At 40.8% G+C, this 119,796-nt stretch overlaps 2 protein-coding genes across 12 annotated transcripts; one reads left to right on the plus strand and one right to left on the minus strand.

The window, feature by feature from the left end:
• Positions 1–5,079: 5,079 nt before the first annotated feature.
• Positions 5,080–33,016, plus strand: LOC133444534 (forkhead box protein P2-like). Its single transcript, XM_061722375.1, has 13 exons — positions 5,080–5,262; positions 8,343–8,444; positions 17,292–17,360; positions 18,902–19,044; positions 19,902–20,066; positions 23,511–23,615; positions 24,460–24,547; positions 25,309–25,419; positions 27,852–28,047; positions 28,828–28,898; positions 30,419–30,520; positions 30,613–30,739; positions 32,850–33,016. Exons 1-13 carry the CDS (start codon positions 5,101–5,103, stop codon positions 33,014–33,016), a joined length of 1,608 nt encoding a protein of 535 aa, XP_061578359.1. The 5' UTR covers positions 5,080–5,100.
• Positions 33,017–38,218: 5,202 nt separating this feature from the next.
• On the minus strand, positions 38,219–91,695 carry LOC133443703 (ankyrin repeat domain-containing protein 26-like). Of its 11 annotated transcripts, XR_009782683.1 has the most exons (46): positions 91,643–91,695; positions 88,470–88,752; positions 82,797–82,911; positions 82,498–82,671; positions 79,910–80,016; positions 79,673–79,810; positions 78,405–78,559; positions 78,270–78,296; positions 77,946–77,982; positions 77,019–77,088; positions 76,885–76,936; positions 73,473–75,688; positions 72,395–72,551; positions 70,612–70,673; positions 70,432–70,528; positions 70,060–70,164; positions 68,811–68,875; positions 68,390–68,459; positions 68,255–68,299; positions 66,736–66,747; positions 66,202–66,468; positions 64,530–64,628; positions 64,379–64,449; positions 58,177–58,349; positions 56,775–56,990; positions 56,164–56,194; positions 55,915–56,056; positions 54,855–55,068; positions 54,503–54,665; positions 53,335–53,481; positions 51,883–52,345; positions 50,329–50,834; positions 50,044–50,196; positions 49,692–49,867; positions 48,488–48,581; positions 48,318–48,344; positions 47,811–47,888; positions 46,937–47,071; positions 46,740–46,852; positions 45,426–45,573; positions 45,040–45,330; positions 44,698–44,933; positions 42,590–42,833; positions 41,331–41,388; positions 40,106–40,151; positions 39,284–39,362 (listed from the first exon to the last, which is right to left on the minus strand). XR_009782683.1 is itself a non-coding variant. In XM_061720853.1 (45 exons), exons 2-45 carry the CDS (start codon positions 88,667–88,669, stop codon positions 39,247–39,249), a joined length of 8,178 nt encoding a protein of 2,725 aa, XP_061576837.1. In that variant the 5' UTR covers positions 88,670–88,752; positions 91,643–91,695; the 3' UTR covers positions 38,219–39,246. The 11 variants fall into 11 exon arrangements, 10 of the variants coding, with proteins under 10 accessions (XP_061576837.1, XP_061576832.1, XP_061576830.1 ...); XM_061720853.1 differs by lacking the exon at positions 41,331–41,388 and having other exon boundaries at positions 38,219–39,362; positions 70,135–70,164; XM_061720848.1 differs by lacking the exon at positions 41,331–41,388 and having other exon boundaries at positions 38,219–39,362; positions 46,746–46,852.
• Positions 91,696–119,796: the final 28,101 nt, after the last annotated feature.

Here is a 119,796-nt window from a genome sequence, read left to right on the forward strand (position 1 = left end):
TTTCGCGAACAACAGACAAAAAAGGGATTATGTACATTCACTGAGTGAATATTATGAGAGTAAAATATATATTTCTCGCTAGAAATGTAATTAAAACGCATTTTTATGCAGAAACTAACACAAAATATTGATTTTATTCACTAAAAATAAAAAAATGTCCGCCACGTTTTTTTTTTGGATTCAGTCCGGCAAATGACGATGAAAAGCATTCTGGGAAATTTTTATAACCCCTCGCTCGCGAAGTCAAATCTGCAATCCCTCGATGTGAAGGGGCTATTTTTCAGCCCCTAGCCCTCGTTATGCCCCCTCCCCCTAGGTGAAAAGAGAATTGGGACACCACTACCCTCACGGGAATGTGCAAAATTTAGGGGGAGGGATCAAAACGAGGGCGGGGGGGAGTTAATAGGACTTGACTAAAGTGGTCTCCCCTCAGCCTGCCACTCAGAGAAGGAGGAAAGTAACCAAATTCTGCAGTGTCTGTACAGCCGCCCGGATGAGCCGTCCAGTGTGATGTGGATCTACGAGCCGTTCAGATTCTGCTCCCGTCGTTACGTAACCAAAATGCAATTTGCATCCATTGGCCTCCGATGCGTGAAACCACGCCCACAACTAACTCCACCGGCCGGAGATTCCGCCACTTTTTTGTAGTGGGGGTATCGCGTCATTCAGGCAGCCAATCAGCACCAGAGCCTCATTATCATAGCCCCGCCCCACTCAGAATCCCTCATAGATAATGAGGTTAGAGAATGGGAAGATAAAGACATGGTTTAGAGGCTGAATTTATTTAGCAAAAAACAACCAAAAGCTTGTTTTTAAGACATTCAAGGCCTGGTTAAAATAGGTATTAGATGGCCATAATAGGTCCCCTTTAAGATATCTAAAACGGACGATGTAGATATCTGGAATTGAGGGGAATTAAAGATATCTTGAACTGGAATTATGACTGGTCAGAATTAAATTGTCGATATCTGAAACTGGAATTACAGCCAGTCGTAATTCAGTTGCAGATATCTGTAATTCACATTGCAGATATCTGCAACTGAATTGTAGATATCTGTAATTAGAAACCCCAAACACATGAATGGCAAAAGTGACGTCATTTGTCCTGGGCAGAATGTGGATATCTGAAATGACAATTGTGGATAGGAAGAATGTAACTGTAGATATTTGAAATGCTCTGTTTGACTAGGAGGAATTGAATTGCGGTAAAAACGATAAATTCCCATTGATGACGTTTTTGTGTAAAGCCGGATTTATGGAAGGAAGGAAGGAAGGAAGGAAGGAAGGAAGGGAAGGAAGGAAGGAAGGAAGGAAAGGAAGGAAGGAAGGAAGGAAGGAAGGAAGGAAGGAAGGAAGGAAGGAAGGAAGGAAGGAAGGAAGGAAGGAAGGAAGGAAGGAAGGAAGGAAGGAAGGAGGAAAGGAAGGAAGGATGGAAGGAGGAGGAAGGAAGGAAGGAAGGAAGGAAGAAAAAAAGGAAGGATTGGAAGAGAAAGAAGGAAGGAGGAAGGAAGGAAGGATGGAAGGAAAGATGGAAGGAAGGAAGGAAGGAAGGAAGGAAGGAAGGAGGAAAGATGAAGGAGGAAGGAAGGAAGGAAGGATGAAGGAAGGAAGGAAGGAAGAAAGGAGGAAGAAAGGAAGGATGGAAGGAAGGAAGGAAGGAAGAAAGAAAGAAAGGAGGAAGGAAGGAAGGATGGAAGAAGAAAGAAAGAAAGAGGAAGGAAGGAAGGAAGGAAGGAAAGATGGAAGGAAGGAAGGAAGAAAAAAAGGAAGGAGGAAGGATGGAAGGAGAAGGAGGAGACGGAAGGAGAAGGAAAGGAGAAGGAAGAAGAGGAAGGAAGGAAGGAAGAAAGAAAGAAAGAAAGAAGAAAGAAAGAAAGAAAGAAAGAAAGAAAGAAAGAAAGAAAGAACGAAAGAAAGAAAGAAAGAAGAAGAAAGAAAGAAAGATAAATTCCCATTGATGTAGTTTAGTAGTATTTAGTATCTTTCAGAGCCAGTGATTTGGCTCAAAGACTGAATGTGGTGATAGATTTATAGTTAAAAAGGTGGAGTTGAATTGGTATTTTTTTTATCTTCATTTTATCGTTTTCGGGATAAATGCCAGAAATTATTGTGATATTTTTTTAGTCCATACCGCCCAGCCCTACTTGCCATACACACTACAGTCATCACCGCTGGATCCCTTGTTTTATAAATATAATAACTCCACTCCAGTATAACTCCACATTTTGAATATATTTGTTTTATTTTTTCCCCTATCTGGAAACAACATTTTGTGTGCTTTTGTTTTTTTATACATATCTGCTAAGATATATGTGAAACTCAGTGAGCAAAAAAAAAGCATAAAAAGTATTAAGAGTTGTTATTATATCCCCTGATACGTGTCAGCAGAAACCGGGACACGGTAAATATGTTCTGATGAAAAGATGTCAAATAATGAAACTGCATTAAAATAAACACCAAATGAATAAAAGTCTTTGGAAAGAAGAGCTGATTATGCAGATGAGTCGTGTTTCTTGCGTCTGGAACAGATCTGGCTGTTTGAACGTCTTCACTCTAGGGTGCTCTGCCTTTATCCGCAGCTTAATTTAAAATGCTTTTATTTGTTTTTTAATAGATGCACTGATATGCTATTCAAACGAAAGCACAGGTACAACCGTAAACATACTTTGATAACAGTTTGACAGTCGTGCGGCTGCAGAGTTGCTCCAAACTCTCGAGCAGCTGCAAGTCTAAATAAAGTCGCAGCTTGTAAAGAGCATTTTCACATTCAAGTTGATAAATAATCCATTTTTTTTGGTTGGGACTGGACTATGTGGCTATAAATAAAGAGAAAACAACATGAAATCACGTATAGCGTTGTTGAAAGAGCATCATGTTATTTAAATGTAAAGGATGTTAAACGATGAGTCACAGAACAATATCTCTGCAGATATTCAGATAATTCCTGTTACTTTTGAAGATTTTCTCTGAGTGTGGAAAGATGAAAGGTTTATCACTGTTTGATCACATGTTTCTGCTTTTCTTGCTGTCATGCTGATGAGCATCATCACGGTGACTCCGCCCGCTCAGGCAGGTGAAAAACTCCTGCACTTGAAATGTGTTTGTTTGTGGCTCCGAACCCGCACCGACGCTGCGACGCAGAGTGCGCTCTTCTCCTGCAACTTCTCCTGCAACTTCTCCTGCAACTTCTCCTGCAACTTCTCCTGCAACTTCTACCTGCTCAAGGTGGGTCCATGCAACACTTTCTCAGCCTTTTACACGGTTTTCAGTTATAAATGATCTATTATTCCTCTTATTTTTAATGCATTTGAAGCTGCAATGAAGTGCTGATCACTCCTGCACAACGTTTGCCACCTGGGGACACAAAAAAAGTATTGATTGAATGAAGATGAGACACATAAAAGAAATGCTTCAAATAATTTTGACCTTAATTCTGAGGATCAAAAATATATAATCACCATATCATTCAATAAATGTCATGTAAATGTTCATTTTGTGCATTGCTTTACAATTTAACTTGCTGATTCTTTTCGTCGGACAAGAATATTTAGGTTTTTTAAATACCTGACAAAAAGAATTAGCAAGTTAAGTTGACACCTTATTATTTTGAAAGTAAATTGAATGTACTTGGATAGTTTTTTGTTGTTGTTGTTATCCAAATTCATTCTTATGTAAATAAATTATGGCATGAGAATTAATCATACACTCTTCTGTGATTCTTTTATTTGCATTTTGATGTATCACATTGCATTTTTCAATAGATCTCAGGCGTCACTAAAGTGCAGAGTACATTTTTGAGGTCACAAATCCGCTGGGATGTTGAACTCTGCCGAGAGTCTTTGAGTCCTACGACCAGTACTGGAGTTGAGGGGGGATGAGGGGGGATGAGGGGGGATGGCATCCCCCCCTGAAATAAAAATGGTCCAAATCATCCCCCCTGTAAAACTGCCATCCCTCCTTTCCATCCCTTATGTCATTTCATCAATGAATGTGGTTTTACTGCTATTTCAACATTTAGAGTCATCACCAGAAAAATAACACCAGAAAAATAACTTATTTGACAATTTTCACCTGTTTCAAGTAAATTTTCACTTGAAATAAGTAGGAAAATGAAAGATTTATCTTCTCATTACAAGCAAAGAAATATTGTTCCACTGGCAGATGTTTCTACTTATTTCAAGTGAAAATCTACTTGAAAAAGGTGAAAATTGTTGTTTTTTTCCAGTGATGAGTCTTGTTTTAAGTGTAATGAGATTTTTTTACTAAAATGAGACATTTTAACTAGAAATAAGACAAATATTCTTCAGTCAGTAATGAAAGCAGAGGATGGGAGAGTAATGGATACTTCATCTGTGGTGGAAGAACAAGCAGGATCTGTGTCTAAGAGAGAGGAGAGCAGCGTTACTGTGCAAGAAGCTGCAGCAGCGGTAGATGATGAGAGAGGTCGTGGTCCTGGTACCACCGTCAGCTTCTCCTCTCAAAAATAACACCAAAAAAATAACTTATTTGACAATTTTCACCTGTTTCAAGAAAATTTTCACTTGAAATAAGTAGGAAAACCTGCCAGTGGGACAAGATTTATCTTCTCATTACAAGCAAAGAAATATTGTTCCACTGGCAGATTTTTTTACTTATTTCAAGTGAAAATCTACTTGAAACAGGTGAAAATTGTTGTTTTTTCCAGTGATCCAGTGAGTCTTGTTAAGTGTAATGAGATTTTTTTTACTAAAATGAGACATTTTAACTAGAAATAAGACAAATATTCTTGTTAAGATTGTGAGTTTTTGCAGTGATCCATTTTACTTATCTTGTGAAGGACAGAGTCATATTGATAAGTTCAGAAAAGTGTTTTTTATTGTTGTGTTTTGATGTATTTGATGTAAGCCCAGTGGATATTTAAAGCTTACAGAAGGCTGCATTTAACTGCTGCTATGTCATTCCTGCAGTATTTCTGCAGCTGTTTTGGTCACTGCAATTATTTGTAATATATTATATTATTTGTAATCAGCACAAATGATCTGTCCCCATATGATAAAATCCACCATCCCCCCTGATTTTCTTTTACAACTCGAGTACTGTTGTCTTCTTTCAGGAGCTGAGATGCCCGAGTCTCCTGTCAGCCCGGCGGCGGCTCGCCGAGCCCCGGCCAGCAGCCTCCTCAGTCCCGCCTCTGACACCGGGGGGGGCCGAGGGGCCGGCCGAGGGGCCCCGGGCCCCGGGGACTCCAGCAGCGACATCTGGCAGAGTCTCCTGCACCAGCAGGTACGACCGTCCGGCCGCTCGTCGTCCTCCAACCCCAGACCAGCCCGGAGCTCGGAGTTCTCGTGGTTTCACGTGAGATCTGACCTGGGCTGACAAGCAGGACCTTTGTTTGCCCTCCTTTATTAGTTTTGCAAAGAGGGGTAATTGTGCCCATGGCAGAGGTCAAGCAGATGCAGGCGAGGGGCAAACAAGCGTGGCCCAACGCAATTTTATGGTTGTCTTTTGGATTTCTATCTAGGCTAATCTTAATCTGATGGATCAGTGAAACAACCATGATAAAGGAGGGACGGGCAACATTGTTTTCTTCCTTATGTTCTCTCATCTTGTCTGTCTCGTTCACTTTTTTTTATCTTAATTTACTTTCTTATTACAATCAGCCAGAATTTAACTGTGCGATGCCCATCCTTAATAAAAAAAGGCTTTTATTTCTTTAATTTTTTTGTAATTTTCAGTCAACTACTTTCTTATGACCGGCGAAAGAAAGTCTTCACTCTTCTGTCAGTGTCGTTCAAGTCCTCAGATCTATTTTCAGGGGGCAAACTAAAAACTGGTCATTCATTGAAAACAATTTTTGAATTTTATTCTTTCCATATCTTAGCAGAAAACCTCTAATGTGCTTATTTTTTCAAGCCCAATATTTCAATAATTGGAAACCCAGGGATTTTATTGTATTATAATGACAGTTCTGTGCGTCAAACACAACGTTTAAGAATTCAGTTTGTTTTTAATCTTTATTTTTGTGTAATATCTTACAATGTGTTTTTGAAATGTAGGTGAGTTTTGGAAGATGCAGTGAGTTTAATCAAGTATAAAAACAGTCTTTGTAATTATAAGGAAGTCTTGTTGGGGTTGTGTTTATTGATGTAGTCACAGCGGATCATCGTGCTCTGCGCGTTGACGTTTTATGTTAAATACGCTCGTGACACAACCCTCCCCGTTAATTTGGGCTTGGGCTCCTCAGAGTAGGGATGGGCGGTATGGACTAAAAATATGGACTCTTTCTTTCTTTCTTTCTTTCTTTCTTTCTTTCTTTCTTTCTTTCTTTCTTTCTTTCTTTCTTTCTTTCTTTCTTTCTTTCTTTCTTTCTTTCTTTCTTTCGTTCGTTCGTTCGTTCGTTCGTTCGTTCGTTCGTTCGTTCGTTCGTTCGTTCTTCTTCTTCCATCCTTCCGTCTTTCCATCCTTCCTTTCTTCTTTCTTTCTTTCTTTCTTTCTTTCTTTCTTTCTTTCTTTCTTTCTTTCTTTTCTTTCTTTCTTTCTTTCTTTCTTTCTTTCTTTCTTTCTTTCTTTCTTCCTTCCATCCTTCCTTCTTGCTTTTTCCTTCCTTCCTTCCTTCCTTCCTTCCTTCCTTCCTTCCTTCCTTCCTTCCTTTCTTTCTTTCTTTCTTTCTTTCTTTCTTTCTTTCTTTCTTTCTTTCTTTCTTTCTTTCTTTCTTTCTTTCTTTCTTCCTTCCTTTTTCCTTCCTTCCTTCCTTCCTTCCTTCCTTCCTTCCTTTCTTTCTTTCTTTCTTTCTTTCTTTCTTTCTTTCTTTCTTTCTTTCTTTCTTTCTTTCTTTCCTCCTTTCTTTTCCTTCCTTCCTTCCTTCCTTCCTTCCTTCCTTCCCTTCCTTCCTTCCTTCCTGCCTGCCTGCCTGCCTGCCTGCCTTCCTTCCTTCCTTCCTTCCTTCCTTCCTTCCTTCCTTCCTTCCTTCCTTCCTTCCTTCCTTCCTTCCTTCCTTCCTTCCTTCTTTCCTTCCATAAATCAGTTTTACACAAAAAACAACATGAGAATCAGCACCTCCAAGACCGAGGCATGGTTCTCGACCGGAAAAGGGTGGCATGCCTTCTCCGGGTGGGTGGAGAAGTCCTGCCTCAGGTGGAGGAGTTCAAGTATCTTGGGATCTTGTTCACGAGTGAGGGAACAATGGAGCGTGAGATTGACAGGCGGATCGGTGCAGCGTCCGCAGTAATGCGGTCGATGTACCGGACCGTCGTGGTGAAGAGGGAGCTGAGTCGAAAGGCGAAGCTCTCGATTTACCGGTCAATCTACGCCCCCTACCCCTCACCTATGGTCATGAACTTTGGGTAGTGACCGAAAGGACAAGATCGCGGATACAAGCGGCCGAGATGAGTTTCCTCCGCAGGGGGGCTGGACGCTCCCTTAGAGATAGGGTGAGGAGTTCGGTCACCCGGGAGGAGCTCGGAGTCGAGCCGCTGCTCCTTCACATTGAGAGGAGTCAGCTGAGGTGGCTTGGGCATCTGTACCGGATGCCTCCTGGACGCCTCCCTAGGGAGGTGTTCCAGGCATGTCCCCACCGGGGAGGAGACACCGGGGAAGACCCAGGACACGCTGGAGAGACTATGTCTCTCGGCTGGCCTGGGAACGCCTCGGACTCCCCCCCGGAAGAGCTGGAGGAAGTGTCTGGGGTGAGGGAAGTCTGGGCATCCCTGCTGAGGCTGCTGCCCCCGCGACCCGGGAACGGATAAGCGTGAGTTTAGTAGCATTTAGTATCTTTTAGAGCAGTGATTTGGCTCCAAAGACTGAATGTGGTGATAGATTTATAGTTACAAAGGTGGAGTTGAATTGGTATTTATTTTATCGTCATTTTTATCGTTATCAGGATAAATGCCAGAAATTATCGTGATACATTTTTTAGTCCATACCGCCCATCCCTACCCAATCATCAATAGCGCCTGTATTTGCTGTTTTTTCTTGCATTGTTGGTAATACATATAAGTGCTTTTCTCTTTTTCTTAACGCCGTCGTGGCAACTGTTACGGCCTCTTTGTGACGACAAAAGGAAGCGAGCGCTCTGCTATCCTTCGCCCGGTCACTGACGGGGCAGATCGGTTATTATTCTGGGGGTGTTTGCCTTTATTAACACGCGTACACTTCCATTATGAGCCACAACAAGCATGAAATTGTGTGGTTAATTAGGTCGTCCCGTCTCCCATCTCATTTAGGGTCAGTGACACAATCCGGCATGGTGATGTTCACAATAGGTTGACAACACTGTTGTGTAATTGGGGAGATTTCCTCTCGTTAACGTTCATCACCTGACACTCTGGACTTCATACTTAACGGTGCCCGTCTCTGTCCGTCAGGTGTTCCTGGCGATGATGGCTCCGCAGCAGACGCAGCAGCTTCTGTCTCCGACCCAGCTGACGGCTCTGATCCAGAAGCAGCACGTCCTCCTGCTCCACCAGGTATTTGTTCACGTCCAACCGCGTTGCTGCTGCTCATACACGCTGGCTCGGTCCAATAAATGAAAGGCTCTGATTTACATTTGCAACGAATATCTGAATACTTCTGGATTCTTTCAAGACCAGTAAAGTATTAAAACTAAGACTGCATTTATTATTTATTTTTTATTTATTATTTTTTTAAACTTATTTTTAACTTTTTTATTTTACGGTTATTTTTTGTCACTTTTCTACTTTGATTTGTCTGTGTGGAGAGTGTGTTCCATGTTTTGGGTGGTGTTTAAAAGAGGGTGCATATTTCTGTAATACTGTTTAATTCTTGACTGTCTGACCCTTTGAAAATGAATAAACATACTTTATAAAAAAAAAAAAAAAAACTAAGACTGGGACTTTAGCGCGTTCATTTTGATTAATTAATTACAGAAAAAATAGCGCGCTAAAAAAAAAATTGCGCATTTTAATCGCATTCGTTTTTTCCCCTCGGAACGTTTCTCACGGGACGACTTTCACACGGACGGTGCACCGACCAACCAGACCCCTGAGAGAGAGGCTGCGTCCGAAATCACATACTTCCACCCTAATGATATTTACTGATATTTACTGATATTTACTCAAAAGTGTGCCGAACTTAACTATACTTTTTTAGTATATACTTTTTAGTATGGCATTTCGGACGCACTGAGAGAGTTATGACACTTACTTCGACTCCCATTGTAAGCTCCGTGGCGAGATCAAAGCGTTTTACAACTCCCTCTCTCAAGGGTTCTGCAACCAACGTGCATTAGTGTTACAGCGAAGTCCGGCCGTCGTCATAACACAAGCTAAGTTGTTACCAAACACGTTAAAAATGAATGAAGTCGCAGACGAAAAGGGTTTCGTGGATGGAAATTTTGTTTTAAAAAACGGATGGATGGAAGCGTGCTCTGTTTTCTAATGTGTTTCCATGTTCTGGAATGTACTTGAAACAGTTGAAAGTATTTTGTTATATTTAAGTGTTTACAGAAGGTCCTTGACTATAGGCTACCTGTCTCATTCAATGTGCATACTGCATATATTTAATTTACTGCACTTTATAGCAAATTACACTGATTTGTTCTTGGTGAAGCACCACCTTGATAAAAATAAACAGTTTAAAATAAAATAATAAATAAAATAAATTAATTAAATTGAACATATGTTTTCACTAGTCAATCATTCACTCGTATACAAAAATTCATTTTAAATAAACAAAAAAAGGAAATCTCATTGTTCTCAGGTCTGAAATTGATATGCGATCAAATTGCGATTAATTGCGATTAATTAATTACAAAGCCTGTAATTAATTCGATTAATTTTTTTAATCGAGTCCCAGCCCTAATTAAAACCTTTCACCTTAATGGACGAAGCAAAAAATAAATACAAATTTAAATAAAAACACATTTATCCCATCAAATACTCCTACAGAAACAGACTTTGGACTTGCCTGCATGTGTTATGATATTCTATGCTGGATAACGTTCTGTCAATATTTTTGTTTTTGTAACTAATTTTTTATGTAGTAAACAAGTTGTAAACCATAGATAACCCAATTAAAATCTAAACTTAGCACAAAAAGTAAGGACATTTGTGTTTGGAGGACTATTTCTTTGTTGTAACGATGCTTCTCAGCAATAAATGTACTGTTGTAAAGTCTGTTTATTTCCCTTCTAAATGGTGATGGATTAGTGAGGAACCTGCGTCTGTGGGACGAGCAGCAGAGAGGAGGATGTGGGTTGTGCCCAGGAAAGATTTACCAAATCTTCTCTGCCAAACGGTTTATTTTGCAGATTGTTATTGACTCTTGCTTTGAGCTTCTGGTACCCCAGAAAGTAAAGTCAAGTCAGCTGACAAAAGTGTTGGACAATGAAAAAAATAAAACACATAAATAAAATAAATCAATCATGCTAGTGAATAAAAATGAGTTTTAAGATGAAATTTAAAAACAGCCATAGAAGGAGCCAGGCGTTTGTGCAGCAGCAGCTCGGTACTGCAAAAGCCCGCTCCCCCTGCTCTGTAGCCTGGAGTTGGTCAGCTGACCTAAGAGCCCCAGAAGGTCTATGGACATTTAAAAGACCTGAGATGTAAGAAGGTGCATGTAAAGATTTAAAAACAAATGAAAGAATTTTAAAGTTGATCTTATCACAGACGGGGAGCTGATGAAGAGCTGCAAGCAAAGGTGTAATACTGGGTTGGGAGGCGAGTTGCAGCGTTTTGAATTAGCTGCAGATGGGACAGGAAGGACCAGCTGACGCCTGCATAAATGGCATTGTTTCATCCCGCCTAGTACGGTAGTTTAAACGGGACGACTCAAAGGCGTGTATATCTCGGAGTTATTCTGGACAATAACCTCTCCTTCCAACACCATGTCAACCACATCACAAGAACTGCTTTCTTCCACCTCAAAAATATTGCCCGTCTCCGTCCATCACTCTCCTTCTCTTCTGCTGAAACCTTGATCCACGCCTTCATCACCTCAAGACTCGACTACTGCAACAGCATCCTCTACGGTTCAACTTCCAAGGTTCTCAATAAACTCCAATACATTCAAAACTCTGCCGCCCGCCTGCTCACCCACACCCGCTCCAGAGACCACATCACCCCAGTCCTCCAGAAGCTCCACTGGCTCCCCATCCCTCAACTGATCCATTTCAAAATCCTTCTCCTCACCGACCAAGCTCTCCACAATCAGGCCCCCTGCTACCTCACCAACCTGCTCCACCGCTACACTCCCTCCCGCAGCCTCCGCTCCTCTGACGCCAGCCTCCTGTCCCCTCCTGTCAGAACCAAGCACCGGACCTGGTACTATAACTGGTACTACTAGTACTATAACTGGTACTACTGGTACTATAACTGGTACTACTAGTACTATAACTGGTACTACTAGTACTATAACTGGTACTACTGGTACTATAACTGGTACTACTAGTACTATAACTGGTACTACTGGTACTATAACTGGTACTACTAGTACTATAACTGGTACTACTGGTACTATAACTGGTACTATAACTGGTACTACTGGTACTATAACTGGTACTATAACTGGTACTACTGGTACTATAACTGGTACTATAACTGGTACTACTGGTACTATAACTGGTACTATAACTGGTACTACTGGTACTATAACTGGTACTATAACTGGTACTACTGGTACTATAACTGGTACTATAACTGGTACTACTGGTACTATAACTGGTACTATTACTGGTACTATAACTGGTACTATTGGTACTATAACTGGTACTATAACTGGTACTACTGGTACTATAACTGGTACTATAACTGGTACTACTGGTACTATAACTGGTACTATAACTGGTACTACTGGTACTATAACTGGTACTATTACTGGTACTATAACTGGTACTACCAACCTCCTGTCCCCTCCAGTCAGAACCAAGCACCGGACCTGGGGCGACAGGGCCTTCTCCATCGCTGCACCCACCCTCTGGAACTCCCTCCCCAAAAACATCCGTGACTGTACAGACCTCCCAATATTCAAATCCCATCTCAAAACTCACGTTTACAGAACTGCTTTTAATGTGTGATTAATGTCCTGTGTCTTGTTGTGTCCTTATGTACTGTCCTGTGTATTGTAATTGTATTATGTGTTTTGTTCTAATGTAAAGCGTCTTTGAGTGCCTTGAAAAGCGCTATATAAATAAAATGTATTATTATTATTATTATTATTATTATTATTATTATTATTATTATTATTATTATTACTACAACTTTTTCCAAAGTTTTTCAAAGATAAAAAGGTTTTTACCTTGGACAAAGGTTTCAACTGGAAGAAACTAGATTTTATGACGAGTAACATACACCAAGCCGACTGTCGGCCGTCGGGCCGTTGATGAGCGTCGGTGCACGTCTGTCAGGCTAGTTTCCCTGGTGTGTCCCGCACGTCGCCACAGGTCGGCCACCCGTCGGCAGCTTTTCAGGCGTCGGCCGTCGGTCAAACAGCTCACTCTGGGATTGGCTGTTCAGGTAGCGAACATGAAAGTGTTGTAGTTTTAATATCAAAGTTTATGTAGTTTATATCAAAACCGTTAGCTTGCCTACCTGTTGCCAAGAAGCGCAGTGTAATCATCAAACGTTCCCCCACGGAGATACAATCCTTGTAGTTGGTGTTTTGCCTCTGGATGATTGGCCTGATAAGTTCCTTCAACATGTGGAACTGAACAGGGAAAAGCCGAGCGAAATCTTTGAAATGGTTGGTTTCATTCATCTCCAGCTCTCGACACAGGTTCGGGTCGCTGTTGTATCCATGATTTCACCCATGTAGTGCGGTTTATTTTTCGCCTCCGCCTCCTCTTTCCTTCTTCCACAAGCTGAAGGCCGAGGGCTGACAACGCCAGTGCCGATTCTTTATTCTTACGCATTGTGGTAGCGAGAGTGGTGTGGAAATGTGGTGTGAATATGAAGCCTATTTGTTTTGTTTACGGCTTCCCAGAGCTTCCGGTTTTCCCTTGTTTTTGAGTGAATACAGACTACCGTCGGGTGTCGTCTTTGTGGTGTGTCCAAGTGCTTCTTTTTGAGCCCGACCCAGCCCGACACAGGCGACGCGAGGCAACACAGCAGTCGGCCGACAGCGGGCGACGTCGGGTTGGTGTGTCCTCGGCTTAAGACGACTCCAAACAGGTGTCCCACAAAGCCTATTCGCTGCATTGTTTGGAGCGAGACAGGAAGAGAAGACGACCCCCCAACGAGACCGTTTCCTCACCTGCCTGAGTTACTGCAGACTGAATCTACAGATTTGCAGTCGACGTTTGCAGCACGATTTGGCCGACAGCTGGTGTCAGCAACACGAGCACTGGAGCCTGAACATGTGGAGGAACGTTATCTTCAGTGATGAGACCAGATTCTGCCCACGACGGCTGGACCGTAGGGTCAAAGTGTGAAGAAGAAGCAGAGAACACTCGGCTAATTGCTGCACCGATAACATCTCTTGGTGGCGGCAGTGTGATGGTTCGGGGCCGCATCTCCCTCTCTGGGAAAACCAGGCTCCTCATCGTTGGAGATCATCTCACTGCAGAGGGATTTATGAGGATTTGGGGGCCAGACTGGTGACCAGTATGAGGATTTGGGGCCAGACTGGTGACCAGTATGAGGATTTGGGGCCAGACTGGTGACCAGTATGAGGATTTGGGGCCAGGATTTTGTGACTGTGTTCGGTTCTTCCACACACCTGTTTGTTGCAGTGGATAAATTGTTAAAGGGGACCTATTATGAAAAACGCGTTTTCTCTTGCTTTAACATATATAAAGTGGTCTCCCCTCAGCCTGCCAACTCAGAGAAGGAGGAAAGCAACCAAATTCTGCAGTGTCTGTACAGCCGCCCGGATGAGCCGTCCAGTGTGATGTGGATCTACGAGCCAATAAGATTCTGTTCCCGTCGTTACGTAACCAAAATGCGATTTACATAGTTTGGTCCCCGATGTGTGAAACCACGCCCACAACTAACTCCACCGGCCGGAGCTTCTGCCACTTTTTCGTAGCGGCGTATCGCGTCATTCAGGCAGCCAATCAGCACAGAGCCTCATTATCATAGCCCCGCCCACTCAGAATCCTGCATAGATAATGAGGTTAGAGAATGGGAAGATAAAGACATGTCTCAGAGGCTGAATTTCTAATTTATTTAGCAAAAACAATCAAAAGCTTGTTTTTAAGACATTCAAGGCCTGTTTTAAATAGGTATTAGATGCCGCAATAGGTCCCCTTTAAAGGTATTAATTGCAATCGTATTCAAAAACATTTATTGTTATACTGGGTGAAATGGTCCTTCCATCCTGAGAGTAGCCAGTGAATAATGTGTTCAGAAAAAGGAAAGAAAAAAATCAATCCTCTCTGAAAGCTGTAATCCTGTAAAAACTCTAACCAATCAGTTATTTGCGCACCGAATGGCTTGGATTGGTCAGAAGACCAGAGGCTTGGCAGGAAGGAAAAGAACCAATCAGATGCCTTCATTTTAAACCACCCCCGTAGACGCCGTAGGCTACGGCGTACACGCCGTAGCCTACGGCACACCGCCACCCGCTCTCCGCTCTCCACTCTCGCCGGGATGGAGACGCCGGTGGGCAGGATGAACCCCCTAAAACCGGCCTCGCTTACAGGTGAATGAGACATGGGGTAGTTTTGTTGAAAATGTGCTGTCCAAAATGTCCTGGAAACCTGGACTCCTGCAAATGCGCGTTCCCCAAAGTTTGTGGGGGCGTGGCTTTGGACGGAGCGCTGACGGGAGGGGGAAGAGGGGGCGGGGCTTAGAGGAGGTGCCGCTTTCAAATCTTGCTAGCTCTCAGAAGTTGCATATAATACCTTTAAATTGTCAACATGTGCTGTCTCTTCAAACTTCAGACTGCATCACTACTGGACATATTCTCTGTGATGACGCCAACAGGCTTCCTGAAACCTCTTGTTCCTTTTACTGTGCGACAGCCAGTTGCAGCACGAGACCGCTGGCTCAGCACAAGCTGCCGACGGCTTAGAAAACATTCCCAGCAAAGGTGATGACTGAGAAACTTACCGATGTTTCCTGATATGATTCACCTGTCCAGGGTGAACCCCTGCCTTCCACCCAGAGAGAACTGAGAGGCTCCTGGAGACCCCCGACACTCTGCATAGCAAGGATCCGGGCTAGATAACGGACCGTTGGATAATTATGAGCAGCAATTGTTTCTTTTTATAGATGGGATTTAAGATTTTTAATTTCATCACTCTATAAATTGATTGACAATCAGACAAGCAAACAAAAACTAACAGTTTAAAAAATCACAATGAAACTGAAAGATTTGACTTTTGCACTCAAAATGAAAAAAAAAATCCTGATTTAAAGCTGTGGATATTAACATTTAACACATTTATTTCTTTTTCATCATGTATCACAAATACTTGCTTAATGCTTAATGCTTTGGTTTTGTCGCAACTGGATTATTGTTTTGTAGTTTGGTCAAATACTTTAGTTAAAAATGTAAAGACAAGTGGCACAAAATAAAGCTGCACATTGTGCTCTATTGTGTCCTTATAGGTCTAATTCAGGGATCGGCAACCCGTGGCTCTAGAGTCGCATGCGGCTCTTTAGTGCCGCCCTAGTGGCTCCTGGAGCTTTTCGAAAATTTTTGAGCATTTTTTGGTCTTTTTTTCTTCTTTTCTCTTTTCTCTTTTTTTTTCCTTTTTTTCTTCTTTTTTCTTTTTTTCTTCTTTTTTCCTTTTTCTCTTTTTTCTTCCTTTTTCCTTTCCTTTTTAATCTCGACATTTCGACTTTTTTTTGTAATTTTGAATTTTTTCTCAACAATTTCTACTTTTTTCTCGAGATTTTACTTTAACATTAATCTTGACATTTCGACTTTTTTCTCATAATTTTGAATTTTTTCCTCAACATTTCGATTTTTTTTCTTGACATTTCGACTTTTTTCTCAACAATTTCGACTTTTTTCCTCAAGATTTTACTTCAACATTAATCTCGACATTTCGACTTTTTTCTCAACATTTCGACTTTTTTCTTGACATTTTAAATTTTTTCTCGACATTTCGACTTTCTCGAAGTGCATAATGAAAAAAAAATCTTCCCCCAGTTAAAACTAATATAGAAACATGCAGCATGTGTTGTCTTCATTCTAAGGCTTATACAAGACATTTAATTTTTTGCGGCTCCAGACATATTTGTTTTTTGTGTTTTTGGTCCAATATGGCTCTTTCAACATTTTGGGTTGCTGACCCCTGGTCTAATGTGTCCAGCATGCATAAAAAACTAGGCTGGTTATCTATAAGACAAAGGTCTACGTATACTATGTTACATTTTCTGAGGAATATACTGGTGACACGCTCTCCAAAACAACTGTATGACAGATTCTATTATCATTTTGCTCACCATGGTTACAATACAAGAATGACATCAGAAAGGAGGTTCATACCAAGGGTGAGAACAGATATAATTCAGATAACTGTTTTTTTACAGAGCCGTGGTTGGCTGGAACTCTATATCAGTTCATATTTCTCATGTAGGTAAAAAAAGATTGGTTTAAAGGAGCATGAGGCTCCTTTTAAGAAATGAGACTCTCTAGCGCCACCCTTCACCACGACGGCCGTCGGGGGTACTGCAGCCAACAGTGAAGCCGGCACGGGAGAACGGGGAGAACGTGCATGCAGCGTCATGTGACGTCACATCCGCAGCCCAGCGCGGGAAATTCCTGCCCGGAATTGCAGCACATTTTGCAGCACACAGCCTGTTCAAGGCAACAGAGAGATACGCTAGAGGGCTCATTCTTTTGGAACGCTTCATCTGACATTATTACTAGAAAACTTAAAACGTATACACATTTTCTTCATAAATCCTGCCTCAATCCTGCCTCAAGCTCCTTTAAGTTTCAGTTGAAACAATATCTTTTAAGATTTAATGAATGATGATTTGACATTTAGAAGGAACAAAGTGAAGGTTGAATAGAATTATAGGTAGTGTAAACCCTATCATAATAAAGGTGAAAAGTGGTCAAATAATTCTAGATAAGGTCATTCCAGGCAGGTATTGTTTATAAAGGTGTTTTATTTGATTCATTTCTATGTATTTGTGTCTGAGAATGATGGTGATTTAGTTTGTGACTAAGGGAGTTGTGTCTATTATTGTTTTGTTTGTCATGTATAATGTATGTTTGTTATGTATTAAGTGTTAATTTGTGTGTTGTGTGTGTGTCAGACGCCAGGAAGAATAGCTGATGCTGTTGCTAATGCTAATGGGGATCCTAAATAAAACAAACAAAAAAACAAACTAATATGAACGATACAGAAATACTTTTACTTTTTATGATATTCAGATAATATTCATCTTTATTTTTAGCAACAACTGAAAGAGTTCTACAAGAAGCAGCAGCAGCTGCAGCTGCTCCAACAGCAGTCCAGCAAAGAGGTAAACTTTATTATAATGTTCATATATATGTCAGTTATTCAGTTCATGCAGCGAAGACTTCAAGTGCTTCATTGATGATAAAACAGACTTGGGTTTGGTGCTGTGCCTTTGATCCAGTCAGGAGTATACAGAGATGTTTGGAGGTGATGAACATGACGTCACCCGTAGATTCAGATATTACAGGTAGAGGGTGGGGTTTAAAAATGAAATGTATCATTTAAGCCATCAAGACATCAGATGGCAAGTGGGAGATAAATGTCTCTCAGTCCATGAAAACGAGCGAGTTGGAGTAATTATAAAGAACCAAGCATGAAATGCTGCTGGAGACTGACTGACTGCTGCAGTCTCAGTGCTTCTAATCTTACTTTGAATTTTTATTTGTTTGCAAATGATTTTAAAACAATGTTTGTCTTTTTATTTTTTCATAAGATGTGGATTCAGGGTTTTTTCTTTTGTTGTGATGTGAGAGTTAAAAGCCTAAAACACCTGAAAACCTGATTAACTCCATTATATAATCATGCTACTCTGTTTGTAGAACTGGGGCCGGATTCCAAAAACATTCTTAAGAAAAAAAATCTTCTTAAGTGTCATTTTTTTCTCAAGTTCAGTCTTAAGAAGAAAAAAGAGAAGAAGTCATATTCTCCAAAAATGTTCGTATTTTCTCAACTTTCTTCTTAAGTTTCTTCTTAAGAAAAAACTTAAGAATAAATGGTATTCTTGAAATAAAAGTTCTCAAATTTGTTCTTGACTTTTTTCTTAACTTTAAGACAACCTTGACCTGTCTTAAAATTCCTTCTGTGAAAAGATAATAATAATAATAATAATAATAATAATAATAATAATAATAATAATAATAATAATAATAATAATAATAATAAGCCTCTAATATCACCTTTTTCAACACATTTGCACAAACAAAGACCCGCAATATTGTGGAGCGATGCATCGGTGTAGTGAAGTCTCTCTTCAGGTGCATCGACTGAATATAATGAAATTAATAATAATAATAATAATAATAATAATAATAATAATAATAATAATAATAATAATAATAATAATAATAATAATATAATATAATTCTGGGATACTTGGCTGCTACTGCTGTGTGAACAGTCTGCTGGAGCGGCTACTGAATCCTTCATTTAGTATGCAGTATACAGTACATACTAATGCAGTATGTAGCATGTAGTATTTAGTTTGCCATTTTGGATACAGCCGTATTTTAAGAAGTTCTTAAGTAGGAAAAATAAGAAATTCGTAAGAAATGACAGTTCAGAAATGACAGAAATGACGGTTCTTAAGAAAATATTGAGGAATTGCACTTAATAACTTTCTTATGAACTTCTTGATTTTAGATCTTAAGACTTCTTAAGATCGTTCATAAGAACATATTGGTGAATCCGGCCCCAGGTTGATAACGAATTAGGATTGTTTTAGGATCACAAATGGTTGCTTTTAGTCTGTTTTTTTGGATCTAGAAAGCTCAGGACCAGGATAAATGCACACATTACCACTTTTCTTTTCTACTCTCTGTCCTGCAGCTCCCTGCAGACCAGCTCCTTCTCCAGCAGCTTCTGCAGCTCCAGCAGCAGCAGCAGCTGCTCCGGGCGACCGGGCCGGCTCTGTCCTCTCCCACCCTCCCTTCAGGTCGCTGCCCTTTCCCCGTTCCCCCCTCAGTGCCAGCGTCAGCTTTTTCCTTTCCAAAGAAAACCTCTTCTTCTTCAGTTCATAATAATAACCAGTACTGGAGTTGAGGGAGGATGAGGGGGGATGGCATCCCCCCTGAAATAAAAACGGTCCAAATCATCCCCCCTGTAAAACTGCCATCCCTCCTTTCCATCCCTTATGTCATTTCATCAATGAATGTGGTTTTACTGCTATTTCAACATTTCGAGTCATCACCAGAAAAATAACTTATTTGACAATTTTCACCTGTTTCAAGTAAATTTTCACTTGAAATAAGTAGAAAAATCTGCCAGTGGGACAATATTTATCTTCTTATTACAAGCAAAAAAAATCTTGTTCCACTGGTAGATTTTTCTACTTATTTCAAGTGAAAATCTACTTGAAACAGGTGAAAATTGTTGTTTTTTCCAGTGATGAGTCTTGTTTTAAGTGTAATGAGATTTTTTTTACTAAAATGAGACGTTTTAACTAGAAATAAGACAAATATTCTTGTTAAGATTTTGAGTTTTTGCAGTGATCCATGTTACTTATCCTGTGAAGGACAGAGTCATATTGATAAGTTCAGAAAAGTGTTTTTTATTGTTGTGTTTTGATGTATTTGATGTAAGCCCAGTGGATATTTAAAGCTTACAGAAGGCTGCATTTAACTGCTGCTATGTCATTCCTGCAGTATTTCTGCAGGTGTTTTGGTCACTGCTATTATTTGTAATATATTATATTATTTGTAATCAGCACAAACTATCTGTCCCCATATGATAAAATCCACCATCCCCCCCTGATTCTTTTTTACAACTCGAGTACTGATAATAACAATATAACATTATCTGTTCTTATTTTTTTAGCCTGTCTCAGCAGTGCTGACATGCTGCAGATATGGAAGGAGCTCACTTCTGGAACAGCTGAAGATAAAACCCCAATGAAGGAAAGTCCGAACTCCTCAGCTCAGACGATACCGTCACCAAGAGTTGCAGGGAGGCCGAGCCGGGAGCAGCGGAGTCCGTCTCCTCGCAGGCCAGACTGGTGAGATCCATCTGTTCGGGCTGTAAATCAGGGGTGTCAAATGTGCGGCCCGCAAGAAGTTTCCAACGCAAAAAAACTAAATGTTAATTTACTAAAAAGGAAGGCATAAATAATTGCCATGAATCGCAGCATATCCGATAATATATTTCTTCTACAAATACATCGTTATTCCAAAGAGAGCAGTTTGACATTTTTTTAGTTTTCTAGAATGCATTTGCCGATTTTATTTCTTTGTAGACGGTCGTTTATTTTTATTAACTGACTACTATTATATATTTTCGCAGGAAAAATATCACTGCTAAAAAAGATGATAGAAGATATTTATTCGGAGAATTTCAGTTTTGAATACGAGGATAGTGACAAAGTAAAACAGTTAAAAGAGAAGTGCTGACTTTTTCGGCACACTGGCGTAAATATCCGCGCCAATTTTTAAAAATAAATACACTTAATTGTACTGGAAAAATCTCTAAATCACAAATAAACACTCTCTGATGTAATAAGAAAGATTTTGCTTTTAATTAAATTTCCTATAAAAAAGCAAAATATAAAAAAAACATACTTGTTTCTGTTTATCTTTGTAAAATGATATTAAAAGTATTTTACATAATTTGAAAAAAAAACGAGAAATCTCAAGAAAAGATCCTGAAGAAATATATTTTAATTCAATTTTCAATTCAATTTTATTTATATAGCGTCTAATACAACAGAGTTGTCTCTAGACGCTTTACAGAGACCCATACCCAGAACATGACCCCCGAGCAGTTATTACATAAACAATGGCAGGTAAAAACTCCCCTAGTGGGAGAAAAACCTTAAGCCAAACAGTGGCAAGGAAAAACTCCCCTTTAGGAGGGAAGAAACCTTGAGCAGGACCAGGCTCATAAGGGGGGACCCTCCTGCCGAGGGCCAGACTGGTGGGTCAGGGACGGCAACAGCACAGCAGGCAGGTGGAAGCAGCAACGGGATGACCAGGGGTGGGGACCGCAGGCCGGCATGCAGCTCCTGAAGCTCCGGCCCAATCAGCAATCCCCAGGTTGGGGTGCAGGGTCGGGGAAAGACTTGTGCTCCGTAATGCAAGCTACAAGCCACCCACGACCACCTGCAGGACAAAAGAGAGAAAAGGGAGGAGAAGGGGGGGCCAGCAACGGGATGACCAAGGGTGGGGACCGCAGGCCAGCATGCAGCTCCCGAAGCTCCGGCCCAATCAGCAAGTCCCAGTTTGGGGTGCAGGGTCAGGGAAAGACTTGTGCTCCGTAATGCAAGCTACAAGCCACCCACGACCACCTGCAGGTTCCGGTGTCCGGCAAAGGATGCTGCAACATGGACAAAAGAGAAAAAAGGGAGGAGAAGGGGGGGCCAGCACAAGAAACTACAGGAGCGACTCTGACACACTAAAGTTTACACTACCTAGAGATTTACCAACACCAGCTAGAGGTTTACTAAACACTAACTATAGGCTTTACTAAACAGAAATGTTTTAAGTTTAGTTTTAAAGGTGGAGGTGGTGTCAGCCTCCTTAACCCAGATTGGAAGTTGGTTCCATAGTAGTGGTGCCTGATAGCAGAACGCCCGCCCTCCAAATCTACATTTAGATACTCTAGGAACTACGAGTAAACCTGCACTCTGAGAACGGAGAGCTCTGACAGGAACATAAGGCACTATCAGGTCTTGCAAATAATGCGGAGCTAAGCCGTTTTGGGCTTTATACGCAAGTAATAAAATTTTAAATTGGATTCTGAATTTTACGGGTAACCAATGGAGCGACGCTAACACTGGAGAGACGTGGTCTCTCCTGCTAATTCCTGTCAGTACTCGTGCTGCTGCATTTTGGATCAGCTGGAGCCTATTCAGCAAATTACTTGGACATCCTGCTAACAACACATTACAGTAATCTAGTCTAGAAGATACAAACGCATGAACTAGTTTTTCTGCATCACTCTGCGAGAGGATTTTCCTAATCTTTGCAATATTACGGAGATGGAAAAAGGCTATTTTACAAACCTGATTGACATACTGTATGGTTTAAACGACAAATCCTGATCGAAAATAACACCAAGGTTTCTCACAGTTGCACTGGAAGCCATCGCAACACCATCTAATCCTTTCCTAAGATGCTCTGGACCAAGAATGATAACCTCTGTTTTATCTGAATTTAGAAGCAGGAAATTTCTGGACATCCAGTCCTTGATGTCCCTAAGACATGCCTGAAGTTTAACTAACGGTTCTGTTTCATCCGGCTTCATAGACAAGTAGAGCTGCGTATCATCAGCATAACAATGAAAGTGTATGCCGTGATTCTGGATTATACTTCCCAATGGCTGCATGTATAAACTGAACAAGATTGGCCCTAGCACTGAACCCTGCGGAACACCATAACAGACCCTTGACTGTTCTGAAGAAACCTCATGTACATGAACAAACTGGAACCTGTCAGATAGATATGATTTAAACCAACATAGAGCTGTCCCTTTAATCCCAACAACATGCTCTAACCTGTGCAGTAAAATGCCATGATCTATAGTGTCAAAAGCAGCACTGAGGTCCAGTAGAACCAGTATGGACACTAATCCCTTATCTGAGGCCATAAGGAGATCATTCGTGACTCGAACCAGTGCTGTCTCTGTGCTATGATGCATTCTGAACCCTGACTGAAAGACTTCAAACAGATCATTTCTATACAAATAGTCACATAACTGGCTTGAAACTGCCTTTTCCAGAATTTTAGACACAAATGGAAGGTTGGAAATTGGTCTATAATTAGCTAAGGTGTCTGGGTCAAGAGAAGGTTTTTTAAGTAAAGGTTTAATTACTGCCACTTTGAAAACCTGTGGTACATATCCTAAACTTAGGGATTTTACATAATTAGAGTGTAAACAAAGTGCATATTTCCTTTAAAATTAACTAAACTGATATTGGATTAGATAACAATAGTTAAAAAAAATTATTAGAAAAAATAAATTTTGCACCGTTTTTGTTATTTTGAGCGTGAAAAAAATTGGTCAAATCCGGCCCGCCAAGCAAAATGAGTTTGACACCCCTGACGCTTGCAGAGCTCAGACGATGCTGCCTCTCTGTGAACTTCAAACACTCGTCACTCGCAGACATTTTCTTTCTCTTTCCAACTGTGGGGTGGGAGTTGTTTTCTTTTGAGACTTCACGTTTCAATTCCCCTCGGGACGCCGCGTTTCGTGTTGTTTGTTTGTTCCACCACCCGAGGTAGTTCAGCAAAGAATAAAAAGTTTACATGACTACAGAACACGTCCCAAATCAAAAGTAAATAGTTTTCCGTTTATTTTTCGGTGCCCCGCTCCACCTCTCTCTGTCATTTCACGCCACCTGAACAGAAAAGAAAGCTCTTTTATGTCGGTTTGCGTTGCTGTTTCTGCCGTCTTTGCAGCTGCAGTTCTTGACGACGACTTCTCCCTGTTTTCCTTCCTCCTTCAGCGGCGGGAAGGCGGATCAGGCGGCTGCACGGGTGCTCTTCGCCCACGGCGTGTGCAACTGGCCCGGCTGTGAGTCAGTCTGTGAAAACTTCACCCGTTTCATCAAGTAGGTTTTCATTCCACCCTCAAACATTTAACCATTTCTGAAGTATTAAAATATACTGAAAACTTGGCCCATATCTGCAGTTGTCCTTGCTTTGACTCCCGGCATTAACAGCTGCCTGAACACGACCACATATCCACCAGACGTGGACCAGTTCTTCATTTCCTTTGCACCTTTGTGCCACTCCTGACCCTCACAAACTTGGTCTTGTCCCACGTCTGTCCTCGCTCAGGACATATGGGCCATTTCTGGTTCATATAACGTGAGCCAGAATCCAAATCATGGCCCGGTTTATGAATTTCGGGGCAAGTTTTGTCCCTCGCTGGGATTACCGGAGCTTAAACTGAGCCATACGTCCCAAACGTATTTGGCCCAGACGTGTCCTCTATATGAGTTATTAAGTTAGCAGCAGTTTCTGGTACTATGAGCAACAAGGCAGATAGTTAATATCAAAATAAATGATGACATGTTGCTGTAATTTTAGCATTTTGTTCATCAGATGGGCCTTTCAAGCCATTTTTTATCTGGTGTGTTTCTACACACATACCTCCAGATATAACACAAATATTAAGTTATGTTTTCATTAAGCGTGAGACAAAATGATGACTGACTCCCTTCCTCACCGGGTATCTGACAGCCAGACGCCTCTCAGGTGTTTTTTACGGCAGCTTCACAAAGCCGTAAAAGCTTGAGTGTCCCAACATGTTAAGAAAAATGGACGCACATGAAACAAAGGGATTGATGATATTAAATTCTTCCACCGTGCTTCAGCTCTGCGAGGCGTCTTTACAGGTCATTCGATGGAGAAGATGGAATCCCAGCTTGAACATCTCTGCATGCGTTTCAGGCACATCAGCAGTGAGCACACTCTGGACGACAGAAGCACGGCGCAGTGCCGCGTCCAGATGCAGGTGGTTCAGCAGCTGGAGCTCCAGGTAGGCTGGAATAAACCCAGGTTAGTTAGGAAATAAAAAGACAATCCTGAACCTGAGACGTGAGAAATAAAACATTTACTATGTACCGTATTTTCTGGACTATAAGCCGCTACTTTTTTCATTGTTTTCACCCGTGCAGCTTATATAAAGGTGCAGCTATTCTGTGGATTTTTCTTCCACCGCTCAGGGCGCTGTAACCAGAATTAGAATCAAAACTAAGACAAAATAAATGCAAAGAAGAATACGCTACTTCTTCTTTAGCAGATAGAAGTAGGTAGAAGCAGATTTCAAACAGATTAATGGATAAATAAATAGCGGCAATTTTTTCTTGGTTCTGTCCCGTTTTAATCAGCAAAGTTTCTGCCGTGTTAAAAGACACTGTTAGGAAAGGATCTATTTAGGTACAAACATGTACATCATTTACAGTTCAGAATCCTTCTGTACATGTAATAAATATCTAATCTAACAACATAAATATCTGTGGCTTGCATATCTTTTTTTTTAAATAGAGCGGATGCGGCTTATATGCAGGTGCAGCTTATAGTCCAGAAAATATGGTACTTAAAAACTTAAAACTCTCTTCCAGAGATGTTTTGGAAAAGTAATAATATACTTTGTGCCCAGGAATTGGTTTTGCACAGATTTCTCATGGCCTTTCTGTCATTTTCCTAAAAAAAAAAAACCCTGCATTTTCTCCTGATATTTTTCATCATCCAGTTCTCAAAATTCCAGTTTTTAATCTCTTTTATCTCTTTCAAAAGCTCCGCAAGGAACGCAAGTGTCTGCAAGCAATGATGGCTCACCTGTATCTGCCCTCATCAGAAGCTCAGCCGCCACAATCCGACCGGGCTGCCGACCCCTGGGGACCACAGGTAGATGCCGTGTAATAACCCACTAAAATCAATCGTGCAGATGGATGAAAAATGGGGCGACTTAATTACAGAGAGGGCAGATGGCACCAGTCCTTTATGATCTCAGTATAACGGCCCCAAATGGGAAGTCTGAGTGGACGGACGCAGTGTCAGGGTGCGGTTGATGAGGACCCAAAAGCAGGAGAGCAGGAGGCAGGAGTTCGCAACAAAACAGGATTTATTTAGCAAAACAAAAACCAAAAGCGCTGCAGAGCAGGATCAAAGGCTGAACAAAAACAGGAATCCAAAAAACCAGAGGAGACATGGAGGGAACAAACAGTATCAGAGTCCAAGAGGCTTTAATCGGGTCAAAGGTAGGCAGGGGTCAAAAAAACCGGGAGACAGACAGACAGACCCAGAGGGGCAGGCAAAATCCAAAAAACCGGGAGACAGACAGACGGACAGACAGACAGGCAAAATCCAAAAAACAGACAGACAGACAGACAGACAGACAGACAGACAGACCCAGAGGGGCAGGCAAAATCCCAAAAACCGGGAGACAGACAGACGGACAGACAGACAGGCAAAATCCAAAAAACCGACAGACAGACAGACAGACAGACAGACAGACAGACAGACAGACAGACAGACAGACAGACAGACAGACAGACAGACAGACAGACAGACGGACAGACAGACCCAGAGGGGCAGGCAAAATCCCAAAAACCGGGAGACAGACAGACAGACAGACCCAGAGGGGCAGGCAAAATCCCAAAAACCGGGAGACAGACAGACAGACCCAGAGGGGCAGGCAAAATCCAAAAAACCGGGAGACAGACAGACAGACAGACAGACAGACCCAGAGGGGCAGGCAAAATCCAAAAAACCGGGAGACAGACAGACAGACAGACAGACAGACAGACAGACAGACCCAGAGGGGCAGGCAAAATCCAAAAAACCAGGAGACAGACAGACGGACAGACGGACAGACAGACCCAGAGGGGCAGGCAAAATCCAAAAAAACGGGAGACGGACGGACGGACGGACGGACGGACGGACGGGCGGACGGACGGACGGACGCTGGAAAGCTAGGCTTGAACGCTAGACAATCTGGCAACTGGCATGAGGAACAGGGCCGGTATATAAGGGGAACTGATGATCATGGGAACCAGGTGTGGAGATGGGCGGGGGAAGCACAGGTGAGGGGAATGAGTGGATTGTCTGGCTGATGAGGGTGGCAGGATCTGGAATGACAGGAGAGTGAGTTAACAAGTAAAAACTCCATCCCCAACTGGGAAACCGTGACACGCAGGCTAAGAAAGAGGGGGATCGTATCTCACAAGATAAAAACAGGAATCAGGTCGGATCCCACTCAGAGTCCTGGCCGAACGCTGGTCGGGCCACCAGATGGGTCCTGTTGGGTTTCCAGACAGCAGACATACCATGATAATTTAGAAGATAATCACTTGTTAATCTTGCAAATATTGCTCTCTAATGACAACACGGCCCAAACAATTTCACCCTGTAATTAACAATAATTGGTTTCCTTCTCATTGTGATATTAGTGGACTCGGCTCTGAGGAGCGGATCAAATGGCTCGGTTACGCCTGGTTAAAAGTGCTGCGCTCGGTTCTGTCCATCTGTCAGTCTTCTCAGCCCTCTCGCTCCTTTGTTCAGTGGCATCAATTCAGTCAAAGCTAAGGTATGGCAAGGGTACGAGTCTCAGAACTTAACTACAGTATCAGTAAAAAGCGTATCTGACAAACGCCCTTTAACTCATTCTGTTCACTTCATCCACTATGTCAGTGCAACAATATCACGTGGACATCCCAGTTTAACTTAAAACAGTTAAAGTCAAAATGCAAAAAGGAGAGGGAGGGAGCAGAAGAGAGAAAGAAAGTAAAAAAAGTCAAATATTTCCCTTAAACAGATTTATAAGAGGGTAGGGTGATTTGATATCTTACCTTAAGATGAACTTGCATAATTAATCCATCAGTGGCTAACAGCCTTGTTAATAGCCTGACTGGGGCAACATTGGACTTATCACTTGCCTTCTTTCTTTGAAAAACAATTGCGGGGTTGTCTGCTTTCTTTTTCATTTTTGTAAGTTTGTAAGTTTGTAAGTTTGTAAGTTTGTAAGTTTGTAAGTTAGCAACACTGCAGAGCGTACTAAAAACGAGATTGATAGTGACCACTGTCGTCAGGGACGCTGGGACATTTCAACATATGAGGGGGTACAAGTGTAGGGAAAGATAATACCTAGTGAAATCCATCATGTTGTTCAGACTTGCATTTGTAGTTATTTTATAGGTATTAAATAATAGAATAATCAATACATATAGAGACAGAGTAATTCCATAAATGTATTTAAAAAACAAACATTTACATTTTCCCCTGAAGCCGAGGTGTGGCGGCTGCCGCACCAATTGACGCCCCTGCCTTTGTTCATGTAGATTATTGGCGTTCAGCTCAGCCCAGGAAGAGTGTCCAACCACATGGCGTCGGTGAGACTCCTGGACTCGGCCCAGGGGTCGCCCCGACCCGTGGGCTCTCCGTCCCAGAGCTGCGAGGAGGACTCGCCCACCCACGCACCCTGCACCGGGGCCGTCAGACGCCGCCATCACCCTCTGGTCTTCTCTCTGTCTCCAGGTAAATACGGCCCAAACGATACTTATATCTCCAAATATGCACAATGCTGACACACTGATACAAATATTGTGCTTGATCTGCTTAAAAAAAAATAAGTCAACTTTTTGCATGAGATTATTATGTAGATCAAGAAAAACTAGTCTTTGTATAAACTACTTAATGTTTTGTATGTAAATAATACATTTTGCAAGTACAGTCAACTTAATTGTGTTAAGTTTACTTTATTTACCAAAATTAGGTTGACTTTACTTGCAAATATTAAGTTGACTTTACTTGCAAATTAATTTTGTACATACTAAAAGTTAAGTAGTTTATACAAAGACTAGTCTTTCTTGATTTACATAAAAAAACAATAACAATAAAAAAGTTGCCTTAATTCTTTTAAAGTAGATCAAGCAAGATATTTTTACCGTGGTTGTTCTACTTAAACAAATAAAGCATGTTTCATCTAAACGTTGGTCAATCTGCCCAATAGATGAAAACTGTTAAAGGAAAAGTGAATGCAAAAAGATCATTGCTTGTTGTTTGAGTGTAAATGAAAAGATTGCCTGGGATTACATAAATACTGCTTGTTAAGGAAAAAAAATGCACAATGTCTTGTTTTTTGAACAAATGCAGATTAAGTTCAAAACTAGATGTATTCATGTAAAGCAACAAACTTAATTTTTAATTTTTAATATCACAGATTTAAATATGTTATTTACATGCGCTTAGATTAATTTTTTTCCGTGCAGAGACAGTAGCTGTTGGCAGATTTTCTGTTTGATCTTTTTCTTTCAGAGGGGGAATACGAGCTCTACAAGAACACTGACATCAGACCACCTTTCACCTACGCCACGCTGATCCGACAGGTAGGACTGTGTGCTGCTGTCGCTCACATGAACCAAACACAGCAGCAGTTCAGGTCAGTTAGTCATGAAAGGATCACAATGACTACGTTTACATGCAGTCAAAATTCAGGTTATTGCTAATATTCCGGTTACTGAAACATTGGGAATATTCCGTTTCCATGCGTGAGCAAACAGGGTTATCCCTGTATACATGGTGATGAATCATTTGGGATATCTGAATCAAACCAGCGACGCACGGAGAACGTGATGGCGCAATTCCCGTAATTTCCGCTTCTTCTTCCTGTATCCAAATTCAAAACAAATGCTGCTTCGCGCAACTTTTCGCTCACCTTCTTGTAAATCCTGCTATCCCGGTACTTTCTACCGTCTACAAATGCAGAAATGTTCATATCCTTCATTACATTTATGAAGTGATTAGTGGTGGCAACCATAGTGATGCTGTTACATCAGCGTGGAGCAAGATCTTGGAGGAATGTGCTCCACAGTTTATGACATGAAGGCAGCTCAGCTAGAAGGAGCTCCAGCAAGGCCTGGTTATTGTTTCAGTCACAAAAGTATTGTTAGAATTTGCATCATAATATTGTTTACAAAACTGCAATCACAAGTAGGGATGGGCGGTATGGACTAAAAAATGTATCACAATAATTTCTGGCATTTATCCCGATAACGATAAAAATTATGATAAAAAAATACCAATTCAACTCCACCTTTGTAACTATAAATCTATCACCACATTCAGTCTTTGGAGTCCCCATAACACTGCTCTAAAAGATACTAAATACTACTAAACTACACCAATTAAATTGAATTGATAAAAACCAATTAAATGAGTTACACCTGTACTGCAAAACTGGAATGACTCAGATCCGCCATGTTTGTTACACAAAAACCTCATTAACGGGAATTTTTCTTTCTTTCTTTCTTTCTTTCTTTCTTTCTTTCTTTCTTTCTTTCTTTTTCTTTCTTTCTTTCTTTCTTTCTTTCTTTCTTTCTTTCTTTCTTTCTTTCTTTCTTTCTTTCTTTCTTTCTTTCTTTCTTTCTTTCTTTCTTTCTTTCTTTCTTTCTTTCTTTCTTTCTTCCTTCCTTCCTTCCTTCCTTCCTTCCTACGTGGATTTAACGCAGAACCATAAATCAGCTTTACACAAAAACGTCATCAACGGAAATGTATCCTTTTTACCGCGAGATGACAAATTCTTACCGTGGGGAATTTTTTTGACGGTTTATCATGAACGGTAAAATATCCCCCATTCCTACATGTATGTTTCTCATTTTCCATTATCTTTCTCAAACAAACTCATTTAAATGATTGCATTTGTATAAATTAAGCCTTTCAGTTCTCATTTCCAATGGATGAGTTAATCTTATAAGAGATAATATATGTTGCAAAAATGTTAAACCATCAAATTAAGAACAAGAAGATTGCATCATGGTTGAGAGGGAGCAGCTTTCCTCCGTCCTTCCCTCCGCTAATTTCATCCTCTAACGTGGTTCTGTTTATTTGTGTACACCTACATTTACAGGCTATTATGGAAGCATCGGACATGCAGCTCACCCTTAATGAGATATACAACTGGTTCACAAGGACGTTTGCTTATTTCAGACGCAACGCCGCCACTTGGAAGGTAGTGAGATAATCAACTCTGTGATGCCTTTTGTGTGTCACGCCTGATTTATGCAGCATGCGTTCAGTAATGTCTCCTCGGCTCTGAACCAGAACGCCGTCCGCCACAACCTGAGCCTGCACAAGTGCTTTGTGCGCGTGGAGAACGTGAGAGGGGCGGTGTGGACGGTGGACGAGGCGGAGTACCAGAGGCGGAGGTCGCAGAAGATTACGGGGTACGGTAGAGGCCTTCGGCCAATCACAGCACGGCTCACCTGTAAATGTTAAAGTATCATCCGGACACATCCGTGTTATAGGATTAAATAACAATTATCATTCTGTTTTATGGGACAAAAAAGAAATGCCAGTTAATTATCACTTTGTGGGTCTAAAGGAAGAACAAAGTGAAGAATGACAATAAACTACGGTGGCCGACAAGGGCCAAACACACTGCAACGGCCTAATGCGTCTCAGTTAAAGGAGCTTGAGGCCGGATTGTGGCAAGATTTATGAAAAAAATCCGTATACATTTTAAGTTTTCTAGTAATAATGTCAGATGAAGCGTTCCAAACCCAAAAGAATGAGCCCTCTAGTGTATTTCTCCTTTGCCTTGAACAGACTGTGTGCTGCAAAATGTGCTGCAATTCGGTCCCGAATTTCCCGCGCTGGGCTGCGGATGTGACGTCACATGACGCTGCATGTGCGTTCTCCCCGTTCTCTCGTGCCGGCTTCACTGTTGGCTGCAGTACCCCCAACGGCCGTCGTGGTGAAGGGTGGCGCTAGAGAGTCTCATTTCTTAAAAGGAGCCTCATGCTCCTTTAAGGAAAACGGCTTCAAGTACAAAAACGATTCAAATTCACAAACTCAAAACGAGGTATAAAAAGAGGAACGTGGTGCAAATGAAAAAACGTGCTGCAAAAAACAAAGACAAATGCAGCATCATCAAACGCGCTGCAAATAGAGAAACGATGCAAAGCACAAAACAATATAAAACAAGAAACCGTCTTCAAAAGAAAAACGCTTCATAACCGGTTACCAAACCTGCAGGGGGCGCTCTCGGCGTAACAGCTCAATGGACAGACACATGTAGATGTAGTAGTGGAGCACATTAATGAAAAATCGTTCACTTTGTGGTACAAGCGCCAAATTTGGTACACAAGTGCTTTTGGACCTACTATCTCATAAAAGTACGTTGCCCACTTGAACAAACAAAGTGGCCACCATTTTTCAAGATGGCCGCCATTCGAAGTGGTTTGAAACAGCGTTTGAACTATATTTTGATTGAATAGTCCTATTCTGATGGTTTATACATTGAAATATGTGTTTTTTACATGAGAAATACAACTCTGCATTTAGAAAATCTAAATTATTGAATATTATGATGATACAATGCGAATAAAATGAAAAAAACACTCACAAACAAAGACATTAGTTTCTCTTAAAGCTTTTGGACCTGTAAGCTACTTGCAGGTGAGGCCACGTAGAGGCTGTCTTTGTCTCCCCCATTTTTGTAATTTTTTTTTTGTATAGGCTATTTTTTTTTTTTTTAATTTTTAGATAACGGTATAAAAACACAGAAAAGGTGTCAAAGCATAGGCTGTATGTTTTACGATCCAGAACTTGAATCAACATAACTTAAAAAATAATAATACAAATATCCAACTCAAACATTCAACTTAAACTTGGTTGTTCTATTTTCTTAGCCCTCACATGCACAGGCACACAACTGTGTGCACTTCAGGCCGAAGCGATAGCATTTGCATCGTCCTTGGCATTCAGTCTTGCAGCCACATTTTGTCAACTGCTCACAAGTCTGAGCAATGGGTGGAAAGGTTGTCCAGAGAACTTGCCAGATCTAACCATCTTTTTGCCAGCCCCAGTTGGCAGGACTTTCAGTTTGCATTTTGCACACTGTTGCTTGGCCCCATATGCAGGCAGCTTGGAAAGCAGACCGTTTCACGTGCTGAACGAGGGATGCGCTTGTTGGTGGAATGGCATCATAAGACCTTTGCTTCCGAGCAAACAAGTCCAGTCTTGCCTCATCAACTTTGCATGTAGTACTTTGCTTGTCATACATGGTGATGACAAACTTCTCAAGGATGTTGAGGTCTGCATCTTCTATGATAGGTGGGTATTGGCTGAGCTTTTTGAAGACAGGACTAACTTCAGGGCAAGCCTCCCATGCTTGCCATGCACTTTTCTTGCTTTTACCACGGAAAGCTGACACAACATCGCAGCCAGTGAAGGCATGGAAGAACAGCATGCCACTGGATTTCTCTGGGCCAAAATTCACCACCATATCATGAATTGGCAACCACCTAATGGACTGACCCTGGCCAAATTCTATCCAGATCTTTTCCAAGCCTGCATCCTGAAGAGTCGCAAAAACATTGACTGCAACCACAAGAATATCTGTGTCGCATGCCTTAATCAACACAGACTTTATCTGTTGCTTGGCTGCATGAAGAGCATGTGTGAAGATTCTGGAGTCAGCTTCTTCGTGGTTGCAAGGACTTAAACCTTCAAGGCTGATGGGTTTGTTTGAAAGAGCCTGCTCTCCTTTGGTCACAACTACGACATTGTCAGGTCACAAGGTCACTATCTTCTCTGCTAGGAACCCAAAGAGTTCAGTCTTTTTTTCATTGTCTCGCAAGAAGCTTTTCCAGTTGGGCGGTAGTTTGGTTTTGTCGGTCACTCTACGTCGACCTCCCTTACCTCTGTTTGACCTTGTTTCAGCCTTCAGGCTTGAAGTCCAGTAGACATCAAAAATTATGTCTGTTCGCTCATACTTTGATGAGTATGCCTGGATCTTTGGAACTACATCTTGGACAGCATATTCCTCAAAGGTCTTTGATGTCTTTGGAGACAATGAATACACAAGAGAGGAACCATCAATGATAATAGCACCACATTCTGGTTGTTTGTCAGGAGGAGAAATGGTAGCTTCCAAAATGTTTGCAAGCTGAGACTTCTGGCCGTAGTAGAGTTTCCCTGTGTCGCTCAGTGCTGCAGGGAAAGACTGATTCTCATGCTTAAAGAAATCGAGCAGGTCACACTCTCGTGATTGGCAGGATATAAAGAGCTGTGAGAACAGGCGACAGTCATCTTTGAGTACCTGCTTCTTCATGTCACTGCAAGCTGAAGCTGCTTCTTGGCGAAAGAAGTCAACTTTGTTCTTTTTAATCGGCCTATAGAAGGAAGTCTCATCACCCAGACCATTGAAAAAGTCTCTGAAGGCAACTTGACCTTTCTCAAAGTGAGTTCTTACAAGCTCAGCAGCACTGGGATGTGCAATGTTTTTTGTGTCCAATGTGAGCAGATCTTTGGACTCTTCCTGAAAAGGATTACCCAGATCCTTCATCACAGCAAACAACCTCTGGACCTTGTCAGTGAAGGACTTCTGAGACTGACGAGTCTGCTCATGATGCCTGATATCTTCAGTTGCTTCATTGACCTCAGATGCCAACTCATACTGGTTGACTAACTGGTTAACTTCTGGTCCAGACACCATCCACCGCCTCAGTGCAGATGGATCCTCAGTAACTCCAATGGCACCACCATCACCTTTAACAACTGCATTAGCCTGCTGGTGAGCTTGGTCAATGGCTATGCCTGAGAACTCCCTGTGAGTCTTGTGGACCACAAACTTTCCCAGCTGAAATTCATTGAAAATCTGAGGATGAGTTTGCTCCAAAGAAACCATGTCTGACAGAGGCAACACTTGCTCTAGTCAGTTTTAGTAGCACAACTCAATGGATTATCGGCAGACATACATCTTATACAGTTGAAGGTCGAGGGATTATCCTTTTACCACCCAAACTTACAAAATATCATAGCACATTGGAATATGGGATGCAACTAGGTTCAAGTATCTGGTGCCCTACACCTAGCCCGATCGTTCATCCAGTGCCATAAATCCTGTGCGATCTGTACACCATCCAGGTAACTAAAGCCCCGTTACCCTTGGCTCGGATATCCCGCGCTGGCACATCCTGTCAAGTCAGGTGCAGCTATCTAACTACAATACTACAACTAACTAAACTTCTAGTTGAGTCTATACAGGGGCTTATTAGATAGCATTTGGGACACTAAAGTATACTACAACTACAGTGAGTACGCCACTACAACAGTTAGTAAACTACAACTACAGTTGGTACACTACAAGCTGACACTGAACCCCATGCTGAGTCTCACAGCAGTTATGTCACCAGTGTGCCCTGGTTGTGCTTTGACATCACTCTTATAAAAAATTACTAACCAATAAATGTTGACCACAGAATTTTAATGAATTATCATTTATATTGCTAAATTAGTACTTTTATTTCAGTAAAGAACGCTTGTGTTGCTGTATGTGTGTGAGTGTGTGTGTGTGTGTGTGTGTGTGTGTGGTGAGTGACAGTCAAAAGTTTGGACACATTTTCACAAATGATTCACACAAAAAACACATCCCTCAGAATTCTGCAGATTTTCACTTAAGATCATTGCAGAAAACTGAAGAAAAAACGCGAAAACGCTACTTTTTAGTCATTTAATAGCCATTATCTTGAAAATTGGTGGCCATATTGGAATTCAATTGACACCATTGAGTTATTCCAGTCATAATACATTCATTTTGATGCTTGGATCATTAACATTCTTCTGTTAATTCAAGTTCTACCTCGAAAACCTTTTTTTGGCGTTTGATGAGGCGGCCATCTTGAAAACTGGCGGCCCTCTTGGATTTTCAGCTGGGCAACGTACTTTTATTAGAAGGTATGTCCTGGACATCATTTGTACCAAATTTGGTGCTTGTACCATGAAGTGAACGATTCGGCTCAAAAATGGACTTAAGCAGCCCCACTATTGGGAGAGCTTTTCCCCAGAACTGCCACTCAAAGTTGGTACTGGGCTGGCCAATCACAGCGCGTCCGTTGCTGCGGTGGGTTGCGCAGGGAGAGAGGTAAGGATCAGTTTTACTGAACAAACCTAGACCCCGACAAGTCTCGTCAAAATGTCCAAGAAGCAAGCGCCATTAAGTAATTATTTTGGCGTTCCACCACCACCAACTACAAAGAGACGCCAAACTGAACCACTACCCGAATTGAACAGAAAACGTGTGTTCCGCCGAGAAGTGGCTGCATGATGTTACGCGGCGACGCGCACCGTACGTTCGCGCTCCCGCGTATCCTACTCCGTAAGCTCTGCGTTGGTGCAACGCGGACCACATCAGCCCGTGTCCGTCACTGCGTGCAGCAGTTACCTGCGCCAGCTGCTGCTCTCTAATTATGGCTCAAAGTTTATGAAAACCCCAAATAAAAAATAAATTAGAGAATATTTTATGAAATCAATAAACAATTCCATCATCAAAATTATAACAAATAAAGGTTTAACATATCTTGCTTTGCATGTAATAAGACTAGGTAATATATTAGTTTCACCTTTTAAGTTGAATTATTGAAATATATTAACTTTTACACCATATTCTAGTTGAATTATTGAAATAAATTAACTTTTACACCATATTCTAGTTGAATTATTGAAATAAATTAACTTTTACACCATTTTCTAGTTGAATTATTGAAATAAATTAACTTTGTAAAGGACCATATTGAGCCATTCATCTTTATAAGTGAATAAAAATAACTTATTCCTGCATCCCTCTTTTATCGATCCGGCGAGACGGGTCACCGCGTTTTTGGAGGCCCAAGTCACATATCCAGGGGCTCCTCTGAGCACCAGACCAAAATAATTATGTGCAGCCCTGAATATAGATACATGTAGTATGTGTTGCCTTCATTCTAAGGCTTATACAAGACTTTTCATTTTTTGCGGCTCCAGACATATTTGTTTTTTGTGTTTTTGGTCCAATAACGCTCTTTCAACATTTTGGGTTGCCGACCCCTGATCTAGTCGTTCTTAGTCCCCTGATCAGGACGGTGCATCCTGCCATCCCTAGACTTCCCATGATGCACCAAGCTCTTTTTACATGTCATTATCTTGTGCCTCATAGATGAAAACTCTTGGTCTCTTTTCTGACCTCTCAAACGTCCAGCTGGTCGGGTCGGATGGTCACCCTTCCCTGAAGTTTGTTTCGGACGTTGTTCCTCCCAACTATCACCTGTGCTCGTTCTGGACGGTGTTATTGAACTGAAGTGAAGATTCTTCGGTCTCATCTGATGGGCAGTTTTTCAAGAACTGGCTTTATATTCATTCTGACTTTAGATTAAAAGGGCATTACCTGATTATAAATGAATCATAGCATCTTTGTATTTAATTGGACTGCATTGAACTTGTTTACTTGTAGTTTCCCTGAGATGACTTTTGTTGCCTTTCAAATAATCTGCACCAAGCTTTTATCTAGACTGAAATCTTTAAAAAATAATTAATTTTTTGTCCTTTCCTTCAGGTGAAAAGCTGAATTCATCCACCACTCCACATTCTTACGTGGACTTCTCTTTACACCAAGTAGGCTTTCTGGCATAAAGGCAGCACCTCCCAGAATACAGATGTTTTTCAGGCTCTTGTGACTAAAATGTGTTAAAAAACTGCAGGGTTAGCATTGCTCCATTGGTTACCCGTAAAATTCAGAATTCAATTAAAAATTTTATTACTTCCGTATAAAGCCCAAAACGGCTTAGCTCTGCATTATTTGCAAGACCTGATAGTGCCTTATGTTCCTGGCAGAGCTCTCCGTTCTCGGAGTGCAGGTTTACTCGTAGTTCCTAGAGTATCTAAATGTAGATTTGGAGGGCGGGCGTTCTGCTATCAGGCACCACTACTATGGAACCAACTTCCAATCTGGGTTAAGGAGGCTGACACCAACTCCACCCTTAAAACTAAACTTAAAACCTTTCTGTTTTGTAAAGCCTATAGTTAGTGTTTAGTAAATCTCTAGGTAGTGTAAACTCTAGTGTGTTAGTCGCTCCTGTAGTTTCTTGTGCTGGCCCCCCCTTCTCCTCCCTTTTTTCTCTTTTGTCCATGTTGCAGCATCCTCTGCCGGCCCGGTGGTGAAGAGCATCTCTGAATGCACAACACCGGATCCTGCAGTGTGGGAGTGAGGGGGGCAGGGTAACGGCCTGGTCAGGCGGGGGAGAAGGTTTGTCCGTCAAGACTCCTCTCCCTCTCCCTGGCCCTGCCCCTTCTCAACCTTTCCCCGACCCTGAACCTAACCTGGGACTTGCTGATTGGGCCGGAGCTTCGGGAGCTGCGTGCTGGCCTGCGGTCCCCACCCCGGGTCATCCCGTTGCTGCTTCCACCTGCCTGCTGTGCTGTTGACGTCCTCAACCCCCAGTCTGGCCCTCAGCCTCAGGAGGGTCCCCCCTTATGAGGCTGGTCCTGCTCAAGGTTTCTTCCTCCTAAAGGGGAGTTTTTCTTGCCACTGTTTGGCTTAAGGTTTTTCTCCCACTAGGGGAGATTTCACCTGCCATTGTTTATGTAATAGTAATTGTAATGTAATGGCTCGGGGGTTCATGTTCTGGGTCTCTGGAAAGCGTCTATAGACAACTTTTGTTGTTGCTATATAAATAAAATTGAATTGAATTGAACTCTCTTTTCCCCACTTATTTCATTAATTCATCATCTATACTTGCTTCAGTTCTAATAGCCTATGGGTGAAAGATGGGGTAAAACCCTGGACCCGTTTCCAGTCCATCGCAGGTCACGTTCATTCATTCATTCATTCGGTTTATTTCTTTTACAGTTTTCAAATTAAAAATCACCTTTTTAAAAACAGGACAAACAATTCAGATAAAACAAATTTAATTGAACTTGTAGATATTCGCAGCCAATTAATAAGTGACATATCAGTGTAAACCATCAGTAACCCTGACAACCACATACTAAATGAAACGGACCAACGGAGCATCTCTGACATCTCCAACTACTCTATGGACTCGTGCCGTAATGCCCAAGCGGTTTAACATAACAGAAATAATATCAGAATCTGTCGACAGGATTTACTTAATGTTCAATTACAGTTTACGTAAGACGATATTCAGAAAATACATGTTTATGCCCCTGTTTATGGAGTAAATGTCTGGTGTTGTTCAGCCGACGTCCACAGAGACACGACTGCAACTGGATCCAGGTGCGTTGGAGCAGGTAAACGTCTAAATTGTGCTTGGCAGAAGCAACCTGAGGGCCTGGACGGAAAAACACAGAATTCCTCACATCTCATTTGGTTACAGTATTTGGGAATAATGGAAAACCAACGACGACATTCAAAAAAAAAAAAAAAAAAAAAAAAAAAAGCTAGGTGGTTTTTAAAAAGTTTGCCACCCAAAAGCTGAAATGACACTCGTGCAAATGCACAAGTCACCCTGTGATATATAACCGGAGAAGATTCCGGCTCGTCTTATTCAAGTATATATTGTTCATTTAGTGGAGGAATAAATAAAATAGCAACAAAGAAACAAAAAAAAAGACACCTGTACAAGTGGGTCCAGGACAGATATTGCACCATCTGATGGCACGTACCAAATAAACCAGCTTGGCAAAATAACGATAAATACAAATTTTTAGAAATACAAATTTAGCAACAGCAACAATTTTACAAATACAACTCCAAATCACATCAGCCAGAAAAAAAACCCCAAAAAAACAAACAAAAAAACTAATACTTTTCACGTATTCAAGCCTTTTGCTCCTGAGTGGGTAAGTGCAATGTGCATCGTACGCATCCTCCATAAAAATCTGATAAAAAAATAATAGAAGGACTGGTAGTGTTGGCTTCAGAGTTATTAATGGCTGGATGAGGACGTGGAAGGCGACTCAGAGCCTGTTGTTCTTCTTCAGCACCTCCAGGTACTGCTGCGTTGCTCTGCTCAGGGGGTCCACGGAGCCGACGGGCGACATCCGGGCCGGCGCAGCGTCCAGCTCCGCCGTGGCTGCCGAGCCAAGAGACACAGGTTACCATTAGTGTTGTCCCGATTGATCGGGCCCGATCACGGCATTTTCAAAACATCGGTATCGGCCAAAATAGTATCGGGACATACCTAGTTATTAATGTTTTTTAATATTAAATCGTTTTCTATATCGTTGCATTTAACGTCACTTCTGGCCGGCGGCCGGCGACACTTCTGGTTTACATGTTTGAATTGTGACATTTTATACATGTTCATGTTGCATTAAGCTGCTGCTATTCATTTCATGCCATTCAGAATGTTGCACTAAGGTTAAGCAAAAAAGTATTTACATTTTTTTGTGTTTGTGAGTTTGACTGTTATTGCACTATTCTGCACTTTTTGTTTTAGTTTACAATTTCATGTTTTTACATTTTGTGGCACCAGAGCTGATAAGCTTTGTTGAAATAAATGTCCATGTTGTTCTCCAATGGACAAGAAAAGAAACTTAGTTTTAGTCCTTTTTTTTTTTTTTTTTTTTTAATTCATTGCCAAAATGTATCTGATCAGGAAAAAGTATTGGAAATGTATCGGGAGCCAAAAAAAGTGATCTGATGGGGAAAAATCGGGATCGGCAGATACTCAAACTCAAGTGATCGGGATCGGATCGGGAGCTAAAAAATCCTGATCGGGACAACCCTAGTTACCATGAGGGACGGCCGGCCTGGTGTCCGACTACGCCGCTTTACTAACATGACCGGGGCCGTTTCCAGCTGCAAACTACTCACCGTTCCTTAATTCTTCTGATATGTTTCTATCCAATTCACTCTGCACCTGGAAAGAGAAAGAAAATCTGTTTTATATTTAATTTACAGAAAGATATGAGTTGTTTTAAAGACACTGGAATATTTTAGCAACACCACCACTGAGGAAAATACTAAAGAGGAGAAAAACACTTCAAAACAAAACAATCAAGACTTTTGAGGAACACGGCAGGTCATACCAGAAATGCAAACTCTGTTTTAGTCTGAAGCTAAGCAGAAGTCTGCAGGCTCGGAAAAGGCTCGGAAACGGCCACAAACAGATGAAAAGTATCTCACAGAAACCATTTTGACCAGAAATTCATCATCAGGAAGAAAAATGCTGCATAAGACATGCAGATGGTCCAAAATCTGCTAAATATTTGGTGAGTGTGTGTTGAAATACTTTCTGGGTTGTGGTTGAACAATAACAAGGAAATTCAAACGGGACGAATTACAGACCACGCTAAACTGTTTTAGTTTTAGTTTAAATCTGTAACTTTTACAGAACAGGGATGTTTGCGCTACTACGTATCTGCATGAAGCTCAAAGGCCCAGGAAAACATCAGTCTGTGGAGAAAACAAGGTGGGGAACAAGACTGAAGCTGGAAACAGAAAGTAATATGTCAACTATTCAGGCTAAATTCAAGCAAACCACAAAACTTGGAGATTAGAGACTAACATTCCTGTCCTGCAAATATAAGCTCTGGCTTTGGTGCAAAGATATTAAATACACGGATAGACAGGTCAACATATTTCAGATTTCTTCAGGCAGTCTACCTGAAGTAAATACTGAATGAGACAGCTCTGAAATTCCTGCTGGGTTTTGCAGTTTCTGAGGGTCCTGCACATTCCATGTGTAAAATTTGAGGTAATTTTTAAATATTTTGTCAATATAATAATCTAGTTGAAGCCATACACAGCTAAAGTTATGATTAATTTTGTGCCAATTTGTTAAAAACACAATCCAGTAAATCCCTGGATTTTTAGACAACAACCCAGTGATTTCACTTCACAATAAAGTGGTGACTTTAACTTCCCCATAATAACTCTGCTGCTAGTCAAAAGTCCCTGAATCTTAGTTTGAGGTATGAGGAAAGCTTGGTGGATTTACGCTGGTGCTTCCCCGTACGAACATCAGAGCCATAGAGGTGAAACCAAGAGCAAAGCAAACAGCAGCCAGTCCAACACTGAGCTAAACACAACTACACACCTGGTTATGAGTCTGGCTGGAGAGAGGACAAGTGAGAGACAGACTTTTGAGCTAGAAGCTAAAAGAGTGAAAAATAGAAGACAAGTTAGAAAGTAAAGTACTACCACAGAGACTAGAGACAAACAATGTGCAGGAGGAAGAAATAAAATAACAAAGGAAGAAAAACCTCTCTTTTTTAAGGATAAAATACCTCAAAACCTACGAATGATTGACTACGTTTACATGCAGTCAAAATTCGGGTTATAGCTAATATTCCGGTTACTGAAACATTCAGAATATTCCGTTTCCATGCGTGAGCAAACAGGGTTATCCCTGTTTACATGGTAGTTAATCATTAGGATATCTGGATCAAACCAGCGACGCACGGAGAACGTGATGACGCAATTCCAAGGAGCTCATCAATCTTGGAGCTCTGAAAACTTGTGTTAGAGAAATTGGAGAAGCTTCATATCGTACTTGTTTCTGTTTTTAATGTGATCCAGAGCCTTAGCCCTGTTGCTTCCTCCTTGACATGTATTTTATCTGTGTGTTGTGATTTCTATGCCTTGAATTTGTTGTAATTCTTTGTTGTGTGACTTATGTGTCTGCAATTGTAATTTCTTTTATGCTGCTGTCTTGGCCAGGCTTCCCTTGAAAAAGAGGTCATTGTGTCTCAAAGGGACCGACCTGGTTAAATAAAGGCAAAATTAAAAAAATAAAAAAAATTCCCATCATTTCCATTTCTTCCTGTATTCAAATTCAAAACAAATCCTGCTTCGCACAACTTTTCTCTCACCTTCTTGTAAATCTTCTATCCCGGTACTTTGTACCGTCTACAAATGCAGAAATGTTCATATCCTTCAGTACATTTATGAAGTGATTAGTCTCCTCCTGGTCTTGGTTTCTCCGTGTTTATAAGAACTTCCTGGACTCAAAAGACCAGGATTCCTTGTGAACAGAGCATGTGCAGAAAACAAATTAATGTTCCGTTTGATGGGGATATTCCGTTTGGCGTTTACATGACCCAATATTCGGGTTTTAAAAGGAGTAACCCAGGGCTCATATTCAGGTTTTTAAAAACCTGAATATGAGCAAATTCGGGTTATTCAAAGGGGTTATTGGTGTTTACATGGCCGTGCAGAACCGGGTTATTGCTAATATTCAGGTTTTAAAAGGGTTATTGATGCATGTAAACGCAGTCATAGATTACTGCTCTAAACTAAACCTGTGCGTCCATATAAAGATATTCATCTGTAATCCAAACTAGTCCAAACTCAGACCTTGGCCAGGTAGTCCTCCACCCCTTTGTTGGGTCTCTCCGTCACCGGACTGAGAAGGGAAAAGCCCAGGTTGAGGCTGCGGTTGAGGGGCCCCAGCGGGGCCCCGTAGTGCGCTGGCGAACCCAGGGAGCTCAGGTCCAGCGAGGGCCCAACAAGGCTCCCATTGGTGACGTTGCTGGTGAGAAAAGACCTGCTGCGCTCACTGAGCAGCTTGGAGTTGGCGTCTGCCAGCCGACCGTTGGCCCTGCAGATGGAAAACAGCTCGTTGGACACCACTGCTTTTCATTTCATTTCAAAGACATTTCAAAGTTTAAAAGACATTTTCAAAGACCAGAACTATCAAATATGGACCAATCAGATGAAGGGAGGCCGCCCTTTTTGGCATCTAGCGTCGCCACGGTAACACTTTTGACTGAGAAAAGTAATGCGTGTTGTCGCAGGATGGAGACGCACATTTTGATGTATAACACACCTGGGTGCACGTTACGGTTCGGGCCGCATTAACTGCCGAAGGTATCGCATAAATTGCGCCAAAATTACACGATTAATTCAAAATGGCCGACTTCCTTTTGGTTTCGGCCATGTCGCCAAGAGACTTTTCTTTAAGTTGTGCCATGATACAGGTGTGTACCGATTTTCGTGCATGTACGTCAAACCGTATTGTGGGGCTTGAGGCACAAAGTTTTCTAGGGGGCGCTGTTGAGCCATTAGGCCACGCCCATTAATGCAAACCATGAAATATCAAATTTGGGTCCAGGCCTGGCTTGCATGCAAAATTTGGTGACTTTTGGGGTATATTTAGGGGGAAAAAAGGCCCTCATTTCGTGAGAAGAAAAACAAGCAAAATAAAAAAAAAATTAAAAAATTCCTACGGATACAATAGGGCCTTCCGATGTAAGTGCTTGGGCCCTAATTAACGATGACAAGAATGTAAACAAAGAGACCATAACATCAATAAAATTCTCCGCAACAAGAAACATTCTCAACATTAACTTTGAAATTACTCGCTATGAAATCACAGCACACTAGAAATCATTCACACATTGACAAAATTACGGTGATAATTTTCGGTATTGAAGTTCCTTTCTACTTTCTTAACCTTTTCTTTTAATTCCAGTTCTGGAGTTGGTCTTCTGTTTTTTATTTTTTGAAGTTTTTCTGTGAAAGGCCACCTTGAAAAAGGCGATGCTATCGAGCTAGCCACAACGTCACTCTCGTCTCCTGCCATTTCACTCCGTCTCTCAACCGCTCTCAACCCTGCAGAGATTTGATGTTGGGACTTCATGAAGGCCGACCATCTTTTGTTTTATTCCCGCCCACTTGAAATCAAACCGTGATTGGTGGATTTGCCCGTCACTCTCCACACCAAAACACAAAGCTTGGCTTTCCCCGGGATTGGTGAAGTCCTGACCAATGAATAAGCCAGCTAACCGGGCCTTAATAGAGACAGATCATTCTGATTGGATGTTTTCAGGACATGAACTTGACAGTAAACTTAATTTTAGAAAAGAGATGAGAGAAAATCTGTTAAATATATTGTATTAAATAAAATGAGATAGAAATAAAAAATATATATATATATTTTTGTTGAATACTTTATTATTATTATCATTATTATTCAATTTATTATTACCGTATTTTCTGCACTATAAGGCGCACCTAAAAGCCTTACATTTTTTCAAAAGCTGACCATGCGCCTTATAACCCTTATATATGGATCAATATTGAGCCGCAACAGGTCTTGCAACTCAAAAATAATAAAAGAGTTGTTTATTCATTTTGGGAGTGAATGGAGTTGTCAGAAAGCTGATTTGTAATCTATTAATAAAGTTTGACTGACCTATCTGACTGTTTTGTTGACATTCCCTTTAGCGCAGAACCGTCTAATGGATGCAGAACGTAACCCCAGCCTCTTCTGTAGCGCCTTATAAATGGAAAATGTTTTAAAATACGGTGCACCTTATAGTGCGGAAAATATGGTATTTCTTTTTTTTTTAGGCTTTCCCTGAAGGCGTAGAAGGCCCTGAAGGTTCCCCACTGCAAAGACCTGAAGTCAAACATACTTCTTGTAGGGCTGAATATGTGACTGGGTGTAACGTCGGTCTGACCTCTCCAGTTTTGCAGCGAGGGACTTGCGGAGGCGCAGCTCCTCCTTGTACAGCTGCTGGTAGCGCTCCAGCTCGGAGCGCGTGGATTCTCTTTGGTTAAGGCTGTCCTGCTGAGTGCTGCGGGCGCGACCCACTTCCCCCTCCAGCTCCCGGATCTTCTGCTCCAGCTGAGAACGCAGCTTGGCGTCGTTCACAGCTTTAATCTGGTCTAGCGCTTCTTGAGACGCTGCCTGGGACTGTGTAGAAACGTGGAAACACGAAGACAAACGCAGAGAAATGCAGGAATGGTTTATTATTCTGGTTCATTCTGTCTCCGTCTGCCACAGTTGAGTGTTTTTTCACCTGGAGGAAGAGGTTGACCTCTTGTAGTTTCTGCTGAATCTCCTGCCGGACTCTCTCCTCGGCTTCGCGGCGATACTGCTCCACCTGGCTTTGTTCCAGCTGAGCAGTCTCCATCCTCCGCCGCAGGTCCAGCACCTCGTCCTCCAGCAGCCTCTTGCTCCTCTCCAGCTGCTCGCTGCTGTGGCTGGAACTCCTCAGGGAGACCACCTGATCCTTAAGGTCCCCGTTCAGCTTCTCCAGCTGGCTGCAGCGATACGCCTCCTTCTCCAGCTGGACCTGCAGATCATCCACCTACCATGGAGGGAACGGAGGAAGGCCGAGCTTCAACAGCTGGCGGACTGAACGTACCACCTTAAAACAACAGACTGCGGCACTAGTGGACAAACCTTGTCCTTCATTCTCCCGACGGCGCCGTCGGCCTGGCTGTGCCGGCTCAGGTCCAGCCGAAGACTGTTGGACGGAGACCCGAACTCTGCTCCAGCGGCCTCTTGATCCCGCAGCTTCTTCTTTGCAGTTTTCAGTAAAGTGCGCTGCCTAGTGCACATAAACACACACACACACACACACACACACACACACACACACACACACACACACACACACACACACACACACACACACACACACACACACACACACACACACACACACACACACACACACACACACACACACACACACACACACACACACACACACACACACACACACACACACACACACACACACACACACACACACACCAAAACATACCTTATTACCGGAGACAACTAAATCTTTCATATAATTAATTAAAATATGAGGAACAATATTTTAGTTTTATTTGCCACAAAAAGTACTATTAACTATAATAAAGTTTAAAGTAACTCTTTTGAATGTATTAAATACACACAAATGCTAATTATATATATATATATATATATATATATATATATATATATATATATATATATATATATATATATATATATATATATATATGTATGTACACACACACATATACATACCTATATGTATATATTGCAGTAGATTGTGATTACAAAAACAAACAAAAGTAAATCTAACAAAACACAGATAATGACTAACAAAACATAATGACCATAAGAGGAATCCGTATAGATCAGGGGTCGGCAACCTGCGGCTCTTTAGCGCCGCCCTAGTGGCTCCTGGAGCTTTTTCAAAAATGTTTGACCTTTTTTTCTTCTTTTTTTCCCTTTTTTTCTCTTTTTTTTCTTCTTTTTTTCTTCTTCTTTTTTTTCTTCTTTTTTCCTTTCCTTTTTAATCTCGACATTTCGACTTTTTTCTCGACATTTCAAATTTTTTCTCGACATTTCGACTTTTTTCTCGAAGTGCATAATGAAAAAAAAAATCTTCCCCCAGTTATAACTAACATAGATATGTTAGTTATAACTGGGGGAAGATTTTTGATTTTCAGCATGTGTTGCCTTCATTCTAAGGCTGATACAAGACTTTTTTGCGGCACCAGAAATATTTGTGTTTTGTGTCTATGGCTCTTTCAACATTTTGGGTTGCCGACCCCTGGTATAGATCAAATTGTGTCATTTATGAAAGCGCATCTATACAAACAAGTACAAGCGCTGGAGCATCACAGTCACGGAGAGCAGGTTCTACTGGATCTGAGCAGAGTCTAAACAGTAGGAGGAACTGCCACAGGTCACGAGGAGGACTTTAAGAGTCACCTGTACATTTCTTTTTGAAGCTCTGTGTTTCTCTTCATCTCCTGATCGAGACGAATGTCGATGGCCTTCTTTTGCTCTGTCGATTTCTTGGCTTTCTTCTTCTCTATCTCCATCTGAAATACAAACAGAACTCTAATGAATCCTGGGAGTAACATTCCGTGACATCAGTCCGTGCGTGAGTGCAACGGCGTCATCACCTGGCTGGTCAGTTCCCCTTTTTCCTTCTCCAGCTCTGCCAGGCGCAGTCCCAGCTTTGATCGGCTCTTCAGCTCCTCCTCCCACAGAGCCTGAGAGTCCTGGGCGGTGTGAGACAGATTGCTTTGCTTCTGGACCTGCAGGACACAGAGGAGAGGATATACCGTATTTTCTGGACTATAAGCTGCACCTGCATACAAGCCGCATCCGCTCTATTAAAAAAAAAAAGAAGATATTTATGTTGTTAGATTAGATATTTACTACATGTACAGAAGGATTTTGAACTGTAAATGATGTACATGTTTGTACCTAAATAGATCCTTTCCTAACAGTGTCTTTTAACACGGCAGCAACTTTGCTGATTAAAACGGGACAGAACCAAGAGAAAATAACCAGTATTTATTTATTTATTTATTTATTTATCTGTTTGAAATCTGCTTCTACCTACTTCTATCTGCTAAAGAAGAAGTAGCGTATTCTTCTTTGCATTTATTTTGTCTTAGTTTTGATTCTAATTCCGGTTAGAGCGCCTCGAGCGGTGGAAAAATCCACAGAATAGCTGCACCTTTGTATAAGCTGCATGGTTGAAAACCTATGAAAAAAGTAGTGGCTTATAGTCCAGAAAATACGGTATTTGAGAGAAGCATTTGTAAATTAAAAAGGAGAAAATGTTATATTGTCTTCTTGCCTTATTCGTTTAATGTGATCTATAATTTGATTTCAGTTACAGAGAAAGTATCTAATTACCTTATTTGTGGGTATTGATGTCAAACAAAAGCTTCTTTTTTATATTATCACAGTCAGTTTAGTCGAGTAAAGAACAAAAATCAGCTGAAAGTTTTAACGTGGAGAAATGACAACATGTGAGCCGCCAACCTCTCTGTTCAGCTGGTCTTCCAAAGTCATCTTACTGCCTTGGAGATTTGTTACCAAGTCCTCCAAACGGCCACGGACCTACAAAAACAAGATAAAAAATACACATATATATATGTATATATGTATATATGTATGTATGTATGTATATACATATATATATATATATATATATATATATATATATATCTGAATTGCTGCGGTGATTGTCCTCACTGATTTCAGAAAGGTGAGAGGAGACTAAGAAGAAGTCACATGCGTAACACAGTTCGAGACATGAAGACAAGAGTCCAAGAAAAACCCCACAAAGACAAACAAAGATCGAGAGAATCAGAAGAAAAACTACATTTTCCGTCACTAAAAGAAACCCAGGCCAACACCAAGATCATTTTTACCCATCACGGCAGAAATAATAGCATTTTACTTTTTTCTAAGTCATTAAACTGTTGAAGGAAGAAAAGGAAGACGTAACCCCAGAGAGAAAAACGATCCTACTTCCACGATACTAACCCCTCCGCCAGATGAGCAGTCAGTTAGCTGGGAAAAGATTGCAAACCTTAAATTATAATACCTTCATTTAGGGTCAGCTGACTTAGGAGCATCACAAAACATTATAAAAGCGTGATAAAACGGTGGACGTGGTTCATCGAGACCCTGCGTGGGCAGTTCTCGGTTCTCACCATGGCAGCTTCCTGAGCCTCTTTCTGAAGAGCATCGATTTTGTTGGACTGTTGCTTTGTTCCTGCTTCTAGTCTGGCGTTCTCGATCTCCAGCCTGGAGGTACAAGTACATTTGACCATAAACAATCAGACATTCATGCTGCGTGTGTGTCAGAATACATCTGGGGTCCTGGATCAAGCTGAGCTTTCTTACTGAGCATGTTGTGAAGTTGGCTTGTATTATTAACTTTACTAAACATGATTAACACCCTATGAATGTAGTAAGTGAAGTAATTTGATTGATACTCCAAGAACAGCATGTGTTTTCACCAGAGGTGTCAAAAGTATTCACATTCATTACTTAGGTAGAAGTATAGATACTAGAGTTTAAAAATACTCCTGTACTAGAAGTTGAAGTATCAACTCAAGTTTTTTACTCAAGTAAAAGTATAATGTACTGGTTTTAAAACTACTTAAAGTATAAAAGTAAAAGTAATGTAAGGGGAAAAAAGCCATTAAGGACAAAAGCCATTGAAAATGATGCATCTTAGTATAATGTAAATATATTAAAGAACCATATATGTGTACTATTGAGCATTAACATGTGTTTCAGAAAGCAGAAGATATGATGACAGAAAAAAAGCAGAAAAAAGAAGGAAAAAAGAGGAAAAAAGAGAAAAAAGAAGAAAGAGGGGAAAAAGGAAAAAAGGAGAAAAAAAGAAGGAAAAAAGATGGAAAAAGAGGAAAAAAGAGGGGAAAAAATATGAAAAAAGAGAAAAAAAGAGAGAGCAGGAGATATGATGACTAGTTGCCTATAAGTATTGTAATGGTGCAAAAAGTCAAACTTCAGAGGCATGTTATCATTTATCCTAACCTTTATTGGAATGTACATCCAAGTTTAGTTGCAGGAATCTGAGGGAACGGATGTAAGAACAAAACTGGACAAGAACATCTGAAACAACCACAACCAAATTCACTCTATCCGGATGGAGCAATTTAACTGGATAGTTTCTTTTAAAGGCCGAAATGAAATAGAGTAACGAGGCTGTTTTTAAAATGTAAGGAGTAAAAAGTACAGATAATTGTGTGAAAATGTAAGGAGTAAAAGTAAAAAGTCGTCTGAAAAATAATTACTCCAGTGAAGTAAAAATAACCAAAATTTCTACTTAAGTAAGGTAACAAAGTATTTGTACTTCGTTACTTGACACCTCTGGTTTTCACATACTTTTGCACAGCTTCCTCCAGCTGTTTGATGGTGATATCAGCAGCTGCTGAGGCAGACAGCGCCCCCTGGAGCTTCTGAGCAGCGATGGCCACTTCCTGGTTTCTTTCATCCAGACTGCCCTTGAGGCCGTTAATGCGTCTCTCTGCCTGCACATACTGATCCTCGCTTTCCTCCAGCTACGGGACAGAAATAGAACATCAAGCTCTTAAGCAAAGTTAAGCAAGTTCGGTGAGCATCCGAGCTATTCTATCTCAGAGCAACTAATAAAACTGTGAGGTAACTGCTTTCAGACAAAGTTAAATTGCTGAGTGATGAGAGTTATGCTTCCACCATGTTTGCTGCCGTTTCCTACCTTTCCCTTGAGCCTGTCCAGGTCTTTGAGCAGCCGTGTCTTCTCCTTCTCCAGGTCATTGCGGTAGCACGTGTTCACCTCCAGAGAAGCTTCGCTCATCGACAGTTTCTTGAGGGAGTCGGCTAATTCCTGCTGCAGGTGCCTTAGTTTAGTCTGTAGAGACATGATCCCGAGACGGCTGCCGTTGGTTAGATTAAAAGAGTTCTTTAAATGTCCTGTGGCATAAAGTCTAAAAGTAAGTCTGAAGAAACACGTTAGGTAATCTTCTTACGGTCTTAATCTCACCTCTCTTTCATTCTTCTCCTCCTCCAACTTGTAGATGTCATCCCGGAGGTCGGCAGCCTTGCTGGCGAGCTCCTTGTTCCTCTCCTCCACTAGCTGGACCCTCTCTTCGGAGTCAGAGCGCAGTTTGGACACAATGTCGCTGAACCTCTCTTGGGCATCGGTCACGGCCCGCTCCTTTGCAACTCCTTTGTTTGCGGCTTCTTCCAGCTGCTGCCGCAGTAACATGGTCTCGCTCTGGGCTTGGGCGAGCCGCTCTTGGGATGCTTCCTGACGCGCTTTGGCGCGCCCAACGGACTCCTTCTCTGCTTGCAGAGCCGTTTCCAGCTCTTTGGCGCGTGAGGATGCCTGGTCCTTCTCCCGCTGGAGGACGTCCAGAAGGAGACTCTTCTCCGTCAGCTGCAGCGTGACCCGATGGAGATCGTTTTCAACCCTGTTTGCATCAGACTCTGCTTTGGCCAGCTTCTGGGAAAGGCTGCTGACGGCTTCACGTGATGTAGCTGTGTCACCTTTGGAGATAAAAGTAAAAATTAAAGCTGCGAGCAGCGATGAACGGGCCCTCGCGCTTCCAATTTTCACCAATAAAGGTCAAGGACTCAAAACCATGTCCGATGACACCACCCACGAGTCTTTATGTCAAACCATTCGAAAGTTATAGCAGAAAATAGGAACTATCAAATATGGACCAATCAGATTAAGTGGGGACGCGCTTTTTGGCGTATATCGTTGCTACGGTAACGCTTCTGACTGAGAAAAGTAATGCGCGTTGTCGCAGGATCTAGACGCACATTTTGATGTATAACACACCTGGGTGCACGTTACGGTTCGGGCGAAGAAACGCCTGAAGAAATGGCATAAATTGCGCCAAAATTACACGATTAATTCAAAATGGTCAACTTCCTGTTGGGTTTCGGCCATGGCACCAGGAGACTTTTCTTTAAGTTGCGACATGATACAGGTGTGTACCGATTTTTGTGCATGTACGTCAAACCGTATTGTGGGGCACAAAGTTTTCTAGGGGGCGCTGTTGAGCCATTAGGCCACGCCCATTAATGTACACCATGAAATATCAAATTTATCACCAGGCCTGGCTTGGGTGCAAAATTTGGTGACTTTTGGGGCACGTTTAGGGGGGCAAAAAGGCCCTCATTTTGTCGGAAAAATAAAAATAAAAACGAGAAAGAAAAAAAAATTCCTACAGATACAATAGGGCCTTTGCACTGTCAGTGCTCGGGCCCTAATAATTACAGACAAGCTCCCAGTAAAAGGTAAAAACAGACAAATACTTCAAAAATGCTGGTCGGAAAACTGTAGCCAGTCTACACACATATTTTTTGTATTTTTTATATATTTTTTATTTCTGACTTTTCAGTCTTTTTACCCCTCCCCTGCATGTGTGTGCTAAGTGTACTGCTGACAACAAAAATAAGTTTCCCCACTGAGGGAGAAAATAAAGGATATCTTATCTTATCTTATCTTATCTTATCTTAGACAGAGCAGACGATGCTCTTGGAGAAGATCAGTTTCCAGTACTAACCAGTTAGAACCAGTACTAACCAGTTAGTCTGTCTTTGAGACGCTGCTGTTCTTCCTTCTCCCGCAGCAGAGCCTTCTCCGCATCTGCATGTGCCGTCTGGGAAAGTTCTGCTTCTTTGAGCGCTCCGGCAAGTTGACTGCGAGTCAACTCGACCTCCGTTTCCAGCGATTCGCGTGTGTGACGCTCACTTTCCAGCCGGGTTGTTGTTAGGGTCAGTTCAGCCTTTAAAGTGGTCAGCTGGTTATTGCAGTTGAAAACAGTTTGAGTGACAGCTTCGTTGCTTAGTTTGAGATCCCGTCGGACGTCTTCGACGTGTTCCTTAAGCGTCTCGTTCTCCTCCAGAAGATGGTTCTCTTTCAGACTGCTGTTTGCTCGCAATCGTTCGAGGTCCTTCTTGGCCATGAACAGCTGCTCCTGCAGCGTGGCCGACTGCTGGAGCAGCTCCCTCTCTCTGTCGCTGGCCTCGGTGAGTTGAGACAAAGCCTAGAGGTTAAGGTTAACAGAGGTCAGTCCCATCTTAACATTAAACTTCTTGCAGTTCTTTAAAATTTCAAAACTTTACATGCAACTGAAGTAAAAATGTACACCATTATGTTTAGATCAGGGGTCGGCAACCCGCGGCTCTTTAGCGCCGCCCTAGTGGCTCCTGGAGCTTTTTCAAAAATGTTTGACGTTTTTTTTCCTTTTTTTCTTCTTTTCTCTTTTTCTTCCTTTTTCCATTCCTTTTTAATCTCGAAATTTTTACTTTTTCCTCGACATTTTGACTTTTTTCTCGAGATTGTACTTCAACATTAATCTCGACATGACTTTTTTCTCGACATTTTGACTTTTTTCTCAACATTTTGACTTTTTTCACAACATTTCTCGAGATTGTACTTCAACGTTAATCTCGACATTTTGACTTTTTTCTCGAAATTTTGATTTTTTTCTCGACATTTCAAATTTTTTCTCAACATTTCGACTTTTTTCTCAAAGTGCATAATGAAAAAAACAATCTTCCCCCAGTTATTACTAATATAGATACATGCAGCATGTGTTGCCTTCATTCCAAGGCATTCTAAGACTTAATTTTTTGCGGTTTCAGACATATTTGTTTTTTGTGTTTTTGGTCTCTTTTGGTCTCTGTTGGCTCTTTCAACATTTTGGGTTGCCGACCCCTGGTTTAGATCATCTTGTCTGCTAAAATGCTATTCAAAGCCCCTCAGAACAGCAGATAATAGGATACCAACCAGAAGAGGCTACACATTTTAAAAGGGTAAAGACAATCAACAACGTGAGGAATCATTTCTAGTTAATTTATTGGTTTGATGGCCGTTTTCATCAACATATTCACCAGCTCAAAGTGCACATGAATAAAGGGGCCGACGGCCTAATTGTCCCCGTGACGGTCTGCAATGCAGATGCAACTCGGTTAGTTTCCCGTTTGACGTATTCTGCTGCCAGAAACTAGAGAGGCCGTGGGTGAAGATTACCTCATTGCTTTTGCTCTCGTTCCTTTTGCTCTCCTCCTCTATTTCTTGCTGCTTGCGTATGTGCGTGTTCAGCAGATTCTCCTGCAGCGTCCGGGCACTGCGCTCCTGAGCCAGCAGCCTCTGGGCCTCGCTGTGGTCGCCTTCCAGCTGCGAGGGAAGCATTCCATGTTCTCATGTAACTATCATATGCACAACAAGCGGCAACTGGACAAGCACAGAACAGCTTTTAAATAATATATATATTAGGGCTGTGCAATTAATCGATTTTAAATCTAAATCGGATTTATTAATCACAATCGATGTTAAAAAAAGGAAAATCGGAAAATTTTCCTTTTTTGCAGCTGGCTGCATTACAGACAGAGCCCGTCTAGTCATCTTTGTTTGGTCAAGAAAATTGTAAATGTTGTCACTTTACTAAACTCAAGGAGGATTTACAGTATCTTTCAATTGCATTTCATTCCCAATAGGGAAATTTGTTTGCTATTTTTCTTTAAAAATAAAGATAAAATATTTGAAACAATTTATTCCATTGTCTTTTGTAGTTTTACCAAAGAAATCGAAATCGAAATCGAAAATCGGGTTTTCAGAGAAAAAAAAAAATCAGGATTTTATTTTTGTCCAAAATCGCCCAGGCCTAATATATATATAAAAAAGAAAAATCTATGTTTATTACTCACAGCGTATATTGTATATAATATCCAAAAGAAAATAAATATCACAACAAGTTAAACTTGAACAAGGAGTCCACTTTAACTTATGTGTAACGCTTTAATAGAGTAATGTGCTAAATTGCTGTTAAACTGCTTTAATCACTGAGCAAGTTTATTTTATGGTAATATCTTTTAATTGATTTTCAGCAACTCTTTTGTGCAACTCACATCTGAGCAGCGATGACACCAACGATCTGGTGGTTTTTGCCATTTGAAACATGTTTCTACATTGAAAGTTAAATATTTTAGTGGAAATATAATATGGAAGAATAATAATCTATTTCAATTTTGGCCACATTAATAATGGGATTGTGATTCATCTCACCAATTATCAATAAAACACTCATACAAATGTTTATGATATGATCTTTAGAATTACCATACCATAAAAGTTATTACCATGATAAAAGCACTGTGCTCTTTGGTCAGAAAAATGAATAAAACGTGTGAGTTTGTACCCGTTTCATGTTGCTGATCAGCGTTCTCATCTCCAGCTCCAACGTCTTTCTCTCCTGGACCAATCGCTGATGCAGCTCCTCCATGCTCCTCAGCTTGTCTCTGTTCGTGTTGTACAGCATGGTGGCATTACGCCGATTCTCCTGCTCATTTTTCAGCTGAAATCTGTATTAAGTGCAAGTCAGAAACTTTAAATGGACAAATCAAAATGCATTTTTAAATTTTCATAAAACAGACAATCACATCAGAAAAGATTTACAGAAGAGTGAGAAGCCACGTGGGAGAAATAGTTACAAAGAACTGTAGTTTTTGGAAAAATAAATACATAAATAAAAACAGTAAATCAGGTCTCACTTGAGGTTTGTGACTTCAGTTTTTAATTCCAGCTGGCTGCGCTCCAGTGCAGACTTATCATCCCTCGATTCCTCCAGTGAGATCTTTAGCCCTGCCCTCTCCATTTCCAGCTGGTTCACCTTGTCTGTCACGTTCCCATGGGAACTCCTCGCTTTTTGGATGGAGCGCTCATATTCATGGAAAATGTTCTGCAGCTTTGCAATGGTGGTCGAGTCTGTGAGATAAATATAGACGTCTTTACATTACTTCCATGTCCCACTGAGTCTAGAACAGGGGTCGGCAACCCAAAATGTTGAAAGAGCCATATTGGACCAAAAACACAAAAAACAAATATGCCTGGAGCCGCAAAAAATGAAAAGTGAATGAAAAAGTGAACACATGCTGCATTTATCTATATTAGTTAGAACTGGGGGGAGATTTTTGTTTTCATTATGCACTTCGAGAAAAAAGTCGAAATGTCGAGAAAAAAGTCAAAATGTCGAGAAAAAAGACGAAATTTCGAGAAAAATGTTGAAATGTCGAGGGAAGTCAAAATTTTGTGAAAAAAAAAACGAAATATTGAGAAAAAAGTTTGAAATGTCGAGAAAAAAGTCAAAATGTTGAGAAAAAAGTTGAAATGTCGAGAAAAAAGTCAAAATTTCGAGAAAAAGTTGAAATGTCGAGAAAAAAGTCAAAATTTCGAGAAAAAAGTTGAAATGTCGAGATTAAAAAGGGAAGGAAAAAGGAAGAAAAAAAGAGAAAAAAAGGAAAAAAGAAGAAGAAAAAAAGAAAAAAAAAAGAAAAAAAGAAAAAAGAAAAAGAGAAGAAAAAAAGGAAAAAAAATGAGAAAAAAGGTCAAACATTTTTGAAAAAGCTCTAGGGAGCCACTAGGGCGGCGCTAAAGAGCTGCATGCGGCTCTGGAGCCGCGGGTTGCCGACCCCTGATCTAGAACAAGCATTTTGCTTTTCATAGTGGATATTGTACATTAATTCTTAAAATATAATACAAAGTGACTAAGAATGAATAAATCAATAATCACTAAAAACTGTTTTTTTTTGTCTTAATAAATCACATCAGTACCCAAAGTCGCCATGTCGAGCTTCTGAATGAGGAGAGAAGCATGCCGGTAGCCTGAGGTGGGCGAGTCCGTGTCGTCTGTGGCTGTGTCTGACGACTGAGTGAGCTCATCAAAGTCCTCGGCCAGGCCCATGTCTTCAGGGTTCTGCAGGGGGAACCAGGATGTGACCACAACATTACCCAGATTGTGTTCAGAATTCACTCAAAGTTCCGTCTAGTCTCTCACAACTACTGACAAAACATGTGCTTTACCTTGGTTCTCTGCTGTTCACTAGTTTGCAACCTAAACATGGCAAACACAGGGAAGAGACACACATTATTTGAAAGACTGATGTGGCTGTTAATGAGCTATGAAGAGGCTGAAGAGTAGTTGGAAGTGTCATGGTATAATGCAGTATACGATTCAGTTACAGTTACTCACGCGCTTTCATCCTAAGCGACTTACAAGTGAGGAACGACAATCAAGCTACGGTTCAAATTTTGATTCAGATTTGGGGAAATCGATGGTTAGTCATGCAAATGTTTCGGGGTGAACAATTCAAATAAAGAAAAACTGCATTCCAATTATCACCCACCACCAATACTGAAAAACCTTGTTTAGACTGAACGCAAAGTGTACTTCCAACTAAAACAGCTTTGACTGCTGTTGAGCTTTAGAAGTCTTGCTTCTTACAACTTACGTACTTCCAAGATTTTATTCAAGCTGATATTCTCAAATTGAAGGAACTTATTCCCACCCTTTTCTCCATTTTTTTTACATAATTGCAAGCTAGAAAATACACCTGGCATTCAGACTATGATATGATATGGGTTAGTGAAATAGATAAAGTCATATATACAAAAGTTGCATACTGCATGTATACCTTCCCTCAGCATCCGACATGTCACTTAAAGAGCTATCGTCAAACACAGAGGGAGGATCTCCGTTAACATGCGTGTTGGTCTGAGGGGCTCTGCTGTGCCGGGCCCCTCTGACCAGCTCCGGCTTTGAGCTCTCTTCTACAGCTTGCTTCTCTTGTTTCTTGCCATTGCAGGCCTGCTGGACTGGAAGATGCAATTGCACTGGAGCCCTGTTGGCACTATGGAGAGTGATAAACCTGAAAGTTAATGAGCTGTGATATCGACAAGTTGAGGCCTTTAGAGGCATTGTAGAAGAAAGACCTCCTTGAAATAAATAAAATGAAGTTAAGTATGGGTTTTAACAGTCTTAAGCCGGGCATACACTGTGCGATTATCGGCTCATTTTGAGTCGATTTTCCAGTCGTGCAACTTTTTTTTGATCGGGCCCGATTTTGACCCAATCGTTGCTCGTGCCTCGTGCAGTAAACGTGGGGTAACGACGAGAGATTAACACCTCACGACGAGCTCCCGATCACAAATCGTGAAGTCGCAAGAAAATCAAGCGTGTTTGAAATCCTGGTCGCTCCTCGTGAAGGAATCGCACAGTTGAAGCAGCTACGACCCGATTTGCCTCATCCTTTCACAGAGAGCATGCGCAATCTCTGATGTCACGTCAAAAACTATTATTTGTAGTTTAAGTGTTGCAAATTCACATTACAAATCATGTTTTAATAGCAAAAAAAAGACTGCATTTCCACGTACGGTGCGGGTCGCCGCGTACCCTGCGCCGTAGGCTCTGCGTTGGTGTAACACAGAACCATAAATCAGCCTTTAGTGTGTGCGTTGTCTGCTGTTCGGAACACTTCTCTTTTTTCTCTTCTCATTTTGCTGGGACTTCGGGTCCCTCCGCCGAGACACAACTTTTGCGGTATGCGTTCTTTATTGTGTCTAAAAATGATGCGCAGTGCCTGCCCAATCAGAAAGGGCACAGATATTTGGGGATTTTTTTAATATATATATATATAAAAATAAAATTATAAAAAAATAAAGGATCCCATAACCTTTGATCGGGTGGGCAGGACGCACGTTTGGGTGGACACAGCTCACCCCTGCCCCAAAACCGGCCTAGAGTTCCAGTACAGAGGTCCAACGGGAGGATTATGATCGTATAGTGTGAGCAGACGGAGCATCCGAGCATCGGGACGTACAGTGTGAGACCATAAATCGTGGACTCTAAACTTTTGAACTCCGCGATCTAGTCGTGCAGTGTGAGATGGGGCAGTCTCATACGATTTAAAATATCGCACAGTGTATGCCCAGCTTTAAAGCATCTCAGAAGTCGAATAATTCTATATACATCTCAATTAATATCACAGAATGTCTTATCTTCATTTTTTTAATGAACAAAAGCAAAGTAACGTGTACCTCCTTGCAGCAACAGGATGCTGCTCCTGATGAACTCCGGCTGGACTTGACGGGCAGCGTAAGCCGGGCTCAGGTTTCTCACAATTAACTTCTTCCAGCGTCGCTCCAGCACTATCCCAAGAAACACTGGGGTTTTCAACCTCCACTGAGGCCCTTGCTGTTTCTTCACCAAGCTGAAAGGACAAAAGAATATAAGATATTTGTTAAACTGACCTCTGAGATGAACCCAGTGGAGACTTGTAGGGGCCAGCCTTTTAAGATGCATGTTTGGGCTGCACATGTACACTTCATACATAATTTAGTGTTGCCCCTCCCACCGGAGACATTACACCTTCGTGTTGTTACCCTGACACTATAAGTATTTCCAGGTATTTAAAGTACATGCGAATACGTGCAATGGAATCAGTCTCAATGACCAAACTGAGAAACCAATTAATTCAGTGATGAAAGGTAAATATCCCAAACTGTTGCAGTGCTGATTGTAATTAGGTTTAAAGATAAATCAGTGGATCCACATCTACACTCAAATTTTATTTTTTAATAATGAATCCTAATATTAGACATGATGATGCGAATGATAAGATGATAAGAATTTGTCATCTCACGGTTAAAACGATAATGAGCCAAAAAATGAGCCAAAAAAGAAAGAAATGAGCCTAAAAAGAAAGAAAGAAATATATGAGCCTGAAAGAAAGAAAGAAATGAGCCTAAAAAGAAAGAAAGAAATATATGAGCCTGAAAGAAAGAAAGAAAGAAATGAGCCTAAAAAGAAAGAAAGAAAGAAAGAAAGAAAGAAATGAGCCTAAAAAGAAAGAAAGAAAGAAAGAAATGAGCCTAAAAAGAAAGAAAGAAAGAAAGAAAGAAAGAAAGAAATGAGCCTAAAAAGAAAGAAAGAAAGAAAGAAAGAAAGAAAGAAAGGAGCCTAAAAAGAAAGAAAGAAAGAAAGAAATGAGCCTAAAAAGAAAGAAAGAAAGAAAGAAAGAAAGAAATGAGCCTAAAAAGAAAGAAAGAAAGAAAGAAAGAAATGAGCCTAAAAAGAAAGAAAGAAAGAAAGAAAGAAAGAAATGAGCCTAAAAAGAAAGAAAGAAAGAAAGAAAGAAATGAGCCTAAAAAGAAAGAAAGAAAGAAAGAAATTAGCCTAAAAAGAAAGAAAGAAAGAAAGAAATGAGCCTAAAAAGAAAGAAAGAAAGAAAGAAAGAAATGAGCCTAAAAAGAAAGAAAGAAAGAAAGAAAGAAATGAGCCTAAAAAAGAAAGAAAGAAAGAAAGAAATGAGCCTAAAAAGAAAGAAAGAAAGAAAGAAAGAAATGAGCCTAAAAAGAAAGAAAGAAAGAAATGAGCCTAAAAAAAGAAAGAAAGAAAGAAAGAAAGAAAGAAAGAAAGAAATGAGCCTAAAAAGAAAGAAAGAAAGAAAGAAAGAAAGAAAGAAATGAGCCTAAAAAGAAAGAAAGAAAGAAAGAAAGAAATGAGCCTAAAAAGAAAGAAAGAAAGAAAGAAATGAGCCTAAAAAGAAAGAAAGAAAGAAAGAAAGAAATGAGCCTAAAAAGAAAGAAAGAAAGAAAGAAAGAAATGAGCCTAAAAAGAAAGAAAGAAAGAAAGAAAGAAATGAGCCTAAAAAGAAAGAAAGAATGAAAGAAATGAGCCTAAAAAGAAAGAAAGAAAGAAAGAAAGAAAGAAATGAGCCTAAAAAGAAAGAAAGAAAGAAAGAAAGAAAGAAAGAAAGAAAGAAATGAGCCTAAAAAGAAAGAAAGAAAGAAAGAAAGAAATGAGCCTAAAAAAGAAAGAAAGAAAGAAAGAAATGAGCCTAAAAAGAAAGAAAGAAAGAAAGGAGCCTAAAAAGAAAGAAAGAAAGAAAGAAAGAAAGAAAGAAATGAGCCTAAAAAGAAAGAAAGAAAGAAAGAAAGAAAGAAATGAGCCTAAAAAGAAAGAAAGAAAGAAAGAAATGAGCCTAAAAAGAAAGAAAGAAAGAAAGAAATGAGCCTAAAAAGAAAGAAAGAAAGAAAGAAAGAAATGAGTCTAAAAAGAAAGAAAGAAAGAAAGAAATGAGCCTAAAAAGAAAGAAAGAAAGAAAGAAAGAAATGAGCCTAAAAAGAAAGAAAGAAAGAAAGAAATGAGCCTAAAAAGAAAGAAAGAAAGAAAGAAATGAGCCTAAAAAGAAAGAAAGAAAGAAAGAAATGAGCCTAAAAAGAAAGAAAGAAAGAAAGAAAGAAAGAAATGAGCCTAAAAAGAAAGAAAGAAAGAAAGAAAGAAATGAGCCTAAAAAGAAAGAAAGAAAGAAAGAAATGAGCCTAAAAAGAAAGAAAGAAATAAAGAAATGAGCCTAAAAAGAAAGAAAGAAAGAAAGAAAGAAATGAGCCTAAAAAGAAAGAAAGAAAGAAAGAAATGAGCCTAAAAAAGAAAGAAAGAAAGAAAGAAATGAGCCTAAAAAGAAAGAAAGAAAGAAAGAAAGAAATGAGCCTAAAAAGAAAGAAAGAAAGAAAGAAATGAGCCTAAAAAAAGAAAGAAAGAAAGAAAGAAAGAAATGAGCCTAAAAAGAAAGAAAGAAAGAAAGAAAGAAAGAAAGAAAGAAATGAGCCTAAAAAGAAAGAAAGAAAGAAATGAGCCTAAAAAGAAAGAAAGAAAGAAAGAAATGAGCCTAAAAAGAAAGAAAGAAAGAAAGAAATGAGCCTAAAAAGAAAGAAAGAAAGAAAGAAAGAAAGAAATGAGCCTAAAAAGAAAGAAAGAAAGAAAGAAAGAAATGAGCCTAAAAAGAAAGAAAGAATGAAAGAAATGAGCCTAAAAAAGAAAGAAAGAAAGAATGAAAGAAATGAGCCTAAAAAAGAAAGAAAGAAAGAAAGAAAGAAAGGAGCCTAAAAAGAAAGAAAGAAAGAAAGAAAGAAAGAAATGAGCCTAAAAAGAAAAAAGAAAGAAAGAAAGAAAGAAATGAGCCTAAAAAGAAAGAAAGAAAGAAAGAAATGAGCCTAAAAAGAAAGAAAGAAAGAAATGAGCCTAAAAAGAAAGAAAGAAAGAAAGAAAGAAATGAGTCTAAAAAGAAAGAAAGAAAGAAAGAAATGAGCCTAAAAAGAAAGAAAGAAAGAAAGAAAGAAATGAGCCTAAAAAGAAAGAAAGAAAGAAAGAAATGAGCCTAAAAAGAAAGAAAGAAAGAAAGAAATGAGCCTAAAAAGAAAGAAAGAAAGAAAGAAAGAAAGAAAGAAAGAAAGAAAGAAAGAAAGAAAGAAAGAAAGAAAGAAAGAAAGAAAGAAAGAAAGAAAGAAAGAAAGAAAGAAAGAAAGAAAGAAAGAAAGAAAGATAAATTCCTGTTGATGACGTTTTTGTATTGGTATTTTTTTTATCGTTATCGGGATAAATGCCAGAAATTATCGGGATACATTTTTTAGTCCATACCGCCCATCCCTAGTTTACATACACCACTAATAAAGACAGTGCTTTTCTGGATGAATTCAAATGTCAAATTGTTCACCAAGAAATTGTCTTTTTAAATCAACAGAGACAACCAAAGACTCAAAAAGCTGACCCAACAGTAAATGTTGATATGGATTGCTTTTTTAGAAATGCTTCCATGTGTAACAAGTAAAGCACAAAATAAAAGCATGAAAAACAGAAAAACACACACACACACCCCATTAGACACTTTCAGTTCAACGAGGGCCGTTATTCACACACCCATCAAACCACATCAGCTTTTACACTACATAACTAAAATGTAATGATACATGCAAAGTCCATGAATGATAGAAAAGGGCACAAGACCAAAGGTTCTGCAGTAAAATTCATATTTTTGTCAGTGAATATTATAAGTTAAAACTGTGTCAGTAGAGCAGATGCTATTTAAACAAATATTCAAGTGACAAAAACATGGAGAAAATGGACTTGTGTACATAAAATTAAACATGAGGAAGAAAAACAAAAAACTGGAAAAAAAGGTTGTGGTTATAATGTTGTGACACGAGTGAATAAAAGATGGACACAGAAAATAAATGAAACAAGAAAACCAGAAACAGATGCGATGTAGAAAGAACTACAGGAGAAGCAGCCGTCATCTACCTCCGTCTTGAGCCGCCTCTGAGGACGACCATACCGTAGGGGATCCCGATTCCCTACCTCCACGTCCTCTTCCGGCTCTCCGGAGCCAGCAGAGACGGATGCTGAACTTTCTGTGAGCAGCTGAGATTTGTTTCCTAAACGTGTCTCTTTATTTAAATGAGAGTTTTTACAGGTGGGGTCCACTTGTTGCTTGGTCTCGTCTTCTAAGACTGAGTTCTGGTCGGCAGCACACGCAGGTACGGGACGAGCATCACCAGGAGCTCTGGTGGAAGGACTTCTGTCCGTGCTCTCCTCCTGTTCTGCCATGGGCGATGAGGAAGCAGATCCCAGATCAGCCACGGTGGGCAAACGTGGCCCCCGACAGATGCTGCTGTCGCTGGCCGGCTGCTCAGAGTCCTGCACGCCCTCCTCACACACGGAGCTGTCATGTGACTCTGTTGCAGATTCCTCCATTCCAGACTCTCTCTGTTCAGGTATGCTGAGAAGGACAGTACTCCTAGTTCTGGCTGTAGGGCCAACAACAGCTTCCCCTTCTTCTTCTTCTTCTTCTTCACTTGACTCTTCCTCGGCAGAGATGAGCGCAGACGTGACTTCTTCTGCGGGGATTTCTGGAGGACATGCTGATTTACGCAGTTCTCCAAACCTCTCTTTTAGTTCACCGGTAACACTCTTGAAGGTGGATTTGACTTCCCTTTTCTCCACCTCTACCCAGAGCTTCTCATAACGCTTCTGCCATGGGAGCTCATCATTCACAGCGACTCTGTCTTCAGGACCGCTTTGACCTCTAAAGTCACCATGTGCACGCAGGTCAGAGCTGCTCACGTCTAGCTCAGATCTATCTACGGTATCATCTTTGTCCTTTGACGACAATAGCAAACGATGGAAACACAGAACAGACAAAGACAAGAGTTCAAAACCAAGTTTTTATATAATACTCACTTATACGGAGGCATTCATACTATACATTCTCAAAATTCCTCTGAAACCTCTGTTGGAAAATTAGGTTTTTTTAATAATGTAAAAGTCAATTATTTATTTTAACTTCATAGAGATTTATTTGTCTAAAAGTTGTGAGTACAGTCCCACTAACCATCAGTCCACTTCGACTCCTGCTGGCTAAAGTGTATGGGCTCAAATTAATGCCATAAGTATTTTGTATCTGTAAATAAAGTTTGTACTTGTAGAAATATTTTGTGCGTGTGCATAAAATATTTGTACTTGCAAAAAATATATTTGTACTTGTAGATACAAAGCTACAAACCTTTTTACAAAAGCTACAAACTTTTTACAAAGCTACAAACTTTTTACAAAAGCTACAGAAAAGTTTGTAGCTTTTGTAAAAAAGTCTGTAGCTTTGTATCTACAAGTACAAATATTTTTTGCACACGCACAAAATATTTCTACAAGTACAAATATTTTTTGCACACGCACAAAATATACAGATACAAAATACTTATGACATTAATTTGAGCCCATAGAAGTGACCTACACTTAAACTAATTTCTAAGAAAGTAAAAAGAAAACAACCTTGTTTCAAGAAAATTAGAGGACTATTTTAGACTGTTTTGATTATTTTAGGAGTTCTAGTTAAGAACATTCTTCTTACCCCATTGGCAGGGATATTTGAATTAAAATGAGACAATTTTGACTACCGTACATTTATGGAATATTCAACGCATTTCTAGAGGGCCTGTGTTTACAGTGTATATTGAATATTTTCAGTAGCTGTAACTCATATCTGATTATTTTTCAAGGACAGGCGGCCACAGAAATCCAATCATCAATTTTAGTTTTCGTTCAGATTCTGTCCCTTTAAATCGTGGCCGAGATACATGACGATGTGACATGAATTCAATCTGTCATACAAGAATCCATGTGATGTTATTTTGTCTATATGCAGTGAACATTGAGCTGTGCCAGCGACTTGCAACGTGACAGCAGTCCTTGATCTTGTCACACACTTTGGTCCAGTCTTTGGAACCCTCTGTAGTTAAATGTCATCAGTTCCACCCTAAAATGTTAATAACCTGCTTCATTCAGACATTTTCTGTTGTTTGAAACAGACTGAGATCCATTTGATAAGTATCTTGTCTTGAAATGGTGTTTAGGAACATATTCTAACTGGTGTTGACTTAACCAAAGTTAGTCAAAGCGTCTCACCTCTTGTTGATGTTTATCAAACGGCGAGCTACTTTTACTGTCTTTTGTCATCAGATTCGGCTCAGGAGAACCTGAGAAGGAAACAAACACAGCATTTTTAGAGGGCGTGTGCACATATACAAGCTACATCAAAAACCCAAATGATGCTTACCTGGTTTAACCACAGAGGAGGGCTCGGCTCTAGTTTGCAGCTGATTGTCAGCTGGAGAAGCTTTGCAGGAGGAAGTCATCTCTGGTTCCCAATCTGAATCTGAATATCAATCATATAAAAAAGGCAATCGCTTGAGAATAGATTAGTATCTTGAGTTGGAGTTGTATCAGGGCTGGGCGATATATATCGAGATTTTAATATATATCGATATATTTTCAAACGCGATATGGTACGAGACAATATCGTTTATATCGATAAAGCTTATTTTGCAACAAATTGACTTTACATCAACGCTGACTCTTCGCGCTGGCAAAAAATACCTTTGTGTGCTGAAACCTGACAGTGTTGACAGGTTAGTTTTCCTGGCACAAAATCTGTAAAATGTACAGTAGTTGACTTGTTATATTATTATATACTTATACTTGTTATGTTATATTATTAATTATTTGAGATTTGCTCAAAGAGATGCAATATCTGTTTACATGTTTTATTTGAGATTTGCACAAATGTTTTGTTATTTGCACAACTGTCAACCTCAGTGGAAAAGTCTGCCTGTTACTGTCTACATTGTATTAATTGCGTATTGTGTATTGTGTATTTTAATTTAATTGTTATGCAGAAAAGGGATATTTGTTTTATTTTATTCAAGAAGCATTTTTATTCTATATATGCAGGCAGTTTATTTTTTAATTCATTTGTTTTATACATTTTGATATTGTGCAGACCTCTGTTAATAAAGGTACCTGTGTGACATTTTGCACGAGGCTTTGTACTAAAACTGACTGTTTTTTTAAGGGTTTGCCTCAGAAAAAAATCAAGCTAACAGAGATGCTAACAGAGATGCTATGCTATAATGCTTTGGGGGAAACCCCAATTATGGCACAGAAAAAAATATTGATATATATCGAGTATCGCAACTCAGCTAGAACAAGGGACGGCAACCCGCGGCTCCAGAGCCGCATGCGGCTCTTTAGTGCCGCCCTAGTGGCTCCTGGAGCTTTTAAAAAAATGTTTGACCTTTTTTCCTTTTTTTCCTCTTTTTTCCCTCTTCTTTTTTTCTCTTTTTTCCCCTCTTCTTTCTTTCTATTTTTTTCTCTTTTTTCTTACCTTTTCCTTTCCTTTTTAATCTCAATATTTTGACTTTTTTCTCGACATTTTGACTTTTTTCTCAACATTTCAACTTTTTTCTCGACATTTCGACTTTTGTCTCAAGATTGTACTTCAACGTTAATCTTGACATTTCTACTTTCTCGAAATTTCTACTTTTTTTTCAATATTTCGACTTTTTTCTCAACATTTCGACTTTTGTTTCAAGATTGTACTTCAACATTAATCTTGACATTTCAACTTTTTTCTCGAAATTTCGACTTTTTTTTGGACATTTCGACTTTTTTCTCGAAGTGCATAATGAAAAAAAAATCTCCCCCAGTTCTAACTAATATAGAAACATGCAGCATGTGTTGTCTTCATTCTAAGGCTGATACAAGACTTTTCATTTTTTGCGGCTCCAGACATATTTGTTTTTTGTGTTTTTGGTCCAATATGGCTCTAAAACATTTTGAGTTGCCGACCCCTGAGCTAGAAAATATCGAGATATGACTTTTGGTCCATATCGCCCAACCCTAAGTTGTATTACCCACATACTGAAGACATGGATCGTCTTACTACTTGCCTTCCTCACTTTCTGGTTTCTGAATCACCAACGTCCTTGCTCGGGGATGGGGTTGGGGAGCAGATTTGGAGGGCGTGCTAGGCGGCTTATTGTCAGAGCTGATGTTCCTTTGTGGTGTCGGCGGTGCTACGAGAGCAGCGTCTTCTTCCTCCTCATTAGCAGATAAGTTGGAACATTCTGGAAACTCTTCCAGTCCAGGGGAGGCCAGTCTGCGGCCAGGCAGGGTTCTTTTACTGGTAGTACTGGCAGAATCCCAGTCTGACGCATCTATACCATAACACAAGGAATTACAAGTCACTAAACAAAAAGTGAAGCTGCTGTTGATGAAGGGAAAATTTTAGTTTATACCAAAATAACCATTACACCCCTGTGCTTTGAATGTGACGTGTACACATTAAAGTAGACACATTCGTGGCTGTTGAGAAGACCTTGGATTGGCTTATCAATTATTTGGCTCTTTTAAACCAGTGTCTAAAAGGAGATCTAAGACGACAGCTTCTACTGGACACAGTAAGCTTGCTAATCTTTACTGACCTGCTTTTTGGCCTTCAAAAAGGTGTGATGACAGAAACAAAAACAGGTGTGGAAAAAATATCAGTGTTGCACAAAGAGAATAACCTTATTCATAAACTTAAAAACAGAAAGTAGATCTGAAGAATTTGAAACAGAATGTTGCAAAATAAGGAAAATAAATTAGGAACAGCTGAACTTCATGTAGATTTCATCAGGAAAACCACGGCACATTTAGGGTGGAAACAAATGCTGTAAAACTTCTAATGGCAAGTTGTAAACCTGAGCGCTAACAAGGCTGCGTAACGCTCATCAGAAGTCAAAGAAAGTCATTGGTTTTTATATCAAAAGTTATAATAGCAAAATGTGGATCGTCATCGAAAGGAAAATACCTGAAATACAACACCTTGAGATTCAATAACATAATTATAGATGTCTGATATGACACCTCTGGGCACTTGATGGCATTGTTCATATACTTAATGCAGGCGATCGTGATTCAGCGCAGACATTACCTGACAAGCCTCATAATATAATATAGGTAGCGTATGCTGTAGCTACAAAACATTATACCAAGGTCTGTGTGAATACTCGATTCTGATTGGCTGGCACGTTCTCCCCGTTCTCCAGTACCCCCGACGGCCGTCGTGGTGAAGGGTGGCGCTAGAGAGTCTCATTTCTTAGAAAGGAGCCTCATGCTCCTTTAATGAAACGTTTATTTATTTGGATGGTTGATAATATTTATAGCTTAATGAAACGTTTCTTTTTTTGAATGGTTGATCATATATGTAGCCTAAAAAAACGATTTAGGAAACTATCTGTGGACTTTGATTCTTTGAAACAAATATATTTATTACTGTTTGTTACTGTACCTTATACCAAGGTCTGAGTGAATACTCGATTCTGATTGGCTGGCAGGTGCCCATTAAAAGTGTTAATGGACACCTAGAAAACAAGTTCGATCAAATTGCCTGATAACTTTAATATCATTACGCTGGATCAACTGCCAGGTGGTAACCACGGCAACAGAGATTCGGAGAAGAAGAGCCAGTTGTGGCTTGTTATAAAACTAATAATTTCAACTGAAAACACATTAAAGCATGAATAACTGATTTAATATTTATGTTTTTTGGTAAGTGACCGTGGTATAAGCGGGATAATGCCCGCGTCTATGGGCAGAGTTCTCTGAATGTAAACAAATTCACGTTTGTTTGACATTCAGAGAGCTCTGCAGCAGAGGTTTTATAAAGGATGGATGTAAAGGGGCATTCATTGACACACTGAAGCATTAGAAAGCTAACAAGTTAACGAGGGGCACGAAAAAATATAGTATTACAAGAGGGATGTAATGAATAAAGCACAATTCCCAAATACAAAAAAAGGCCGCCGGATAACTCGGATAACTCCTTTCTACCTTTACCTCAAGTTTCCTGTCCAGCTACCTTCACATAAAGGCCAATACAGCCAAAAAATCTTAATAAATAATTAAATAAATAGAAAAAAATACATAAAACAAAGTTGAGAATGCATTATTGAATCCTACCTTCAAGATCGTCCACGTCACCTAATCCCAGGTCTTCCATTAAATCTGTTGAATTGAAACAAAACATAGTATTGAAAAAAAAAACAGTTCCTCAAATCATCTTTTCGTTTAATTTTTTGACTTCATTCTGTTTACCCGTCTTTTGATCGAAGTCTTTTTCAAGTTTGCTTAAAACATTAAGCGGTTGCCATTTTGCCTTCCCGTTCTGGTAGAAAAGAAAAACACTTTGTTTGTTTTGAACACATCACAGTTTCTCTCCTTCCCTGAAACATATTCATGCGTTTCATTTGCATTTGGAGGTCTGACAGTAGAAAGTCGGCAACATAACTACCCAGGTATGTTTGTGTTTTATTAAAAACAGTTGCGCCATATGGGGCTGTTAGTCAGTGAGCACCTTGCTATGATGCTTGCATTTAAAAATAAACATTTAACATTGATAAAAACTGCTTTCCGGATCAATAAATGAATGCTTCTAGTTTTCCTGCAACTTTAAAGTAGTTGTCTGATCTTTCCCAGCGCTGAATTCTGACTTCCGAGACAAATTAGATGAACATACGTCTTTTTGCGTGGTTTCGTCTTCTTCAACTATTCCATCTTGATTGTCATCATTATCGCTGTTGCCTGCCAGACAAGACAAGAAATGTTGGTTAACTTTACACTGCTTTTTTCTGTAAGTACATAAACAATAACCTGACGGTGCAGAAGAAGCTTGGATGAACAATGCAGAAAGCATTCATGCAAATGAGCCTAAGGTTATTTTTCATGAACATGCAATACATCAGCATTTACAAACACGCATTTAACCAGTACTCGAGTTCTCACTCATCTTTTTTTTTTTACAACTCGAGTTGTAAAAAAAAAAAATCAGGGGGGATGGTGGATTTTATCATAGGGGGACAGATAATTTGTGCTGATTACAAATAATATAATATATTACAAATAATAGCAGTGACCAAAACACCTGCAGAAATACTGCAGGAATGACATAGCAGCAGTTAAATGCAGCCTTCTGTAAGCTTTAAATATCCACTGGGCTTACATCAAATACATCAAAACACAACAATAAAAAACTGTTTTCTGAACTTATCAATATGACTCTGTCCTTCACAGGATAAGTAACATGGATCACTGCAAAAACTCAAAATCTTAACAAGAATATTTGTCTTATTTCTAGTTAAAATGTCTCATTTTAGTAAAAAAAATCTCATTACACTTAAAACAAGACTCATCACTGGAAAAAAACAACAATTTTCACCTGTTTCAAGTAGATTTTCACTTGAAATGAGTAGACAAATCTGCCCGTGGAACAAGATTTTTTTGCTTGTAATAAGAAGATAAATCCCACTGGCAGATGTTCCTACTTATTTCAAGTGAAAGTTTACTTGAAACAGGTGAAAATTGTCAAATAAGTTATTTTTCTGGTGTTATTTTTCTGGTGATGACTCTAAATGTTGAAATAGCAGTAAAACCACATTCATTGATGAAATGACATAAGGGATGGAAAGGGGGGATGGCAGTTTTACAGGGGGGATGATTTTGACCATTTTTATTTCAGGGGGGATGCCATCCCCCTCATCCCCCCTCATCCCCCTTCAACTCCAGTACTGCATTTAACACATACTAGTTGATGGACTTCAGGATCAGCAAAGATTAGTAGTGTTTAAACACCTATTTAAAACAAGCAGGTTAGCAAGCAGGTTAATTATAATGGGTGTGTTCCTGGGAAGCGGGCAGGACGGAGCCAAGCATGCTGCATGCATTCCCTGATGGTGAGGCCTCTAGTGTGATTAGTCTTAACTTCATACCCTCTCCCTGGCTGCTTTTTGGCCTGCCTACACGCCTGTGAGGCTCTAGCTCTGCCATCCCGACGCCTCCCTTACCTCTTAAAAACGAAGGAACGTAAAACAAGTCTACAAAAGAGAAACAACAAATTGTTGTAACGTCTGTTTTAATTGACAGGATTTATGCTGCACTATGTTTTAAGTGAAAATAGCCAGTTTGAACGGATGCATCAATACATTGAAGCATCAATACCGATACATGATAAATAAGGGGAGATTGTTTCTGCGGCATGAAATGGTGCTTGGAGAATATTGACAGCATTTTTTTTTTTTAAAGAAACATAAGAAAACAAAGCAATACTGTAAATACATTAAGATGCCCTGAAGAGAACTTACTTTCTTTGGGTTTTTGCTCTCTGGTGGGCAGCTCTTGGCTGTGGGTATGTAAACCTTCTTTCTCTTCATGTAGTTGGTTGGAGTTTTCAGAGTGTGACTGGAAAAGAGCAGTCGTTCTCTTAGAAGCTTCAAGGCAAATATGTGGCGTTAAAGTTTTTAACACGTGTTAGCTAGCTGTACCTCAGAGCCCCTCGAGTCCTGGTCTTCTTCCCCTTCCTCCAGACCCAGCTCAGACAAGAAATCTATTCAAAGGATGCGGATGGATTACAATGGTATAATATAGTATTTGATTTTATGAAATCCAAATCATAATATTGATTATGAAAAGGAAAAATAACTGTTAAAATTATCATGTTATCTACAATAATAAGCTGCAGTAACAATATTAATTTAGGTTTCCAGTGTCTAAGGGGGACCGGATTGACCGGGTAGTAGATGTATTATCTTACTAGACTTTTATCAGTGGTGTCCCTCTTTGAACAACAGCTAGATGACCTGAACACTTGCTATATTGCAGTCAAGTTAATTCTGAAAAACCATCATTTGGGACGTATATTTCCTTATGACTGTTGAGTACTCCCTGGTAGGCCTGTGTTGAAAAGATCCGATTCTCCGATTTTAAATCAATTCTCATATTAATTCCTAAAAATCGATTCATATGTCTAAAGATCGATTTAAAAAAAAAATAAATAAAAAATTTTCATCATTACATTACAACTTTTGGTTATTTTTTTGTTTATGCTGTTAATGTTTTGTTGGACACGAGAATAACTGGTGCCATGTTTTTGCCTTTAAATATGTTTAAAGGTATAAAAACATTAAAGTTTTCAGTTATAATTGCATAAATTGTCTATATTTATTTGCTTTATACTGTCTTGGGGTTACATTTGCATAAATGTTTAAAACCAAATCCTCATAAAAAGCGATTTCTTTCGTCCTCTGTTTCCTCCCTGGATCTGTTTGGTAATTCTGACCCACGATGTTTCTGTTTCAGTTCTATCAGCATTCTGGGAGCTGATTGGTCCTTACAGCATCATTAGCTGCCAATACTTGCTGTTGAATCTCAATATAATACTAGTATTAATATGTTGCATAACTTGACAGTCATATAATTCATGCAACAGCTGAAAAAAGTTTTATTAACACTAACCCAAATCAATATCGGATCGAATTGGATCGAATCAAAGCGTGATAATCGATTCTGAATCTTAAGAATCGGAATTTAATCGATTTTTGATATTTGAATCGATCCCCAGCCCTACTCCCTGGCCAGCCAGACCCATTAATGTTATGAATATTCTCTCTCTTGAAATGGGTCTGGTACCCCATCACACTCACAGCCCTTTCCACCAGTGCAAAATATCCCGAACCAATCACAACAGCAGCAGGGTGAGCTTTATGTGGCGATCCATACAGGACAGTCCAATAATAGGATAGTCCAATATAAGAGCCACAATTCAAAACAGTGAAGACATTTGCCTTCACATGCTATATATTCTGTGGTTCCATGCCCACAGCAGTTTCTTCTACATCAGTGGGTCCTGCTGACTGGAAATCTGAGTCAAATCCAGAGGAGCCACACTAATTCTTTGTAACCAAGAGGAAAACAACTAGGATGGCTGTCCAGGCTACGTGAAGTTACACTTGTGCATGTGGAAATCGTATAATTTATACACTTTCTGTCAATATCAAAAGCATGATTGAATGAAACCTCGAGGAAAATGTATAGAAAAGTAATTACCCTCTGAATAAGTGAATGTCATCACCTTAACAGAAACTATTCATCTTACGGATCTTGTGTGTGAAAACAGTTTAAGTGTCACTTGTTTCATGTAGAATGAATTGGCAGGCACCATGTTTGTGTACATCGTCCAGTGTGGGGGCAGGACTGCATCCGGGTTTCAGTGTCATTAATAAACATGCAGACGCAGCATTTGCTCAGACGGAACTACAGTACTTTTACCTCTCTTGTTATTTCTGACGGCTTCAGCTTCAGGAACTCTTGAAGAAGCAGGAGACTCCCCACCATCTCCAGGCTTATCATTCTCCTCTGAAATGTCTCCTTCCTCAACTTGCCCCTCATCTTCCTGGTTGTCTTCATCCTCAGTGGAATCGTCTGTCTGTATATGAAAAATTAAACCGCTTATTCATATCAACATGTCTTAAAAACACATGCAGTGAGTTTGTATCTACAATACATCCAATGAACACCAAGAACCACAAAAAAAAAGAGGTATCTCTAAAACTGTTTATTACGAGCAGAGGTGGGTAGAGTAGCCAAAAATTGTACTCAAGTAAAAGTACTGTTACTTCAGAATAATATGACTCAAGTAGAAGTAAAAAGTAGTCATCCAAATAATTACTTGCGTAAAATTAAAAAAGTACTTGGTGAAAAAACTACTCAAGTACTGAGTAACTGTTGAGTAACGTCTGATTTATTTTTTTAACACAACCATTCAAACAGACAAAAGTACAAAATAATCATCTTCAGGTAAATTAAATCAATAAAATAATAAAATAAATTAAAATGAATAAAAAATAGCTTAAATTAAAATAATCTTAAAGTAAATTCAAGTACTTTAATAAATAATAAAATAAATAAAATAATAACAGAATGAAAAAATAAATTAAGCACAAGTAGCACGAAATTTCAATCCTTTGTACTTTTCTTTTTTAACCAGGCAGAACTAGAACAAACATGAACTCATAGAAACTCTGTGTGTGTGTTTGAGTCTTTGTAAATGTGACAAAACATTTTTCCCAAAGACTTACTCAGTGATGTCATGAGATTGACGCGTACGTGGATAAAAGGGACAAAAGAAAAGTAACAGCTCAACGTAGCCTAATGTAGCGGAGTAAGAGGAACAGTTTCTTCTTCACAAATCTACTCAAGTAAAAGTAAAATGTATAGTGATTCAAAACTACTCCTAAAAGTACAAAAGTTCCCAAAACTTACTCAAGTAAATGTAACGGAGTAAATGTAACTCGTTACTACCCAGCTCTGATTACGAGTAGCCACACATTACACACCACTGTTTTACCTGAAGATCAGTCTCTTCCATGTCTCTGAGCTCATGCTCTCCCATGCCCGTGTCCTCCGCCTCATCAGACGAATCTACACCAACATCGTCAATATCAGTCTGAGGTAGCGGTTCAGAGGCGTCCCCGCCTAAAACACCTTCTCCACCACTGGTGTAGTCTCTTGTGGGTGGACTGGAAAATGTGTTTTCCCTCGTTGGTCCTTTATTAAGGTCATGTGATACCTGCCTGTTTTCAGCAGCATCTTCAAGTGGCAGGTATGATGTTAATCTAGGCTCATTCTCATCTGCCGTCTTATCTTCACGCAGACATTCATCAACAGCGTCACCGGTGTCGTCTCTCTCGTCCAGCTTTGTGACTGTGGTGCTGACAAAGTCATACAGCAGCTTCTGATGCTCGCTGTCGGAGTCCTCACTCTCATCTTTTCTCAGACTGGATTTCCTGTCAACCGCCAGTGTTTCATGCTCTGCCTTGCTATCTTCTACCAATTCATCTTCTTCATCAATAAAAGAATGAGAATCCACTTCATTACTGTAATCAGTCACCACGTTGTCTTGTTTTGTAACAAACTTCTTGCCAGTAGCGTTTGTAGTCCCCGACTGTTGTGACGGTAAATGGACCGGGCTAGACTGAAGTTCAGCTTTCATCGTCATCTGTTTTTCTGGATCGTCACTTTCATCTTCTTCATCCCAACTATTATCTTCGTTCTCGGTGTCTGAGTCTGTTTTTCTTTCCATTTGTGTCTCACGAGCCACTGACTCTGCATCGTCGTCGTCATCGTCATCGAGTCTTTGGTTTCTGCTTGCGTCTTCATCTTCAGGTGCAGAAGACACCATGGGGGACGGGTCATTTGACTCTTCTCCAAAATCCTTATCCTCTTCTTCCCAAGAGCATTCTTGCTTTTCTGCGGTTTGGTTTGGTGTCAAAACATTTGGCTTTGAGTCTGGTGACATCACGTCACTATTAATGACAGGGCTGATAGCATTCCGGTCATTTTCAGAGGAATCCCACTCTGATTCCTTTACAGAATCTACACATGGTTTGCTTTTTGACTTAGGAGAGCTGACTGAACTCAACCCTGCAAATGATTTAGATTCCTCTATGACCATCTTGGGCGAAACACATTTTATAGAGGCGGATGAAGAATCCCATGTAGTGTTCGGTTGATCGTGATCTGGACTTGGTGCTATTTTAGTCTCATTTGGCTCCAAATCTTGTACTTGGACTTCAATTTTCTGTTGAACGATCACATTTCCCTCACTTTTTTTGGGCATGTCAATGTCACTGCCCTCTGGAGAGGACCCCCAAGAGGACAAGTGTTTCTCACCTTTAACAGCCTTTGATTCAGCATCTTCATCAGACTGACTCTCAGCATTTTCTGTTTCAACCTTGGCTAACACGTTTCTCTGAAGAGCAATCAAAGCGCTGCAACTAAGTCCTGTTTTACCCTCCTCTTTATCGCTGTCATTCCACGTTTTATCACCGCTGTTTTCTGTATCGTTCCACGAGTCATCATCAGCTTCGTCTTTTTCCTTTTGTCTTCCAGAGTCATCCGCTTTTGCCTCGCCACCTGATAAAGGTTCTGTGCAATGTCTAGGTGATTCTGATAAACCTTGCCCTAAAATGATCTTCTTATCCGATGACATCAGGGATTCCTTCTCCAGGCTTTCGTCCTCATCAGAAAATTTGGATTCTACCCTGATGGCCGACACGACGCAGTCGTCTGCTCCGGATAATGATGTTGCGACTGCATAAGCTGCTGTTCCGGCAGAGCAACTCAGATCAGCGTTTTCAGTATCTGCTTCAGCTTCAACGGGAGTCCCAGCGTTGTGACAGACGGTACCGGGCCTGTCGTAGATCTCTACAGTAACGGAGGGTTTCTGCGTATCTTCAAATTCAGTCATGTCAGCCTGGACAGCAGCTCCAGCACTGTCATCCTCTTCCTCATCTTCATTCTCTTCCTTTTCATAACTTTCTTCTTCTTCTTCTTCATCATCATCATCGTCATCCTCCTCTTCATCTTCTTCATCATCATCCTCATCTTCTTCTTCCTCATCCTCCTCTTCGTCCTCTTCGTCCTCCTCCTCCTCCTCCTCATCTTCATCTTCTTCTTCTTCTTCTTCTCCAGCTGAGCTTCCCTCTTGAGAGTCTGACCCTTTATTACTACCGGGGTGCTGCTCTGAGAGCTTTCTTGTTTTCCTCTCAGGTGAGTTTTCAGCTTTTTTTTCAGCATTTAAGAAACAGCAGAAGGAGAGAAAGATATAACAAAGATGTAAATGACGAAGCTTTGACACAAACATTTTACCTTTCTGTAGTTTGGAAGAGTGGAAGTCATCTGGGGTGCTTTGGGAAGGGAACTGGGAACTGGGAGAGGATCTATTGGGTGCTGCAGAGTGCTGGTGGAAGACAAAGCCTTCGGAGCTGGAACTGCCGGGACTCTAATTTCATTTTCTGACTCTGAGTCTGTGCCACTCAAGGATGTGTCAGGTAGTTCGGAGGCTACAGGGCAGGCAGGGTAACAGATTACTACCAAAAAACGATGAGCTACACAGAGACTAAGGCCACGTTTACACATAGCCGGGTATTTACAAAAACTGATATTTCCCCCTCTACGTTTTGAAAAATACCCTCGTCTACACGAACCCGGATAAATACGCTGTTAAGGTGCTATGAGCATCCAAACCTGCAGGGGGCAGTGTAACGAGAAGATAAAGTCATGCTAGCCAATCAGAATCCTGGAAAAAAACATCAACAAATGACACGTGTGAAGCCTGAATAATATGTTTCCGCGTTAAACCGACGGCGTAGCCTACGTACGGTGCACGTCGCCGCGTACCCTACGCCGTAGCTCTGCGTTGGTGTAACGCGGAACCATAAATCAGCCTTGACTCCCAGTTACTTCCAAGACGGAACGAGAGTCTTTCCTTTGGAGTGACAGAGAAGTGGAGTATTTTAAGTGTGACTTTCGAATATAAAACAGGTAAAATACAAGAAAATATTGACGGTGGCCAAACAAATTGTAAACACAGGTCGCACACATGACGCTGGTGACGTTTCTGTCTCATAATGTGACGTTCTGAAGCCTAAATCTTCAGTTTTTGAAAATCTCCACTTTGGCCGGAGTTTTCAGAAATTATCGTTTTCAGTGACTTTAAGCTTCGTTTTCGTGTAAACGAACGGCCAAAACGCATGAAAACGCCACCGTTTTTGCTACGTGTAAACGGGGCCTTAGGCACCCCTTAACAGCGGAGTCATGCGGGTTCGTGCAAATGAAGAGATTTTGAAAACGATCTCGTGTAAACGATGGAATTTTTCAAAACGTAGAGGGGGAAATATCTGTTTTTGTAAATACCCGGCTATGTGTAAACGTGGCCTAAAGCTGAACATGACAAAGAGCTAAAAGCTTATCTGTACCTTTTCCCTTCTTAGATCCAATCATTTTGCTTAGGTTTACTTTTAGTGGTTTCTGAAATTCAGAACATGAGATGAAGGTTAGGACATAATTTACAAAATAAATAATCATATCTGTAGAGATGACTCGAACCAACCTTTTCAAAAGAAGCCGATTCGTCTTCATCCTCTGAAGTCAGCCATTCATCAGCAGCACTTTTTGAAACTCTGAAAAAGGCAGATGAACACTTACAGTAGGGAAGTCAGTTTTTATAATAAACTGTAGAAAGCAGTGAGAAAAGTGCTTTATATATTTTGTATTGTACTATGTTTATTCCCTACATTACATACTGTTTAGAAATATGGGGGACTGCATATTTTACCCATACTAAACCGATCTTTATTCTTCAAAAAAGAACGGTAAGGATTATCACAAAATCAAATTATAGAGAACCGTCAAATGAATTATTTATTAAATTATGGGGATTTAAATTCATGGATTTAGTGAAATACAAAATAGCATTGATAATGTACAAAATGTTCAACAGATTGTTACCTAGTAAAATTGTAAGCATGTTTAAAATAAGGGTAAGTTGATATGAGCTTCGAGGGAAACATATGATTGAAAAACAAAAATCTAGGACTAAAATTAAAAAATCAATGTATTACTGTAAGGGGTGTAAATAGATGGAATTCACTTGATGAAAAATTGAAGATGTGCCAGTCGATTCATGCATTCAAACGTTTGTTTAAGTTTAATGTGTTTGAAAAATATGAGGGATCCAGTAGATGATACTATTACGGAATTATGTTGGGGATTGCGTAAACAATATGATTTTTTTGTATGATGTTTTGTATGTTGCGATCTGAATAAGTTGATCATGTGAGAAGGGTAGGCGTAAATAAGCAATAGCTTCAGCCTATTCCTTTTCGGTTAGGTCTCTTTATTATGTGAACTAATGCTTTCTGTTGGTGTCTAAATTCTGAATGTCCTGGCCGAAATAAATATATTTTCATTCATTCATTCATTCATTCATTCATTCATTCATTCATTCATTCATTCATTCATTCAGAAAATTGCTCACCGACTTAATGACTCTGACTGCGAATTGTCTTCAAAATCTGTAAAAAAAAAAAGAAGAAAGAGAACTCACTATTCAACCGATCAATGACAATTTCTGCAAGACATGTCAATAATCCAATAATAAAACTACCAAATAGCGACATATTGAGAGCATCTAAAGCTTAAAAAGCATTTTGATTACGACACCACAACTAAGCAGCAGGGGATCTGCATTTTCTAAAAGCAGGAAAAAGATGATGTATCTGTCGAGATTGTTAGCATTTACTGCCAACAAACTGAAACTTTTTGACTCCATTTAGTCACAAAGTTCATCTAAGCGTAGTACCTCCCCCTGCTTCATTTGCTCCATGCTCTAGATCCAGTCAAAAGGATTTGCATGAGGAATAAATAAGATGGTAAAAGTCAGTACGAACAATAACAAGTACTTTCAGTCTGTGCTATGTGATGGAAACGTCTTTACCTTCTTTGTCAGCGGCTGGTCCTCCCAACGCGAAGCCTGCTTCAACATCATGGGAAGGACTGCCCAACATTTTCTTCTTCTTGTTCTGACTTTGATGTGATCCTGAGGCCCCGTCAGTTCTCTGAGTACCGTGATCTATGATCAGGAGGGAACAACTGTAAAAGAAACAAGAAATCCATAATGTCATAGTCCCGAAAATGCACAAGGAACTTAAAAAAATTATATTAATATCTGCAGTTTAGCTGTGCACTACGGAGCCCCTGTGGTGACATTTGAAAAAAATAAAATAATGCGTGGCCACGCATTATGTATCTCGTGCCCACACATTATTTTACTCCTGGATGCATTATAACCTACTGTCTGGACTTCGTGGATGCAACTTCCTTGGTGAGATGGTTATTCATCATTAATAACGGTAATTTCAGCGGTCGGCAACCCGAGGCTCCAGAGCCTTGACTCTTTAGCGCCGCCCTAGTGGCTCCCTGGAGCTTCTTTAAAAATGTTTGACCTTATTTTCTTCTTCTTTTTTTTCCTTTTTTTTCCTTTTTTTTCTTCCTTTTTTTCTCTTTTTTCCTACTTTTTTTCAAAAAAAATTTTCTCTTATTTTTTCTTCTTTTTTTCCTTTTTTTATTCCTTTTTCCTTTTTAATCTCGCCATTTCGACTTTTTTCTCTAAATTTTGACTTTTTTCTCTAAATTTAGACTTTTTCATTGACATTTTGACTTTTTTCTCAAAATTTTGACTTTTTCATCTCCATTTCGAATTTTTTCTCGACATTTAGACTTTTTTCTCGAAATCTTTACTTTTTCCTCGAGATTTCCACTTTTTTCTCGAAATTTCCACTTTTTTCTCGAAGTGCATAATGAAAAAAAAATCTTCCCCCAGTTATAACTAATATAGATACATGCAGCATGTGTTGTCTTCATTCTAAGGCTGATACAAGACTTTTCATTTTTTGCGGCTCCAGAAATATTAGTTTTTTGTGTTTTTGGTCCAATATGGCTCTTTCAACATTTTGGGTTGCCGACCCCTGGTCTATTTATATTAAAGAGCAAGAGTATTGTCATGGCGAGTGTAGTAATAACATGTGACATTTGAAAAAAATAAAATAATGCGTGGCCACACATTAATGACTCGTGGCCACGAGTTATTAATGCGTGGCCAGGGGCTCCGTAGTGTTCCACTTGCAAACCACAAATACATAAATCAAATGGAAAATACCACTCAAGGAGGAGAAAAACAACAACACAAAAACAGGAAGAGCTTACGGATGATGCTCATTCATGACTGCATAGTCATCAGCCGACCATCCTTTAGTGTCCTTGAGTTTGATGTCTGCTTTAAAGTGCAGGAGCAGCTTCACCATACTGATTTGTCCATTGCCAGCAGCTAACATTAATGGAGACCTGGAGGCACAATCAGTAACACCATACTCACTGTAAACAACGGTGAAAGAACACTGTTATGAAGTATTCACAATTAATTATTTGTTGTTAAATACTGACCTTTGGTCTCGGTCCACACAATTTATTTCTGCCTCCTTCTTTAGGAGAAACTCAGCCATTTCAATGTGATCTTCACGGACTGCTACAGTCAAGGGCGTAAAACCCTCCTAAACCAGAGACCACAAGAATATTTTTACCGTAGGCTCATGCACTCCAAGGACGGTTTATGGTTTTGTGTTGTAACTACACACATAGCCTATGTATGGGGCCTGCGCTTAAATGTCGATGTGTTTGCTTTCGTCTGTACGTACACCACCAAACATGATCTGCCAGTGAGGTTTCATTTGGATCTTGCTGAAGCTCTCAGTACTGAACTTTCTACTGCTTACTTCCTCCATGTACTTAAGACATGGCAGATCTGGTTGGAGTCGGATGCAAGTTGAACAACAGTTTCCTTCACTGAAATAACAACAACGTGTCCACCCAGTTTGAAAATGTGGGAGACGAAGTGGAAGCCAGAAATGTGTAGCAAAAAATGCAATGCTGGCAAGTGGACAGATTATAGCTGCTGAGGTCCACGTTAATCCAACTCCGTTACATTTCTGGTGACTAGGAATGGGCGATATTTTACCGTTCACGATATACCGTCAAATAAATTCCCCACGGTAAGAATTTGTCATCTCGCGGTAAAAAACGATAAATTCCTGTTGATGAAGTTTTTGTGTAACAAACATGGCGGAAGGCGGATCTGAGAGCGAGGAGCCTGTTGTTAAACGAGGCTCCAGCTCAATTATCTGGAACTTGTTTGGATTTAAAAAGAGTGTCGAGGAGCAAACATCATCTATTATATGCAGAGTCAGCAAAAAAACAGTGAGTGCAAAGGATGGCAATACAAGTAATTTATTAGCATCTTATTTATTTAGCATCTTTGCTGAGGCTGCTGCCCCCGCGACCCGGGAACGGATAAGCGGCGGACGATGGATGGATGAAATTTTACATTATATATAACATATTATTATAACAGCTGCTGCTGAGGTCTCCACCAGAGTGGTGTAATAATTGGTGTAGTTTAGGCCGCGTTCAGACTGCAGGCAAATATCCGATTTTTAGCCCATCCAGATTGAAACTGGATGACTCTTTTGAAGTCTGAACAGTCCCAAACCGCATGATATCCGATTTTTGCAAACCAGATCGAAACCACCTCCAGGAGGTAGTTTCATATCCATATCTCATTTGGGCAGATGCGTGTCAGTCTGAACAGTCCAAACACTCAGATCGGATATGACTGTCCCAGACGCTCCAAACCACCCGCCCATTTCCAATTGTGGAGCTACTCATCCTTTCACAGAGAGCATGTACAATCTCTGATGTCACGTCAAAAACTATTATTTGTAGTTTGAGTGTTGCAAATTCACATTACAAATCATGTTTTAATAGCAGAAAAAAAGACCGCATTTCCACGTAGGTGCGGGTCGCCGCGTACCCTACGCCGTAGGCTCTGCGTCGGTGTAACGCAGAACCATAAATCAGCCTTCAGTCGCGCTGTGAGCCTGAACCTGCAGCCCGTCAGCCCCTCTCCTCCTAGGAGGAGAGGTTATGGAGCGGGGCTGCCAGTTATTAATTGCTGGTTCGTTTTGTTAACTCTGAGCTTTGTTGGTTGGTTTGTTAGTTTGCTGGTGGTTTAGTTCTGAACACCTTTCTCTGTTTCTCATTTTTCTGGGACGTCGGGTCCCTCCGCCGAGACACAACTTTTGCTGTATGCGTTCATTTTTATGTCTAAAAATGATGCGCAGTGCCGACCCAATCAGAAACGGTACAGATATTTTGGAATTTTTTTATATATATAAAGAAATACATGACTTCACACAATACACGCGCTGGGTGACGCCTCCGCTCCGACGTCGTTGCTACGGCAACCCGTCAGATCAGTCAATGATGTGGCCCAGTCTGAACAGAGCCATATCCGATATGGACACTTGCTAAAAACAGTGTGGACAGTCGGCCCTGAAAATCGGATATGAGAAGGAATCAGATATATATCCGATTTGCCTGCAGTCTGAACGCGGCCTTAGTAGCATTTAGTATTCTTTTAGAGCAGTGTTTTGGGGGCTCCAAAGACTGAATGTGGTGATAAATTTATAGTTAAAAAGATGGAGTTGAATTGGTATTTTTTTTTATCGTAATTTTTATCGTTATCGGGATAAATGCCAGAAATTATCGTGATACATTTTTTAGTCCATACCGCCCATCCCTACTGGTGACATGTATGTCTCACTACAGAGGTACGGAGAAGAGCTGCCATTTTACCCAATATATAATATATGATCAGTTAAGAATCAGTCTTATCTGGTAACATAATGCTAAATGGTCCACACCTACACATCATTTTTTACACCATATCCAAGCAAAGCACCTCCTAATTTGCTTCTCATTCACCCACTCATGCAGTGTCTCTTATTTTCCCCAGGGATGCTTCAAATGCAGGAACTGAAACCTTCCCGTCAGAGGACAACTCACTCTAATCACTGGTCCACAGCCGCAAAGTTGATTTTTATGTATCATTGATGTGAGAATACACTTAAGCTGGCTTCAAAAAGAAGTACACGTTCAAAAACTGTTACTAAAAACTGAAACGTGTTCGGAATTACCTTGTTTTGGGCATTTATTTCAGCCCCATGCTGCAACAATAGCACAGCGGTGGATACAGATGGGATGTTTACTGCTAAATGGAGGGCTGTGTTACCATTGACGTCCAACAGGTTAGGCTGAGCATCATTTTCCAACAATATGCTCACACAGTGCTCATGCTGGCCCTGGACCGCCTGTTAAAGGGAAGAATTAGCATAAACTCAGACACAGGTACAACATCTGAGGGAAAGAGGAAAACCATGACATTTACATTTAATTAGGATTCACACGTTCATGGAGTAACACCTCCCAGGATTACCTTCATTAAGGCGGATCTATTTTGATTGTCGCATAGGTTAAGATTGGCTCTGCTCCCCACAAGGAACTGCACCACCTCAGCATGACCATTGGCACAGGCAATATGAAGAGGAGCTCTGCAACACCAAGGGAGAGGGTTTGACACAATGCAAACATTAGAGTTCTGACTTGATCACTTTCACTAATCCCTTAAAACACTTCTAAAGATGTTTTGAACAGTTCAAATACTTTTCCAAAGAGTGTGACATCACATACTTCACGTGACCATGTACATTTTTCTACTTTAAGTGTGTTACGATTTTATGAAATTGTTAAAGGTATGAGGGGTTTTTCTATAAGATTCTACACTGGTGGTTACTTTCAACGCAGGAACACATCCTGGTTTGTAGCACTAGATTGTTTAGCTGAGTTCTTCTTTAGGTGAAGACAATGAAGAGAAACAGATGTTTTAAAACTAATAGTTTCCATCCTGTTTTTCTCAAAGTTTTAGTGATCTTAGGTATTTGCTGAGTTAGCATCTTAAGTAAGAAACCATCAGCAGGATATATATGGCTGAAAATGTGACATGTTTAGGTTTCTTTCCCCACAGATGTCTCCACGGATAAGGTTCAACATCGGCTCCTATAACATACAAAACACCTCCCTGTTCAGTATAAATAGGGCTGGATTGATGACCACTGCATGCATTTCTCTCCTACCTATGTGGTTTGAGAAAAGTGTACCTCCAACTGGACAATATTGTGCATGATATAATAAAAGCTTATATTAACATTTGATTCTGTTCACTGGTTTTCTTATGGTGCACCAGACAAACGAACACGAGGATCTTTCAAGTGCAATGATCAAAAAATACTTCATACATAACGGATGTCAAACATTGATGTGTTTCAGTTTAAGGGATTCATCTGTGGAATGGCTGTAGAATGTTTTGGAAATGGAAATTAAAGAGTGCAGTACATACCAAATATTTTTAAAAATATTGAAGAACAAAATGCTCATTAAGTATGATCATATTGTATGAGTGTTTATGTAAGTGTCAGAACTTAAATAGATAATAGGTTTATGCAGTATATTGAATGTTTTTAATGTACAAAAAGTATATGAAATGTTTTTCTTTTAATTGATTTACTGCTCTGTATCGGTTTATGTAGGAGCTGACAGAAATTGATTATAAAGGGTTAGGGGTAATAAGCTAAGCTTCAGCCTACACCTTTTCGCACTTGTTTTGTTTATATATTTTGGTCTAATGCAATATTAGCATTAACTTCAAGTTTATTTGTTGCTTTCTTCTCTTTTGAATTTGAATTCTTATTTTGGAAATGACCGAAATAAACAAACAAATACTCTTTACAAGCCACATGGCAAACACTCTGCTATTTCTGACAATCCAAATACAAAATAGGTTCCATGCAGCAGGAATTTATACACCAAAAATGTCTTACAGATTTAGGCAAGAATTTAAGAAATATTGATACATGCCATTCATTGTCTCAGTGCACCTCTGTTTATTCAATACCAGAAGCTTCTAATACGTGCAATCAAGACCTGAACTTCAACAGCCATCTAAAGCTTATCACTAAATCTGCCTTTTACCACCCGAACAACATTTATAGAATTAAGGGGTTTCTGTTTAAACAAGACATAGAAAAACGTATTCATGCATTCATTTTCAGTAGGTTGGATTATTGCAATGGCATCTTTACAGGCCTGAACAAGAAATCTATCAGGCAGCTGCATCTGATCCAGAACGATCCGCCAGAGTCCTTACAAACACCAGGAAACTGGACCACATTACACCAGGAAACTGGACCACATTACACCAGGAAACTGGACCACATTACACCAGGAAACTGGACCACATTACACCAGGAAACTGGACCACATTACACCAGGAAACTGGACCACATTACACCAGGAAACTGGACCACATTACACCAGGAAACTGGACCACATTACACCAGGAAACTGGACCACATTACACCAGGAAACTGGACCATATTACACCAGGAAACTGGACCATATTACACCAGGAAACTGGACCACATTACACCAGGAAACTGGACCACATTACACCAGGAAACTGGACCATATTACACCAGGAAACGACCATATTACACCAGGAAACTGGACCATATTACACCAGGAAACTGGACCACATTACACCAGGAAACTGGACCATATTACACCAGGAAACTGGACCACATTACACCAGGAAACTGGACCATATTACACCAGGAAACTGGACCACATTACACCAGGAAACTGGACCACATTACACCAGGAAACGACCATATTACACCAGGAAACTGGACCATATTACACCAGGAAACTGGACCACATTACACCAGGAAACTGGACCATATTACACCAGGAAACTGGACCACATTACACCAGGAAACTGGACCACATTACACCGGGAAACTGGACCATATTACACCAGGAAACTGGACCACATTACACCAGTGTGGCAAGGTGCGTGCCACGGGGGCCCGACCGACAGGATGGAGAGACACGGAGTTTTGTGCAGACCCTCTTTATTTACCCACAAACACCACACACAGTGCAGAAGCACCTTCACAGCAGCTTCACAGGCCCTTTCTGCTGTGCAGCTATGCCTTATGAAGGCTGGCAGAGTGGAGAGGCTGATTGGGCCCACCTGTGCCCTAATCAGCCTGAGTGGCTGCAGCTCCTCCACCCTGCCACAACCAGGAAACTGGATATATTACACCAGGAAACTGGATATATTACACCAGGAAACTGGACCATATTACACCAGGAAACTGGACCATATTACACCAGGAAACTGGACCATATTACACCAGGAAACTGGACCACATTACACCAGGAAACTGGACCATGTTACACCAGGAAACTGGACCATGTTACACCAGGAAACTGGCCCATATTACACTAGGAAACTGGACCATGTTACACCAGGAAACTGGACCATGTTACACCAGGAACCTGGACCACATTACACCAGGAAACTGGACCACATTACACCGGTCATGAAATCGCTACACTGGCTTCCAGTGAGTCAAAGGATAGAGTTTAAAATCTCACTGCTGGTCTACAAAGACCTGAATGGTCTTGAACTAGAGTCCATACTTGATCCGTTGGTTCCTATGAAGCTCCCAGACCCCTGAGGTTCATCTGGATCTGGTTTGTTGTGGTTCCAGAACCAGAACCAAGCAAGGTGCTCCTCACCGGTGGAACAAACTCCCTGTAGACCTGAGGTCAACTTGTGCTTTTTATTATTGCAACGTCCGTTGCATTATTACTGCAACGGACAATTAGGTCTGAAGAGAGGATGATTGGGACTAACCTCCCATCTATCCAGGACCTGTACCGGTCCAGGACCAGGAAACGGGCAGGTAGCATCTCTGCAGACCCCTCACACCCAGGTCCAGGACCAGGACCAGGACCAGGACCAGGACCAGGACCAGGACCAGGACCAGGACCAGACCCCTCACACCCAGGACACAGTCTGTCTGAACTCCTGCCCTCTGGACGGCGCTACAGAGCTCTGTACGCCAAAACCTCCAGACTCAGAGACAGTTTCTTCCCCCAAGCTGTTGTTCTGATGAACTGTCATCACTCATAAAGTGGCGGCATTGCCACAGGCGGCATTGCCAGTAAATGTTCAGAAATTGTTCACTCTTAGTCAAGGTCCTCACAGCATGCGCAGCTTGCTGCAGTTTCAACAGAAAAAGATAAGGACAACGATGGGAAGCCATAGTTTGTCAGTAGCTGGTGTGAAAATGTGGAATAGCCTAAACAATGAATTAAAGTTAGCAAGAAATGTAACTGTTTTCAAACATGGGTTAAAGAAACTGTTATTGAAGGATTATCAAACCTAGGTACACGAAGGCAATGTCTGGCTATGTGTACAAAACAATGGCAATGTGGGAAATTCAGCACGGGAGCACCTAGCATGGAAACAAAACATGGAGACTAAACAAAGTCACTATAAAATGTGTGTGTGTGACATTGAGCTCTATCACAGCACAGCAGATATCACGACCAAGCAGAACATAAAATCAAGAATGGAGATTCTGAACTGGTCAGTAAATGCTATTGACAAGATTTTTTCTACACGGCGTGCTGGGACAAGGGAACCGGCCTGTCCAGATGGGACATTCTTGGCGGGATACACCATGGACAGCTGGAATAAGTGGAAAGTAGTGTGTCTTGGGGTGTTGGATATAGAAGACGTGGAAGACGTCTATATATTCACGGGCATGACGGTGGGCCTAGTGATCCTAGGGCTTGGCGGGGTCTGGATGCTACAAAAGTTGAGAAAAGTGAGAGCTGATCAGGCAAAGCTGCTCTCTGGCCTCGCTGACATCCAGGAGAGACTGACCAGTGTATGGTCGGAGGTGTCCAAAGCTCGGGAGGAGATGAAGTCAGTACGAGCGGAGGGGGCAAAGGCGGCTAGAGAGCCAGAGGACGGCGACTAATCAAAATCTGCATTGACACACGCACCTCCATTGCAAAGTGGATTGCATGCAAAAAGAGGCTTGGACATTAAAATAACTGAACAGTGGACACAGTAGTAAATCACAGGAACGGTGATCAGGATGAGTGGACTGGACACGTGTACAAACATACATGCTATCTGGACTGTGAAGGATGAAATTAGACAAATTGCTATGTGGTAAACTATGTATCTTACTGAATTCTGTTGTTGATGTGATCATGAATCTTACATAGAACGGGGCGGGACTTTGATAAGCGTCAGCTTCTCCCGTACCCTTTTCGTCATGTGCTGAGTATGCAATGTATAATGTTCTGGAGATGAAATGTGTCTATATAAACATGCCGAAATAAACGAAAAAAAAAAAAAAAAAAAAAAAAAAAAAAAAAGTCTCAGAGATGAAATGACAACCTAAATTGGTTTTGTCGGTTTCTTTAGCATCTTTTCACTTTCTGTTTTTAGTTATTATTATTATAATCATTATTATTACTATTACTATTATTACAGTTATTACAGCTATTATTATTATTATTATTATTATTATTATTATTATTATTATTATTATTATTATAATTTTTACCATTATTATTATTTTGTGTAACCTCGTGATACTTCATTTGTTCTTTTTGTATATTTTATTATGTTAAAAGGTGGGCAAGATAAACTTTATGCTTCAAGCCCAGACCTTTTCGGTCAAAATAATCACAATGTTGACCAGGGAAAAACCTGTGGATGTTTGTTATCTTGATTTTTATGCTTGTGATTGACCAAAATAAATATTAACTAACTAACTAACTAAGAGTAATCAATCACTGTGCGATTATAATAATAATAATAATAATAACCACAATCATATGCTGTAACAATGCACCTTTCAATAACCATGTCTACCTCATACTGCTGCACCTTTCAATTTTTTTTTTTAAATTGTATATATGTTAATAAGCGCTGTCATTTGTCTATTTACTGTACAGTGAGCAAAAATAACCGAGTCAAGTTCCCTGTCTTGTTTGAGCTGACTTGGCCAAATAAACCTGATTCTGATTTACCTCTTTTTCTTATCATTTTATTCATTTATTATTATTTTTTATTTCTATTTCCCTTTTTAATTGACTTGTTACTGTTTTAATTGTGTCTTGCACTTTGAATTACCTGGTGTTGAATTGTGCTCCACAAATAAACCTGCCTTTGCCTTACCTGTTCTCTTTGTCGACTTGATTGATGTCATTCTTCTTAGCGAGCTGCTTCAGCTTTGCCAGGTCCCCCTGGTAAGCAGCCTTGTGCACCTTGCTGAGATCCTTCTCCTTCAGGTCGTAGCCGGCAGACAGCACACTCCCATTATCAGGGGTCCCAAACGGATGTTTCTTTTTCTTGGTAAAGCTGAAGATCTTCTTCATGGTGGCCCTGGGAGATCAGCACTGCTCCACTAGCTGCTGCAGCTCATCTGCTGGAGGGGTCACTGCAGGCAGCTCTGCCATCCCTGGAATAAGACACGCAAAGCGGATTACAAGCCCATATAAAGCCGGATTTATGGTTCTGCGTTAAATCGACGCAGAGCCTACGGCGTACGGTACGTGGCGACGTGCACCGTAGGGTGCGCGTCGCCGCGTACCCTACGCCGTAGGCTCTGCGTCGGTGTAACGCTGCGAGGACACCCTGGTGTTGCTTGATGGAAGAAAGACTAAAAAAATAAATAAAGTTACCCGGACAGTTATATGAAGTGGGACACCGTGGTAATGCAGTCTGCTGCAAATACAGACAGCAGGTAATAGATATTATGTTGTATCTTGTTGCAGCTACGCAGTGTTAAAGACATGGCTGTCGTTGCTAACGACGACAAACCTCACACCAAACCGTGTGAAACATTCTGAAAACTATGAAAACCCCTTTTCATAATAAATACATGCACTTACTTAGATATAATTGTATATAAACCGGCTTTTAAGTCAGCTGAGGTCGGCGGCGGTAAACGCAGTAGACGCCGTGTAGCTTATGACACGTTGCCATAGTAACAAAAAAAAACACGTTGCCATAGTAACTTAATGTGGCATGGCCGACCTGTCAAACCGAGGTCCTGTATCTGACATTATTATTATTATTATTATTATTAGTTTGCACACAATAAAAGTAACACTTGCAATCAAAATTGTAAAACAAATGTGACAGGAGAGGAAAAAAAGCCAACAGGCTTATGCAGTGAAACCTCCCCTCAATTTAGGAAGTAAAACAGTAATTACAAAAAATGAAAAACAAAAACACAACAAGACGAAGACGAAGACTATAAACAAAAAACAAAGGTTAGACTACATAATTACAGATCATCAACACACAAAAAATAAACAAAAACCAACAAACAAAAACAATTTAAAACAAGTTTAAATGTGAATTAAATGAGATGATGAATTTCTTTTAAAAATCTCTAGAGAAGCAGAGAGATTTGTGAGATTTGGAGTTCCGTATCTGTACACCGCGATATCTGAGGGAAAACTGGCCGTGTTTAGTTTTATAAAAAGGAAGATGAAGATGATTAACCTGTCTAGTATTATATGAATGTATTTGAGAGTTATATGTGAACAAATTACTAAACGATAGTGAAAAAGAAAAAGGCAAAAACATATGTTTGTATAAAAACACACATTATACACATTATAAGACAGATTTACGAGAAATGTAAAGTAACTACCTTGCCAACCACTTAATATCTCACTCAATCAATCATTGTGCAATAATAATAATAATAATAATAACCACAATCATATGCTGTAACAATGCACCTTTCAATAACCGTGTCTACCTCTTACTGCTGCACCTTTCACTTTTTTAAATTGTACATATGTTAATAAGCGCTGTCATTTGTCTATTTACTGTACAGTGAGCAAAATTCCCCGACTTGTTTGACGTGACTTGGCCAAATAAACCTGATTTTGATTCCAAACTACAATTATGTGCTCAGAATCTGATAGTTCTACCTTTGTTGACACTGAAATGCTGTGGACATTCCTATGTATGTAATTCCTATAATAGAGCCTTAATGAAAACACAAAAAGTGAATTAAAGCACATGCATTTATTTTAAATATTTTCAGTTTATATACACATGGATTGTCTTCAAGTGAAACATTTACATTTTCTTTTAATTTGTCATTTTCAGTCATGTGGCTCTGTGGTATTCACTGACTGACATCGCTCATCCCCCTGTGAGAGACACTAAAAACTCAGTTACACATCTTTCAGAATGGGTAACTGAGCCCCATCCTGCTCCTCTTCAGGAAAGTAAATTAGATATCCCATTTTTAGAGATATTTCCCAGCCAAAACGGGAGACTTGACAGGTACGAGGTCGACTATCTACTCATAATGTAACGAGTTAACCCTTGTGCTGTCTTCGGGTCAAGGGAGGGTGAAGGGAGAAAAGATGGAATGAAGGAAGGGAGAAAAGATGGAAGGGAGGAAAGAAGGAAGGAAGTAGGAAAGGGAGTAAGGAAGGGAGAAAAGATGGAAGGGAGGAAAGAAGGGAGGAAAGAAAGGAGAAAAGATGGAAGGGAGGAAAGAAGGGAGAAAAGATGGAAGGAAGGGAGAAAGGAGAAAAGAAGTGCTTAATTTATTTTCTTATTCTGTTATTATTTTATTTATTTTATTATCTATTAAAGTACTTGAATTTACTTTAAGATTATTTTAATTTAAGCTATTTTTCATTAATTTTAATTAATTTTATTGATTTAATTTGCTTGAAGATGATTATTTTGTACTTTTGTCTGTTTGAATGGTTGTTAAAAAAATAAATCAGACGTTACTCAACTCAGTACTTGAGTAGATTTTTCACCAAGTACTTTTTTACTTTTACTCAAGTAATTATTTGGATGACTACTTTTTACTTCTACTTGAGTCATATTATTCTGAAGTAACAGTACTTTTACTTGAGTACATTTTTGGCTACTCTACCCAGCTCTATACTGTGGTTGCCTGGCAACACCGTGCAGCTTCATGGATGATTTATGGTTCTGCGTTAAATCGACGGCGTAGCCTACGCCGTAGGCTCTGCGTCGGTGTAACGCGGAACCATAAATCAGCCTTTCGCTGCGCCTCCCACGTCGTCCCTTCACAGCGCAAACCGCCACATTTAAAACGCATTTACGACTCGGAACGGCAACGCTAAGCTGTAAAGCACCTATTCGTCAACCGTGCAGAAGCAAAACCCGAGCATAACAGCAGCAAAAACCCGGCTAACTCAAAGCTACGATCACACGTGAGGTAGTTTACGTTATTTAGAGCTCTTTCTTTAAGACGAACTCAAAAGAGGCTTCACGACCGAGTTCGGGAGGGAGATATGTTTAATTCGTGGTGAAAACGACACATTAACTCCGATACCAACCTGTTGATTGTCAGTCAAAGCACTTTCATCACGAAGCTTAAATTCAACCTATCCTCACAAACAGTGGTGGGCGTGTCGCGTTCACTGGACCAATCAGAAATTAGCTTTAGGCTGTGACGCGTTTTACTGACCAATCACAGGCGAGCACTGGATAGTTAGTGCTTGGATTGGCCAATAGACAACTGCGGTTTGTTGAAAGGTTGGTTTACAACGCACAGAGCAGAGCAAATGTTTACCACTTGATGGTGACATTTGTGATCAAATCCAGTTTAAACCAAAGTCTCATACTTTTTTTTGCATCGGAGAAGAATAAGATTATTTTACTGCAATGCAAACTATTAATAAATAGTGGTGGCACTGATAAGTTAGTTAGTTTTTTTTTTATATATATGTTTTTATTGGCAGATTGTTTCCACAATACAGAGCAAAACAGATGAACATACCTTTTTTTTTCTCCCTCTCCCCATCCCTCCCCCCATGGCTATCATCATTAAGTTTCCTTTGGGAATAGCAAAAAATAAATAAAAATAAACAAAAAATAAAACGAATAATAACAATAAAATTACAAAAAATAGTAAATAAATAAATAAAAATAAAAAGATACTAATATAGTGACAAAAGTAGTAGTAGTGCAATGAATGTAAACTTAAATAAGAAAATAAAGTGAGAACGAAACCGAGATGGGTTATCTAGAGATTAATAATTATTTCTTAGATCAATAATTAGCAATTCCAGTACAAGTAACAAGTTATACTAGTAAACACTTGAGTCGGAATGTTGTCATATATCACCTCCAGAGTTATATACCAATGTAATTGGGCTGTTACTATTTTTAGGGATAGAAAAACGAAAAATAAACGACAAAAAAAAGACATCAGCTCAGTTCTTTGGAAGTACTCTCAAATTTTCAAAATAGGTCATAAATGGTTGCCAGCTCGAGAAGAACCTTTCTAATGAACCTCTAATTGTAAACTTTATTTTTTCCAATTTTAAGAAATCCATAATATCTTTGAGCCATAAGGCACTAGAAGGAGGCTTTGGGGATTTCCACCCCAACAATATTCTACGTCTCGCTATCAGTGTGGTAAATGCTACCATTCTAGACTGTTTGGCAGTCAAAAGTCCAAACTCCGGTGAATCTATCAATAGCTCCATCCCACCATTCGTCCAGAAAAGTCTCACCCAACTCTGCCTCCCATCTATCTCTACTTTTCATCACAGGGTGCTCATTCAGTCTCATGAGAGATCAATATGTTACAGAAATGTGGCCTTTAGTTAGTTAGTTTTTAATTTCCAAATAAATCAATAAGGTACATTTTTTTTATATATTTATTTTTTTTTAACCTTTTATTTCATGTTTATTTAAATATTAATGTGCGTTTATTGTCTGAGTGGAAGTGTGGTTGCTTTTTATATTTTGATGAGCTGCTGGACAGTTGAATTTCCCTTTGGGGATGAATAAAGATCTATCTATCTATCTATCTATCTATCTATCTATCTATCTGTAACCTTGATGAGGATGGGCCGATATAACAGGGGCTTCAATTACAGTTTTTCTCAGTCGCTTTGGTGCTATTCTCAGATCACTCTTAACATTTGCACAACACTTAGTGCATTTCTCAGAACAATTATCACAAACTTCAAAACCTAGTGGATGACCTGCAAAAGCGCGTCACTTGCTCAAAATGGATTGTCTATCCCTCAAAAGCAAGTACTCATGTCAATGAAACTGTCAGTGTCGTCAAAATGAGAAGTCCTGTCACCATCGTTTATGAGCATGATAGTCAAATGGCTTTGTCATGTTTTCATTAGGACACTATATTCTCTAAGAGTTTTCTAATGTAAAAAAAAAGGTCAGGACTTGGTGACACTACCTGAAAATGCTCAAGGCAGAACTATACACTACTTGTACAGCCATTTGAAAACTACAGTAAAGTTACACATTGCTGTAGTTAGGGGAGTAACTGAGTACAAGACACTGAATATGTATGTTTCACATTTTTACTGTATGCTCTTTGCAATTCTACAGCATTGTGCAAAAGAAAAATACACTACAGTCACTAATTTACTGTAGAACAAACATAAGAAACACCTTTTTGGTAAAGCTGTGCACAAATGTGAACAATACACTATAGCAGTACATATTCTAACTGAACATAGGTACAGTCCTCCTCTTGCTGCGGGGTAAAAAGGGGACCTCTTCCACCTCTGTGAGGTTGTCTTTCAATCCTATGTGGTGCAGAGTAAAATCACACCAATGCACAGTAAACATGAGATATTACTGTATGAGATGTTGGATTACTGTCAAATACTATACATACCTGTTCTCCCTTCGAAATGTTTGAATGATTGAATTCACAGTGGTTCTTCCAACATTTGGCTGCACCCTCCGACCAGCCTCAGCCATTGTGAGGCCGTGATTGATAACATGGTCCACAATTGTAGCCCTAATTTCATTAGGAATATGCGTATGTATTCGGCCTCTTCCCCCTCTTCCCCTGTTTTGTCCCCTTCCCCTTCCCCTTCCCCTTCCTCCCCGCATCCTCACCCCTCTTCCACCATGCTGACCTTCCATTTCTGTGTCACAGAATTGTAGAAATGGTACACATGTCTTGCTCGGTCTATATATGCTTGCCAAGTGATGGTTCATGGGATTCAGCCCTGAGTGATTGTGGACAAGTGGCTTGTCATTGGTTGCAACTAAATGCTTCACACACCTCCTCATGAGTGAAAACTGAAGTTCACCTGAGAGCAATTGTTCAATTTAGAGAGATTTCCAGGAAAAAATGATAAAGAAAGGTATTACAGTAAATTAGCTTGACACAATTTGATAACTTGTTCAACAATTTTGTATGTAATGACTAAAGCAATGAAATGAGGACTATTAGTTTTTTAGGAAATGACTATTCAGCGTCCATAAGTATAGTTAATTTTGACTGACATGACATAAACAAATGATAATGTTGTAAAACAGCAGAGAATTGTATGAGAGCAACTGATACATGTCCAAAAGCATTTGCAATTTGTTCAGAGGAAGGAGAAACTGCTACTATGATGTGGACAAAGGACTACATGTTGTGGAGTGTGAACTAATAGTTATGAGAACTTTCATTCTGATCTGAGAATAGCACCAAAGCGACTGAGAAAAACTGTAAGAGGCCAAGACGGTCAGCGAGGGGGAATTTATTTTTGTTATTTATTTTTCTATGTTTTATTTTCTGTTGCTAGATTGTCTGATGGGTGAGGTAGCCCAGACTAAATGTAGCATTTTCTTTGTTCTGCAGCAATATTGCTGCAATAAAGCATTTGAAAGACACTTTAAATATTCTTGTTTTGCTAGTATCATTCTGCTTGAAATTATGGGAAAATGCATAATTTAGTGTTGAATAACGTGCCAGACATGTGCACCCCCTCTGATCTGAGATGCAGCCTAGTCATCATTTTCTAGAACCGGCCCTGTTAAAAAGAGAAATGAACGTGAAAGATTTTCAGTCCGTCACGCACACATCAAGGTTAAGTACTTTTGTAAGGCTTTGTTTGTTGGCAAAACTCACTGGCAATGCCGTGAAGTCCAAAAATATGAGGAAACGTGACATCAACAATAAGTTCCCTGTCACACGTGAAGGACACCACAGTCCTCACTTCACTAAAAAAGTTACACAAGAGTGGAACTGCAACAATTTCACAATTAACCACATATAATAAATATGATAATAAACAGATAACCAACATATGGAACCTGTGAATAAAAATGCCAGCCTTGGCTCTATCAGTGGAAACAGAAAGCCCGGTTCCAGTATACAGGGACCAGACTGATCTGCTGGTCCAGGACTAAGACTGGACCATCAGCTGGTTTAGGTCAGCAATAGGATCTTTCTGGATCTCTGCCCTGAACTGGACCCAGCGACGCTCCGGTTCCTACCAACACAAAACTTTCAGCGGGAGCTGCTGCCAGGTCAGACATCTCTCAGTTGCCATGGCCAGAGGTGTCTTCAGTATTCACGTTCATTACTCAGGTAGAAGTATAGATCCTAGAGTTTAAAAATACTCCTGTAGAAGTTGAAGTATCAACTCAAGTTTTTTACTCAAGTAAAAGTATAAAAGTACAGGTTTCAAAACTACTTAAAGTATAAAAGTAAAATTAATGTAAGGGGGAAAAAAGCCATTAAGGACAAAAGCCATTGAAAATGAATGTATCTTAGTATAATGCAAATATATTAAAGAAGCATATATGTGTACTATTGAGCATTAACATGTGTTTCAGAGAGCAGGAGATATGATGACTAGTTGCCTATAAGTATTGTAATGGTGCAAAAAGTCAAACTTCAGAGGCATGTTATCATTTATCCTAACCTTTATTGGAATGTACATCCAAGTTTAGTTGCAGGAATCTGAGGGAACGGATGTAAGAACAAAACTGGACAAGAACATCTGAAACAACCACAACCAAATTCACTCTATCCGGATGGAGCAATTTAACTGGATAGTTTTTTTTAAAGTCGGCTGCAGGTGCTGCAGGACTTCAGAAAGTGTTTTTCCGGTGATGGAGGCCGGGTATGGAGGATTTTTTTGTGCCAAAATTAAATAAATAGATACATCATTAATAAATTAAAATGGGAATGAAATATATCATTAATTAATTAAATGTGTCATTAATTAATTAAATGCAGTTTTACATTTCATAATTCACACGAAAACACGAAATCATTAATTAAATGTGTAATTAATTGATTAAATGCTGAAATAATAAATATATTTTTTTACTTAAAATGTATTGTATTTTAATTAATTAATGACATATTTAATTCAAATTTTAATTAATTAATGGCACATTTAATTAATTAATGATATATTTCATTCCCATTTTAATTAATTAATGATGTATTTATTTATTTAATTTTGGCACAAAAAATCCTCCATAGACGGGACCCAGACAGTCTCTCCTCCTGCAGCTGCATCACTCACATTTTTTCTTTATTTCTCATGTTTGCGCCTCGATATAATCACGTTGGCACAACTTGTCATTATTTTCTGCAGCAGATAAATCAGATTGGGATGCTTCAAGGATTAAATATAAATTCATGCTGTTCACATTATTATAGCCTACTTATGAGAGAGGTGATCGTGGACACTTTTCTCCGAACTGTGAGACTCAATATATTGCGTATATTGAGCTGTAACACATTTGAACATCTCAATTTACACTTCTCTTTTTGTGCCATTCTTCAGATTAAAAAAAAAACGTTTCAAATATCTGATCAGTCTCTTCCTCTTTTTAACCAATAAGTATAGACAGTATCTTACAAAAAATTGTATTTTTGCTGAGTCAAAGCAATAACTGTTCTCTCCGCCTGTTCGTTTGAAAATCACATTTTGAGAGCAATATTTCAATGTGGTTTAAAGGCAGTGACAGTCATGTGAAAAAGAACATACAACCTATTTCAATACTAAGTTTAAAGCAGCTCTTCCGCTTTTAAAAATAAAAAAATAAATATGAAATCAGCTGAAAAGCTGTGAGTCTATTGCAGACTAACTCAAAGCGGCACATGCTCTTTTTCTCTGATTTAAAGGGGACCTATTATGAAAAACACGTTTTTTCTTGTTTTAACATATATAAAGTGGTCTCCCCTCACCCTGCCAGCACAGGGGAGACAAAATACCATGAAATTCTGCAGGGTCTCTGACCCCCGCCTTACAGAGTCCCCCAGTGTCACGTGACCTTTTTTTGAGCCATTCTGAATCTGCGCCTATGGTGACGTCACCATAGGCGCTCATTTCCATAGGTTCAGCCTCCGCTGCTGAAACCACGCCCACAACCAGCTCTCTCCGCTGCTGGAGCGGTGCTTCCTTCAGCCAGTCAAGGCGCCGCGGATCCGGGTTAAATCATCCAGGTTCCCGGGTGGTTTGGGAGCTGGGTCCTCGGGGGTCTGTCCCACGTCGGACCAGCTTCACTCTCCGAGATTTTCAGCGAAATCTGTCAGTTTGATCCCCTGTAACGGGAGATGCGCCGCGGATGCGCTCCGGAGCCGATCTGTTACCCCTTTTACACCAAGCTGGTTCCAGGGCTGGTGCTAGTGCTGGTGCTAGAGCCGGTTCGCGGTTGGTTCTAAGTAAGAACCGTTTGCTTTTACACAGAGCTGGTGCTGCCCAGGAGCTGGCCAGAGAGCTACGTCATCACGTCACCACGCCCCCTCGTTTTCATCCCCACCCTGATCATGAAGCTGAGAGCCAAAAGCTGTTTTAATTTCAGCTGTAGCGCTGTTAATATGGCACTTTATTAAGTTTTTATATTTTTTCAGGTAAAGTAACCCTTTAAGATCCCCAACCTGGGCTCAGTTTATCCAAATAACGCCTGTTAAGAAATTTGCTCTGAAAATTTCGGAATTTCTGGCTGACTGCCGGCTCCGGAGCTGATTTATGTTTCCGCGTTAAATCGACGCAGAGCCTACGGCGTAGGGTACGGCGTACGGCGCCGCGTAACCTACGCCGTAGGCTCTGCGTCGATCGTCACACCATATGAGGAAGCCGACAGTTAAAAGCTGTTTCAATTCCTGCTGTAGCGCTGTTAATATGGCACTTTATTAAGTTTTAATATTTTTTTCAGGTAAAGTAACCCTTTAAGATCCCCAACCTGGGCTCAGTTTATCCAAATAAGGCCTGTTAAGAAATTTGACTCGAGAGCCAGCAGCCCCGGGGGACAGGAGCTCCGCCGTAGGCTCTGCGTTGGTGTAATGCGGCGGAACCAGAACGGCGGGCTGGGAGGCGTCCCCGCGGGCCGGGAATTTTTATGAAATAAATGGATGGAGCTGCGCTGCATCGGCGGGCTCCGCAGCCTCGCGTCCAAGCGTCCCAGGGCTGGAACGCTCCCCCGCGGGCTCGGACGCGAGGCTGCGCCGCTGCATCGGCGGAACGGAGCCCGCAGACGTTACTGTTGGTGGATTGTTTTCCATCCATTATTAAATAAATGGATGTAATAATAAAAGAGTCTGCTAACTTAACCACCGTCTTCAACGCTACGTTGTTTAAAAACGGCGCTCTTCCGGGTTTACTCTGCTTTGGTTGTTCAGTAACACCGCCCCCAGCCCCGCCCCCAGCCCCCAGCGTAATTGGTTCTAACGCTGGCCCAGCAGCTCAAAGGGGCTGGCGTAGCTCCCGTTTTGAGAGCCAGAAGCCGGCGCTTAGGCTGTGTAAAACCAAAGAACTGGTGCTAAGTCTGGCTCTAGCCCAGAACCAGCCCTGGAACCAGCTTGGTGTAAAAGGGGTATGTGTGCCCGCCGTGCGGTTGCAGCGCCCGTCGCGCAGAATCCGCCGGGCAGATCCGGCTGAAATTCCGCTGGTCGGTCCCCGGGAGTCCCTGCTACCAGTCCAGGCCGGTTCCTGCGGTCCCGGCCGGTCGGAACCGGTCAGATTCCCTGGTTAAAGCCGCGGTGATGCGCGCTCCCGGGCGCCCGGCGTGGCTCCGGGGCCAGCGTTCAGCATCCGCCGGGTAGATCCGGCTTAAATAGTGCATAAATGTTATTTATATACAACTCATATTTTATTTTTTTAACAATAAAGTTTCCATTTGTGAAAATTCAGTGTTGTATTTATTTACAGGCTTGGGCTGCTCTGGCGGAGAGAGGGTTTATTCTCCTCCCCTGCTACACGTCATTCAGGGAGCCAATCAGCACAGAGCCTCATTATCATACCCCCCCCTTCCCTAAAAATGAGGCGCAGAAAAAGAGGTTAGAAGCGGTAAAACTAGTGACAGGGCCCACAGGCTGGATTTATGATTTATGTAGAAAAAACAAGCTTTAGATTGTTTTTAAGACATTCAAGGCCTGTTTAAAACATACATTAAATGCCATAATAGGTCTCCTTTAAGGAATATAAGGTTCACAAGGTTTGCCAGACATCCCTGCAATACACACACACATACTAATGTCGTCTTTTGTCGTTATTTGCACTGTATGTTAATAAATAAAAAAAAAAAAAAAAAAAGGAACTGCACCAATCTCACAATGAACCACATGAACATATGAAGGTAGGAGCACAACGATGGAACCCGCAGATCACAACAGCAGCCTTGGCTGTTAGAGGATACCCTACTACTGGGACCACACACTCCAGCACACACTGGTCTGCTGGTCCAGGATGAAACTGGACCATCAGCTGATTTAGGTTCCTGAGCTGTGGTGAACTATTGTTGCAGCTAATGTTGCATTCGGAGATATAAAAATTGAACAATGGCGATGAATCACCTTTAGCCGTTCCTGGCGTATTTATTCTCATTACACATCAGTCTCACGGTCCTACAGCGTAACAAATCAACTGGTCCAAAAGCATAATGACGCATGCGCCAACTCTACATACAAGAACATAAATAGTACATGAGTACTAGTACATAAATAACATATCTCAACAATTCTCTGTAAAAGATCATAAACCGTCCGTTTCAAAGAGCCAAATATTCATCAACAATTAAAACAATTTTAAACATTTTTTAACGACTAGTATTAGTGCAAAATATTGTAACAAAGAAAAACCGGTGAACAATTTTTCAGTTGCAACAAAGTCTCCCATTTCTTCTCCTTAAAACAATACATTTTATGGTTTGATTTTATAAACAATTAGAATAAACCCTGTAGTATCATCACAAAGTAAAACAAATAAATGTGAAATAAATTAAAAGATTGTGAGGTCTGATACAACAGGAACTATATACAATAAATCTGTTGTAAAAGCAACTAAAAATAGAACATAAAGGGGTGCATGCTTATTTTTTCTTTTTCATTAGTTCCAGCCACTGCTCTAGAGAGAGACTTTCACAAGAGGGACAGTAAACATTCCCCATGTAACTGCCGTGACCAGTTTCAGAGATCTTAAAGTGCCCGCATGTTTTGCACGTGCAATTGTACAAAACTCTGCGTCGATACTTTGGACGTCCAGCGGGGAGAGCGGAGGCTGGTGCCGGACCCGGAGCAGGTGGAGGAGGCTCCTGGTGGGCCAGGATGGATGGATGGGTGGAGGGAGCAGGAGGGATGGAGGGAGGAGGAGGGATGGAGAGAGGAGGAGGGATGGAGAGAGGAGGATGGGTGGAGGGAGGAGGATGGATGGTGGCAGAAGGAGGGATGGAGGGAGGAGGATGGGTGGAGGGAGGAGGATGGATGGTGGCAGAAGGAGGGATGGAGGGAGGAGGATGGGTGGAGGCAGAAGGAGGGATGGAGGGATGAGGATGGATGGAGGCAGAAGGAGGGATGGAGGGATGAGGATGGATGGAGGCAGAAGGATGGATGGAGGGAGGAGGATGGATGGACGGAGGAGGATGGGTGGACGGAGGAAGATGGATGGAGGGATATGGATGGGTGGAGGGAGGAGGCTGGATGGAGGCAGAAGGAGGGATGGAGGGAGGAGGCTGAGTGGTGCCAGAAGGAGGGATGGAGGCAGAGAAAAGGGCCTCATCTTGAAGCCCTGACACCATGAGGTCCAGAGCCTCGTCCTCCTCCACCTCCTCCACCTCACCAACGTCCACGTCCTCCAGCAGACCGTCCGTCTCCTCCGAGTCCGGCTGGGGCTGCAGCGGCGCCCCCGTCTGGCTGAGCAGGTAGTCCACGCCCAGCAGCTCCCCTGTGGACACAAACACCATCAGTTGCTCCATCAGTGGCTCCATCCTCCACCCATCCTCCACCCGTTCCACTGAACTGCTTCCTCTTCCCCACCTGTGTACCGTATTGGCCCGAATATAAGACGGTGTTTTTTGCAATGAAATAAGACTGAAAAAGTGGGGGTCGTCTTACATTCGGGGTCTAGACGTTATACCCATTCACAACGCTAGATGGCTCCAGATATCTTTAAAGCGAATGCTGAACTAAACTCCCCAGGCCAAAGCGAACTCCTGTCGAAGAAGACGAAGAAGAAAAATAAAAAATAGTATAAGAAAGAAAAGAGAAGAAAATAGGAGAAGAGATAACAGAAAGTGGAGAAACGTAGCGACAATCTGGAGAAAAGTGGGTGGAAGTTCGGCAGGTAAACCGGCAGCTGAGGAGAAGTTATGATGCAAACTTCAAGATAATGATTTCAATGAGGCAAAATAACGTGCTTTTTCTCTCGAATATATTGTTATAATCATTTGTTTCAGATGTACTGTAATTATTTTCTGTATAAAAAATTGAATTTGGTGTTCAAAAAGTCTTTCTTCAAACTTGAGTCTTGAAAAAGAGGGGGTCGTCTTATAATCGGGCTCGTCTTCGGGACAATACGGTACTCTTCCCCACCTGTGTACTCTTCTCCCCACCTGTGTACTCTTCTCCCCACCTGTGTACTCTCCCCCACCTGTGTTCTTCCCCACCTGTGTATTCTGCTGGAGGGGTGAAGCAGGGCCCGTACTCCCGCCCCAGGACCTTCAGGCTGTTTCTGTTGATGCTCTCCCTCATGTCCTGTGAGAGGAGACACGACGGCCGGCTGCTCGCCGCCGCGGCGGCGGCCCGGTCTTGGTTCCACCGGTTCAGACCTTCCAGCAGGTAGAGCTGGAAGTTCAGCAGATTTGCTGTGGTTCCTGGAGAAAAACAAGCCAAAAAACAACAAAACAAAACAAAAACATCATATCAATGTCTTTGAAAAAAAAAAGAAAAGCTGGTTGATCCAGTTTTTAGGGCTGCAGCTATCATATATTTTGGTGATCGATTATTCTATCAAATATTCTTTTGATTAATCGGATAAATTACTTTTACTTAATTAAAGCCCAATTATAAATATACAATAGAAAACAAGACAGATCACTTGATAAAAACAACCAATTTGTTTATTTTATGAGAATAATTGACATTTATTTACGTATTATACAAACTAGTAAACTGTTTGTTAAATATTCCAATAAAAATAAATACAATTATTTCAAACTTAACATTTCCCAAGACATTAAAAGAAAGAATTAGTATCAAAAGTAAAAAATATTCTTAAACACTGCTTTTAAATTGTGCAACTTCACATTCAGAACCAACACGTTTCAACAGAAATGCTTGGCTGTGGACCGGGACTCGCAACAAGAGTCTTACACCATGTGGACCGGGGCCTTTATTATTTTTATATATTTTTTATTTATTCTTAATTTGAAATAATCCCACAGTTTCGACATCTTCTGTCTCTTCCACTTATGACTTTTGCTTTGCTGTGTTTTCTCATTGGTGCTGTCACTGTTGTCAGTCCCAGCCGGCGTCTCTGCAGCTAAACTGTTCACACCGCTTTATAATGGACACGAGTGTTAGCATGTTGTGTCACATTAAAAAGAACCCATGCAATACGCAAAGTTTAAATTCATTTTTTATTCAAACAAGGCTTCGAGGGAGAGGAAATTCCTGAATCATTTTTTATAATCTAGTTACTTGAGGAATCATTGCAGCCCTACCAGTTTTGATAAAAAAAAAAATATACTGTATATGCAGAGATCAGGCCAGCTGATAGTCTTGCCGGGGCCCCGGACAAAATAATCTAAGATGGGCCCCCCTGCACCCGGATCTCTCCTTCTCCTCTTCCTCTCCTCTCCCTCTGCTCTTCAGGTTTTTATACAAGCTAATGGACGTTAACATTAGAGCTAGCCAGTTAGGTTAAGTTACAAGGTTGGTAAACGTTGGCTGCGCTGATTCTTACCTTGCTCTACGCTGACTTTATTAATTCCAGCTTCACCGTCACCACCTTTTTAAAATATTTGTGTAGAGAATCTCTGAGGCCTCTATTTTCTTCTTCTCTTCTTCTCCTTTCTCTTCTTTTCTGAGCATCGGACTTGTGCTGACCGGACATTTTGACCATTCTAATGGTTGAATTAAATGATAACATCAAATTTTGATCAGCGGCCAAACCATTTTTGTGTTGGGGGTTCTTGACCACAAGGACAATTAGGAAGAAAACAAATAACAAGCTTTTAAGTAACTCAAATACTACATATTTTTTCCACAAATAGGCACATTTTGAAACATTTTGAAAAATTATTCCATAATTTAATGAGAATAAATAAAAAAAAAAAAAAAAAATATATATATATATATATATATATATATATATTCACATATTCATATATATATATATTCTGCGTGTGCAGAGGGGTGTCAACCTGTGGGCTCACCTGGAATAAACCTTTTGAGGTGGTGGTGAAACGACTCGGATGCCGAGCCTCGTGCACAGCGGTAGCGGGTGAGCTCGACCCCACTCTTGTTAACGCTGCCAACTTTGATGTACAACTGGATCCCCGGGACGTCCTGGATGCATTTCAGGTGCCGTTTCTGCAGACCCCAGATGTGATCTATCCTCCCCTCGTCCAGCAGAGGGACCCCCATCAGGTCTCTCCTTTTCGGACCCCTCAGCTCCCCCAGCAGCCGTTCTATCCGGGCCAGAGTGGCGGCCTCCCCCCGTGTCCTCCTGCGGCAGAAAGTGCCCAGCTCTTTCCTGGTGATGTGGCTGTCAAGCGCGGCGCCGGTTAGGCCGGGTCTCTGTTCCTGCTGGAGCTGCTGTGTTTTGGACCTCCGGAGCAGGTCCAGGTCCCCAGCATCCCACTCCAAGATGCAGGAGGCCAGCGCCCTCATGAAAGCCGGGTACAGAGGGTGGGCGTCCGTCGTACAACCAGCAGCCAGCCGCTGCATGAAGTGCCAGATGTCCAGCCGCACGTGGAGACCGGGCCACGCCCAGAACCGGGCCCGCAGCTTGCCCAGCCCCTCGCTCGCACAGCAGCCACAGTCCACGTAGAGCAGCTGGGGCGGTGCAACCCCGGCCCGCCGGTACCGCTCCATGAGTCCGGCAGCCATCTCGTCCAGGCCTGGACCCTCCTGGACGGTCAGGACACTGTTCAGGACCTGGCCCATCTCGTTGCTCACCGACGACACCCACAGAGCCGTCACCTCGCGCTGGCCCGCCGGCTGTTCTGTGATCTACAACGGAAAATGTGACATTACTTCTCCCAGAATTCTAGGGAAGACAGAGAATGACTCGGATCCTCTTCAGGCCACGTTTACACATAGTATTTACAAAAACAAATATTTCCCCCTCTACGTTTTGAAAAATACCATAATTTACACAAACCTGCATAAATACGCTGTTAAGGGGTGCTATGAGCGTGCTAGAATAGAATAGAATAGAATAGAATACAATAGAATAGAATAGAATAGACTTTATTGTCATTGCTCAGGTTACAATGAGATTGGTTAGGATGTTCCCACCAAAGTGCAAAGGAAGCAATCAAAATTAAAGCTGCAAGCAGCGATGAACGGGCCCTCGCACTCACAGCCACCGCCCCCCTTAAGCATATCAGAAACGACACCACCCACGACTTCCTATGTCAAACCATTCAAAAGTTATAGCAGAAAAAAGGGACAACCAATCAGAAGAATGGGCGGGGCTAATTCAGGCCAATGAAGGTCAAGGACTCCATACAGAATCTGATGACACCACCCACGACTCTCTATGTCAAACCATTCAAAAGTTATAGCAGAAAATCAGGGCAAGGATCAGAAGAAGGGGCGGGGCTAATTAAGACCAACGAAGCTTAAGGACTCATTACAGAGTCCCATGACACCACCCACGACTTCCTATGTCAAACCATTCAAAAGTTATGGCAGATAAAAGTATTCTAGGGGGCGCTGTTGAACCGTTAGGCCACGCCCATTAATGCAAACCATGAAATATCAAATTTATCGCCAGGCCTGGCTTGCATGCCAAATTTGGTGCCTTTTGGGGAACTATCAAATATGGACCAATCAGATGAAGGGGGGGTGCGCTTGTTGGCGTCTAGCGTCGCCACGGTAACACTTTTGAAAGAGAAAAGTAATGCGTGTAGTCGCAGGATGGAGACGCACATTTTGATGTATAACACATCTGGGTTCACGATACGGTTCGGCTGAATTAACTCTCGAAGAATGGCATATATTGCTCCAAAATTACGCAATTAATTCAGAATGTTCAAAATGGCCGACTTCCTGTTCGGTTTCGGCCATGGCGCCAAGAGACTTTTCTTTAAGTAGTGACATGATACAGGTGTGTACCGATTTTCGTTCATGTACGTCAAACCGTATTATGGGGCTTGAGGCGCAAAGTTTTTTCTGTCTGAACCAACCAGATGAAGGGTGGGCGCGCTTTTTGGCGTCTAGCGTCGCCACGGTAACGCTTTTGAAAGAGAAAAGTAATGCGTGGTGTCGCAGGAGGGAGATGCACATTTTGATGTATAACACACCTGGGTGCACGTTACGGTTCGGGCTGAATTAACTGCCGAAGGAATGGCATAAATTGCGGCAAAGTGACACGATTAATTCAAAATGGCCGACTTCCTGTTCGGTTTCGGGCATGACGCCAGGAGACTTTTCTTTAAGTTGTCCCATGATACAGGTGTGTACCGATTTTCGTGCATGTACGTCAAACCGTATCGTGGGGCTTGAGGCACAAAGTTTTCAAGGGGGCGCTGTTGAGCCATTTTACCACGCCCATTAATGCAAACCATGAAATATCAAATTTTTCGCCAGGCCTGACTTGGGTGCAAAATTTGGTGACTTTTTGGGCATGTTAAGGGGGGGAAAAGGCCATCACTTTGTCAGAAGAAAAAAAAAAAAAAAAAAAAAATTCCTGCAAATACAATAGAGCCTTCGCACTGAAGGTGCTCGGACCCTAATAAGAGGAATAAATAAGTATAAAAAACACAGTATAAAAACATAAAAGCAATAAAAACAATGAATGGATAAAATGCAACAAACTGTGACCCATACATCCCATACTCCTGCATCGTTCAGAAAATACACCTGTTCTGTTATGTTATGTATTGTTATTAGGGCTGGGGATCGATTCAAATATCAAGAATCGATTCGATTCCGATTCTCAAGATTCAGAATCAATTATCAAGATTTGATTCGATTCAATTCCGATATTGATTTGGGTTAGTGTTATTAAAACTGTTTTTTGAGCTGTTGCATGAATTATATGACTGTAGTTATGCAAAATATTAATACTAGTATTATATTGAGATTCAACAGCAAGTATTCCAGCTAATGATGCTGTAAGGACCGATCAGCTCCCAGAATGCTGATGTAATTGCTTTCAGAAACATCGTGGGGTAGAATTATCAAACACATCCAGGGAGGAAACAGAGACGGATGAAATCGGTTTTATTTTTTCCCACATTACGTTTTTATTTGTTCCATTTTTGGTCTATTTTAATTTTTAATTTTTTAGCATTTGGTTTTTAGCATTTTTTGCAAATGTAACCCCAAGACAGTATATAAAGTAATGAAATATAGACAATTTATGCAATTATAACCTAACACTTTAATGTTTTCATACCTTTAAACATATTTAAAGGCAAAAACATGGCACCAGTTTTTCTTGTGTCCAACAAAACATTCCTTTTTTGGGGATAAACAAAAAAATAACCAAAAGTTGTAATGTAATGATGAAAAAAAAAAAAAAAATACATAAATAAATTCGATGTGAATCGATTTTTAGGAATTAATATGAGAATCGATTTAGAATTGGGAAATCGATTTTTTTCAACACAGGCCTATTTGTTATGTTATGTTATGTATTGTTGTGTTATGTTATGCTATGTAATGCTATGTTGTGTATTATTTAACTGTCTAATGGCCCAGGGATAATAGGTGTTTTTGAGTCCGGAGGGCAGCAGGTCAAAAAGACTGTGCCCAGAGTGAGATGGGTCCTGTAAAATCCATTTTGCCCTTTTCAGCCCCTGAGAGTCTGCAATGTCATTTAGGTAGGGCAGGGGGCGGCCGACGATTTTCTGGGCCGCTTTTATGACCCCCCGCAGAGAACATCTTAAATGAAGTCACAGAGAGTGAATAACTCTGTCTGAGCAAGTGTGTTCCTCGACTGGTTCTCCAAAAGCATGTCTTTTGTCACCTCTGTTGTTCATCCTTTACACAAATACTCGGCAGCGGGCCGCTCGGTGGCGCAGTGGGTTAAGCGGCGGCTCATATACTGAGGCTACAGTCCTCCTCCTGCAGCGGTCGCGGGTTCGAATCCAGCCCGCGCACCTTTGCTGCGTGTCTCCCCCGTTCTCTCTCTCTACCCCTTTCCAGTCTGCATCTCCAATAAAGGGCCACTAGAGCCCAAAAAAATCTTAAAAAAAAAAAAAAAAAAAATACTCGGCAGCAGACGGGACGATAGACTTATTTGAAAATACACAGATGACTCTGTGGTTGTCAGTTAGCTGAAGGACAATGAAACCTCTCGCGGTCAAATCATACGTGACTTTGTCCAGTGGTGTGATGAATTCTTCTTGCAGATGAACATCTCTAACACTAAAAACATGCGGAGTGATTTTAGAAAAAGAACCCTATCGAAGAACTGACAACTGTAAAAGGTTGGATAGTGGAATGTCTTGATATGCACAAATATCTTAGTGCAGTTATTGACAGTAAACTGACATTTGAGGCAAATTGTGAGGCTGTTTATAAAAAGGGTAATCAACACCTTTATTGCCTGAGAAAACTGTCATCTTTTCATATCGAAAAAACACCGTTGACCCTTTATTCAAGCTTTTGTTGAATCAGTTTTATCAGGGGCGGAGCAGGGGTCCCAGCTCAGGGGGAGCGAAGCAATCTTGATGGGCCCTTGTGGCCTAAACATCCCCGTTAAAACATAATCACAAAAAAAAATGCCACAGATCAGCCCCTCTGGCACATGGTCAGAACGATTCAATTGGGGTTTCAGCACCATGGATTTCGCCAGTCATTATGTCAAACCTAATTATAAGCCTAAAGCAGACTTTAACATATAGGTATCAAACTGGAGATAAAAATCCAATGACACCCAGTGATGTCGGATTCAGTACAGCCGGGTATCACAATTCAGACAAACGTGACATGTATTTAACACAATGACCGAGCAGACACTGCGGTCAAACAGCAAAAAACAATATAGGGAAGACATATATTCAGCATTATGACAATGGTATCAGAAACAAAAAATACTTCCATCTGGGGGTGGGGGTGGGGGGTGGGGGGGGGTGGATAGACATCGAACAGATTCACCAAATTATTTCTCTGCTCTTGATCTTTTCTTTTTTGTGCTTACCCATTTTTGCAAACTTGCTACACTTCTGATGCGATCACTGGCTAAAAGTAAACATACACCGTAACCGTGCATGACAGGCAGTCACACAAGGGGAGAAGGGACTATTTCTTTCATTTTTATTTTTCAAACAACTTTATCCTTATGAACGCAAGTGTTATATAGTCCAACTTTAATTATTTTATTCAGCACACTTTTTTTTTTTCCCCTTCGGCGTGGGCCCCCACACAGCATTGTGCCCGGGGACGGTCACCCCCTCTGCCCCCTCTTGTTGCTGGACTCGCTAGACCACCAGGGGGAGTTGTTACCATGGTAACAACTCGTTGTTGTTGTTTATATTATTTTATATATTATTATTATATATAATGTTTATATTATTATAATAATAATAAATAATAATAAAACTTTATTTGTATAGCACATTTCATACAAGAATTGTAGCTCAAAGTGCTTTACATCAATAATAAGGCAAACAGCAAGTGCAGTTTAAATAAAGAGAAAGGTATAAAATAACAATCAACATCATATCAGATCCTAGCGTTCTAATAGGTTACTTAGTTACCATAATCTCATTACAAACACACATTAAAAACATTAATCAGCATCATATCAGATCCTAGTGTTGTAATAGGTTACCTGAATTAACATAATCTCATTACGGAGTATAAATAGTGACAGTTAAAAAAATGTAAAGTTTAAAAATATAAAAGTTTACAAAAAATTAAACAGTAGTGCGTACAGTGCAGAGTAAGTTAAAAGAGCAAGTCGGTGCAGTAAGAACTGGAACAAGTATTTAGGGTATTTAATGATGAAGGTGGGTCAAGGTGGTGATGAAGGTGATGATCAATCAAATGCTTTGGTGTACAGATATGTTTTAAGCTGCCTTTTGAATATCTCTAGGGTGTTTGCTTCCCTGATATTTGAGGGTAGTGCATTCCACAGCTTTGGGGCATAGTTAACAAAGGCTGCATCACCAATCTTTTTATGTCTACTTCTGCTGATCTCTAATAGACCTGCATCAGATGATCGGAGTGTTCTAGCTGGTGTGTAGTTTGTTAGGGAGTTTGCAATGTAGCTTGGTCCTTGTCCATTTAGGGCTTTGTATGTGAGAAGGAGGGCCTTAAAATCAATTCTAAAAGTCACAGGTAGCCAATGTAGAGTAGCTAAGATTGGACTAATGTGTTCTCGCCTCTTGGTTTTGGTTAATAGTCTAGCTGCAGAGTTTTGAATAAGTTGGAGTCTTTCAGTGGTTTTCTTAGGAAGACCAGTGAAGAGTGCATTGCAGTAGTCCAGTCGGCTAGATATGAACGCATGAATTAGCTTCTCAGCATCATTTTGATTTATGAATTATAACGTTGTTGTTGTTATTATTGTTTATAAAAAAACACAGCAGATAAAAACCAACAAATAATTTAAGTATAATGTGAAATAGGAAAAAAAAATCTGACCCCAAACCTTTTCAAATTATTGTGTTTAATAGCGTCTCACATTAGGTGCTTTTTTAGGAGAATATAATAATAATGATAATGATGATGATGATGATGATGATGATGATGATGATGATGATGATGATGATAATAATAATAATAATACATTCATTGTTATTGTCGTTAAATTGTGACTGACCTTTCTGGGGGAGTCCAGCTTGAAAATCCGAAAAGTGGAGGTGATGATGGTCCCAAAGGTGGAGGTGATGCTGGCCTTAACGTGGTCCATGCGTGACAGGATGTCTCTGCCACACACGGACAACAGCCAGCGGGCAGTGGGGACGTCGTCCGGCTCTGGGGGCTCCAGGCACACAGCAGGGAAGAGGCTGGAACGATCCACGAAGCTGGCGCACTCCTCCAGATAGTGCCCCAACCTGTTCAGCCATTCCTCCCTGTGGTTTTCTTTCAGCTGTCTTAACAGCCATGCAGAGCTGTCGCCCCGTGTCCTGTCCCGCATCAGCCGAACGACCCGTATGTCACAGGCGTAGCTGGAACGCAGATTAAGAAAGTATTTAGTTCGTAGTTTCATTGGCGAGGCAAGGCAAGTTTATTTGTATAGCACAATTCAACACAAGGTAATTCAAAGTGCTTTACTGTACTTCAACATTAAAAGCGGCAAGACACAATTAAACAGTAAATAACAAATAAAATGAAATAAAATGATAAGAAAAGAGGTAAAATAATAAAAGGCACCAGTTGTTAAAAAGTAAGGGCAGTAGATTACAGCAGGTACATCTCATTCTTACAATGGCAAGAATTACGTTTCTATACGGTCAAAACGTACGATGAATCAGACCAATTTGACAATTCTACGTCACAATGCCTGCATTCAGGGCTTATCCATCACTAGTGTAACTTTGTGCGGTTTTCAAAAATCCTAAGTATTTAATTTAAGAGTACGCTTCAGTAAACAGTACACAATTAAACAGTAAATAACAAATAAAATGAAATAAGACAAGAGGTAAAATAATAAAAAGCACAAGTGATTTAGTTTTCTTCGCGCCTCCAGTTACCATTTTACTAGGGCTGGGGATCTAGTTGGGTCATTTATAGCAGTTCCGTGACCGCGGAGAGCGAAGGTTGGTTTCTCACTGGATTTGTCATCTATGAAGGTTAAATAAGAAATTGAGCCGGGGTGCCCCTCGCAAAAATGTGGGGAAAATTTGTGAGAGCCCTAAATCCAAAATGGCTACTGACAGCCGAGCTGGAAATTAGCTTTTTGATGGTTTGGCCCACAGTGCTGCATAATACATGGTTTCTGAGACTATTTGGGTCAAGAAATTCATAAATGATATAAATTTATTGATTTGACCTATTTTTGACCTTCAAATTCAAGATGGCCGCCAATTTTAGGCTCTTTAAATGTCCATTTTTCAAAATCGTCATAGAGCCTTAATATTAGGCTCAAATTAAAGCTCTGCTAATACTGAGTTCAGTTATGGATAGTAAAATTACAAGCAGACTACACAGAAGTCAAAAAGATCAAGGTTTGTGGTTGATGAGAAACAAACTTTGCTGATGTCCTATGTTTTCCATTAGTTAGCTGAACTGTGTTGATCAATTGGTCCCATCATTTCATTATGAATCAGAAAATAATTTTACACTTCTCAGTAGCATAAAATATCTCTGAAGTTGTCTTCTGCAGTGATTCAACAAAAAATACCTCACTCCCAATCAGTTAGCCCCACATCCATGTGATGTGTGAGCACGCTCTCTCTCTAATGTTTAAATTTCCACACGCTCATGTCACTGGACAATTCCTTGCTGCATTGAGACACTTTGTTTGAGGTAAGTTCTTTATACTCAACATTACTCACTAGTCCAAAGAGAATTGTATCGTTATGAATGTATGACAGCAAAGAGATAATGTTATGTGCAGAAGTCATCTGATAAAATCAATCAAAGAAAATGGGACAGCTTACAATCCAAAGCCAGAAACTGGTCAGGGCTTGACAAATTTGGTCATGTTTACACCACCACTTCGTGGACAGATGGGCCAGGGAATCATTACATACATCAGTCATGCTATATCTCAATCTCATCTTCAGACAAGCTTGAAAAAGCCAGAGGGCGCACAAAGAAAGACAGTGACATTGCTCAGTGTTCAAGTTCTGAAATGCCAGCTCAGAAGGCTCTGTGTGATAAAGAACCAGAGGAACCATCACCAAAGCGACTGCGTTCATCTGTGGGTGGGCCTCTCCACGACAAGACCAAGTGTGTGTGGTGCATGCAAGGTGAGGACATGAGGCACCCAAATAGAGTGAGAAGCAAGCTGTTTAGACTCAACACACAGTCAGCATGGCACTCCTTCAAGCGCCACACAGTCCTCATAGAAGATGAACAGTTGAGGGGCCGTCTCACAAGGCTCATTGAGTCAACATCAGCTCTGTCAGATCTTTTTGCAAATGACATCATGTACCACCATGTCTGTTGGATGAAGCACGTCCACCATCCACATTTCAAGCCAGATGATGGAATGCATCTCCAGAATGTGTCGCTTCCAGAGGCAAAAAAATTGTTCTTTAGACATGTTGATTCTGTCATCTTTACTGAGCGTGAGATCCGTTCACTACAGTCTCTTTAAGCAGACTACAAACGCATCGTCAGTGAGTATGGCTATGCAGTGGGCGATGTTAAATCATCTTACGTCAAGGGGCTGCTCATTAATGAGTATCAAGAGAAAATTGACTTAAAGAGAGAAGTGAGCTTAACAAAAGCGAGTGGGTCTATGATGTTGGGGGGGGAGGTGACTACATCGAGGCTGCAGTCTCATCCCTTGGCATCAGTGATGAGCAGCTCCTCCAAAACTTGGCACCACGGCTATCGAAGGTGATCAAAGACACACCTACTGTTCCCTGGCCACCTCGCATTGATCATCTTGAGGAAGATGAACGGTTGTGCGAGTTGCTGTTGAAGCTTTTGACTTGGCTAAAACAGCCTCAGAGAAAAACAGCCGACCTCAGCCCAGCAACACTCAGTCTGGCCTCCATGATCACCTACCACATTACTGGACAGTGCACTACCACTGCTATCAACCTGGGTATAAATGTCCATGGCATGACTAGGAGTAAAGGTCTGGTAGACAGTCTACACAAGAGTGATGTCTGCATCAGCTATGCAGACATGCTGCTCCTTTATGACCACTGGGCTTTGATGGATATAGAGGCATCAGCAACCTGCCCACAGGAGATTGCAGATGGCAAGCCAGCTATAGTTATTATCGACAATGATGACTTCAAGATTGACACCCTGACAGGCAACTCAACAGGAGCCCATCGAACAAATGTTATGTATGTACAGCCAGAGAGCTATGAAAAGAAACCAGATAAAGAACCTGCTGCAAGGCTCTCCAAGAAGCAGGAAATCTCTGCACAGCTGAGGCAGAAGTATGCAGAGCTGACAAAGGTACATCAGTACAGATGCCCACCTAGTAGCAGGAGTGAGCCACCAGCTCGTCCAATGGTAGATCCACCAGTGAATGGCACAGTTCCACAGCGTGCTCACTCTGTTATACATGCACTGTCTCGCATACACACTGATGGTTCAAGACCACCACCTCAAGAGCAGCAGGTTCCAGGATACAGTGGTGCTCAGTCCTGCCATCATCTACCATCCAACAAGAGCAAGCCTTACTACCACACAACCTACAATGAACCTCCAAGCAAGTCAGTGGTGCATGACATTATGATGAAACTAGTGAACGCCATGCCCAAGAAGAATATTCCATTTTCCTTTCTTGTTGGTGACCTGCCCACCTACAAGATGATCATTCAGCTCAAGGCAGAGAATACACAAATGTTCAAGGACATTGTTCCAATCCTCAGCGCTTTCCACCAACAGATGTCCTACATCTATGCTATCTACAAGAGATTCAAGGGCTCTGGAATGGCAGACACTCTTGTTACAGCAAGGGTAGTAGTGGAGGGGTCTGTAGACCAAGCACTACGAGGGAAGCACTACAGGCGGGGCGTGCGCTGCATCTTCCTCTGAAAACATAGGACATCAGCAAAGTTTGTTTCTCATCAACCACAAACCTTGATCTTTTTTACTTCTGTGTAGTCTGCTTGTAATTGTACTATCCATAACTGAACTCAGTATGAGCAGAGCTTTAATTTGAGCCTAATATTAAGGCTCTATGACGATTTTGAAAAATGGACATTTAAAGAGCCAAAAATTGGCGGCCATCTTGAATTTGAAGGTCAAAAATAGGTCAAATCAATACATTTACATCATTTATGAATTTCTTGACCCAAATAGTCTCAGAAACCATGTATTATGCAGCACTGTGGGCCAAACCATCAAAAAGCTCATTTCCAGCTCGGCTGTCAGTAGCCATTTTGGATTTAGGGCTCTCACAAATTTTCCCCACATTTTTGCGAGGGGCACCCCGGCTCAATTTCTTATTTAACCTTCATAGATGACAAATCCAGTGAGAAACCAACCTTCGCTCTCCGCGGTCACGGAACTGCTATAAATGACCCAACTAATCGATTCAAATGTCAAGAATCGATTCGATTCCGATTCTTAAGATTCAGAATCGATTATCAAGATTTGATTCGATCCGATTCGATTCCGATATTGATTTGGGGTATTGTTATTAAAACTGTTTTTTAAGCTGTTGCATGAATTATATGACTGTAGTTCTGCAACATTTTATTACTAGTATTATATTGAGATTAAACAGCAAGTATTGGCAGCTAATGATGCTGTAAGGACCAATCAGCTCCCAGAATGCTGATAGAACTGCTTTCAGAAACATCATGTGGGTCAGAATTACCAAACAGATCCAGGGAGGAAACAGAGACGGATGAAATCGGTTTTATTTTTTCCCACATTCCGTTTTTATTTGTTCCATTTTCGGTCTATTTTGGTTTTTGATTTTTGAGCATTTGGTTTTTTAGCATTTTTTGCAAATGTAACCCCAAGACAGTATATAAAGTAATGAAATATAGACAATTTATGCAATTATAACCTAACAATTTAATGTTTTCATACCTTTAAACATATTTAAAGGCAAAAACATGGCACCAGTTATTCTCATGTCCAACAAAATATTCCTTTTTTGGGGATAGACAAAAAAATAACCAAAAGTTGTAATGTAATGATGAAAAAAAAACCATAAATAAATAAAAGAAGAAAAAAAATCGATCTTTAGACATATGAATCGATTTTTAGGAATTAATATGAGAATCGATTTAGAATTGGGAAATCGATTTTTTCAACACAGGCCTACATTTTATTAAATGTTTTACTCACTTCTTGGTCAGAATAAGCCGAAACAGTTTCTGGTGCGGCAAGTCCAGCTGGTCCCGGACCATCTGGGACGTGGACAGGTACATGAGACGACACCCAGTGCACCCGAGAGTCTCCGTCACCAGCAGGTAGTACCGATCCACATCCAGGACCTTCCGAGCCCTGTGGTGGACGCCAGCACCCGTAAGGTGATTCCCACAAGCTCTGCAGAACAGCAGAGCCTTCCACAGGTGCCAGGGCATCCACACCAGAAGCCGATGGGAGAAAAACTGATCAGGTGTTGGCGCCTGGTGGTCGGTGCGGGCCGGTGACGGAGGCTCGTACCACAGCTTTAAATCTGGCCGCAGTTTGCCGGACTTAAAGAGGGTGTTGGAGATCCATCTCTGGTCCTGCATGGGGATGCTTTTCCTCATTTCACTGGGCAACCAGAAAGAAGCTGCATCCCCAGCTGCAGCTGGCTGTAAGCAACAGAACATAAATATGTCTCATTAAAGCAGCACTATGTAACTTTTCCACCTTAATATAATATTTCCAGAGTCATTGTGATGGTACATCAACTTCCAACAGGTTTAATGAACCTCTGTCATGGTCTGAGGGGTCTGTATCGCCTTCACTGGCACTATGTAACTTTGAGGTGCATGGTAGGAACCCTGCCACACTAAAAAACTACACATTTTTACGGCTTTGACTGCTTTACGGCACATACGTCACTTCCCCCTCCTTCCCGATTCGTAGTCGAGACGAAAATGGGCGGGGCTTGGAGCGCAGAGCTCAGGAGAAGCTGTTGTTGATCTAAACGCGGAGCTGGTATCATGGCCGAAGCAGCGAAAAATCTGAATAAAATAAAAGTTTTATCGGAGGCGAAAAAAAGAAAGCAGGAGAGTAACATGCTAAATGCCCGGACAACAATAAACATTGGCCCGGTGTCGTGCCAAAAAGTGATTGCGTGCCAGAATCTGATTTGTGGCCGCGGGAGCGCGCACAGCAGCCCGTTGAGCGACAGCGTTTAAACGTCAGATTTTCAGATTATGAAGCTTAAGAATGAGATCAAGTCATATTTAGGCAGAAACAACTTTTCATTAACTGTATTTGGCCTTCAATCAATTTTTGGCAGGTGAAAATGCCTATTTTGTGTTGTAATGGTCCTTTAAAAGAGTTAAAAGCAATCCTGTGAGCTCTAGTGTTTATATTATGAAGCTCAAGAATGAGATCAAATCATATTTAGGTAAAAACAACCTTTCATTAACTGTATTTGGCCTTCAATCAATTTTTAGCAGGTAAAAAGACCCATTTTCAGGGGAGAAATCAGATTCTGGCAGGCAATCACTTTTTGGAACGACACCGGCGTTCACTCGCTGGCGTGAGCTGTAAAGACGAGGAGGGATGTCCGACCGATGGGGATTTATGGGCATAAACAAGACACAGTTATGATACAAATGTAAATGTAGAGTTCTATGTTCAATAAGAATAAAAATTAGAATGTTTTCACATTCGTCTTGGGTTTTGGTCATTCTAAAATTACTGACAATATCAACAACAGACACAGAATAATAATAGTGATCATAAAATTGTGTAATTGGCAATGAGGAAGCTTTATAAAATACTAATACAATTGAATAGAATTACAGCACTAGAGGAAAGAATGCAATGCAAAGAAAATGTATAGAACATTTCTACTATTTTTCCTGAGAACTGTAAAATTGTGCAGGGCTGATCTGCAAAACATTCAGTTATTCACAGGTTATAAAGTATATTTTTTTATTTTGTCAGTAATTATGTAACTACTAATTTATGACGAAGTCCCTCTAAAAAACGTGACAGGAAAAAAGGTGCCATAGAACAAAACCAGAGCGCATTATCAAATGCACGCGACGGGGACGGGAGTTTTCCAGCAGTACGCGCTGGTGCTCATGGGAAACGTAGTGTTCTTTCTGGTAAAGCACTACCGCTTTTGTCCAAAGGAGCCGCCAAACTCAACGAAAACTGAAAGTTACATTGTGCTGCTTTAAAGATGACTTCCAAGTGCATTACTTTAATGAATACATACTGCTCTACTCACAGAAACCGTCTCGCAGGGGAGTGTCGGCGTCTGGGAGGATGGAGCCAGGAGAGCTTGCATGGGGCATTTTTCCATCTGTAACAGTACAACATAATCGTATTAATGGCAATTGCTCATAACTGTCCTTTTTATATAGACCCTTTTAAGCGTACGCCATGTAATGCTGCGCACGCATCTTGGCAACGGAAGTGTTGTTCTCCAGCATTTGTGGCTGAAAGTCTGTAGTAAAAGGTGCTTTTTTTCAGCTAAGGCTCCTGGCCAAAGTAAAGCCCTACCTATCTCCTAAAGACTTGGAGAGGGCAGGGCTCCAGACTGCGACCAAATGCTCGCATTTTGCGACCAAAATTTGAGTATGTGCGACTGAATTTCATGTCCACTCGCACACGTGCGACCAGTAAATTTGCCAGTGTTTTTTTTTTTTTTTTTTTTTACACGTTAAACGTGGAAGGAGTGCCTCAATGAACCCCCATATTTGCAGGCCAATGAGTGTGAAAGGGAATGAGTTGGGGGATCTATTTATTTATTTATTTATTTATTTTTTTCGTTTAATTTCACCAGCTCAAAGCAGGTATTATGCCCGGACGACATTTAATGCGACACAACTCGCTGCCGCCGCGGTGCGCACATAAAGTTAGAAGAAAGAGGCGGCGGGTATGTTTGGTTTTAGTAACATCATGCTCAGGCCATGAGTCTGCAATGGCCCAGACGGGAGACACATGTAGCTCAGTGCTTAACTTTTATTTTTAATCCACTCTATATTCTTCTGGTTGTTCTCCGATATGTCCCCCCTCTAAAGCCTGATTTATGGTTCCGCCTTAAATCGACGCAGAGCTCTGCGTTGTTGTAACGCGGAACCATAAATCAGCCTTCACCCGGTACATACATAGGTTTCTCTAAACATCTGTCCCCACTACAGTTTTAACTAAAAGAAAATGTGCTCCAATACAGCAGGTCTCATAATTTTATTTTGAACACTGCTTAAAATTTGCTTGACACAAATGAAAGTTAAATTTTAACACGTGGGAAAAACACCTAACCTTTTAAGTGATGTGTGTTGTCAGGTGTAATGGCATTTTTAGGTTAGACATAAAAATATTTCTTGGTAAGATCCTCAGTTATTTGAGTGAAGGCAGTGAATTTGGTCGACTGGTGTAAGTTCAGGGTTTTAGTAAAGACACAAGTAGGGAAATGTTATTGGCCATGTTGTGCCCGCCCATATGCCCAGTGATCATGTGGACTTTTATAAATGTATATTTTTGTGATTATGAGGACCTGTAAAACCAGACTTTGCCCCTTCTTCCTGAAGTCCTGCGACCCCCTGCTGCTAACTCCTGGTTATCTCGGCCTGGGTCGAGATAGTCCGTTTACGACCCCCATGGCCGGAGATCAAAACAAGGACCCAGCAGGGTTTCTGCCAGGGAAAACAGACTTCCTTGGGGTTTTGCGACACCCCCTGGGGGGGAGCCGGATGCAGCGGAGCGCAAAACCAGACCTCAAAATGGTACTGCTTCTTTGAACCCCCCTTTTCCGCTTTAATGTGCCTCATAAAATGGCGCCGTTGCCTGAACTACCACCCCCAGCATGCCTTGCGGGGGGGGGGTGGCGCCTACAAGCGCGCGCATCCAATCGCAATGAGGCACCGATGACGTCACCGCAGCGCGCGTAGGATCAAAACCCCTGCCGCTGCTCCTTTTCACTCTCTTCCGACCAACCTCTCTTCCTGAGCAGCAGGACCAAAGGATCCCATCTCCCTTCTCTCCCCCCGGCTGGGGGGAGGCGGAAGGCCCGCAACGGACCGGGCCTGCGGAGCTCCGGCTCCCATTGACTCTCTTCTCAACTACATCTCGTCCTGGAACAGCTGGATCTTCTTGGCTCTGGGCCAAAGATCTTTCCTCTCTCTCCCCCCGGGCTGGGGGGAGGCAGGAGGCCCGCACCGGACCGGGCCCTGCGGGGTCCGGCCGTTGAAGCCGCGGTCCCCCGGGAGGCTCCGATTTCTCACTAAACTCTGTTCCTCTTTAAGTTCACAGATCCAAGCTTCCGACGCCCACGCGCTCCCGGCAACCAGATCGGGACACAGCTGCGATTGAGTTCTCTGACTGAACCCCCCCTCCCCGCTCCGAGCCCCTGTCTGCGAACCGGCGCAGGGATCGGGGACGGACGGCCGGCGTCTCGCCCGGCGTGAGCTCTCCCGGGGCCCGGACGGCCGCGCGTCGGCGACCGGCGCAGAGAGGGAAGCACGGCAGGAGAAGACCGGTCCCCCCGCCGCGCCTAGGAATGCGTGTGAGCCTCCGTTTGGTCCGGAACCACGGCCCGGCACG

The sequence above is a fragment of the Cololabis saira genome, chromosome 5, assembly GCF_033807715.1.
Source record: "Cololabis saira isolate AMF1-May2022 chromosome 5, fColSai1.1, whole genome shotgun sequence".
NCBI classification, from domain to species: Eukaryota; Metazoa; Chordata; class Actinopteri; order Beloniformes; family Belonidae; genus Cololabis; species Cololabis saira.

Excerpts from the sequence above, each read along its gene's own strand:
- LOC133444534 (XM_061722375.1), top strand. The coding sequence starts at position 5,101 with ATGCCCGAGTCTCCTGTCAGCCCGGCGGCGGCTCGCCGAGCCCCGGCC. Across the intron at positions 30,521-30,612 it reads GCAACGCCGCCACTTGGAAG|AACGCCGTCCGCCACAACCT; the intron begins GTAGTGAGATAA and ends GCTCTGAACCAG. Across the intron at positions 30,740-32,849 it reads GCAGAAGATTACGGGGTACG|ATCTTTTCCAAGCCTGCATC; the intron begins GTAGAGGCCTTC and ends AATTCTATCCAG.
- LOC133443703 (XM_061720846.1), bottom strand. The coding sequence starts at position 88,669 with ATGAAGAAGATCTTCAGCTTTACCAAGAAAAAGAAACATCCGTTTGGG. Across the intron at positions 78,297-78,404 it reads ACCAGCCGCTGACAAAGAAG|AGCATGGAGCAAATGAAGCA; the intron begins GTAAAGACGTTT and ends GACTGGATCTAG. Across the intron at positions 42,834-44,697 it reads CTCGCTGCAAAACTGGAGAG|GGCCAACGGTCGGCTGGCAG; the intron begins GTCAGACCGACG and ends TTCCATCTGCAG.